The sequence below is a fragment of the Salarias fasciatus genome, chromosome 10 (genome assembly GCF_902148845.1).
Source record: "Salarias fasciatus chromosome 10, fSalaFa1.1, whole genome shotgun sequence".
Taxonomy (NCBI): domain Eukaryota; kingdom Metazoa; phylum Chordata; class Actinopteri; order Blenniiformes; family Blenniidae; genus Salarias; species Salarias fasciatus.
In genome coordinates this window covers 19,578,063-19,684,068 of record NC_043754.1, presented here as the reverse complement: position 1 = coordinate 19,684,068, position 106,006 = coordinate 19,578,063, and the positions used below count along the sequence as shown (strand labels likewise).

The following is a 106,006-nucleotide window of genomic DNA, read 5'->3' as shown; positions in this document are numbered from 1 at the left end:
CACAACACTGAGGAAGTCCAACCACAGGCTGATCAGACCTGGCTGTGTGTCGACAGGTTGGTTCCTCCTTCTGTCACCTTGGGGCCCAGACAGGATCCTTCCTCTTCATCCACAGCCAGTGACTGCTTCTTTCTGCTGTATTGGCCAGGGTTTTGATGGTTTTCCTCTGTATTGCCTCACTAATACCAAAGTCTTTGAGGAGTTTTATGATGGAGTGGTCTACGAAGCCTCTGCAGCCCACTTCGACTGGCTGCACCTCCTTCCAACCTCTTGCTGCAGCTTCAGCCACTAGGTCAGCATAACAAAGCTTTTTCCATTCAAAGCCCTCCCCCATGGCATCCTCCCAGGGGACAGTGAGCTCTATGAGAAAGGCGCGCTTCCGGGATTTGGACCAGGAGACCAAATCTGGTCGTAGGTTGGTTGCTGCAATCTCAGATGGAAATATGAGACGGTGGTCCAAGTCAGCCCAGTCTTTGGCTCCCTGTAGTTGTCTGAACTCAGAAGGGCAAGAGTTTTGTGTGTGTTTCGCTCCCTCCCATACAAACAACACAGTTTGCTTGCACTGGTCCTGGGGGTGGAGAGGCATGGTGTTGATGGCAACTCTCTTGGCTTCTAGCTCCACTGCAAGCACCTCAAATCTTGGTCATGCCACCTTGTATACCTGCCCTGAGTCAGACTGGTCTTGCACTCTACCAAGATGTGCTTGACTGAAGCCGGTAGTGAGCACAGAGGGCATATGTTGCTCTGATAAAGCTCAACACATTTGACTCCAATCCTCACAGCTCAGTCCAGGTCATCTTTTTCCTCTTGACATCATCCCATCTTGTCCAGCGGCCTTGCTGGCCCTGGGAATTGGCTCTGACACACCTACTCACTTCCTCTTGCTTGCACACCTCAGGAGTCGGCGTTCTGCAGGGTTAGCCTCTTGCCATGTTGTTCTTGATCCTCCCGGACCAAAGCCCCCTCTGCCTTGTTTAATGTGGCGCACAATGTCTTGATGCCGGAGGGCGGATTTTGCATCAGCCACTGCAGGAGCTGGAGTCCATTTTCTCCCTGTGGCCAGAGTTGGTGCATCTCCCCTTACCACAAGGTCCCGAGATTCTGTAAGTGTCATTTCCTGTCTTGTTTTCGGACTCTTGCATTCTTCGACCACACTGGAAATGGCCAATGCCAGGGCTCCCCTCCCATACAGCCCAATGCTACTCAGGCACCTCGGCAGCCCAAGCCACTTCCTCCAGTGTTCACCAGTATTTCAAGCCATTTGTCCTGCGAAAGACTCACTTCATAAATGGCAATTGGCCACAAAAGTCGAGGCAATAAGCTGTATTGGAAGCACCAGAGCTTCAGCTTTCCAGGCAGGGCAGTGCTGTCAATCTGCTTGAGGCCCTTGATTGTAACTTTCTTGAGCTCCTGCACAAAAATAGCTAATTTGGCTGAAACAGCTACAATGGCTGAAATTGCTAAAACATTATATCAATTTATGTCTTTGTATGTTTTGCAAACTCACTTTGATATTCTGCTGCAGACTCTTAAAACAGCTACAACCTGAATCTGTTCATGTGAGCTTCAGTTTGATCGATTTATCTACTTTGTGTTCATATTAACCGTATTTAATTATGTTTCCAGGTATAGCATATGTCAGAAAAGTAGAAAAATGAAAACTACTTCAGTGTTATCACCGACGTGTGCACGTGATTTTGCTGAATATGTAAGAGAATTTTGATTTTGTCCACCGGTTTTTGCAGTAAAAGAGAAAGGAATGACATTTGTGATCATTTCAGGTGAGCAAGTTTTTGGTTTTTGATTCAAGTCTCAACACAGGCATGCTCCTGAATCAGCTGAACTTTACGACTTGTGTGAATGATTTACTAAACATAAAGGCCACAAGATTAAAGGTAAAAGGAGAATAGATAATGGCGATTTGCTTCAGTTGTAAAGTGTGTTCCTAGAGGTCAGATTCAAAGAAAAAAAAAAACCTTCCAACAAGAGATCGTCTTCATGGAATTTAAATGTGATGATTTAATCAAGTCAGAAGTATGTTTTTGTTTGTTTTTGGTAAAGTTTTGGATGCAATAACGCCGGCCACAAAACCTGATGGTCGGCCAAAGGTTTTCATGCTCTGCTGTTATCAGTGTGACATAACAGTCTGAGTGAAGCAAAAGGCACGGTCAAGGTGACGATGTGTCACAAGCAGAAGATGCAGCTGCAAAAAGAAAAGGAGCAAAAAAAAATAAAATAAAAATAAAGCAGCAATTCTCCACAAAGTTGGACTCATATCTGAGCAGAAGTGAAGACAACAGTTTACAGCTGATTAAAAAGCGTCCTCTGTCTCCCTGCAGAGGGCATTTTGATCAGTAAACACTCAGAGCAGACCTTCGCTGATAAAGGTTAAAAGCTTCCAGATCTGTGTGGAATTGTGTGCGGCAGGTTTTTCTTGCAGAGGACGTGCTTGAAAGCAGAGCGAAGCCATTTGGCCGCGGCAAGCAGAGTTCTGTGTTTAAATGTAATTGAAATGGACCTGTTGGTGGAGGAGACACTCTGCAGAAACAAGGCTGTGTTTATCCGGCTGTGTTTCTGTGGTTATATAAGTTGCTAGGTGTGTGTGCGTTTATGGGTGTGTATATGTGTGTGTGTGTGTGTGTGTGTGTGTGTGTGTGTGTTGTGGGCACCTCTGTTTGTTCAGAGGACTGGACACATCCTTGCAGGGATTTAAAGTGACTGTGTGAGAAAAAAAGGAACATATGTGGGTCAAGACAGATGTAGGTTAATGTTTGGTTTTCGGTTCAGGTTTAGGCGGGGTTGATCTGCAGGAAATGAAATGAGGTTGACTCTTTTACCATAGATACAAAAATTAAAGTCCTCAGAAGATAAATTATTCAATTTTTTTTCCAGTCACAACATGTTTATAAATTATACTGAATTTTGGGAAAGAAGTGATTTTGCTTGAGGTACAGAGGAAGTCTGCAGTAAATCAATCTAAAGAGATGCAGTCAGTGTAGGTCATTTTTAAGAAGATGTGAAATAGATGAAAACTTGGTCTGCAGGAATAAAAAAAAAAAAATCAACAGCATTCATGGTCGATGGTCCGTCACAGGACACATGGTCACCTGCAATTTTAGATTTGCCAACTGACCTGAAATGCATGTTTTTCAAACTGTGGGAGGAAACCGGATCAGACGTGTTTTTTGATGTCTATGTGACACTAGACTGAAGTTCAGGTAAGAAGCAGTAACGCTGCTGAATAAGTCTGCAGAAAATGACTGAATGTCACTTTGTCGTGAGAACAGAGTCAAACAGACGCAAAAGTCCTCCAAACAAATCATGATCATTTTCTGAAAAAAATGTCTTCAGCCTGTAAAATGTCCTTTTTTTATTGTGTTTTTTTTATTCTCATTGTGAATCTGAATAATAAATTCAGAAGACAATCAAAGTGGGATGAAGTTTAAGAGTTTGTGAGATAAATGCATCAAACACTTGTTTCTTCTTCGTCCTACCGACATTAAATCCACTTTCTCTCTACACTGGCACATACATTGGATTAAAAACAATAACGAATGGTAGAGAGATGCTTATTGTTTGGATAAAAGGTGTCAAACATGTGGTCCAGGTGCTAAAACTGTCCCACACAAGATCATTGAGGTAGCTGTAGTTCTTAATTTGACCACTAGGGCGCCGTTATTTCAGAGTTTTTTATTTACTCTGAAGAGAAAAAAACTGGCTTCAGTTTCTCAATGCACCTTTTCTCTGCATTATAAATGAATGATTTCAAGATGGCACTAAACTGAAGTGAAAATTTGTTTTTTGGCAGTATTTACAGATTATTATTATTCTACATTTACATTATTTGACTCCCTTTTAGTTTGAACTGTGCATCGACACAAATGCTATAGTTTAGTCTCAGCAGAATACAATGAAAAAAACCACACAAACCTAACGTTTGTTAAGTATGGCTTCCTTATTCCCTCTCAAAACAACACATTATGAACATATTGTCCAAACATACCCCATTGTCCTAACAGCACTGATGCTGATGTCTGTTTTAAACAAAGCTGAATGTGCAGTGGAGCTTCTTTTTTCCATGCAGCTATTGCGTCTTCTGTGGTGGTGCTGGTATTCTGGTATTGAAATGCTGATGATTCACTGACTGACTCAGTGTAAAGTTTAGAGAAAAGCCCTGGCAACTCGAGCGTGAGTCGGCCTCAAAATATTTCCTCAGTCACATCGGTGTTCCCGCCCCGCCCGGGAGTGGACGCTCGCACTGGAGGGTGTGTTCACGGTTTCAATTGTTTTAATTGTACTTCTTCGTAGATATTTTGTGCAATGGAAAAAAAGAAACCAAAAAGGCAAATTAGCTCAACACACTTGGGAGAGGTCCTACAGTCAAAAACACAAAAAGTCACCTTATGGATCATTTAACAGCTTTACAAGCGATTGCTTTCTTCTTTATGATCCTTTTTAATTCCAATACTCAAAACATACCTGATGTTAAAAAATAGAGATTTTAGTTCATTTTAATGAACACTGTCAGTTCAAAAAGTACAGTAATTAAGCAGATCGCCATGTTCCTACAGTTTGCTGTTGGCATGGCACGACTTCACGCCTGTATGTCTGTGAGATAGTTTTTAATGGCCTGCATGGACTCTGTGTGGTTACACAACACAACAGAGGTGATTATTAACATTAGCATGCAAGGCGGAGGGAGACAGGGTGGAGAGCTTCGAATTCCTTCATGTTTACGGCCCAGCCGGACCCAGCTGGACTGATCTATCAATAAACTGATCAAACCTTTTTTTATATTCTAGTTTTGATAAAATGATGATAAGACAAAACAAGAAAGGATATATTCATGCAAATTAAAAATCGACAACCATGGGGGGGAAAGGCTTTTTAAGTAAACCAGCAGTTTGAAGAGATAAAATCATAAAATGACACAACATTGAAAAAAATCTAACAGCAGCCTGAAATGGCATGGAAAAGGTCAGACTGACCATAAAAATCAGATAAAACCGAAGCATCATGATAAAAATCAAGTGAAATATGCTAATGACAATGAGTTAGGAGGTCAAAACAATAAAATGGAGAGAACATCAGATAAGATAAAGGGTGTTTGAGTGAATAAATGATTAACAGTCAAGCTATGTCAGTTTCTAAAACATTTTGAATTAGAACTTTAAACAAATATGCACAATAAAAAAAATGCACTTTAAAAATAATTGTAATATGCATAAGAAGCCATTGAGGAACAGTCATGCTGAAAAGTTATGTAAGTAATTCTTTTCTATTTACGCATTATATCACTTATATTTTGATGCATTGGTCACGATGAGACTGACTTCTCATCCTTTAATCCAAATATGTCGACTCTCCCAAATCAAACTAGTCAGTCCTGACCCGAGTTTCAACCAGGGGCGGATCCTGGGATTTTTTTTTTTTTTTTCCTTAATAGTGGGAGTTGACTACCAAATGCATGTGTGTATGTTCTTTTCTTCATTTTGTATGTAAATCGATCCTGAATGGACAGTCCACTCAGCGATAGCATGATCAGTCCTCCAAACTTCAGATGAAGAAAGTTTTTTCTTTAGATCCTGCTCTGAGAAGGTTTTCAGTATTATGCATTATACTCTCATTTGTGTTTATTCACATTTAACTCTTTAAATTAATTGCAGTAAACAGAATTTTCTTGTGGCTGCTGGAAGCTGTGAGTCAAAGGCAAAAGAAATTCAACTTCATCTTCTGTACTTACGAATGTCCGCGCAATCACCATTGGTCATGTTGGTAACGTATTGTTCTCTGCACATGTGTGTCTTTTCATTACAAAAATCAACCAACAGCGCCGACTCAGCGTTTCTGCCGTTTCCATGTAAACCGACAGCGTTTCCGAAATGTGAACTCAAAACTTTTCTAAAAAGGAAAAGCAAAAAAAGATTTATTCTCACATGAAGTGTTTTGTAAACGGAGCCTAATTCAAATTATGTTGGCCACCAAAACATAACAGGGGAGCAAAGCTTAAAAAAAAAAAAAGAAAGAAAGAAAGATGGCCATCAGCGATGTCTTTCATTATGAATTAAAGTAGTCAAACATACATCTCGTGCACCAAAACTGGCCACCAGAAAGCCAAATCCAGCCAATGAGCTGGACTTTCATAGTATGCAAATATGAGAACAACTGAAATTATTGATTTAAAAAAAAAAAGGTGATCCTAATTGGACTGCTCACTCTAAAAACAAATGTCTAGACTCAACAAAAAAAAAATCAACGCAACAGTTTGCATTAGTCTTTTTAAGTTATGGCAACTGCAGAAATTACATTGAACCAACAAACTATATTACTTTGAGTGAATTCATTTTTTGTCATCAGGCAAAGATCATTTTAAGTACCGCTTACTTAATATATGCAAGATTTTTAAGTTGATAACTCAACTTACCCTACTAAAAATGAATTTTAGTCACCATGAAATGTTGCTTGTATCAAGGTTTTCCATCCTGCTAACCCACTGTCCAACTTGTCCAGGCATGTTGTGTGGCGAGAGGGAACTTAAAATTGTGAAGTCAACGTTGACAAAATCAAATTATCATGCCAAGTTTGTTAAGTTATAACAACTTGAATTTTGTTTTAAACCCATCAACAATGAATTTTGAGTTCAAACTGCAAGCAAAATTAAGTTGATGTAATTAAGAACATACCAACTTTTTCATAACTTGAAAAAAATAGGTTTGGAACTTAGAAAGTTTATCAAAATCAACAATTACAATTTTTTACTTGGATCCATGAATTAAATCAAGTGGTGTTAGAAGCTCCTCTGAGTTACTTTTTAGAGTGCTGGGGGAACACAAACGTAATTATTAGGAATCACCAACTCCATGCTGTGATGGTGAGTTTGTGAAAAATGGTGACTTTTTGATTGTTCAGGTAGTGTTTTTATTTATTAATTCATTCATTTATTCAGTTATTTATATATTTACTACTGGTCATGCTTTTCTTAGTTATGTGAACGCCCTTCATTCATCATTTTGTGCTGTCAGCATTTAAATTATTAGATGTGTCCTGTTTTTATATTATTCTCTTAAACATTTGGTGCTTGGTGTAATCAGGAATCTATTCAACAACACTGTGTCTGATTTCTTCCAGTTTCCATCTGTACATCTAATCCCACACTTTGTGTTTAAAGTACATTTATGTTTGAGTTTTGTTTCTATTTTGTTTTGTGTCACAATACATTCATGCATGTTATTTTTCAAAGAAAGCAGCATTACAAAGCAATCAAATTGATTGGATTAGGTTTATGTCTGACATTTTTTGGAATAAAAACCCTCAAAATGGTCCAGAATCCAGAAAAATCCACGTTTCAGGACCCTCTTCCATTTTAGGAAAGTCCACTCAACCTGCTTCAATGATTTTAAGGAGAAATTTCAACATTACATAATTCAACTACAATGTATGGCATCAGGGGTGGCCTGAAGTCAGAGGGTGTGTGCCCCCTCCCCGGGGCGCCACCTCAGAAGCACTGCGCCTGTTTCAACCACGACTGGAATGTGAACAGATGAACAGGCTGTCCTCTTTGTTTCTGACGGTTAATTACAGGGATCACAGACGAGGGATTCCCTGACTCACTGTTCACGTTGGGCTTGTCTGCATGTTACTGGAGGTGTTTCCTCGACTTACGCAGTTCATGCACACTAATGTTTTCCATAACCTGGTGGGAAACAAAGAAAGAAGAAGTCTGCATTACAATGTAAGTGATTGTGGATTGGATTAAATCATTTTGACAATTGCATGTAAATTTACCCAAAATTAAAGTTCAGTGCAAATTTTCATTCTCGCAGAATAAACAACAGAGCATACTCCATTAATTTTAAATGATGAAATTTGAAAGAAAAAAAAAACTGTTGAAATCCATTTTGACATGATTATCTTTTACCTCCTTATGCAACGGTTGACCAGCAATATCACTTTTGATCAAATTGATAATGCTGTTACGTGATGCCAAAAGCAGACTTTGCACTTCTCATTGTCTCCTGGCTATAGCTACAAGATGAAACCATATCACATGTAGGTTAACCACCTTATAAAAGTTTACAAGGCAGCTATAAGTCTCTTATCAGCCTCGGAGCTGTTTCTGTGTCAAATGAGAAACACATCTTGGGTCAGCAACACCCTTTACTTGGAGTATTAGATTAGAAAAAAGCTTAAAAGAGTTTTTTTTTTAATTGTCTGTCCACAAAAGATAAAAAACCTTGCAGAACAAGCATAATTGTTTGTTTTTCATACTAAGCAGCAAACCTGAGCTTTACTTGAACATCTTGTTAAAGATCAGTAAAATACTGAGGAGAATGAAACAGCAAGCAAAAACACGTTTATCTCTGTCTCCCCACTTAATGCTGTTTCTACATATCAGCATTCGTGCTTACATGGTCCCGCAGCCAAAGTGCTTTCTGGGCTTTTTCTGGTTTATCAGCTCTGATCTTGCTGAGTAAGTGAAGTCCAACCTTTGACTTGTGTGGACACTTCGCTGTCGAGCTCTCTGCAAGTTTTTCTTTTTTCTTTATTTTCTTTTTTTTTTTTTTGTGGGTGTATGACTGGAAAGGTGCCATGTAGTGTAAAAATATTCCCTGCCAGATCACTCAGAACTGTTTCAGTATTCCTTTTTCACTGCAGATACCTCAATAAATATTCAAACCTCTGAGTAAAAGTAATACTCTCTCAGATAGAGATAAAGCTGCAAGTCATGCACTCAAATCTGCACAAAAGTATTGACTCTAAAAACTTTAAAATGGCAAAAGCCAAAATTAGTCAGACTGACTCATTTCAGAATATTACATGATTCGGGTTGGAGTGGAGTTTAACTGATGTTTGCTCTGAAGTACTTGAGTAAAATCTTTCTTCTCTGACTTTCAGGTAATGTGGTCATACCTGAAGTCTTTGACTGAAAGTCATGCAGTTCACAGTGGCAATGTTCCTCAGTCCAATATTACACAAAAGGTAATTCTGCACCAACTAAACTTTTCACCATTGTCATTCAAATGGTTCAGCTAGCTATATGAATTATGAGCAAAGTTAAATTTCAGATTGTAAAGCTGAATTGCAGCTATTTCCCATATTGAGTGGTGCATGAGCAATGATTGATTAATAAGGTCATGTTTTAAAAATGAACAATTTGGACAATTACTGATCTTTCATGAATTTTTATATTGCAGTTTGAAGGTCAAAACACAAATCTTGTAGTTAACAGTGAGAGCAAATAGCACGTCGTATAACACTAAAGTGGTGCACTGCTGAATGTCTTGTAGACAAATCTTTTACAAACCTCCTGTGAGACTTTCATTCAGTTTCTTGACTTACTTATTCAGCTATATGATGAAAGATATGATTTTAGTAAGTACAGTGCTTTTTGATATGTCTCATCATGTGCATAAGGCCCCGTGAAGTGTTTTTGTGCAGTTTATGAAGCAGGATTGTCAAATTTAAGGCACACGAGCCAAAACCAGCCCAGCAGTCAATCCAACCTGCCTAGAAGGTTGACAACAAAACAAAGGTAGAGTGAAGGCCTTGACTGGGATTTTTCCATAAGTGTAATTTCTCATGTACATACCTGGAATTATGTTTCAGTAATAGTAGTGCATATGATACCACACTGAGACCTGAACCGATTTAAAAAAAAATGGATATAATTAATGTGAGTTAAAGATGAGTTGTGTTTATATTTAAGGTGGAACTATTTTAATCATCAATCATTTTAATCTATAAAGTGTCCTTATATTTCACTAAATACTTTATAACAGTCTAAGATTATTTTAAGATGTGTTGCTTTTTTTTCTCGCAAGACTTGCTTTCTCTTCGCCGTAGAGAGGAGTTGTAATGTTTCTTACTACACATAAACGCACCATCTCTCGCTGGTAGGAGGTGGCGTTCACGGTGCGCAGTGGAAAAACTCTCGCACAAGTCTTCAGTGGAGTGTTGGTGTTTCCCACTGCACTTAAATGCACCGTGGGAGGAGGCGTTCACAGCACCCAGTAAAAAAAAACTCCCGACACTCGCCTTCACTGTTTACTCCTCAGCACGCGCGCAGGTGCGACACGTCCGACAGCGGCAGACACCTCACGCGCCCCCCACTCGCTACGTTCGCCACTTGACTCCAGTTCACCTTAAAGAGGATTTTTTTTTTTTCGCCGTCCGCCTGCCGACATGCCGTCCCTGCGACACTCCTACACCTTGACGGTGCCCGAAGAGCCGGACACTATCTCCCTGGGCAAAGGGGAGCACCGGCGGAAGAGCCCGACGCTGTCCCGGTCCATGCTGATGTCCACGTTCATGGGTCTGATCATCAACCAGGCCAAGGTGAGCGCGCGCCCCTGCACCTCTGCACTTTTGTCCACTCATAATCAACTGGAAAGTCTTCTTAATGCGTCTGCACCGGAAACTACCACTTTAAGAATCAACAGTCAACACTGCTTTTTATGTCATTATTTAAAACAAATTCAGAATTCTAGCTTAGTTAAATTGTGTCACATCATTTCGCACTAAGTAAATGCATCCGTCCTATAAATAAAATAAATCAAATTCCCTAGAAGTTTAAGTTCTTATCTATCTATCTATCTATCTATCTATCCATCTATCACAGATTAAGGTTTCGCAGCACATAAAAACTTGAAGAAGCCTTATGATCTAATCACACGCATCTGCCTTATAAATAATTAAAAATCTGCAGGTTCTAAAATTCCCACTGATGTAGATGTGAAGTGTCTGGAATGTAATTAGAGTAAAACTTAACTGCTGTAATATGTTGAAGAAGTCTCGTTTTGAAATAATGTATGCAAAAGTTGTAAAATTAGCCGTATTTACCGGTGCCCTTCCAAAAATGTGATTTTCATTGAAAATTTTGAACTGTCATAGGCTTAAAATTTCAAGCCTTTTTAGAACTGTATTTGTGGTAATTATTGCACACAGTGGGAAAAGAATGTAGGAAAATCATCATATTCTTGTATAATATTCCCCTATTTGAGATGTGGTGAATTAGTTAGCTGAAATTACTAAAACACTTAAAAAGGGGGGTCAGTTTATGTGTAATAAGTTGGGGGAAAAACTGAACTTTTCTCTCTCTGGCTTGTGACATGTGGGACCAACTGATTCAACATTAACTCTCATTTAGTCAATCAAAACCCAAGTGTTCTCCTGAAAATACTTCACTCACTTACATAACTCTTGTGTAATGTGTAGAAAGACTAAAAAATGTCAAGGCTGTGACTGAAGTTCAGTCAGCGCCCCCATAAGTTTCATTTCAGACTTTGGTTATATAGCTGACTGTAAAAGTTTGGCGTATTTCTGCACAGATGTCGCCGTCAGACTGAAAGCGATGAGCGCCCTCTCATTCACACGCGTCAGCTGAATTTCTGAATGAGTCAGACGAGCAAACGTTGCAGCGGAGTGTCATCATGTTCAGCCTTTTAAAAAGAGTAAACTGTAAAATCTCTCCTAAACAAACCATCCTTCCAGATGGGAGGCCAAAGCAGCGTCTGAACCTGACCTTTCTTTAGTTTTTTTTTTACCAGCGTTTCCAAGGCTGATGGAGTAGGATGTAAACACACTCCGGAACACAGTGTCAGGAGGTTAAGAGCAGCGGCTGCAGTGATCTGAGGGGGGAAGAATTTGAGTGTGACGCTGATTGTGTAACACCGAGAGCTCCTGATAAGGACTGATGCCTGACTGTCACCTTATCGTCGCTCCGGGACATTTTGTTACCACGCCGCGCCGCCCGCACACGTTGGTACGCACCTGAGGCGTCAGCAGGAGGTCACACCGTTCACTCTCGCATCGTCCTTGTTGATGAAAGTGACATAACAGCCCTCATCACTTTAAATAAAAATCATAAACACAAACAAACTGATGCATTTCTCAGCTTCCATGAATTTCCAGTGGAGCTGATTTTTGAACGGATTACATAACAACCTGCTGGATTTTGATTGGAAAAGTGAGTTTGTTGTTAAAGGATTGTGGGAAATTATCTCGTAAGACTACAGTCAATGTCACTTTAAATACGATTTGATTTCTCACTATTACTGGATGGTTGGATTTTGGTTGAGGCTTTTCGAGCTTCTGTCTATTAAAGATAAAATGCTGACTAGTATCTTCTCAAGTGAAAAACAGTTTATTTTCCCAGAAATCTAAGCTGATGTTAATAAGTAACTTGGAATTAAACAAACAGATTTCTTCTCTAAAAATTGCCTGGAAAAAAAAAGTCACATTGCACACAAAGCTAGTGGAATGTCTCATTTTTTATTTGTAATTCAGCGCACTCTAGTGATATTCTCGCAATGATTCGAAGTTTTTGAATTTCAATACTTTTAAACTGATGCATCCAGACAGGGCTGAAAGCGTGTCTGTGGAGGCGCTCACATCTTTTCTCAAGTCTCTTCCAACATCAGGAGTCACTGGAGTTCATTTCTACTCCAGTGTGGAATATCCCAAGCTCTGCTGTCACACTCAAAGATTTATGTTTCTGCTTTGTCCGAGAGCGTGGCAGATAAGAGCGTCACTTGCACAGACACATGTTGCCCGGCCTCGGCTGGACGTGCGGAGAGGCTCGAGAACAGCGCGTTCCCTCGCCTGTGACGGCACTTTGGAGTGGCGCCAACCGGCGCAGGGCGTGCTCGAGATCACCTGAACGCCTTCCTGCGTCGTTTTGGATGGGGCCCTTTTTGAATCAGGGGGCGGCCCGCTGAGCGTGAAGAGTCCCGCCGGTCAGTGCTCGCCGGAGCGGGACTCGCACCATATGGTCAGCTTCAAATAACGGAGAGAAGGAGAGGAGCACACAGAGGGAGAGACGCCAAAAGTGCTGCTAGGCGCTTGTAATGTCAGTGCAGCGCTATTTTAAGGCTTGGAAACGATTGAGACAAAGCATCACACATGCCTACGCTTTATATTATGTTCATATGCAGTCCAGGCTGGGCTGATGGAGGCTCATCTGCTGGATGTGTTTGTGCATGAATCAAGTACTATGAACTCTAAAGCCATAGCTTCTGAGGTTTGAGTTGAGCACACTCCTCAGTGGCAAAGCTGATGTTCACATCAAGGGGAGGATAAAGTCTTCAACCACAGCGTGGAAAAGCCATCAAGTGGATAATTACAACCTCCTAAAGACTCACCGATGGTTTTTCAGGACAATCCTGACATAGTTGACTCATTTAGGTCAGAGTTTTAACCTGCTCTTCAAGGGCAGAGCTAATACTAACACCATCCTCGGACAAAGAGAAGGTGAAAACCTCTAATTACCAAAGTCAGGGAGCGCTAACAAGAGGAAAATTACAACCTCCAAAAGATGTGCCCCGGCCACAGCCCTGACACTTTGCACTTTCCTCTGCAAGGAACCGAGTAGCTGTGAAGCTAAACACCGATTAGTTCATTATTTTCAAGAGACTGGATCAAACTGTCGGTTTGTTTGTTTCTTGCATCACTTGCAGCTCACTTCAGTCTGTCCTGCTCTCTCTTTACCAATGCTGCTCCTTGTTCACTGGTTGAACAAGTTATCCTTTTTCTGTAGTAAAGCTGAGAAATCCAGCCAATAGCAACACAGGTTGACAAAACTGACACTAATAGATGTCTTACATCAGGTGCCTATTGGTGTCACAGTCATTATAGTCACGGTTTGAAACCCCCTGCCTTACGTAATCATTTCAGGGCGTTCTGTGTATTATTCGGACACTCGTTGCAGATTGAGGTCAACAAGCCTGTTTCACCAGGTTTCCCAGCAGGACTCGAACCGTAGCTCCAGGAGGCTCTGTGTTTGCGCTGGCCGGGGGCAGTGACGTAAAACAGCACCCTTATTTCTGCTTCCCTCTGGATGTTTCTGCCTCAGCGCTGCTCTCTCCACACCGGGCGTCAGCAGAGGCGGCGGTGTGTGACGGCGCCGGGTCGTCATGTTACACCGTTACTATGTTCACTCATTCAGAAGCCGCAGGTCACAAGCCTGGCAATGTAAATATGTCATCACCACGGCCAGCACACACACACACACACACACACACACACACACACACACACACACACACACACACACACACACACTGGATGTTCCTCCTCATTAGATGTGTGCAGCTGGACGAGGCTTATTGAGAATCAATAACAGGACAATGTTGTTGAACCTTGTATTCTCCAGTTCATTAATAATTGGTTTCTATAAAGTTAAATCTTGCTGACACGTGTCTTTCAGCTGTGCAAGAAATGCTGTATTTTTTGAGTTGATGTGTGACATTCTGGAAAGCACAGATACTCAGTAACGATACAAACCCCTTGTTTATGTCACCAAGTGAAAAATTAACAGCATCCTCCATATGTATTCTTATTCTCTCCATCACAGCACTAAAGTCTGTATTTCAATCCTTCAAACGGGTTTCTAAAGAGAACGAAGTGAAGCTGCAGAGATGGAATAATTCAAACTCAATGCCAAAATATTTTGCATGAAAACTAAAAGTTTAAAATTAGATTCATTAGTAATCAGAAAATGAGTTGAATTCTGACTCGTCACTGATGGCTGCAAAATATTTGCACACAGTGTTTCCAGCTCGGAGGGTGTGTGGTCAAAACTGAAGCAGGCGATCCGTGAAAGTTCACACAAACAAGCTGCGTCATGCACGTTCTCAGAAGAGCTTCCCCCCCCATGCCGGCTTCACGTCATGGCGCCGGTGATGCACAGAGGCGCTGGCATCCGCCGCGCATACCTTCCAATGTGAAGGTCACATGTTCTGGAGGAAGTGAATGGCGTTCATTCCTTTCAGGTTCATTCACGCGTGTGCGATTTGAGTTCGCTGCGACACGTTGACACGTGCGGCAGAGGAAGAGGGCGTTCATCTGTGTGGTTGAGTTCGGGGAACTTGTGGTTCGTGTCTTTTCAAAGGCATTTCTGCTATGTCCTGGTTAGACCTGTCTTTGGTTTTGATGTAACGTGTTTTATAGTGTAGTGTATGAACTTCACAGTGTTCTTTCTCTTTTTCTTCATGTGGGGCCTTGCTTGTCACACTTTGTACCCGACACGCTTACATCTAATGCCAAATATGTTCATAAGCTGAGCCTGAATGCAAAAATGAGATCATGTTGATGAAGTATGGTTTTTAGCTGTTTTTCCTGCTGTGCGCTCCATCCTCAAGTTATCTTCTCTCTCTCTTTGTGCAGAACAAGAGTCCTCAGGGCCTGGTGGGTTTGAGGAACCTGGGAAACACCGTGAGTGTCTATTTGACAAACAGCCACTCGTCCGCCCCTCAGTCTGGATTTTTCTGTAATCCTCCTGTTTTTCTTTTTGCTTTCTGTTAGTGCTTCATGAACTCCATCTTACAATGCCTGAGCAACACCTCGGAGCTGAGGGACTACTGCCTGAGAAACGTCCACCGCACGGACCTCAGCAACAGCTGCCGGGCCGACGCCACTCTCACAGAAGGTAGGATGCACCTTTGAGCTCCCCCGGCATCTTTATCAGGGATGAGTCATTTTATGGAGCACAAGTAGGTCATGCTCTCACTTTTATAATGCTCTGTCAACGTAGCCTTTGAGGAAAATGTACAATTTCCTGCAGAAACCTCAGCTTTTTATGTGTGTTTGTGCATTTTAATTGAAATGTCGTTAAAATGTCGTCGCACGACAAAACATAAAACAAGGTGCTAAAAGTAAAATGCCAAAACAGTCAAAATGACAAGAGTTAAAACAGCTAAAACATGAAAATGAAGTATTTAAATTGTAGTTCTTATGTTCAATGTTGAATTTCAGCACTGCAGCGCCAGACATTTCTTCTCATTTCATTTCCTCTTCTTCCTCCAGAGTTTGCGAAGCTGACTCAAAGCCTGTGGACGTCTCTGAACACCGAGGCCATCTGTCCGTCTGACTTCAGAGCCCAGATCCAGAAATACGCTCCTAAATTTGCCGGCTGCAAGTGAGTATTCCCCCCCGTTCTGTGAGAGAGTCGTGCGAGTTCAGCTATTGGCGACGGCGCCCGGTTTAACTGTCGACCCGGTCGCTCCGCAGTCAGCAGGACGCCCAGGAGTTTCTCCGCTTCTTACTGGACGGCCTCCACAACGAGGTGAACAGAGTGACCGTCTGCTGCAAGGTGCCGGCCGAGGACTTCGACCACCTCCCGTAAGACACCCACCCGTCGTCCCCGCCACCAATCGGTCACTCATAACCCGCCGCGTTTGGCGACTTGTAACGCTTTTGTAATGACAGTTGAAGTCATTCATTTGCTTGGTTTCGTTCGCAGTGACGAAGAGAAGGGGAAGCGGATGTGGAACATGTACCTGCAGAGGGAGGACAGCAAAGTAGTGGGTGAGTTACTTTTCCCGGATGTCTCTTGAACCTTTAAAACACACATGCATGTTTAATGTGACTTTTTTTTTTCCCCTCTTCTTCCTCCATTTTGCTTTGCAGATCTATTTGTGGGACAGCTGAAAAGCTCTCTGACCTGCACCGTTTGCGGCTTTCGCTCCACCGTGTTTGATCCATTTTGGGACCTTTCGATACCCATTGCACAGGTTAGACACACACACACACACACACACACACACAGTCAGCCCCGCAAATAGAAACTGTATAAATAGTTTAGATTCAACACTTGTACAAGCTTGCAGCAGTTTCTGATTGTAAACCTGTGTGCATGTAAGAGTAGCTCGTTTCGATGGCGTCGGAACTGTGTTTGAGGTGTGTCTTTTGTGCCTCCACAGAAGGAGTCGGGTGAGGTGACTCTCAAAGACTGCCTGAGGCTCTTTACCAAGGAAGATGTGCTGGATGGAGAAGAGAGACCAGTAAGTAAAGATGAATAAAATCGCACAAATCAGAAGAGTTTGCAGCCGTGCATTACACAGCAGCTGCTCACACGCTGGAACTCCCCTCTTTTTCAGACGTGCACCAAATGCAAAGCCAGAAGGAAATGCACCAAGAGGTTCAGCATCCAGAAGTTCCCACAGATTCTCGTACTTCGTATCCTTTCCTCAGATTGTTGCATCTGAATGCTAACCTTGAGTGAAGTCACTTTTTGTAATGAAAACTGAGATTTTTCTGCACTTTTTCAGACTGCGTGTTTGCAAAAACACACACATTTAAAATCATTTAGCTAGAGTGGATGTCTAAGCTTGACATTTATAAATTGATGACAGATACAATATATTTGTGCTTATTACTGTCAGCTCTTAGGTCTGAGGACCTGAAAAAGCCCATGCATGCAGAGAAAGGTTTTTTTTTCTTTTTCTGTACTCCATCTGCTTGGCAGCCGTTTCTCCTCCTTGACTTCACGCCCTCCTTCAGATCTGAAGCGTTTCTCAGACTCCAACGTTCGAGCCAACAAACTCTCCACTTACGTAAACTTCCCTCTGAAAGACCTGGACCTGCGGGAGTTCTCCTCAGAAAGCGGCGGTGAGTGTTTAGTCGGTGTTAAAACACGGCCCGATCTGACCGAGCAGTCCAGGGTGACGACGGTGTTGTCGTGTGTGTGTGCGTTGCAGAGCGTCCCGTGTACAACCTGTACGCCGTATCAAACCACACTGGGAACACTCTGGGAGGCCATTACACGGCGTACTGCAGGAACCCGGCGCTCGGGGAGTGGTACAGCTACAATGACTCCAGGTATCGGCTCGCACATCATCGGATTACCTCACGTATCACCTTATCAGGCTGTCCTGTCCTATTTTATCCCGCACGTACCTGCAATTAACCCCTTATCAGACTGTCGGTTGTTTTATTGCTGCCTAGTTTCTGCAAAGACGAATATTAAACTAAAGCCTTTTTAAAAATACATGATGGAATCATCAAGCTGTACATTTGAGATAGGATTTAAAAGTTTTTGATGAATTTTCTGCGAAGGTTTTGAATGAGAATGACTTGATTTCATTGATGTCATTCAGGGTGTGTCATTTTTTATGAGGCTGTAAACCAAACATTAGGATTGAGATGAACTGCTGACCTGATCAGGGTCGACCTCTGTCAGCTGAGATCACCTCCAGCTGCAACTAAAACTAAAACCAAAGAGAAGAGGAACGGGGTCAGATCGATTCAGCTTCAGTCACACCTCCCAGAAAATATCCACTTAGTTAGATTCTGGATTAAAATATTGAATTATCTTCAGTTTTAACGAAAACTATCAAACAGGATTTGAACACTTTACATGCCAGTGTCAGTTTAACTTTCATCACGGGGATTTCTTTTTCTCAAACCATTCATCGAAACAAAAACTGTGGTTTATGAACCACAACAAAGAAATGTCTCAACACGTCTCCTGCTGTTCACAAGCTGATTTGCTGTCTGCTGAGGAACGGCGTCCCGCTCAACGTCGGGTCGTTACGGAGCTACGAGCCTCTGGGGTTGGTACAGGTCGCTCCATTTGAGGTCGTCCATCTCCGGCAGCCGCTCCCGGATGACGCGACCTCGATGACGCTCGATGAAATGAGGCCGGCGTCGTTCACGCAGGGACGAAATGACTGCGTTAATGACGCCGTCCGGGTAGCACTGTGCGTCTCCGTCGTCGTCTCTGCGCGTTGTGAATGGAGCTTCATCTTGAGTTGCATTGGTCAGAATGAGGCGGGTGTAGGTTCATCCTGAAATTTCACCCGAACGCCGAATATCCCGCAGAGTTTATCAGACTGGCATTTAAAGGGTACAGATCATCATAATTATTCATTATTTAACAGTTTTGAAAAGAACTGAAGATTATCAAAAGACTTAATTTAAGTACTTTTTTCAAAAGGAATAAAATGTGGATTCCAAGAAAGTCAAATGATAGCCAGATGAAAAGGGAACAATTCACCAAAAACAACAAAAAAGTCTGCAAATTGTTTTTTTTTTTTGACTCAATAAAAACAGTTTTTAATGCAGCATTTTTCTGAAATACAGGAAGTAGTGAGACTAATTTACAGATATCTTGAGGTCTGAATTATGAAATCTGAAATACTACACATTAAATCCATGCAATAGATTTTTAAATTGCTTTAATACATTATGAAAGTTGAGAAAAGAAAAAAAACATGACAACATAACTCCCATGCATTTCCAAGCACGCTTAAAACAGACAGGTTTCTAATCACTTAAATTCCTTTGTTAAAGGTTCAAAGTCTGCCATTTATTTGTACATGCACTGACAACATTTTGATATCTGTAGATTTACTTTTGTCGACTGATACAGCAAATAAGATTAGTGAATAACTATCGATAAAAGACATTCGGATTTGACAGCTCTGGATAGTATTTGATGAACTGATATTTAAATAGAGAAACAGTCATTTCATCTTGTGTGTGTGTGTGTGTGTGTGTGCGTGCAGGGTGAGCCCCATGTCCTCCAGCCAGGTCCGCAGCGCCAACGCCTACGTCCTCTTCTACGAGCTGGCTTCCTCCTCCTCGTCCTCCTCCTCCTCCTCCTCCTCTTCCTCCTCCTTAAACATCAAATACCAGACGTGTCGACTTTAAACTCTGCAGAGGAGCAGCGAGGAGCTGCAGCACTGACTCAATGAGGGACGGGACTCCGCCTGCATGGAGGGAGCGCCACCTGCTGGAGAGCAGAAACTCTGCCACAAACTGTGAACCTGGAGCTCAACCACGTCCGGCCATCCATCACTCCGCTCTTAACAAAAGCAAATTTACGCTTCCGGATGTCGAGATCAAGTGGAACTGAAGCGACGTTGGGGAAAATGTGACTTCCATTTTTGGAAAATCTTTAAAACAATTATCTGTGTGTCAAATGCTGCTTGTAACATTCAGCAGTTTTGTCTTTTTATTCTGAGAAAAGTGATTTTTCTTTTTCCCTCCCAAACTGTGGATTATTAATCTGAAGGACATTAACCTACTGCAAGGTGTAATTTATTCTATTTAATACGAAGTCAGAGTGCGTCCTGTACTCCTGAGAAGATTTGTTTTGTAGTTTTCTGTCACAGTGTATTTTTGTACAGTATTTATGGACTGCACAGCTGATGTGTGGAAAAGTCGAGCTGTGACAACGCATCAACGCTTCTTCCTGGAATGATGTTGCTGAGTTAAATGATTAAAGTCGTCAGTAACGGACACTGTGAAGTGTTGACTCATCAGACTTTCTGGGTCAGGAATCTAACGGGTATGAACACTAAGGCAGCAGAAAGTCAATTTGAATACAATCAAGTGAGATCAATGATGAATCAGTGATGAAAGTTACTTTGTCATTCATTCAGTTATGTGTCCAAAATTGTCTCAGAGCATTTGACAATCAGGAATTGCATGAAAGAAATAGACCACAAAAGTCATTCTGAGAGCTGAGGCAGATAATGTAATGGAAATAACTAATCTGACATCATTTTAAACAGCAGCCACTCATTTTTCTTTCAAATAAATTCAGTAATAAAGTAATCTGAAGTCAGTCTAATTTGTTGTCTCGTCGAAAAGTGATTATAAAGTCCGTCATAACATTACCTGTGAAATCAGTGCTTCATTCAATGTTTTGGGTTGCAAAGTTTGGGGCGAGGACCCCATACGGGCCACCGGTTACATGGATATAGGCCTTTCGTTTTTCAATCTGATGACTCTCAATAAATATCACTGATCAGGTAAAAGCACAGCAGTCTGATTGATGTCAAAATCTCTGGGGAACTTCCTACATTCCTGCTGAGAAGCTCCCAGTTCCACGTTCAAATACATTTTACCATTGCTTGTTACCTACTGACCAACTCAACAAACCCAAAGAAACCGAACTACGGCACTTTGGAGGGTTTAGCATGACTGTTTTTAGTTAAAGGTGAATGTTATTTATTTATAGAAATATCTCTGCTGACTGCTGAGCTGCAGGGCTTTAAAAAGGGTTTAGAAAGATGCATTATTACAGAGATTTTACCAGATGATACACTGGATATTGTTAACAAAAAAAAAAAAAAAAAAAGCAGGAGTTTACTGCCTTGTTTTCCTTCCTCGTCCAAAGCCTAATCCTTTTATGTAAGTGGTTCTATCCTGAACGAACCTTTACGACGACGTGCCAGTGGTGTGTCGCTGAGTGTAAAACGGTTCGTTTTGCTTCATAACACTGATTCCTTTGAGCTGAACGCCGCTCGGAGGTGGGTGAGTTCGCACTGCCTGCCGGGAACTTTTCAGGTTAAAGGAGCAGATTAAGGCCTGATTGGATTTATGGCAGAAACCCCCCTGACCTACATTACGCTGGACCGCCTGACCTCCGCCGCTAGAGGGCGCTGTGCGCACTAGGTCCTGCCCTTTAGGCTGTGCTGATTGAACTTTGGTACATGGCATGCTTATTTTAGTGCTCAGGTTTCAATATAATCCAACACTTTTAAGATTATTTGAAATATAAAATGCAATATAGGAGTCAATTTCTATAAAAGACATGTTTTGGGGTTGGAGTTGTTTCAGAGATTTGTGGGGGGAAAAAATGACACAAAAATGTGTCCTCTGACAGACAGGATGACATTTTTGTGACTCTGCCACACTCGCATTTGCTCGCCCCTCGCAAAGAAGGTGTTTATCTTAAAAGGGATGCTCATTTGTTTTTTCAACATTATTCTTTTGATCTAAGGAAAAAAAATGAATTTGGATGTAAAAGTTTGTCAAAGGAGAGACTTGTTGCACAAAGAATGACAGACAAATGAAGAGGAAAAGAGAAAACTGGAATATATATTGAGGGCTGAGGGTTTAATTTGCTCTTTGCAGCACGTCTGCACAATACACCGTCAAACCATTAACCCGGCCTGGTTTCCTGTGCTCTCCCCCCACCGTCGCCCCCCTCTCCTCACTGAGTAAACTCTTATTCTTGAGCCGCTGAGCTTGTTAACGCCTGACGGAGGAGTGTATGCATGTGAGTGTCTGTGATTAGGTTTCCAGAGCCTGGACAGACGATCTCTTTGTGACGAGTAAAGATCTGGTGATCGGGGTAGGGGTGGGGGCGAGTGTTGTTGCAGCTGTAACACAAACTGTCCAGATCCATGCGGGCGATGGGATGGATGCCATCGCGGCTCTGCAGGCCGGGGATCCGGTCTCATCGGACTGGTTTTACCGTCACGTTGTTGTAAAACTGGATGACTCTCACACTCTGACTCTAAACTCACATTCTGACAGATCTGACAACAGGTGTGTGGCTTCATGCTCGACTTCCTGCCTTTCACATTCAGGCCCCGTTTGTCACAAATTGTGACACATTTTTGCATTGTATTGTCATACATTTCATTTACTCCGTATAATAAGAAAACAATAATAAGAGAATTTCACTCTGTTCCTCCGATCGATTCATTCTTTCTTCCTTTGGTCTGATAACCTCCTCTGTGTTTGAGGAGAAACTGAGTGAATGTTTCCTGAACAATCCATTTTCTCTTTTCTTTGTCTTTAATGATAAACTAGCGTTTTTTTCCCCCCACTGCACTTTGGACCCAGTTCCAAGTGCAGAATGTGAGTCTCTGACTCTAAAGTCCAGCTCAGCTGAATCCTGATGAGCTTCTTGTGTTTTTCAGTTTATCTGCAATTTAAATATGAAGACAATAGTAGGAATAGAACAGTATTTTTCAGTTGGGATCTACCACTGGCCTCCAAATTTCAAATCACTGCTTTTCTGGAAGGCAAACTTTTAAAGCGTTCAATGTATCTTGGCTTCAGGAGTATTGATAGGTGGGTATTACGATATTGAAGGAGCATTAAAAATACTGCAAATGCAATAGCTTCATTTAATAATATAATAATTTCTTGGAAATATACATATTTGTGTAATTTAACACAAAAATCTTGTTTCTTCTCACAGTAATTTGTGATTTGTAAATTAAAATCTGTCTGGCTCGACTCAAATATAACACAGTTTTCAAATAAGTAAAGTTACTGATTAGTCACAAATAAGGCATTTTTTATTCGGTGTTTCAACTGTAATTAACTGCTTGAATTGAGTTTTGAATAATGGTGTAATTGCATGTCATTAAAAGTAAAGAGTGAAATGGCATTTATTCAAAATATTAGATACATTTTCCAGAGAGTGTACAGAATAGAATTAAATCATTGTTTGGGGAAAAAAAAAAATCATTTCAGGTTTCGAGTGGAATTACTTTTGCTAAGAGTCTGTGTGATCTTATAATGACATTTTCCTCTTAAAATAATGAAAAAAGTGCAGCGTTTATTAAAAAAAAATCCTATATTGAGGCCCTGTGTTGTTTATAGGTTTAATATTCATATACTTTCAGTATAACCTTAAAATAAGCTGCTAAACCAAAAGTAGTCAAGATGTTGCTAATTCCACTGATGCATTTTTAATTGAAAATGCACATTTTAAGCTTCTATCATTCCAAATTATTATAAATGGCATTCTGTCTAACTTAAAATTTACCATTAGCATATCCAGTACTACAGAGACGGCACTAGAAGATGGAGGTAATAGCTCGGGATAAAGAGAGAGAGACTCATTACTGCCTCCAAATGGAAAAAAAAAATGTTATTACTTCATTTTTACATGCTGCGCCTTTAACTGAATCTACACTAAAAATGATGCAGATTTAATGCAGGTTTAACCCTTAAGATGGAAACTATCTGGCATGAAAACCTTATAAAATATGTCTTATCCCACAATATGAAATGTTTTGAACAACGATTGATTTCATTTGTAGAAATTTAATGAAATCTCTTCCAGTGTCTTTCCTCTGACCAGTTAAATGTTTCATCTCATTTACATATCCACTTGTTGTTCTTGTTTCTTTTTCTTTTAGGCCTTCCAAACAATATAATACAACCATTCAGAGTGGCGTCCTAAGCGGCTGTTAGATTTTTCCGGTGTACTTCAGCACTCCAAAGACACCACCGCCTGAAAAAGAGAAAGAGAAACAATAGTGATTTTGCCTTTTTTTTTTTTTTTTTTTTGCGGAAACTGGATTTTCAGACTAATGAAAATGAATGCTCATGCAAGACCGATCAATACTGACAATAATGTATCATGTAATTTAACACTGAATACGAGAGGATCTTAGTTTTGTTGTTTTACCTCATAAAAACATGATGGCACAATTTTACACCCGCTATTTTAACTGCATATCTAAAATACTACAATTCATGACAAAAAAATGGAGAAATTTAGTTGAAATGTGAAAAAAAAAATTACACTGGTGCTATGTTTCTTGATAAATTAACCTTTTATAATGGTCTGAGCTTCCAATCTGTAAAATGTTCAATATTCTATTTTCACAACTTGTAGATTTTTTTTCACTTTTTCTCTTGAAAATAGTGAGTGCAAGCTTGTATTCAGATGCTGAGAAGTATTGAGGGAGTGGTAGCGTTAAAGAAAAAAAAAACCCTCCTCCTCACTGCTGCATCCTTGTTAATGTTTAACAGGAAGAGGCGAGGCGCTGCCTAGAGTTCGAGCTTGGCTCCTACCAATCAGAGCCACCCCTGCGATGGTGCCGATGGCGATGCCCGCTACGGCGCCGTCCGAGAGCGCGTTGGAGCCCAGATCGCCGGCCTGCTCCGGGGTGCGTGACGACGGCGTGCTCTCGGTGGCGGTGGCGTTGGCGGTCTGGGTGTTTGCTGTGGTCGTTCCGTTGCTCACGTCTGCAGCCGATGAGTTGGTGGGCGTGATGGTTGACTGGTTGGACTGGAGCAGGGTGGAGGGGAGAGCTGCGGGGGTCGTGCTCTGTGCTGCAGCTCTATATTCAAACGCTTTAGAAATGCAGAATCATAAAACATGCTGCACGGTGAAATTGTTACATTTATAATTGAACTTTAACATTTGGAATGTGGGTGTGTGTGTGTGTGTTAACCTCTTCAGAATGGGGGTCAGAGTCAGAAAAGATAAGCTTGTTCTTTTTCTCTAATGTCTTTTAATCAATCAAGAAAAGTAAAACATAGATGACTAACTGAGACACGACGAACACTCTCTGCATTTATGACTCTGCGTGTGACCTTTGACCTCCACCTTCGATCCAGTCCACCACCACTCAACCTCTCCTTTGTTCTCCAGGGAAAAACTGAACTGAAATAGTAATATTTAATCAGATTCCATCAAAAATGGCCAAAAATTTAAACTTCTGTTGTTAATGGAATTCAGTGTTTGTTTCATAATCAAATAGTTCAGTTTGTCTCAGACTTTTGATAGAAGTTGAATATATGTGGTGATTAAACTGTTAACAAACTGAATTACATTAACAATAATCAGAATGTATACATATATGTGTATATATACATATATGTGTGTGTGTATGTATGTATGTATGTATGTATATGTGTGTGTGTATGTATGTATGTATATATTGTGCATGTAAAAAACAAATAAGTTATGAGTGTATGTTGTATAAGGTAAACCAGTATATAAGGTTGTATCTATAAGTAGACAAGCGTAGATGCAAATGTATAATTGTCTATTTATATTATCACAATGCACGAATTGATGAAGCATCCGAGAAAAGACAACTGCGTGCAGCTGTAAATATTGGTTAAAAAGGGGGTGGGCGCTTAATAAGTTTTACTTCTTCCCACTCCCTTTCGAGCTTCTTGTTTTTTTTGTGTTTTTATTCTTTCTTTCTTCCTTCTTTTTTTGTGTTGAAAAATGGGCAAAGTACTTTTTATAACATGTACTAACTTTAATTTGTAAAAGCTCGAAATAAATTCATCATCATCATCATCATCATCGTCAATGTCTGTTTGCATGTGCACATGACAACACGGTCCGCACTTTTTCCTCTTTCACCAGCGTTAAGTTGAATTTTTAGACAAAAAACACAGTTTTTACACTCGTGTCTGTGTTTCTATTTAAGTTGAAATGTGAGTACTTTTTCTAGCATTCTTTAATAACAAATCATACATTAACACCTTGAATTATTGTCAAATAAATGATTTATCCGAGTGAAAACACTTCTGGCAACTTTTACGCAAAGTAAAATGTTTCTCAGTAGAACCTGTCAGTTTAATTGTAATTCATCAGTGATTTCTATTTTAAGCACAAACATATATGTTCCCCATCTGATTTATGCAGAAATTTTTTTTACTTTTAATTCATGTAGATGAAATAATGTGAAATGTTGTCTTAAAAGTGATTATTAGCAGGTAACAGTGGTATCTTCAACTCTTAATTTCTATTCCCAAACCCCTGTAAACTCAAACTGACCTCATGTTCACATCAGGTGTTATTTAAATGGGGCGTTCCTCAGTAAATACTCCTAAATTGTATGTAAAGGCAATAAAACATACCTGTGCCAATAAAGCAAAGGGTCAACAGGAGAAGCCGGGTTTCCATTGTTTCACAGTTATTTATGGGTGTGAGGAAAGAATCTGTCCTGAAAGTGGAAACACAGAATGGCAAATGCACACACAAACCTTGATTATTTAGGTTTAACAGTGATACATTAATGAATCACAATCCTGGAATGTATCTTCTCAGTTTGGAAATTCCCTTAATTATGTCCACTAGTGGGGATAAATCACTTTGTGTTGAAAACTACATTTCTATACCTTTGATCTAGTTAAGTAGACATTTATAATCAAACCTTATATCCCAGACAATCATTATTTATTAATACTAATATGTTGAAAGCTAACTTTCAGTTCAACTCAACAACATCATTTTAATAACATGAAGGTGTTAATCAATCATAAGTGACACATAAAAGTTCTGTAAATATATAAATATGGAACATTGTGAGTAGTTTCCTGAGTTTTGGAAACTATTTCCTGAAGGAAAAGGCTGGTAACTCACCTGAGAGGCTGCAGTAGTGATGTCCTTCTTCTCTTTCCCTCTCAGACAGCTGCTTTTATGACCTTGCTATTGCACCAGCCTTTTATTCGCAGCCCTCCCATCCATGTGTGTGTTTTCTGTGCTGTAATACCTCATCACAGCCCAGCCTGGAGGGTGTGATTGATTAAATTGTTTTATTAAAGCTTACTAAGAGGATATATTTGGGTCTTTATGGCCAAGCCTGTGCTGCACCTTCAGTAGGAGCCGGGGAGGAAGTAAACACCATCTTCCTGGAGTTTTGAGATTCTAGGCTTTCTCAAATTTCATTGTATTTTTTTAACCTTTGTTAAAAAAAAAAGAAGTAAATATGTGCTCTAAACCTGGGCATGCAGGGATATTATACTTTGATAAAACTAATGCAGTTTTATGACTGTCCTGTTTCAATTTGCTTGTATTTAATAGGTGGTTAACTGATAATTCCATGTAATGAGCAAAATTATGTTCCATGTACAAGTACATTTGGAGTCAGTGCATGACCAATATCCTCCTAACACAATCATTGGCTGCTTTAAAAAAAAGGTTTGTAGCAATTCCTCCTTGGAAAGCTGGAATGATAAAGCTTAAATTTATATGTACTCACCAGAGAAACCAGATCTTTCTTCCTTTTTTCACGCTGATAAAGACTGAAGCAGGAGTGAAAACAGGATTCCTGTCCTGTGTTGATTCAGCTCCACCAGCTGTCCTGCAGACTGTGGCTGGAAACACAGGGTCACCATAGCAGAGTCGCAAGGCCTCAAGGTGTGGAAGAGAAGGAGCTGCCAAGTTGTCCAAGAGACCAACCTGCAACAGAAGCAACAAGAGTCCCCTGCAGCGGGCACGCTTCTTTAAATGCTAGTTATAAGTGCTTTTATTCTGAATGCAAACACATTGAAGGTAAATTCATCTACACCATCACCTTCAAGTTGTTCAATTTGTATTAAAAAGTATAAAAACAAAAGCACCATTTAATTTGGATGCAAAATGGCAGATGGGATTTCACAGTGGAAACTGCTGCTGCAAGCTTCCGACAGAGAAACCAACTAAACAGCGGATGATTTACACTGTATATACTGAAGCATTAACAGGAAATACAACAGAAACTCTTGACAGTTCTTCTGTTTCTGACTCGGATGAGGAGTTTTCTGCAACTTTGGTGTCTGTTAGAGGGCTAAATTAATATATCTAAATTGTATATCACCAACGGAGTCATAAACATTACATAATTATACTAAAATATGACATTTATATTTCTATGTTGACTGCTACTCCATCAAATCAACTCAGCTTATAGCTGCATTAAAGCCGCCCTCCATGTTTCATCACATTCCATTATCACATTATGATTATTGATTAAAATACAAATTTCTTTGTTCCTTAACTAGATCAGTAACATACCTATTAACAGGCTTTTTTTTTTAATAAATATATAATAACTGCACAGATGAAACATGGTTTGGAATAATCTATTTTGCAGGCATTATGAGATGAAATTCATTCAATCAAACATTTATTATTCAACACACCTGTACGATTTATTTGTGTATGTGTATATCCCCTTAAAAATTTGAATTGAGAGGTTAGTTAAGTAATCTCGACATGGAAAGTTTGCAGGTTGGAATTCCACTGAGCGAGGCTTTATACCCTAAGCTGCTCAGGATGCATCATAAAGAGCATCTGACGTAAAACTTGTGCCAAATCAAACATGGAGATCACACAACCAGCTGGGACAACACATGTTCTCTCTCATTCTGTAATTCACATGAGAGAAGCGAGTATTTCACATTAATCTTTCGCTCCTCCCATTGGTTCAGTGGCACCAAGAGTTGAAAAGTAAATAGCTTTTCTGTTGAGTAACCGTCTTTTAAGTGTCGACAATTCTGATTCACCTCAACACAATGGAAACTTCTACAGAAAACTGCAACAACCGCTAAAATACATAAAAAGGGATGTCTTAAAAATCTGCAATAAAATCTCAACAGTTTTTTATCATCATACCTAAATGTCAGAAATTCAACAGAAGCTCCAGTTTTGGTAAATACTGTAAAACTATGCAAGCAGTGTCAAACTCCATTTCCACAGTTAAGAATGGTTTGTGGCTCGAGGTGAATTTTATTTGGTAGAAATGGAAGAAATGGTTCTTTCAGTCACTCTGCTGACCCCTGGTCTATAAGAGCTTGTTGTAATGATTAATAGATGTTATCATGTTTAAATACTGACAAGAAGCCCAACTCTGGTTCACACAGGTCAGGAAAAAGCCCATGAACCTGTTTACTTTTGGTCCTTTTTTATTCTATATGTGGGATGGACTCTTCTCTAAAATGTGTAACACAGAAAGACACAATGCAAATAACCGTTGTGTGTAACCAGCAACACACCTGAGAGAGGGTCAATTCCATTATGAAAACAAGCTTTCTATTTCTTGAAGATTTCTGTTTTTCACTCCTCCAAATTACTTGTGATCAATTTGGCGGAAACTGTGGTTTTGCAGACCTGAGGCGAGGCAGCAGCTGCAGACGAAACAGTAGCATTTGTTTCAGTGGCTCTCGGCGAAATATAATTAAGTTGCTGTGTGATGTTATATTCGAAGTGTACCGATGCGTTAAATTGAAATTTGACACACCAGCAGTGGTTTGATTTCAATCAGGCAGTGAGTTGAGATGAAGAAGAGTAGTTATTTGTTGTTTGCATTGATGGTTATTATGATATGAAAGGAAACCAAAGTAGTGTTACTACATTTTGACTCTTTAGTTTTAATAGGCTGGATGGTGCATGTGGAAAAAAAAAGAAAAAAAAAAGCTGTAGCTAGAACCTTCTATATCATTTAATCCAAATCAGGGTCAAATTTAGAGTCACCAATAAGCCTCAAACTTTTGTTTGAGCCATTTTGAATGTAATAAAATCAATAATATGAAATATAGCAGTAACATTTGACCAATAATTGAAGTTATTCCATGAAAAATAATTTGTCAATGTACTAGTAATGTACAAATTACAATAACAAGGCTGATTTCTTGGAAATAAAGTACTTTTGCTGTTTGCATTTCAAATGTAGGCGCAGAAGAGGACATTCATGATATCTGTTCATTCATTGAGGATAAATACTATGCAGCTGTTTCTTTAAATTATGCCTTTGATATTTGCTTATACTTTAAACTTAACATGTTATTGGCTTCAGTATATCTAATTTATTCAAAATGATGACGTTATTGGCAGGTATTAATTTCATCACTAAGTTATTGGCTGTTATTACATAAGTGGTTGCTACACATGTTTTCAGCTTGTGGCAGGAAACCGAATATCCGGGGAAGGTTTCCACTTACAGGGAGAACATGCAAATGCAAAGGAAGGCTCTCAAGCTCATCTCAGGCTTAAACCAGAGACATTCCTGCAGTGAGGTGACAGCGCTGTTCCTCTATAAAATCTTATACATGAAAATCTAATAATTACTTGTCATCCAAATCAAATGCATTCAAATGGTCTAGTCTTATAACATGAAAAATGCACTGGAAAAAAAAAAACAGCAGTGAATATACTTTGGACAAATGTGCATACTGAGCAATACAAAGCCAAACAGTGTACATTAACACTAAATACCAAGCGAAATTCTTACAAAGGTATTACTTTAAAACCAATTCTTTTCCTTGGAAAAAGTATGCAAGTCACTTTAAAGCTGGATGAAATGATATCTCGGAGCCAGACAGTCTTCAAGTTGCTATCAGACACGATCCAACAAAGCCAGCAAAGTCAGGTCAACCAACTTTAAAGAGGGTGTTTAAGTGTCAGCTGATAGCATTGTCTGAGACTGATAGCCTCAGTTTGGATGGACGTCAGCTGCATGTCAGAGGTGTTGATTCGACTGTGAAAGATCAGTTTTTAGAGCCCTGCTGAGACTCGTTTCATTGATTGCTTTGGTTTTATGGCACACACGTGTTTCACATGGCCCTCGGGGACGGCAGCTGTCTTTAGACTGAAAACCTCTGTGCACAACCTCAGGTTATTGATCTGCTGGTTCAGTGTTAGCACATGGCTGAGTTTCTGATATGCACCAATGTGTTCAACTAGTAACTGCTTCTAATGGACCTTGTGATGATCTGAGAGTTACACTGCCCCCAAGAGGTGGAGGGATGAAATAACGGAGTTTTGAGTATAGGCATAATCCTTCAGCACACTTCAAATAAATGCACTCAGTTTCAAATGTTTTGTCATAGCTCTAATAATAATTATATTATCTTTTCACATGTGTCATTGGCAATATGCTCATTTTATTTGATGCATTACATTTAGGTGATGTGACTTTAGAGTTTTACACTTTATATTGGAATGTAGAAGTTTAACACCTTTAACACTGTTCAAACATCCACAATATGCAACAACATAAAAAGTGATACAATACGAAAGCTTAGAAAACTATAAAACTAATTATTTAAAGAACAGTAGCAATTAGGACACAAAAAGGAAAGGAAGTTTCCATAAAGGACCAAAGTAAATGACAAGCAAAATACAACAAAATGAATGAATAATTTGTGTATTTAAACAGAATGATACATGTAAATACCACATCTTGACATGATATCACATGAAGGCGATTTACTGAAAATAGAAAGCATGCAAATGTCCATCCACCCCACCTTTACTCTGTACTGCTTTATCTGCTGTAAAATTTGAGTGTTGGAGGCTGTCCCATAGGATAAAGGTCCATTACACCTGGACACATTTCATACATATTTATCATACAGAAATGTGATTTATTAGACTCTGTTGTTTCATTATTTGGTAAAATGCATGTTAGATAGATGTGCTGTTTCAGAGTTTGTTTCAGACAAGTGTTTGAAATCAAGACAAAGCTTACAATCCAGAGATATGTTTCAAGAGAGCATGGGATAGTTTGTGGTGAAGATGAAGTACAGCCAGACTATGCCACAGGTAAAGGTTTGACTAAAAATGCCATCCCCTAGAAAGAAACGTGAATATTATAGGAGGTATACATTTGAAATGTTGCTGTTATTGTTTGGATGCATTGATATTATCTTAGTTGGGTAGTTGTTAGGAATACCAAAATATAGAGAAAAAAATACAGAAAACAGACAATTATATTATTCAAAGTAGAATAAACATGAGAAAAATATAGGCAAGAAAAACACAGTGTCAAAAATTTAAATATTAAAATATAATAAAATGAACTGCAATATGCAGTAGAGTTTAGCTTTAGAATGAGTTGCAATTCTCCATGGATAGGAAATGTGCATAAGACTTCTGTGAGTCCACTGACAGCGCAATCAACTTCTATTTAATCAATTATATTGTTGTTATCTATTATTTGAGATGTTTTTGCATATGTCAGTCTAAATCACTCTTATTTGTGATTATTTTTGCCTCTGAAGCGTGGTTGGTGGTCCACCGCACACTTTGAGAAGCTCAGCGTTGAAGCATTAACATGCAGATGTTAACCTGAGAAAACTCGTCACAGTCACACTACACAGAGGATTTCGTGCGTCAATGCACGTCAACATTAATAAGCTCCGGAAATCCATTCCCTTCAGAACAAAAGCACACCGACAGGGAATGGCGTTAGCAGCCACGCCTGTGCTGGACCGGTTCGTAGCTTTATTCTGAAACTCTCCGCCGGATGTGAGCTCTGTTAGCCATTAGCTCCACAGTGGTGCTGCTGCTGAGCTACAGCGCAGAGTGAGTGTGTGAGTGTCCGCTGATGGTGTGCTGCTCCCGGTGAAAAACACCGACCACCCCGGCCGTACGATAATGCCCCACCGCCGCGTGTAACCGGCCGAAGTGCGTCAGGTCTCCAGGCAGGGCTTCTTTTTTTTTTTTTTTTTTTTTTTTTTTTTCCTAAAGGAGAAAAAGACGAGCAGGATGTTGCAAGTTTTAGCTTGTGGCGCCGTAGTTTTCCCCGGTCTCTTCTTCGCCTTCAGGAGGATCCTGCCGTGTGTGTTCAAGCACTGGAGCGATGCCGACGTGGTGCTGGTCAGCGAGAGGTAAAACTGGACAAATCCATCACTTTATGTCCAGCATAGCCGGGAGTAAATGAAGCCTGAAGTCAGCTTACTCACTGCTTGGTAGCTAGCAACATCACCACTCATTCAGTTAGCTTGCATTTTATTTCTAATGCTCCCTCCAAAGAATCGCCGGGGTCGTCGTTTATAAACCGTTAACGTATCAGAATCCTTTTGATTTAGTAAAACTCGTCTCTTTATGGTGAAATGAGAGAGTCATTCGTGAACCTTATAAGAGGGGTTTTGCAATTGCCACAACAAATCAAAACTATGGGTCCCCGTAGGAGAAAAAGGAAAAAAAAAAATGCAAAGGAGCACATTAAGCCTGGATCATCATGCCTGCATATTTTCATACACAACATGCATTTAGATATCAATATTATATAGCTCTTTCTACATAACTTTAAAATGACCTTTTTATCCCATGATATGAGTGTTCTTCTAGTAAGAGGATCTGGATAGAGCTTGGTATCTTTGTGTGTTTGCTCAACTTCCATCAACTCTACATCTCCTGAGTGGGTCATAATTAATACAGTGGGTGGGTGTGTTGGTCAGTGTGACTTGCTCACATGTGCCCAGCTCAGTTCAATGCTCATTTGTAGGCTGTCACTCCGGCTAATCCTCTTCCCGAGCTCTGGTCCGAGCCCGACTGCTGAGTTAGCTATGCACTGGAAAACACTGAATCCTGCTCCTCAATAGCTTCTGCTAATTTACTAATGCTCAGCTAACGGAAAATGTTGTTCTCACGAGCGTCCGTGCCTCAGGGGATGTCACACTGTTTCACCACTCAAAAACCAGCCTTTAATACTCTGCTTTAATTTTTCCCAGCATACGGATCTCCAACTTGGATTGTACCAGTCTTGTTGGATTTCTCAGTAGAATACCTCCAGCAGCTTCTCACTGTACTTTTTGAAGTCCCTGCACTGTTACATTTGTGCTTCAGCTGTTACTAGTTGAGGTGTAAAGTTATATTTTAAACATGCAGTACTGTCATCACATTACCTAATAGCACCCCTTGTTGTGAAACTTTAGCAAACGCCTTTATCAGAGATAAATATGGAAGTGTTTACATTTGACAGGTTTGGTCTGATTCAATCAAACTCACATGGGACTGCTACATTACCATGGTCAATTTGTAGAATTGTGAAAGCTGTCAGTCAAACCCTGTTGTGCACAAAACAAGTGGACCAGCCCAGGTCACCATACTAACATCGATGTTCTCTTGAAGTTTGATGGAGTTTGAATGCAGTAGAGGCAAAACCAGAGCTGGTAATCTTCACAAGTGCTTGATTCTTGTAGTGGATCATCACTGTTATGCACAACGGAGGAATATTTTCCACTATTTCAACATTGCTGACATGCATTCTTCTTATAGCCATAACTCCAAGACCATTTTTGAAATCTGCAAAGTTCAGATGACCAGAAAGCAAAGAAATAGAGTGGTGTGCCCATGTTAGTCATTGTGGTCACCCCGAGGACCTCTGCAGGTCCACCTCTGTGTCACACATTTGCAATTTGAGTGTTTAGTACTGTGAGAAACGCATAGTATGTTTCCATGCACCGTTTTGGTCCTGTTTACATGACATTTCGAATCAAGATGGATCTTTCTGTGTTTGCATGGCAACAATTTGAAAACCATGCATGTTAACTTAGAAACGCTGAAACCAATGTAGTTAGCATGTCATGTTGTTTTTGTAGCACAGGCAAATGGAGAACAATACACTATAAACATCAGCAATGGCAAGTACACAGACTCAGCTATAGAATTACCAAATCCCAGGAGAATATGGACTGGGACTCTTGAAACTCTGGAGGCGCCCATTGTTGTTTTTTCCATGTGTGGAAGAACTATTTACTGCATGGTGTGCATGCACAGCATTTCAAAAAAGTTGCCTTTTCTTCCATCTACATGGAGTCTGAGAGTTTTTAAAAAGTTGCATTTTCCTGTTTACGCAGAGATGGAGTCATTTTCGATAAGCTCCGCCTTGGGAACTGTCAAAGTTACATTTTCCATGGTTCTGTGTACCGTTGTCATGTAAATGGACACCTGAAACGCAATGGAAGTTTCAGATTTTCAATTTAAAAATGTTGCTGTGTGAACCGGCCCTTAGTCGACTTAGCTGGTAAATTGCATGGGAATATAATGATTTATTATTGAAACCATAATACCTCCGTCTTAATAATCAGTAGGGATGGGACGAGATCTCGTGTCACGAGATCTCGCGAGATCGCAATGCCGCGAGATCCCGCGAGATCGAATGCCGCGAGATTAAGTACGTTTATATCAAGGCAAAAACTCTTTATTAACTGGAATATTGACGGAATGATACATTACAAGGCGCACAGCCATATAAACACGTGCAAACCCCTGAATATGCTCATATTCATATTTAAAAATCCGGTCGAAAAGGACATGAAATACGGTTCTGCGCATGTTCTATCTGCAAGGAATCTTGGTCTTTTGAGTCCACAAACTACTTGTGATACAGTTTAATTGATACGACGTAAAGAAAATGTGCGGAAACGATCGTTCAGTTCTTCTCTTTTATTGAAAAAACGGTGCATCGCATCAATGCACATTTTACCACGTCTTGCCGGCTCACACTCTGTTTCTAACAACATGCAGAGAGAGCCTGCAGCGGCTGCGGCGCCCTTCTTCCTCTGTGGTGTCTGTGTAAAATAAGGTTGAACATGCAAACAGCGCACCTAGTGGCATGAAGTGCAAATGCAGTCATGGCGTCGTCTGTGCGCCGCGGTTTGAATGGGAATAGGGGAACGAGGCGGCCGCCGAGGGCGCAGTGTAGAGCGGAGGGCAACGTGGCCGTACAAGGGGCACTCCGACCCGACACGCCATGTTCCGACGCTGCATGTGAGTACCGCGCTGCCCCCCCCCCCCCCCCCCCCCCCCCCCCCCCCCCCCCGCCCCGGTCTCGTGTCGTCTCGATCTCGTGGACTCAATCTCGCGAGACATCTCGTCCCGTGAAATTTGTGTCTCGTCCCACCCCTAATAATCAGCATTATGTAAACATTCAGTATGTTAGTATTGGGCTATTTCCAGCTGAATTATGGCGTCACAGACCAGACCATTAGCCAATAGCAAGCTTGTAAATTAGCATCCTATCGGGCATGACAGTTAGCCGACAGATGACTTTGTGACCTTTTCTGTTTGAGTTTCACTTTAACATCTTACATGCTATTTGACGTCCTTGTCAGATTTTGGTGCAGAGTTCTCGTGAGTGCACAGAGCGCTTTGTCCCTTCCAACCCAGGTGGAGCAGACTTTCAGTCTTGTTGTCTAGGTCTACAACTTTGAAAAATTCAGTCGAGCCAGCATATTTACCTGTATTCACATTTCACGTTCTCTTTGTAAAAGTGAGAGAATCACTCACTCCTTGTACATCTTCTGACTGTTCTAAACCCTTAAAATCAAAACGTGTGAAAGTCTATTGATGAGTTTTCAGCTGGTCACCCCTGTAATTCCAAAATAAATAGCATGTAGCCCTGCACACGACACTGTAGTATGAGACAGAATATATGACACAACGGCTGTCCAGCATGTGTTTTATTTACAGCTCCTGTTCTGATGTAGAAAGTGCCAGTGTAAGCACAAAGCAAACCCGACCTGTGTGTGAACCTTTTTTTTTTTTCCCAGACCGTGGTCTGGATGAGGGAAATGTACTACTAGTGTGAAGTTTGCTTTAAGGCACTTTCCACCTGCAGCCTTTAGGTGGCAATATGTTAACCCTCCCTGATAATTTCTTTCCTCATAGAAATCAGTGGATTGAATGAGGTGGATTTGGAGGTTATTTGGTGCAGCACTTGATGCAACACTTATAGGTACTGGAATTTTGTAAAAGTTGGTAAGGCACTGTACAATTGTCTGTAGAACTTCTACAAAACTTGATTTTGTTTCACTTCATAGATTTTCTTTTCACTTCATTTGTTTGATTCCATCTTTTAACCCCTTGACAGCAGTGTTCAGTGATAGACTGCAACCAGAAGGCCAAACGGAGCAACTTCACAGCTTTTGGATTAGAAGAAACACATTGAAAACTTTGGAAACAAAGAAAATGTCTTGGTGCCCATCATCAGACTAGTATTGTATTGCAAGTATTGTGGTATATTCCAAAACTTTAACTTGTATGCAGCCAGAACTAAAGTCTCAGTGAAACCAAGAATAACCTTGACCAGTGACAACTGATGTTCAAATATTTCTGAAGGTTCTGAACTGCACATCCACCAACTGTGATCCATATCTGCTGAGCGTTTGTTTGTGTTCATCTCAGCCTCTGAGACGAGTCTCTGATTTCAGAGCTTAGCAGGAACTCTGGTTCTTCCTGTTGTTTACCTCCCATCTCCCCTCTTTTCCTTCTCTGAGTGTTTATGAAGCAGATTCATAAAACCGACAGGATCAGTGTGAAGGTTTTGCAAAAGTTGATAGTTTTTTTGTAGAGGAAGCATTGAATCCTGCAACCCTGCTTGCAAATGTTACAGCATGATTAGTATAACGAGAAAACTAGTGAAGGACACCTTAATTTAAAGGATCGATCAAGCTGAGAATTCTGAATGCTTGTATTTTATGATGTTACAATCAGTGTTTTTGACAAATAAAAGGAAACTATCTACAGTTAGGCCAGTTATAAGTTTTCATATATAACTCGCCTTTTTTGGAAACCACTCAGTCGCAGGGGGCTGAAGCCATTCTCAAGAAAGCGTATCCTCATTTGCAGCTAATGTTCAAGAGGTTGTTTTGAGACTACCACACTCAAGTTTGTTGAAAGGATACAGAAACAAGAGGCACTCTTGTTATTTTTAACTTGCAGTTAAAAAAAAATAAAAAGCAAAAGAGTGAGGTTGGCACCAGAGAAAACTCTTTGGTTTCTGGGTTAGTCATCTGAAGAGAGCTCATTTATTTGCAAATGATATTGGTTATCACTGCCGCTCAAGGACAACTTCCTTATTTGTCCAGAGTGTTTGAGAAAGTGAGGAATCGTGCTTGTCAGCAATCTTGACTGAACAGGCAAAAAAGTGTCAAGTGCAGACTTGCTTGAATGACACGTGGTGTTACACCTGTATCGGACAGAAAAGAAACACTTTGCTTCACAAGCTTTTATTATCCAACCAGCACAATCAGTCAGTGTTTCACAACCACATTTATATCTTTAATTCACTCAAAGGCCTTTCTGTTAATAATGCCTCCACAGCACAGTTCAGTCATGTCATAGCTCCTCACTGTCCATCAGTAACTACTTTTTTGCGTCAAACACATAGGAAACTAATTATTAACTTGTAAATGACAGTTGTATGTTGTGTTTGACTTTGGCATCCATAAAAGAGATTAAATTAGCGTTAGGAACCACCGCCATCTTAAGGCTTAACGGGTAAATCTGGATTATGTCACCCTGCTGTATTTCTCAATAATGCTACCTTTGTGGCTTGATGTGTGGCACTGACTTTGTACTCTTTAATTCTGTTGTGCAGACTCGAGGATAAGAGGAGGCTTGCAAATGATTATAACATGGGATAAATCACAAGTTTTCCAGAGCTTTCAGTATAAAATAGTTTTAAGTGCTCATCCCAAAAAAAAAAAAAAAAAAAGCTAAAATGAGCTGCCTGAAGCAACTTTTTGATAACTGCTGGGAAGTTGAGCTAACTTTCTAAATCATCTTGTGACTCTGTTTCCCCACCATAGGGTGTAGTGACGATGCTAGTTTCAGTTTCTGTAATAAATAGGTTTTAACAGATCATGTTTATAACCCAGCACCCAACCCCCAACTTGGAGAGCCATGGGGTCACCCTTCGTCTACCCTTCGACCTGTTGGGCATGGGTGGCCCTACCAGGAGTACAGTTCTCTAGCACACATAGCTCCTGGGATCCTAAAGACACACTAACTGTCCCACCACAAGTCTGTCCATTCTCCTCCAGGCTTTGGCATGAACAACACATTTTCGCCCTCAGGATTGCCGCTCACTGGATATTTTATCTTTTTCGCACCACTCTCTGTAAACCCCCACAGATGGTTGTGTGTGAAAATCCCAGTAGCTCAGCACTCTGTAAAATACACAGACCAGCCCGCCTGGCACCAACAACCATGCCACTCTCAAAGGCCACGTTTCAGTCACATTTCATTTCCTCATTCTCATGTTCAGTTTGAACTTCAGCAGATCATCTTGACCATGTCGTCATGCTTACATACATTGAGTGGAAAAAGTGAATGTATGCCAGTGCATCGCGGCAAACACCACACCTCCCATCAATAAGCTTAGCATGCATATTGTTGGACTATGGTAGGAAACCGAAGTACGCTGAAAACGGATATGCTGTAGTCTCCCGTGATCACGTTTCCAGTTAAATGGTGTAAGATTGGCCCAAGGTTTGATATTCAAAATGCTAATGTGGTTGTGTATCACTCCAGCTGGACACTATTCACTGTTCTATACTGACACAGATTACATGCTCTCTTGTTTTTATTTTCCTCACAAAAATACTGACAAAAAGTGCTGATTATGCGAGGCGACATTTCGTCCTATTCTGATCTAAAAGTGCAGTTCCCTCAGAGGGGATGACTCCTGTCCTTTGACTCTGTAGCTCAAACTTGTAGTCAGTTGAGCAGATGTGAATACAACAAGAATTGTTTTAACCAACTAACATTTCTGCTGACTCGTCAGTGGCTGTTAGCTGACTAATCGCATATATAAAAAGTGCTAAAAAATGTTTTTAATCTCATTTTGTAAAGATGTAACACAAATTAAATCAGGTTGCAATAGTAAATCTGTTAACAGAAGTATTGAGGTGATTTCCTGCAGTTACTGATGTTGCTGCATTCATTTCTGCTATTGTAGGGTAGTGATCGGGAGAAAGAGAGCGAGCGAGAGAGCTCCTTCTCTCTTTGAAATGCACTTTGCCCTGTTTGCTGTTTTAGCCGCTGCTGTCACTTTCTTTCATTTCTTTCACTCTACTGCAGTGCCCATGGACCCATAGATTAGGTTGCCCATTTACTTGAAGGAAAAAAAAAAAAAAAAAAAACACCACTCCTGACTGTCAGATGCTGTGTGTGTGACAGAACATGAAAGAGCAAATAGTCCGTGGATAACGAAACAGTCAGTACTAACACTTGGTCCTAGTGTCCTAGTGAAAGGGAAGCCGATGTTCTTCACTGGCCTGACACAGCAGGAAAGAAAAGACAACATTTCCGAACAAGGCAACGAGGCATTCTTCCCTTTTTTCCCCCGCCGCACGCTCCTCACCCCATCAACCTCAACCTTTCATCAGCAGAGAGCGAGAGGGGGTTATTGGCGGATGCACAATGAATTTGCTGTGTAAAAATCTGGGTCTTGTGACCGAGTATGCAACCATACAGCCCTCAAAGGCAGCAGGCTTGGTGGAAGAGGGTTAAGAGGCCAGTCATGCTTTCCCAGCTCAGGCTTGAGGTACTCTACTCGCCTGTCACATGGCTTTCGTTGCCTTGTCGATTCCTGTGTCGTGGCCGTACTCCCCATAGACACTCGCGTAAGGTGACAGCAGGTTCAAGCAGGAAACCATACAAATGCCCCCTTTGTTCCACAGTCTTGCAGTTTGTAGCGCACCATTAAGAAGAGAAAGATGGCAGTCTGTTGACCTTGTAGATCTCGTCTTGGTTCTGGTAACTCAGATCTTATCCAGAGCCTGCGTCCGTATGGAATCCAACTGATATCTGATTAAATATTAGTAGTCTGGGTGTGTAAGTCTTGGTGTGAAGCCATGTGATTCCAAGTGGATAGAAAGGAACTTTCTATTGGCTCCCATCGTTTGCATCCATATCACTAGTATATCTCGAAGCATAAAAAGTGGTGGCTGTTTTGCAGATATTGGATTCTTATGTCCGGTCTTCTGTGGTTTCATTACTCTTAACAAGAATCAAGTGTTGGAAAATGTTGCTATTTCCTGATGTTTACAGAAGAGCAGAATATTTAAACTGTGCTCTGAGGTGGTTTGAGACAAAGAACGAGTAAAAGTGCATGTAAAGCCCAGGTAGCATGAATGACTGAGGAACAAATAAACTCCAGGAAAGATGCCTATTGCTCAAAAGGGATATAAAAGGCTTATTATTGGCTAATCCTGGGCTAGTGAGAAAAATCTTGAGGAGCAGGGTTGGGAAATAAAGTAATATAGGTACTGTTGAGTGGTAGAAAAAGATGGATAATGTGATCGTTTTCTAAAAGTGAAATCAAACCGTCTAAATTGGCCCGTGGTCGCTACTTCTCACTTGTAGTATAGATCATGAATCTAGCTCCCCAATAAGAAGTCAAATTACCCTTGAATGCATCATTTGTACTGATAGTTTGTCATTTAGCAAGTAGTCATATCTCTCCCGTCTGCTGTGAATTTGTTTTCCTTGCAGCTTTTGTTTGATTTATTTGGTGTTCCGACCCAATAAAACATCAGGACTTGCAGCTGCTGTCTGCTCTGTGATGATTGAAGAGCTGTCCAGACCAGAGGAAGTACTTGTAATGTGGTCAGAACAAATTGCTTGTGATTTAAGTTTTAATAGTCTCCTTTTGAGGATTCGCAATCCCAAAACAAGCCACTTTTTCTCACTGATGTGTGGAGGCCGTGTAATTTTGGCCGTCCCAGATAAGCGGCAGGCAATCGTGATTATATCTTTGACTGTGGCTGAAATCCGTGGTGTTATATTGTACACTGGAGGGAATTCATTGATGGCTGTTACCACACAGCCGCCACCTCGTATCTTTGTGTCACCGCGCAACTACTGCTTTGAGCTGTGGCTTCCAAAACGATAATTCAAGTGTCACCAGCGCCGCACCATAACATAACTGTGCAAATTCCCAAGAGGTAATCGCTGAACTGCGTCCACTTTCTCATAATGTAATTATTTAGCAAGACATTTCTCTCCACATAAATGCAGCTCAGTTCTTGGTTGTCGTTGTTCATTTCCTGAAGACATTGGAGGCGTACATAAATGTCGTATCATATGACCATATTCTCGCATTTTGAATCACAGTGTAAAAGAGACTTATGTGCATTATTTCTGATCGATAACGAAGTGCTACTGTTTGTGTGCACTATTGATCCTGAAAAAGTCTCCAAATCTTAAGAAATGAGCAGCCCACACTAACCTCTCATTCATTATGAACGAGAGCTGAGTAATTGTCCCATTTGCAGCTTCACAAGGAAACCAGTGTTTGTCTCTGTTCATTAGTGTAGGTGGTGATGAGTCGGTGGAGATGTAAAGCAGGCCCATAGGGAAATGATTCCTAAACAAAGTGTTGTGTAAAAGGGGCCACTGTCTGTTATGGCCGCAGTGAGCGCCGAGGAATAAATTACATGTTTTCTGATTTCAAAGCAGCTTACTGTCAGTGCTGCCAAGCTGGAGAATGGCCAGGGAGAGAGAAAGAGAGAGCGAGCTTTTCTGAGCGAAAGCATTCATTCATAGTTTGAACAAATTGGTGATATAATCCGGCGTCCTCTTTAAAACGGACCAAAAATAATTCCCTTTGGACCATTAAAAGAGAGTCAACATCTGTTTGATTGTAAACTAAATGTTTTTTTTTTTTTTTCATATCAATCTCAGGATGTCACAGTGTGGCTTATTCCTCCCTCAGAATGTTTGCGTCTTTATTCGAATCAATAAGAAATATCTCAGAAGTTGTGACAAGATAGGTGTGAGGCTTGTGAATGCCATGTATGCCTTACGCCACCGCACAGAGACACTTCAAATAGAGATGTACCAAGTTCTCCTATGTCACAGGTCTGTTTATAGACAAGGAAAGTTGAGGCCAAGCACTGCTAATCCTACGATGGCACACTGAACTCGTAGGTCTGGCTGCTTGTGGGGCTCACCTGAAGTGACACTTGTGTCAAAATTGACCTATATTCAAAAGGTTTCGTCATGGCCATTCAGTTATTCAGGAGACACACAGACCAGGAGAGCAACTTTAATTTATTGTGGTAAGTCAGTAGGATAGGTGTACTTTGTATGATTGATCTCTTCACCAAAGGATCCAGATGTTCAGCTGGACTACCAACATCTTCTTAAAAAAAAAAAAAAAAAAAAGAATAATGTTTGAACTGAGCCGTTTCTGTAACAGCACCACGAAAAATAACAGAAGCAAAAGCTTTCTGTTTGTTGAACTCATTCATAATTGTTGCAAGAAGACCAAACAATCGGTGCAAAACTTGTGAGTGAAGCCTGCTCACAAGACTTTGGGAGTGTGATGAATAAATGTAACAATAACACAAAGTACAAGCCAGCAAATATTGCACGTCGAAGCAATTCTCATCCACCACAATCTGGAGCATCACCAAACCGCAAATAAAGCCTTTGAATAGATTTCTGTGAGCTCATTGCTTCAATTAAACAATGGGTACAAAAAGTTCATTGATGGCGATGCTGCCAATTAACATACCGGACATAGCATGATGGGTTGATGACTTTATTCTAGAAGAATTTTCCATTCACAAACATAACCTTCATTCTGACTCACCTAAAAATGATTCTCTTATTTCTGTTTTTCTTCATTGGCGCTCCGATTCCACATTGCATGGCAGTTCTTGCCATTGTCTGTATGAATGGGTGAATGTGACCGATAATATGAGGCACATTGAATTTGATCGAGCACCAAAATGCCGACATTTAGCAAAGGGATATTTTTCTTGGTACACAGAGTACAATAGAGGCCTTATCTATCAACTAAACCATGCTTTATCTAAACTTGATCAAACCGCTGCTGAGTACACAATGGCCCCACAGCCAAACCAGCAGGTCTGTTGAGATGCTTCTGTGTTTGCGTGTGCCACGAAATACAGACTGAGGCAGACTGGCATGTCGAACAGCAACAGCAATGATGACAGCAGATTAAAATTCAAAGCTTCTAAATTGACATCAGTATCCATCCAGTAATCGTCAATATATTTGATTCACAACACATAAAGTAGCTGCATAGATTTTGTGACTGAATGCTGAAATGAAGTTTGTCTTTTTTTGTGTGTGTCTTGCAGACTGGTGTCCTCCATCCATGCTGCCATGGCAACAACAGCAGGAGTCGTGGTGGTGTCATCATGCCAGGGCAACGTCATTACCGACAGGTCAGACTTGTTGATGCTCTTTGTCAAACTGTGGTCAGATGTTGAAAAAAAATACTCATATGATATTGTAACAAAAAACCTGCAAAAACTCAGTCGCTGTTTGAATGTATAGACTGGACTGTAGCCTTAAAATTAGTTTAAGCGTACTGCGGGGATGTGCTTCTAAGACTAATGTCTGCAAAAAGGGGAAATAGCGGTTTTATTTGCAGACTCTCGAATGCTGTGTGAGGAAGTTCAAACTACCCTTAATGTCCAGGAAGAAAAAAAAAAGGTGGTGCTGAATGTTTTTAAAACATCAGTGTTGTAAAAGCAGTCTTTCCTGTGATCACTTGTTTCACATCACGCGCGTCACCTACCTGTTTTACCTACCGCTAGCATACCCCGAGCCTCCCAGTGCGGTTCAGGAAAGTGTGACACTGGGCTAATGCTAACCCATTAATCCTACTGAGTCAGCGGCCGGACCGGGGCAGTCCCAGTTTCAGGCTGCTAATCTCCGCCACCCCTCCCCTTCACCCGCGCAGCTTAATTCCTCCACAACGCTGCTCAGTTCTGCTGTCCTGTGACGTGCACACGGCCCGCAGCTTATTGCACACATGCTCCCCATGAATACTCTAATACTCCATCGCAATCTGTCATTTGATTTAGCCTCTGTTCCCTCCTTAATGTCACTTCCAAAAGCTTTGCTGTACCAAACCTCCCCAAAATATTGAAAACGGAGTGTAAACAAACTGTTTACCAAAAACAATTGTGAGACTGAGATATGAACAGGCAAGGCTTATTTGACCTTGCTTCATCTGCTAATCTGCTTTCAGTGGTTGCTTTATTGAAAGAATTTTCACAGATCTGTGTCTCTTGATGACAGACGCCTTTAAGTGTTGGGGGCCCGGGTCTAAACCCCGGTTGCTTTGGGAACGGCATCTATTAAAAACTGGCAAAATCTGCATCACAGATCTGTAAAATAGGGGCACTTCTTTAAATGTGTTTTGCCGTAACAGTAGCAATACAGAATGAACCGTATTTATTTATTACTAACCCAGCTTCACAAGTCCGGCTGAAATAAATGACCCTTTGAATAAATTCTGAAAGATTTTTGGACTGCTTACATAAACATCCGACTGTCTTCACCAGAGAATCCGCTCCGTTCCTCCTTGAGCTGTTTGTTGTGCTTTACTGCTCTTAATCTCCATCCACTGACCTTAAGAGCTGAAGAGCCCAGTGAGAGGTGAGGGGTCAGTAGCTCAGCTCTGGCCCGCAGCTTCGCTCCATTCTGTCCACATAATTAACCATCACGGTAATCGGTGCTCATTAGAGTGCTGCAGCCATCCAAGCTGTTTATTACACTGTACTTACATAAGTCTGCCTTGGAGCTTCTCCATGCTCTGCATGTGACTGCCAAGGCATGTAGGTTAAAAGAGTGTCTGTGTGTATTCTACTGAAACTAAAGGTCATTTAGTTTCCCCTTCCACTGTAGCATCTGGTGGCTCTCAATACTGCGACAGCTCCACTAAGACAACATCAACTTAGTTTACTTTTTGCCAAATGTGCCAATAAATTACTGTTAAGGGATACTGAATATGCATTTGTTGAATTTGGATATATTCTGTGTTGATAGGGACGGAAGTGTCTGTTTCTAACTCATGTTTTCAAAGAAAAAAAATGTTCTCTGTGCAAATAAAAAAAATATACCAAAATAAAAAGTAGTGCTACTAAATCATTCACATCTCCCCAGATGTAGCCGGTGTCAAAAAGTGCTGAGTCGCAGTCCAGTTACAGTGAAGCCGCGTTCATAATGTGTAATCTGCCGGGGCTTTTCCACCTCTGAACACAGCTGCTAGGTGCCTGTTTCAGTCCCGTGTGACAAAGCCTCAAACAGAGCTGACAGCTGGAAACCACAAACGCCTCTCGATCAAGATTTGTAAAGAGCTTTCGAGAAGAGTCCTCCTCTTCCTTCCTCTGCGACCCTGCTCTCTTGTCAAGATGCTTTGGATTAGGACTGGATTGGAGCTAGGCTTGCATCCAAAACTTGCTCATATTGAAGGTTTAAATGCAGTAATAATAGTTCACCCATGTTTGCATCCATTTCAGCTGCCCATAAAACATATTTCTTCCTCTGAATATTATTACCTGATGCTCTGTTGGAGGAAAATTGTGCTTAGTATGATGAAAAAAAAATCCCTTTGCAAACATGTTAGAGACAGTTTCTTTAAAATGGGACAAAAGAAAAGAGTATTTCCAGTGTGATCCATCTTGTACATAAATAGATGCAGCAGGAACACATATTTGATTGTTCTTTCTTCTTCTTCTTCGCCCCCAGGCACTGGCTGGCTACCCACTTTGTCATCTGGTACGGCGTCCCGTACATGACGTACGACATCTTCGCAATGTACCTCAGTCATTACTACCGGTTCCGCGTCAAAGGACACGAGGACTACAAGCAGCATTCGCTGAGGACCGTAAACTCCTTCGTCCGCAGAGAGTTCCTGCTGGTGCTGCATCACATCGCGCTGCTCACCATCCTGCTGCCTGTCACCCTGGTGAGCCGGGGAGCGGGGGGGGGGGGGGGGGAGACAGTATTGATGAGGTCTTATTGTCAGCAGGCCAGACCAATAATTAAGAAACGGAACGAAACACATGCAGCATTGCTGCAGTGATTACTGAACGGAGTCAGGGACGTCAGCGCCACAGATGATGAGAGCTCCACCTGAACTGTGGGATTCCCAGTCTCAGTATCAATACAGTAACTGATACGTCAACATCTCAGCACAGGCAAGTGAAGGGGAAGCAGTGTGAGTCACGTGGGGATCTTTTTACAGTAAACAACAAGAAAAACCTCACATTGAGTCATTCAGTACGTTTACATGCAGGCAGTAACCCTTTCTTAACCGGAATTCACAATAACCCAGTTGTGCACAGCCATGTAAAAACAAGCAAAAACCCAAATGTGCTCATATTTCGGTTTTTAAAAACCCGAATATTACCCCTGGGTTACTCCATTTCTAACCCGAATTCCTGGTCATATAAACGCGCATCGGAATATGTCGAAAGGGACATGAAATACTGTTCTGCGCATGTTCTATCCGCAAGGAATCTTGGTCTTTTGAGTACAGAAACTACTTGTGACACAGTTTAACTGCTACTAAGTCAATAAAATGTGCGGAAACGATCGTTCAGTTCTTCTCTTTTACTGAAAAAACGGTGCATCGCATCATTGAACATATTACCACGTCTTCTTGCCCCTAACACTCTTTTCTAAAAACATGCAGAGAGACTCTAGGGCCCTTCTTCTTCTGTGGTGTCTGTGTAAAATAAAGTTGAACATGCAAACGGCACACCTAGTGGCATGAAGTGCAAATGCAGTCATGATGTCGTCTGTGCGCCGTGGTTTGAATGGGGATATCCCTGATCATGTAAACAGGAGTAAATCTGTCTGTTTAAGCATGTAAACGGGTTATTCCAAATGTTTCAGAAACCTGAATATTGACTGCATGTAAACGTACTAATTCACCAGATTTGTGTTGGATGGCAGTATGATTTTATTTTAGCCATTCATAGAATAAATAATCGACATTTACCTTTGAGGAAAAGGATACTAAGTGATTATATTGTCACAATGGAATTGACACTTACAGTATGTGATACTTTTCTCATACTTTTTTAAAAATACAGTGTATTATATGGAACAATTTCTGAAATCTGATTCACAAACTTTGAACATTGGCATTAAAATCCACTCCAGTTTCATTCTTGAATCCATTTTCTACAGCTGGCTGTTTAAATGTAATGATTCTTAATGTGCTTTCCCTGCTTTTCTCACAGCTATCGGTTCACTTTAGCACACTACAGATATCAACTTGAAGTGAGCTGATGCTCACTTGTGATAAGTAATAAGTCATGTGTCCTTTTAGTACACTCCACTGCCAGTAATGCATTACTAGCGTGTACTCTAATGTTGTGTGCTGGTTTCAAATCAATCCTTGTTTTAAGCTGCATTATCTCCTAATGATTACTTAAGTGGCAGCAAAAAATAGACATCACTGCTCATTGTCATGGATTACCTATCAAGTAAGTTTCAGCCTCTCAGCCCGATTTCAGCCCAGTGTTGAAATAAATAGACTGAGATGCTGCCTGGGTTGAGTGGAAGCACATTTATTTGAATTAGCAAACGTCTTTCATCCCGCTGTGCTGTTAAGTAACCGTAAGCTACACTTTAGAACTGCTTCACACAATCAAGTCAAGTCCACAATGCAACGGACACATAGTTTGATGCAGCCTGTGTCTTAGCAGCAAGAGGCGTTATTAGTAGCTTTGCAGTCTATACAACTCAAGAGAAATGCTGAATGATCACGTGACTTGAAGTTATGTCCTGACGTGTCCCCATTCTGGACGGATAAAAATGACCTAATCGTCTTTAGGACTGAGTTTTGTTCTCAGATTAGACAGAAATTTCAATACCACACGCTCTTTGTTTGTTTCCTGGCTGGTCAAAAGGTCAGCTGACCCTGACTTAGCTGTTAAATTGGTGATTAACATTTCAAAAAAACGAACCGGGAGTAATGTGTGTACCTCTCTTCTGGGCCCGGTGGAAAAGTCCAGCTGTGTTAAGAGTTTAGTGCGGCTTCTGTGGATTAGTTGGGAGCACTGCAGTCATGAGATATAAAGTGACACAAACTGCGTTTGGATACCTGGTTTTAAAATGGAATTTAATTAAAAGATCACAACAATGTCAAGGTTTCTTCAAAAGTAGGAAATGATGGAAACGTAAGCAGGGTTTTAGGAGAGGGGATGCAGGAACATGGGTCATTTCCTCTGAACTTTATCATCGGGTTTCAGTCCTCTCTGGGACGGCAGACATTTTCCTCGCTGTGCCATCTCCTTTTGCGGTATGCTGTTGAATTCTGACCATCCTTGGTTAAATCAAGGCATTTTCCCCTCACCGCCTCTCACAGAGTTGAAGTTTAAGCAGCCTCGCTGGAGGAAACAGCCTCGCTTGCTCATTTCACAGGAAACACCAAGTGTTCAGGCCTCCAAACAAGCACATGACAGGAAAAGAAAGGAGCACTGAGCCGCTACTTATTGATTACTTTCTTTGAACAACTGCAAAAAATATGGCTCTTCATTGTTTTCCTTTACGTCCTTGAATTGTTAATGTGTGCAAAGGGGAATGGGTGCATTAAGAATGAACAGGAAGAGAGAATGGCTGTTTACTTCTAAAGAAAGAAGAAAGCAGTTAAAGGTTGTAAATGAGACTAAATTGAATAAATCCACATTAAATTTTCAAGCATGGACTTACAAGAACAATGAAGAAGTTCTTGTTAAACTAGGGGTCAGTTCTGCTCTTGGAGCAGAGAATTGTACCGTAACGTTTACAGAACGTGCAACAGAGCCACGCTCCCCTCCCAGCAGGATCCCAGGTTAGCCGGCCAGGTGCGGTGGAAACCAAGCCCTTTGTTTGCAGTGGCTAGAAGAGATCACATTACCCTACATTATTCAGCTCCAGCTGCAGTCATCCTCTCCTTCCTCCAAACTCATCTCACCTCTCTTTGTTCCTCCTTTTGTTCCCTCGCTTGTCGGCCCTGCACCGCTTTGGCTTACCTGGGTAACGCGGGAGCTGGTAGAGTTACCCAGCGATCTGTGAGAGGACAGAGACATACAGCAGGAGGGGAAAACTGCAGCAGCTTCTCCAGCAGATATCTGGACTGGCCAAAGTAGAAAACGTGCAGCTCCAAGATAGATGCATGTGCCAGCGTAAAGCTCCAGGTGTGTTTTTACCCAGTGGCCTGAATAGATGTGGTACATAAATGGAACGGCACCACTGTTAGCAGCTCCGCCTGTGCTGCTCCTGTTATGACAAGTCAACATTTCTTTTGTTAAAAGGCCTTTTGTATCAGCAGAAAAGGCACAATGATGATGAATAAGAGTGCACTTAGGTTAAGGTAAGCATGAAGATGTAGGTAGAAGTAACATTTTATAATCACTTTTAGATAAGATGAACATCTCAGAGTCGATGTGGTGTATTTGACCTGTTAGGATGTGTTAGGAATCCAGTCAGGAAGTTCTCTCGCACCTGCTTTGTTCTGGGGATTTTGGCAAGTCCTTTATGGGGGAACAGCACCAGGGCAGCGGTGGTTTGGAGTTTAGAGCAGCCTGCCTGTGACTCAGGCTTCCAGTCCCACCGATAGTTGCATCAGGAAGGGCGTCCAGTGGAAAACTCGTGCTTAGTCAAACATTCACAACTCAGTCATCTGTGGAGACTCTTAAAGGAGACAGCAGAACGACGGTCGTCAAGACCTGTGAGTTTATTTAGTCCTGGGGAATGTCTGGCCTGATAGGTTTTGCCGTCACCACAAAGGTACCGCAGGCGGACAGTGTCACATGCAGGGCCGGTTCCTGGTGATGCCTGAAAGACGATTCTCATGCTTTAAATACACCTGCTTTGCACACAGACTATTTTGTGTCATGGAATATTCAAATTCATCCCTGCACTGATAGTAATCATCAGAGTACTACCAGCCACAAATCACACTGTGCGTTGTCAGTGGCAGCAGGCAAATTAGAGGCTCTGAGCAGAGTAGCAGAGCTGTGTGTTTGTGGTTTACATTTTCTGTTTCAGCGTGCCGAGTTCTTTCATATCAGGTGCATTTAATACTACAAACGTGTCGTTTATCTGATTTGTTGAGTCAGTAAAGCTAATCTTGGTACACATCAAACTTGCAAGACAATATACAGACTTTTATATCCATAGGAAAATAAAGAAAATGCCATTATTTACATTATCTGTCACAGGCTCCCTCAGAACTAAACAGCCATCGTCCAACAGAGCCAACCCTCAGTCATTTGTTTCTTGAGAGCAACAGGAAGTCAAGACTTGAAGCAGCCAGTGGCTCATGATGATAGATGGAAATTAAATGTATATAATTTGGTAATAATGTCTCGGTATCAGAGACTCGTTGTACCCTCTGAAACGCCAGAAGAATTGATGTCCTCCAAGATACTCGGCTTGTCTTACAGCGTTGGATGTGCTTCAGTATAGATGTTGTGAGCAGCAATAGCGGTGTAGTAACGGTGGAATATGGTCGCCAGGTAGCTTGTGTGGGCACGGTGTATGTTTCCTCCCTGTGGTCTCTTCCATTCTCTCGTGGGCAGATGGCAAAGCCATGTCTGGATCCCCTCATGCTTTATTAATGGTCAGCGCGCAGCACGCGACGCCACCAGGCAGCGCTCCTCTTTTGTCTGGGGCCCCTTCATCCATCTCCACTGACTCACCTATTCCAGGGTGGCATCTCTAACCACACAACACTGTGCCGCTGGTCAATATTTGAAAGCTTCATTCATTATATACGAGACAACGCTCCCTGTGCTGCCCCCACCTGGCTCTCCACGACTTCATGGCCCTTTTGCTTGTTTTTGTGTTTGGATCTCCTGTTGTGGTTTTGGGTTATCTTCATTTTGTCAGTCAGTCTCCGGTTGTCAGTCTCGGTCTTGATCTATGAATAACTGTTGTATTCGGTTTTCTTATGTGGAGAAGAGCACAGTAAACATTGAACAGATTGCCATAGCTTGATGGAAAATTATTTACTGAAACATAAAGAACAACCTTGAGCAGATTTTCCAACGTGGAGCCATCTGGTCAGTGTTGGTATTGGATTAGGATTACTGTCATAGAACCTGATTCTTCAAAATCAGCATTTATGGAGTTTAAAACAAAGTCCAGCTGCTATAACAGGGTAGCCAGTCTGCCTTTGTGATTCTGTCAAAGTCTGGAGATATTACAAGAGGATATCAGATGCTATAGATGTTTGTTTTTAGTGTTTACTCATCATAGGTCAATATTTTTAATTGAACTAGTTGAGCAGTATCAAAATATTAGCCTAGCATAAACACGACGGTTTGTCCTTGTTTGCTGCAGCATTAGAACAGTCGTTGGATAAATTGAACTAGAACACTGTATACATCGATGCTGTTAGATTGTACTCAGCAAAAGTTTTAATCTCCAGAGTTACTCGATTAAAACTTTTTCCCATCTTTGTGGACAGCAAATGGATTCATTCACCACTTTCTTGGCTGAGTATTTCCTCGTTATCCCTGAGGTATTGTAGGGAAACATTAGGGCTCGTAAAGTTGCTCCAGCTCACCGCTAGTATTTACTACGGACTGTTTTAAGGAAACCTATAAATTATATATTAGTAATTTGATGATAGCTGCCTGATTGCTCTTTTAGGTTTTATCTTTGTTGAGGCTTCAGTGTTTCATTTGGCGTGTTGAAGTTATCACAGCCTTGGAGCCGTCTCCCAGATTAAGAGGTTGTCATAACATCCAGTCAGATAATTGCAGGGCGCACAGCATCGCTGGGGTTAAAGGGATGATGAGGACAAGCAAGGGAAGGATCAGTCCAAATATATTTACTTTAAATTAGAGTTTGACTTGAACAAACACTGTGCAATGGCAAGAGAGATAAACAATATCATATTAGTGCTGTCTTGAGTTTCGGGTGCCCTGAACTTGTTGAGTGATCCTGAAACCAGCCTGTCCAGATCCTGTCACAACAGATCCACACCAACACATCAGATCCCAGTAAAGGGAATATATTAAATTGTTTCAATATATGAAATAACACTGATGTTGTTTCGTACAGTGTAAGCGGCATCATAAAATCAACCCTCCTTTTTCTTTTGAGGACTCTTTCAGTTTGTTTCCAAAGAAATCCTCCTGGTTTTTTTCCATGCTTGTGTTTGTTTGCTCAGCCTGTGTGTGCGTCTGTTTGTTTGTCTGCTCCTCCAGTTCTTCAGAAAGGACCAGGGGGACTTCTTCATCGGCTGCTTGTTTCTAACGGAGCTGAGCACACCCTTCGTCTCCCTGGGGAAGATACTTATTCAGGTGAGACAGCACGTACGCGTGTGCATCCGCCTGGATCTAACTGGGAGGTCCCGCACGCCGCCCCTTCACTCACACAGGGCTTCAGCAGTAGAACACAAAGGCCGCGCTTTCTCTGTCAGACAGGTCAGCTGCCGCACAGCCAGGCCGGACAATCATTTGCTCGAACCTGGATCCGTCCAATCACAGCTTGGCAACTGTAACTAAGCACTACAGGCCCGTCCACAGCTTTGTGTTTCTCTACTTGCTGTGCGCACCGGGCTGCACTCAGAGCAGTACGCAGCATTTCAAGTTTGGAGTTTGTTTTCTGCTTCTGTTTTCCAACCACTCCAAAAAAAAACAAAACAAAAAAACAAAAAGACAAATGCAGACCTGGACGGAATGGACTGAGCTGAGTGGTTTTATCCACAAGCATTAGCATGACGGCACTCTCAACACCAGGAGCTAGATCTGTATCTACCTGAACAGTACTGCACTAGCGTCTGTTTCTAAACGTACCCTCCCACAATCAAACCGTATTCTGTTTAAAAGAAATGTCATTTAATTTCAATAGAGCAATGGAAAATACTGTTGAGTTACCTCAACAGATCATTAGGCCTGTTTACTCAGCAGATGTAAACCTGTTGTGAGTGATGAGGTCCAGGCAGGCCTGGTAAGCCTCGTTTTCCTCTGGATCCTCCAGATCCTCACCCAGATAGAAGTATTAAAATATAGCAGGGACGAATCATTTGGCAGGAAAAGACGAGCTGTGTTCATGTAAAGAAGCATGTTTTAGGGACTGTCTTTTCCTCGTTGCTCGTTGCTCAGGCCGGTGAACCTCCATTCAGCCCTGTTCTTATGCAACTCCCACTCAGGTGCTTTGCTTGGCCCTGCATCGTCAGAAGCCCGAGTATCTCCATTTCATTTGGGATGTTGCTTGTCACTGTTCTATCAATAATTAAGGTGCATAGCTCACCAAAAAGAAAACATCAGTCAGCAGCATTCGGCGAAGAAGCCACGGCACTGTTCACTCTCCCCTCGTCCAGCGCAGCTAATGTTTCACTGGTTGCAGCCATGCAGAGGTCATTACAGCACACACTGTATGTACAGTTTAGTGAAATGCTGCATGCCTTACAATGCATTAATCCAGGAATAGAAGAGCCTTGGCGAGCACCTCCAGTTAAACCAGTGGAGCATGGCCTCTCAGGGCTCTGCTGACATCTGCTGTCAGCTGGGGAAAAAGAGCAAAAGCAGAGCCGCACTGCTGCCCCCTTCTGGATCAGGTCAGGCAATAACACAAACTCCAAATTCAGATCTGATCTTCATTGTTTGGCATGACTGGAAATAATGGTGAGGAAAGAATAGAATAAAAATCTAAAGCCGTCAATTCATGTAGAACTCTGTGACTGGAAACAAATTTACTTTTATCTCAGAGAAAAGATGAATGTGTTTCACAGAACAAACAGTTTTGACTTGTTTAGAGAAATGAACTTAAATACTAAAGGTGGCAGTCTGCTGTAGTAAATATAGCAGCTGAAAGTTTTCCGCCTGTTTTGACGTCTGGGTAACAGTTTGTTCTCGCGGCGTTCTGTTGAGAGAAGTTGTTTGCACTGTGTTCCTCCGCGCTCCTCTAAACTCTGTCATCTCCCTCCACATGGCGTCCTCCACCAGCTCAGCCTCCAGGACTGCTGGCTGCACAAGGCCAACGGCGGCATGGTACTGTTCACCTTTTTCATGTGCCGCATCGCCCTCTTCCCCTTCATGTACTGGATGTACGGCCGCCACTACGGCATCCCGCTGTACAGCGTCCCCTTCCACCTGCCGCTGTCCACCAACCTGGGCAACTCCTGCATCCTGGCGCCGCAGGTCTACTGGTTCGTCCTGCTCTGCCGGAAGGGCTACCGCCTGTACCAGCGCAGCCGCAGGCCGGCGGCGGCGGCGGCGCCCGCCCTCTCCGACAGCGCCAAGGACGATTGATGTCCGGCCTGCCACCGCCCGCTCAAGCCGCACACTCCGCTACTAACGCAGTTCAACCCCACCATCTGTACTGTAGGACACCAGGACTGCCTGCTCTCCTCTCACCTCCCCCTCCCTCCCCGACACTCGCCTCCCCGGACCTCCTCACCACCGATCTGATTCTACTACTGACGTTTTGGAGATTGGGGTGTTTTTTTTTTTTTTTTTTTTTTTTGGGATTTGACTCTTGCCTGGATCTTGCTGAAGTGCTACACTGTCTGACTGGAGGAAGGTCACGCTCTCCTCACCGCGAGTGAAATAAACCAGAAACTAAAGGGGAGCTTCCGAGGAGAGACTTTATCTTATCTCTTACTCCTACTGAGTTTACAGCTGCTGCTGAGTGGGACCGTCTGTTACAGCCTGCGTGAGTGAACCTCACCGAAGGTCGTATTTAATTCTCTGGGGTTGTTTTTTTTTTTTTTTCCTTTTCTTCTATAAGAGTGATGTATCACTGCGCTGCTTATCCTCTCCTATCCATGCATTTCTCACAGAAGGATCAAGGTCTGTGGTGGGTGGGATGCATATTCAGGCAGTATTAGCGGGATAGCGATGCGAGTCTCACAGGTCACCTCATCCACTGTAAAAGAAAACGGCTACCTTGTTCACGCTCTGTTAATGCGATAGCCTCTCATCATTTATCTCTCTTACAGCATGGCATCAGTTACAAAAACGAGCTATTAATCCCGATTAATTTTATTGGGGTTTCCTTTTTTTTTTTTGTTTTAGCTTTTAGATCATTTCAGGATTTCATTTTGACCTCATCATCAATGTCTCCTTCCTACAGTCCATTACTTATTTTGCAAATTTAGACTCACCTTCAGTAATACACCAACCGAAAGTCCCTTAAAGTTTGAATAATAATAACATGAAGCCATAATTTTACTTAAAACAAATCACCCTCTTCAGAGAAATACAATGTATTTCTTATACTTAAACCTGAAGGAGCCACAAGGTTGATTTTTGATGTCTTAGAGTGTATATATCTGTACATAATGAGGGTTTGTTAAATGTTTTGATCATATTGGAGGGTTGCAGCTGACAGGGCTGGTGGATGACTCTGAGGGTCTGATGTGATTTGGGGGGGGGGGGTTACAATAACACAGCATCGTCCTGTGAGGGTTAAAGGTTGGGTAGTTTGAACCTCATTTTCAGGTCAGGGCGACGGAGAGGGAACGTTCTGAGCAGTCAGCCACATTAAAACTGAAGTGGTGAGGAGATACTGAGAATAATCCTAACGTCTATTTACACATTATTTTTGGAGATTTTTATGCAATCGTGGATCAGGTGGTGCAGTGAGCACTTAACACACAGGGCTGTATATAACGAGCATTTTTAGAGAATTGCGTAACGTTTCAGTTTCATGAAGAAAAAAAACTACTTTTAGATGCTAAAGCTGCAGCGTGTGCTGATGCTATGATTATGACAGATTTTTATTGGTATATGAAAGAAAATTAGCATCTCACACTTCATTTTTTTAAAAGTCATTCATGATTATTCCTCCACTTTAGAACCTGAAGTTAATGTGTAATAATATATCTCTATTTTTTATTTTAATGCCATTATTTGGACTTTTTTTTTTTTTTTTTTTTTTTTAATTTTACTAGAGAAAAGTTGTATAAATAGGTGGGGGAATTGAGCCGGGGGTCAAACTGTGGACTCGCTGCGCATTAATCCACCCCTAATGTATCAGATTTGTCCCTATGATGAGTTTTTAAACACTTAGGCTTAAAAGTAATTATTTAAATAACCCAATAATGGCCTTTTTGTGTCCTTTAAATTTAAACTATGCAAAAAATAAAAAAAATCTGCGGTGCATGTTTACCGATTCCTAATCAAGTGATCCACACTTTATTATTACAATTTCTACTCCTAATCATTGTTTAGTTGTTTGCGTCTCTCAAAAGTCCCCCTTACTGATGACTCTTTCAAGAAAAAAAGCTCATGCGATGGACGTTTACACTCACTGGTGCTGTCACTGTAGAATATGATGCACTGCGACATGCAAACAATAATGTTATCGCATTTATTTTCATGGTAACACGAATGCTAAAAAAAAAAAAACAAATTCTAAAAGGTTGCGCACAGCATAAATGTTTAGACTTTCGTTTTAAATTTCAAAATGTTGAACCTCTGAGAAACATTTGTGTCGTGATCGCTTTCTTTCTCACTTTCATTGAAATGGGAACTATCGAAAATGGTGAAAAACAGCGAAGTCAAGCACAATATCTTATCTCCAGGTGAAGTCAGAGGTTTGAATCCAGTTAAAGTCAGGTTTATTTAAATCTTCCAGCACTGTTCACACACACAAAAAAAAACCAAAAACAGCAATTCCAAAAGTTACAGAAACTGCTGCTTTTTGTCTTTTGTCCACTGGAGGCTTCTGCGCTTATCTCAGAATAATGACATAATAAAAGTGAGTATAGAAATAACATTAACCCTCTGTACCTTATAGTCAAATAAAAATTCTTAAATTTTAATTTTTTATTGACATAAGGTGAAACCTCTCTTTAAAATGTTATTTTTACACATAATATAAGATTTTCTATCTATAAATGTAACTTTCCCTTACTGCAGCTGTTGTGTTTCATATTAAAAACATAATTCCATATCTACCTGCATATTGATCCAGTATACTTAAAAAAAAAAAAAAAAAAAAAAAAAAAAGGTGGCTAAAATAAAGAATTTATCTACATTGAAAACAAATAGTGCCCTTTTTCAAAATATGTTCCAAACGAAAGTTTCTCAATGAGCAGGAGGCCAAGGGGTGAATGTGGACACTTCCATAGACTTCATGGTTTTGTTTCTTGGAACAGTTTCGCTGGTTGAAATGAAAGGAAGCTGCATGCGTCCCCCAGAGCAGAAATAATTGTGACTCCTCTGATTTAAAGGGTTCGAAGTGGAAGTTGCTGAGCGCGGTGGTCGGTCAGCGGCGTGTTTGCTGACCAGCAGCGTGGGGTGGTGGCAGAAGGGGGGGTGTCGGGGGCTCCCACTGCCCGCCGGCTGAATGATGGGCCTGTTTGTCTGTTCTTGGCTGCAGCCCAGCCAGCGCAGGCCTCTTTTTGTCCACTGTTACTGGAAACATCCCACTCTCTTTTGTCCTGCGTTTCTGCGTTTCTCTCGGCCGAGTGAACACACTCTCACTCTCTCTGTGACGCCTCCAATAACTCCACCTTCAGCGTTTGGATTAGAAGAAAAACCCCGATACATATCGTTTATCAACCGTTTCTGCTCTGCTGGCCGCCATCATCTCCGTATCTCTGCAGCTTCCCTCAGCTGAACTCACCAGAGGTTTAGTCATTCAAAAAATAGATCATACTAAATGTATGGTGCTATTATAGGAGCAAAGTGTCTGCACGCATTATATCATACATTTCTCCTAATTGTAATATCGACTTGCCAATACGCATATCACAAAACACTGAACTGCAATGCAGCCTGTTTCAATACATCTGAAAAAAACAAATGACAACAAATATGCTGGCATTCCTGAGTACTAATTGATAATAATTGTAATTAACTGTAATCAAAACATTTTTCTAGACAGACAGCCTTATGTATTTACTGCTTCGTGGCCACTGCAGCAGCAGCATCAAGAAATATTGCAGAAATCAAAGTCAACAAGCGATCCTGCTGAATTGTCTGTATTGATCACATATCATGTAATCACAGTACTCGGCAACATTATCGAATATCACATATTCACCCAGTGCTATGCAGCCTTGATGTGTGCAGTGATGGTTTTATATTTGACAAATCATGTCACCACAAGTCATTTTACTTCTATAATAGCTCCATAAAGTGAAAATGCCTTTAGGAACAGTGTCCCCACAAAATATATGAACAGCATCATGACACAAAGCTTCACGGCGGTTCAACATCCCAGAGTCACATTATTTTTGATGAATTTTCAGAAATTTCCACTTCTGATGTTTCGTGAAAACACACACAAAAAGTCCTGAAGGATCTACAATGTTAAATGTAGTGGTTGGCGCCATATATACATATATTTAAAGCATGAATACAGAAAATACAACATTCCACTGCTTCATTGACCCTGAAGCCATGGTGCATGCCCACAGCTCAAATGGAATCCATCGCCTTGCAATATGAAGCCAATCCCGAGTGAATTTAAAAGAAGATCTGCAGAGTTTGCTCCGCGCACAGCCATCGGACCAGAAGCCACAGCAGTTTGATCGCTGTCCGGGCGGATCACTGCCACGCAGCCGAGAGTCCCTCAAACAGAACGAGCAGTTTCTGCACGTCACTCTGAGAAAAAAATAGATAAACAGATAGGAAAAAAAGAAGTTCATCCTCTTTGCTCAGGGTTTGATGAAGTGGATGAAAAGACGTGTGGTTGATTGTAGGATGATTGAGGCGGATTCTGCAGATGGTATGCTGTTTCTTTTCTATATATAAATATGAATATATATTTTAAAGGAGGTTGTTTTACCTGATAGATTTGACTTCTATTTATGCTTCCTGACACGGCTTGTGATACTTCAACTTGTGAGGGTTGGTAAACCAAAGACTGTCAGGCACTTTAGTTCATCACGGTAACTGTAGTAATGTGAATTTATTGCTTTTTGTTTTGTTTTGTTTTCTTCCTCATGCTGGTTTGTCTGATTTGTCTTGATGGCTGAGTTGTCCATTTCTCGCCCTGCAGTCTTATCCTCTCTCTGGGTCTTACAGGGTGACCAGTGCTGGGAAGTACGGGAGGAAATCCACACTTATCCTTCTGTTCCCACTTCCTGTACACACTAAGGCTAGCACACTGGCTGTGCAGCTTCATCACTCATCATCTTATCATTCTTGACTACATTAAACACTAATATCGTGTGATTCTCTGACCTTGTTTTTGTACATATGGGCATTTCGTTTGTGGCGCCGACCCTCGACAACGAGCCCCTTCACGATGTCGGGCGATATTGAACAGTTGCTTGAGTGAGAGAACTGACCTTTGTTTCCGTACGCTGTGCGATTTTTCTCACGTGAAAGACAGATGGCGGCGATATCTTAAAACTCCCGAGTCATTCAGTGTGAGGAGCTCATGCCTCCGCCTCACTCTAGGGGGCAGTGCTGAGCACACTGTTACCTAAAAACTCCACATTTAAGTATTTATTTCTGACTTATATAGTTTTGTTTTTTCAATTGCATGAGTTAATGGGCATTGGATATCATCACAACCACTGCGGGTTTAAAGGAGGTACAAAGGTCGTTTCACACAATCGGGAGTCAAGCTACTTTTTAAATTTACGCTTCTCTATTGGCTTTATTTATTTACAGATGCGACTGCGACAGAGTCAGTACTTCACCACACGTCGCACAGCGCGACAGCTGGCAGTCAGATCGGACTGCTGAACTCGCACAGCGCTAAAGCTTCATCTTCTGTGTTTTCAATGGTTTCACTACTTTCTGTGTGTCACATATCCACGCAGGGTCGGCCGGTTTATAAGCTAGAGCGAGGCGGTGGTCTCACGCCATGAAAATTCCAGCTCACGGTGAAAGTTTTAGGCGGATTTAGATTTTTTTTTTTTTTTTTTTTTTTTTAAAGCACTGCAAAAAGGAAAAAAAAAAAAACTGTGTTGCTGGGACTGATTTTGATCTGCGAACAGTGAACCAAACTTGGTCTCCAGTGCCTTGTGAAAGAAAAAAAAACAAAACATCTGTTTGTGATACCCACAAAACTCAGTGTGAAAGAGCTACGGCGGCAGGTTGTGTTTACAGGTTGTGGCTGTATTTATCCTGTTCTTCATCATCATCATCATCATCATCGTAACCCTACGCTATCGTCGTTTGTCTCCACTGGTTGATGAAACCATTTGAATCAAACTGGGATGCATTAGAAGGTAGACTAAGAGTAGATCTTGTCATTTATATGCATATTTTCTAGAATTTCACATTTCGTCATTTATTTAAATGATCCAACAAATCTTTCGTTTATTTTTTTTTTATTATTATTATTATTCTAGACGGGTCATTTGGAGTTAAACCCTTTAAATCATAGTTTTATGGTAAGCTTGAATTTGTTTGCTGTGTTTCTGTTGTTTTAGCCGGATTTGTATGTTTAAATCTTCACTCACCGCTCTCCACTGACGTAAATGCAGCACATTTCACAACCTTTAACACTTCCTGCCCTATATTATTTTTGATAGCATTGTAATTTTTCATTCATATATATATATATATATATATATATATATATATATATATATACAATTATATAAATATATATATATGTATATATATATATATATATATCAGATTTGATGCATCTGTCCTTTTTTGTAGCGTGACCTTTTTGCAAGACATTTCCTAGCCGAACTGAGACTGGAGCGTTTTCTGATAATTATTTAAAAAAAAATTTAAAAAAAAAAGAGGAATATTGTACTGTAGCTGCAACTTGTGAATTCAGAGCACCCCTTTAAAGATTCAATAAACTTGATTTGATAGACTGTTTTCGAACAGGCGTGTGTTTCATTTCACCTGTGTGCAGACGAATGGCAAGTGTTCCACAGCATCCTACTTTTCCTCCCCAGCTCGGGTGGTTGTGTCGTTTGAACTTCGGCCAGAATAAATGGACAAACGTTCTACCTGATAAAACATGAATGCAGAAAATATCACAATGTACAGTCCATTTCTGAGTTAATTTTTTACTGAAATGAGAAAAAATGCAAGATGCTTGATGTTACTAACCATGAAGGACAATGATTTCTGACATTTCCCTGCATATTTTTTTTTAAAATACTCCTTTTTATTCATGATGGCTTTATCTTTTGTTCGACGTCTTCTTTTTATGTACTGTGTATGTTTTTAAATCTCTGTGTGAGTGCCGTCTCGGCAGTAGATGTTGAACCTAAATGGGGCATTTGTCTCAAAAGTAAAATGAAGAACTTCACAACAACAGTGAGCAAATCAAACATGCAGATCACATGATCCACTGTGGTGATCCTACAAAAATCAGGACATAAGTTAATATCATTAAAAAAGAAATAAACACACAGAACTACATATACCTTACCTCACAGCAAGAGGATCACCAGTTTGAGTTTTGGGACGAGTTTGCATGTTTTCCAGAGATGTTTGATTTCCCCCCACAATCTAAAAACGTGTGCTTGGAGTGAACTGGTGACCCGGATGAAGAGGTATTCCTGTTCTGGCTGCTTCAGTTGTAATGTCAGTTGATGGCCACTCAGCGGCGCTCCTGACTCAAACCCACATTCAAGACTGAGCTGCTTGGCGACTGAAATGGTCATTTCAGATCCAATCTGGAGATTTCAAATGGGAGAGTTTTAATTTTTTTTCATGTTTTAAGAAGCTGAGGATAGGATCAGATATTTTTAATTCATTAATGTTTGTGTTTCCTACAATGGCAGGATGAAGACATGTCAGGTAGTTATTAAGTATTTCAACATTATTTTACTATTATTTAACATATTGTAGCATTTTGTGATATTAAATATAAAGTGCAATACATATAAAATATGTTGTGATTATTTGCATTTATCTCTGAAGCATTTCTGTAATTTAATTTCAACAAAATGTAAAACATCCAGTGTCCATAGGTAGTAACAATAACATCTCATTATTATTAATATTAGTGATAATGATAGTTATTAATATTATTAGTGCTATTTTAATCGCCACAGTCACTGTAGTTTTAAGACAATATGCACAACATGAAATATAAAGTGAGATAGTAATAGTATTATTTCTGATTAATCTTATCATTTTTGCCATATCCAAGCTATCATTCATAAATAGTCATGCTATTTTTCAACTTCTGGGTTTTTGTTTAGTAAATGTAACGAATTTTTATGATATTTAATGAGATTTAATTCCTGTGGTGGATACACACAGAGTCTGAGATCACTTAATGGACTTTCAATGGCAGCAGGGACACAAAAACACTTGAATAATTCTGGCTCCACCTCTTCGTTCGATCTTTTCCCACCTCCTACCCCCCCTCCCGTACGTCCTAAAATACTGCTGCTCCCAAACTTAGGGGGGCAAAGATAGCTCAGACAACAAGACGGAGCAGCGGGGCAACAGGGGTGAACGTCCAGTCGTGGAGAAAACCGTTTGCCACTTCAAAGAGATTCCTCTGAAAGGTTGGTTTGATCACCCAGCGCGCATTGAGGCAATGATCCTCCTCTCCAAGATAACATTAGTACACTTTCCGTGACTTATAAATAACGACTGCTCTCGCTTTTTACCAGATGAGAGGGAAGAGTAGGAGAACACGCATGCTGGGAGACGTCTTCCATGGAGCGTGATGGGACTTCCATGAGTTGCTGCTGGTCGGAAAATTGGCATGGAAGACGGCAGATAACCTGAGGAGGGTGAGAGAGAGAAGGAAGTTCACAAAGACGACAAGGTAGAGGAGCGAGTGAAAGGAAAGACTTTGACTTGAGAACAAGGAGGGGAGCTCCTGGAAGCCATGGATGACCCCAGGAAGGGCGGGCAGGAGGAGACGGTCAGTGAGGCTCTGGGTCATTTTCAGGCCACCTTGCAGGCGGCCGTCAGGGAGGTGCACGTGGACGTCAGCGCGTTCAAGCAGCGCATCGAGCAGAAGATCGAGGAGGTGTGCGTCAAAAATGGACCCCTGGCCGAAGCGGTGAGCCGGCTGCAGGAGGAGAACCTGCAGCTCCGGGCGAGGCTGGAGGCCCTGAGCCGCCTGGTGGAGGGGCTCTCTGGAGTGCAGATCGACCGGAGTCCCGCCGAGCTCAAGGCCAGCAGAATAGAGAATGGCCACGTGCAGGCTCAACCCAAGACCCAAGAGGAGCAGAGGGCTGTGGACAAGTCCTACCCTGCGCTCAACGAAGCGTCGGAGTCCAGTGGAGGGTCGAGCCAGAACGCTGCTGCTCCCAGCAGCACCCCAACGCTTCCTCCGTGGAGGGCACGACGACACGCTGACGCTAATGTGAGTATGTGTTCTGCAGCGTGCAGAATCAACTGTATGCATAGTGTGTAACGTAGACCAAGATCCTACTGCCTAATACACTAAAGATACTCTCCTAGGATCTGGGAGTTCATCGAACTCGACGATTGTCAAGTCATACTCTGTGTTTTTGTGCTTGCAATGATCAGTCACTCATTTAAATCTCATCATCTTCCTAACTCTGTTGGACTTCTCCATCCAAACTACATTCAAATGCAGAACAACAATTCGGGCCTTCACACACTTTTATTTTACTTCGGTGACATATGTACCTGTGCAGGGTCCAGGAACCACTGTATTTCAAGAAGGACACAAAGGCACACAGATGGAGCTAAAACTCACATTTTGCATATTCAGTCGCTGCTGTATAAAAAGTCCTTCGGTTCACGGATCCATCCATCCATCCATCCATCCATCCATCCATCCATCCATCCATCCCCCCCATCCATCAATATTCTGAACCTCTTCATCCAACTCAGAGCTGCAAGGTATCAGACTCATGGCTGATCCCAGCAGACTATGAGTGAATTCAAAATACATCTGAAGAAGTTTCCAACCCATCACCTGACAAACAGACACAATTCCACATTTATATTTACAGCAAAGAGCAGTTCAGACTCACCAGTTGGCTTGTTATTAGAGGGAAGCTGTATCATCTGAAAACTGACCCCTAAAGGATATCTAAAGAGATATCCAATGTGTTGATCCCTCCAAACCAAAGCATATTATCTAGGTTTGTACATTCGCAAATGACTCAGTGCAGTATTTCCATTCAGGGAACCTAATCCAGAATAATACCCAATTTTCAACTTATTGAATTTTAAATAGGAATAATTTCGATATAACCATTCATGCTCAATTAGCAGTTTAGATAAAACCTAAATTCTTCACATCAGAAGTTGTAACTTTTTTTCCACAGTTTTCAAGCTCACATGGTCAATGAACTGACTCCCTATTGAGGTTTCGAAAGGAATGTTTTTGTCCTCCTTTTTTACCACATTATGATAAAATCCCAAAGTGTGTGTTTTTTTTACACGCTCGATTTAATCAAGTATTGACTTAACTTCTTCCCGCTTGCTGTTAAGGAGTGTGAATAGACAACACTGCATTTTCATCATAGCAGTTCTTTTGTTTTCCCCCTGACAACGGCCTGCAGCTAAAAAAGAACCCACCAGGTTCTCCTAATCTGCAGTTCATCATCTGTAAGGTCGGAGTGTCACAGTCTCATCTGTCTATAAATACTTTTAACCACAAATCACGGCTGAAGAGTCGTCCTTCTTCACCCAATGAACACATACAACGAACACACAGATTTCGATTAAACCACACACATTCAGTGTCCAGCCCATTGTGAAGGGGAACAATGCATGGCAGTGCATCTAATCACAGAGATGTTTTCCAAAAATGGTTCCCAAATTGTGCCTTCTGGACTTGGGACAAAAACAAGGAAAATCAATGCACCTGCATGACAGCACATCCAGCTGCATATTTCACTCCTGTTTTGTCCAGCAGCGTCCCACCAGAGCGTGGTCGCAGTGCTCTGCCGGACGATGCCGCATTCGATCGAGGCGTTATCTGCAGCGACTTGCCGTGACGGCTTCTGCAGCTGTGTGTGTGTGTGTGTGTGCCGGTGGTGAGAGGGGGGAATGCTGAACAGGCACACCTGACCCTGTCCTGCAGCCTCTCTTCAGGGGGGGCTTACCTTTCCGCTTGCACTCTAGATTATCCGTCCGTATCAGGCACTCAAACAATGGATGCATGTGCGGCGCATGATCCCACCTAAATGTCACCGAGAGCCTCCAAACAGAAGCCTCGACGCTCGCCGGGGCATGGATGTGCATTCCCCAGCAGAAATGGCACGGCGGAGCAGCGTTGGCCTGTAATCCTGATCGTGTCACGCCGTTCCAGGTGTTGAAAAATAACCCGTCAGGAGATCAGAGGTTCCTGTGAGCGGAGCCCGGCCTGATCTTCACATGAGAGTATGGATCAGAGGCGGACCCCAGCTGAAACATGGGGGCTTCTGTAGTAATCTGGCACTTAATATTTTTAACCGCTGACTGCGGCGTCACGCGTTTTCTTAGTACAAACCGTAATCACTTGTCAGTTTATACTAACAACGGTCTGCAATCATTTTGTTGTAGTGTTTCCTCTAATGTTGTTTGCTTCAACCAGCATCACCACCACAAACAGATATTTACACACCTACGCCCTTTCCCTCCCCCGCCCCATGCTCTCTTTAGCTCCTGACCCTCTTTTTTTTAAAAGCAGGTCCTCCAAAGGGCACATGTATTTTTGGGCCTGTGATTTGGGAGTGTGCTGCAGTTCTTGTGAGCCTCTTTATATTTTCCACCAACTGCTGCTTCCTACCTTCTACACAAGAATCCAATCACAATATAAAACAAACAAACAAACAAAAAAAACACTTAGAATTGAATTTGTGACCTTAATTCGTGGCCTGATTTTTTTTTTTTTTCACCTCACACTGCACAGTATCTCAGCTACACTGCATCCTTTTAACTGCGTCCATGGCTCCTATCATGTGTCGTTAAGTGATGTAACTCACATGCACGCTCTTAATAGCAGGCGTATAAATAAATCCATGTCCCCTCAATCTCCCCGGAATGTGGGTTCCCAGCCAAGCCGGGTCTCAGCTCTTGTATCGGAAAGTCGAATTGCGTCTACGACCCCGTCAGATAACCCCCCTCCCGGCACACACACACACACACACACACACACCCTGAGAGGGGGCAGCCAGCTGTCCTGTCGAAGCACACGCCCTGCCAGCATTCTTCTGCACTGAAGTCACTCGGTCTTCGCCCTCCGACTCTGACGTACGCCCACAAAACCAGCACCTAAACATCTTATGCAATATCATTTTAAACTCGATATCCTGCAGTGAAACCTTAGAAGGGCTGGATGGCTTTTAATTATGCTCACAAGCAATTCCTTCACCTCCCGTCTATCAGTTTGATAGTAACACAAGCATCGAATCGCTGTGCCCGATTTCATTGTTTTGGAATTGGTCATCAATCGGCATTTGAGCAATTTATCGATTAGCGTTTAATTCACGTCCGTTTCACAGGCCAAGAAACACGTTCATGCCAATTTGGACACCGCTAAACCACTTTGCTGTTAATTATAAAATTGTAAGTATCGGGTGAGGACAGTATTGGAATCATCCAGTATTCAGTTATAATAAAAATCTTCCTGGGATCAGTGGAAAAACTTCTGTCGTCATCTGAATAACTGGCAAATCTCCTCTCGGGTTACCTCATGATGTCAGTTTAGTTACTGATACGTCCACGAGACACAAATCCACTCAACCGTCAACACCATCCGTTCAGTCCAATATAGCACATCCAGGTGGGAGACATCTTGAAGCAATTGGATCAGGGCAACTGGACTCGAACAGAAATCTTATGAGGCACTTCAACGCTACGCCCAACCTGGAGCCACTTAAAAAAGGGGTGAAACATCAGATCTCAGTGAGGCGGTTTTCCAAGTGACACTCATCAAGCAGTAAAACAAATGACTGAATTACGTCAGTCTACATTTGTGCGGGATGAATCTACGTCATACATATATAAAGTTTTCCTTTTTGAACTGAATCACTGAAATAAATAAACTTTTTTGTGATATTTTAGTTTATTGAGATGCTTTGATTTAATTGCTTCAGGACATTTCTGATTAACCCTGAACAAAGCTCCTCATGACAGCTGGAAATCAAAACTCACTCTGCAGGTATTTTTATTGTGTGTGTTTGTCGGTTTCCAATCAAAGAATGTTTGTATGTTTCTAAGAGCCACACAAAGGGATGTGGAGGTAAACTCAGCCGGGGGGGTTGAGGGGATTACTAGGGTCAGACAGCCAGACTGTGACATCCGAAAACAGCTACCAGAGAGCCCCCGCATGGCTGCGGTGCTAATCCCCCCGCCCCCCCACCCGATGATGGGTTGACTGCGACGGCTCTATTGCACGGCAGCCAGATCGCTGAATGTCTCTCGAAGGCAAAGCTGGGAGAGGGGACGAGCAGACGCCTCGGGCCGATAAACTTACGCACTATTCGAACTACTCCGGCTAACTCCCTGATTTCCAAAGCATCCATTTGGGGCTATCCTGGGACGTAAGAAGAGTGCAGCGGAAACTCTCGCAAAGGGATCGATTGCTAAATTTAAAATAGGGTCTCGGTGGGAACGTGGGTTTGTTGGCCACAGCTGTCATTGGAGGAGAAGCTGTCGGCGGTTAACAGCTGAAGATCACACATGCAAACACACAGAAACACACGGTGGAGCTCAAATTAATTTCAGCCGTCTCAACAACAAAAGAGCGTCTCACACTGAGAGCCAGTGATTCATAGGTGAGGAAAACACAAATATAGACACGGACACATCGAAATAACTGCTTTACCATCCCGAGGTGGCTATCAGTGAAGATTTAACCCACGATTCTTCTGTGGCTTTATTTTTCCTCTCTTACATCTTTAATATCAAATTTGTGGTAGATGGTTCGCCTCCCCCACACTGACCCCTGCTGCTTTCGCTTTGGGTTTCCATCAGTCATGTGGAGAGGTCTGTCATTACCCCAGACAGTGAAACGCATGCAGTATGTACCTCCAAAAATAGGCTGGTTTTTCCTGCTATATTGCTTAAATCTTCCCCACTAAGGACACTGGATGATGGATGGGCTAATAACTCTTTGGTGGTGAACTAATTTTGAGTCCAGTTTCCTCAACATCCTGCAAAAAGATGTGTTTACGGTTAATTGGGAAGTTTAACTTGCTCATAGTAGCTAATTACAGGAACTCAATTACTCCAGAGACACTTCCACTGATCCACAGGCAGAAGAGTAAAATAAATTGATGCAAACTTAGGGAAGGACAGCATCTCCTAAAGCTTACATATTAACAAGAACAATTCTATAAATCTAAGCTGGGTGTAAACCACCTGTCCCTCAAATAACTCTGTGTGATGTTCGAGAAGAGCAGGCAGTGTCAGTCCAACAGAAATGAAAGATAAAATTTTGATTCCTGAGACGCTAAAGCTCGTTTTTCAGCTCTGCAGCATGTAGCAGCTTAATAAACATTTTTAACTGGTTCTTCTTTCAGCATCTGAAACAAAAGGAAACCAGGATGTCGTCTTAGTTTTGTGTCTCACTGCTCCTTTTGCCAGGCAGAAGCTCTGCAGATCTTTTTTGTTTTATAGGAAAAATCTAAGTTTCGTATAATTAACTTCTACATATACATATGTTTTTATGTTTTTATCCATGTCTTCACTGAACAGGGTTCAGAGAAAAACACTGCCACGGCTGCTCCGGACACTCTCAAACAGCAAGGTAGGTTTTACTCTCAGTCCGTTGAAGGCAGTGGATCGATGGATCTCAACCTGGACTTTTTTGCCCTCAGAAAACATAACAGCAGGCCCTGACGTCGCTCCAGCTGCTGCTCCAGAGTACCACCAGCCTCTGAGCCCCAAACTGACCTCTGAGCCTCCAGCCGCTGAAGCTCTCAGAGCGCCCGGTCAGTCCATGACAGAAAGCATCATTCTGAATGTATCTAGTGATACTGCTGCTGAATTTTTAAAGTCAACTTTTCTCTTCCTGCAATTTGTTTTATGAGCATAGCACAGTTAAGTGTTTTCCGAAAATGATGGAATGTTTTTCTTCCAGACCAGGACGACCTGGGACTTCTTACCAAGCCTCACCTTCCCCTCACTGCCATGATGAAACCCAGCGGTGACGCTCCAGCTCGCCCTCAGTCTGCTGCAGCGGCGGCCAGAGCAACACGGGAGCCTCCAGTCAAACCTGCGGAGCCTCCGGCCAAATCTGGTGAGCCGAATGTATTCATGTCCTCTGATTGTGTGAATTTTGCAAGACCATTTTCAACCTTTATCTGTGCAAACAAGGGCGGCCATCATTTGTCACCATCATCGTATTATGAGACTTTTAAAGCTCCTCCCTTGAGATTTAGAAGAATATCAGAATAAAATATGCAAATATACAATGCTGTGTGATGTGCTGTGGCGTAAACAAATGTATCAATAACATAACAAAATATCTGGTGTAGAAAAAGACAGTATTCATTCTGAGAGGGTTTTAACAACCAGTAATGTAATTCTTTTTGGTCACTTTCAGTATAATAAAGTCCATAATCTGACAACTGTTCAATACTGTAATAAGATTTTTGATCCATTATTGTTTGTGATAAAATAAAATGTTGCAAAATCCTTTATAAATGTAATAAGTGCAGGCAGTAATGTAATAATGCAGAAATCAGCGTTCGACAACAGACTTGTTCCTGAGTCGATTTCTCACTCAGATCTTCTCGGTTGTAGATGCTGGTGGGCCTCAGGCACATCTTCCCGTCTCTGCAGTGACGACGAAGCAGAGTTCGGACGCCGCGCTTTCTGCAGCAGCAGCTCCCAAAGCTGTAGCGGAGCCAGCAGAATATCCTTTCATGAGAGGTCAGCTTTGTGTGTGTGCCACACGCGAACAGATGCTGCAGATTATCAGGATGCATTTATTAGACATGACTCTCGGAAATTCTTGAGAGGCATTAATTTACTTTTTTAATCATTTTTCCCTAGAAAAAGTTTATTTGTTGCTTTAAATAGAAATGCAATGTGAAATGTGAACAATCCAGATTCACCTCTTATATTCTATGTATTGATTCATTTTATTTCAGCCATTTAAAACACATACATTTGGCATTTAAGATTGAGAGAGCTGTATTGGAGTACGCACTGTTAGCTCCGCTGTTCTGTGTGTTTTTGTGCAGGTGCGTCTGGAACGAAGGAGCAGCCGGGCTCGCTGCCCCACCTCCCCCTCACAGCTCTGACCAAGAGCAGCTCCGAGGGTCCCGCTGCCCCCAAACCTGACCCGAGTGCCCCCGCAGCCCCGGCTCCCTCAGGGCCGGACTCACAGGCAGTCAAACGAGGCGAATATCCATTTCGACGCGGTGCGTACCTCTGAACCTTTAGAGGTTTTCCTTCACAGGTTTATCAAATTAAACCGACAAAGTTTGTGTTGATTTCTTCGTTCTTTAGACACTGGTGAGCCGAAGCCCCAGTTGCCTCTTTCTGCGATCAGCAAACCGAACACAGAGTCACCCCCAGCTGCACCAGCTCAGCCTTCCATTATTTCCACATCGCAGGATCCCACAGTAAAACCTGGGGAGTATCCCTTCAAACGGGGTTCGTACAAAGAATCTGAGTGCTATTCATGGCTTTTTGTATTTTTATTTTTCTCATCTGTTTGTTTGTCTCGTGTAATCAATACAGTTCCAGTGTTGAAGACTCCCAGTCCCAGCCTGAAGAGAAGCGTGAGCTTTCCTCAGTCTGCAGGTACGAATCCATAAACTCTTGGTAGATTAGCTGTACTCTTCATACAGCAGTTACCAGAGTGGGTTTGAAGCAGAATTGTCATAAGCTCTCGTTTTGGAGAAATTGTCAAAATCAAAGTTGCCAATGGCCAATAAAGAATGTTCCTGAATGTTTTTTTTCTATCAACAGAAAAGTTGCTTCCCTCGAAATCGATCATCAAATCAGGATTCTCACCGAGTTTGGAGAAGTAAGTTTTGATGATAAACTTTTTGTAGCATAAACGTCCTGAAGGATGATGGTGAGATAAAGATGCTGTGGTCAGAAATCTTTTGCATTTCCAGCTATTGATCCATCCATCAAGTTGTATTTGAATTCAGGTTGTTTGAGCCAATTGGATTTGATCACGGATGATCACATCCTTAGAGACACTTGCAGACAATTTAGATAATAATTTATTCATTTCATTTTTTACTGTTTCCCCTCAGAAAAGCAAGCAAACCGGGAGGAGTCGAGTTCAAACAGGACCTGATGAAGTCTCAGACACTTCCTCGCTCCAACGGGGCTCAAGCCAAACGGGCCATGTTCGAACGAATGAACTCTGAACCCCTAAAGTAAGCAGTGCATTCAAAATATCTCCTTTAAAGCGTTGTCGGTGATCTTACCGACTTGAGCTGAGTGATCATTTTAATTTGTCTGGAACAGGCCGAAGGACTCCAAACCCAAACTGAAACGCTCGCAGAGTTTTGGAGTGTCGAGTGCCAGCGGTATCAAGCAGATTCTCCTGGAGTGGTGCCGCTCAAAAACCATCGGATATCAGGTGTGATGAGATGTTCTTTCATAGCTCGCATTAAGATACGTTTATTGGCAGTCTGGATCTGCCAGCTGTAACAACTTATTTTTGTGCTGATCCAGATTCGAGAATAATAAACATAAACTTAAATTCCAAAAGTTACATTGAATTAACAAATGACAATTATACAACGCAGAATAAGGAAGGAAGAGGGGCAGTGTGGAAAGGAATAAAAAAAGACAGGAAGGGAGGATGGAACCAAGGCAATGATGGAGAAATACATAGAAACCTAAATGCAGGTTGTAAATGTATTATGAATTGAGAATCTTTTAATGCTTGGACAAAAGAAACAAATAGAAAAGATTAAAAAGAAAAAATAATAACAGGACAAACAACATCAATCTTTAGAGGGACATCTACAAATGTCACGTCTTATAAATGATCCTTCAGTGATTAATAAACTCATGTTGCTTAGCAACGGCGTAATTGATGATACTTTCCACACTTTTTCCCAGAGGCCATCTCATGTGACTTTCTGGCACTTCTCATTTAAAACCTGCACTCATTTGGAAAGGAGAGCTGGTTTCACGGTGATATTTCTCATCTTTCTACTCAGAACATAGACATCCAGAACTTCTCGTCCAGCTGGAGCGACGGGATGGCCTTCTGCGCCCTGGTCCACTCTTTCTTCCCCCTGGAGTTCGATTACAACGCCCTGAACCCCTCGAACCGCAAGCACAACCTACAGCTGGCCTTCACCACCGCAGAGTAAGACGGCCGGCATGGGCGCCGTGAGGGGCGCCGTGAAACCCAATCAGAGCGGCACTAAATCGGGCTAACGATGTGGCGATGGCGTCGGGTCTCAGAGAAAGAACAGTACGCTCTGAGCTTTCCCCTGTGCAGTTTGCATGTTCCCCCTGTGCTTGCGGAACTAATCTGTGCCTGTCGGTGTAAACATCAGTCCATGCAAAATTAAGCATTTGCACTCGAATTGTTGTGTAAACAGGGCCTTAATTTGATTATTTTATCATGTATAAACTCAAAAGTAAAGATTTTGTGCTGAGCTTTGAGTTTACATTGTTGAGGAAATGAGTATTAAATAAATGTTTTTGTGTCTCAGGGAGCAGGCCGACTGCCTGCGGCTGATCGAGGTGGACGACATGCTGGAGATGGGCGACAAGCCGGACCCCATGTGCGTGTTTACATACGTGCAGTCCCTGTACAACCACCTGAAGAAGTTTGAGTAACTCTGTATCAGAGTAGTTTACAAAGTCTAGATGCTGTTAACCAATGCGTGTTGTGAGCGTTTTGAATGAAAGAGCCAGGAAGTAGCCTCCAAACAAACAGGAAACCACAATCCTCACGTCACACTGCTGATTTATTTTTAACATACGCATGCAGTCACTCGTATCTGATGGAGTCGTTGTGGACTTTTACTACTTAAAATGCTAATTATGATGTGTATTGTGATGGTGCTGTTTTTATTATGTGGAGTTTTTTTGTGAAGTTCTTGAATGTAAGACAATGTGGAAATAAAACAGTAGAAAACTGACCAGTTTGTGTGCAACAACTTTGCATCTAATGTCTTAGAGAGCTGTTGAGTCAATGCAATATTGTAAATAATTTAAGTGTGCTGAAATCCATCGATCAAATGTTATTTATATCAAAACTTCCATGCAGCTTGGTTCAATTCAGTGCACTTTGTGCGATGGAAAGAAAACATAAAATATGAGAAAAGAGCAGAAGAAGGGTTATTTTAAAGGTGAGCTTGGTGATTATTAGAATTGGAAGTCAAGAAAAACATTTTTATGGAGACAACAATACAAGATAAAATCTTAAAATGACATAAAAGAAAAAAGATTGGACATGAAATATGATATACTCTGAAAAGTAGTTTGAAGCTTTTTCTTTGTCAAGAGTCAAAGTGTAAATTATGCAGTGAATATAGGGCTATAAGATTCAAGAGGACAGACTGTACAGTGTCATCTACTGGTACAACCAACACACTACACACACCACTCATTTCACAATTTATGCACAAACTCTATCTCCTCTTCCTATAAATGCATGAATAAATTATTACAATTTATTACTTAATTAGAAATAAACTGCTACAGGCTGTTTTCATTATTCCTGTTTTCTGCCGATGCTGAGTTTCGTAAAAAGGATTTGGATAGGGTACTGGTAACAACAAATATCTCTATAAAATAGATAAATAAAATTAATATTTGGATAAATCTTTTTGGATACCTTTTATTCAAAATTCCAATTAGATTGAAATTAGTCATTTTTATTGCAGATGGAATTGTTTTATCAGTCTTTCCCCACACATTCATAACACAAATTAAAAGAAAAGACCTTAGTTTTTATGGAATATTCATAGTAATAGTTTGAGAAACTTTACATTTTACCATGCATAACTTACTTCGGTAATAATAAAAATACTGAAATATCTAATTTTATGTTTATAAATAGAAACTATCAGGAAGATCTATTTTTGAATAATGGGAAAATTGGAATTCTCCAGGTTTTTTTATTTTTTTTTTTTTAGATGTTAACGACAATAGACTGAAACGGAATGGTGTATCAATTTTCCAAATAATACTCAGACACAAGAAAATAATTTTGGTTGAATGCTATTTTTAATCTTTCTACGCTTCTGCTCCATGAATGTGTATTTTTTGTTCCTGGGATTGCGGCAGAATTCCGACGTTTTTGGAGAACCTGAACGCACCGCTTCCCATTGACCAGGCATCCCTTCCGGTAGATGAGGTCAACTTTTCCCCAGATCCGCCATTTCAGTCCCGGAGTTTCTTGTTGCACATTACTTTTCTGGGCTTTTCCTGCGGTTTTAGCACTTGTTCGGCGCACAGTTTCTAACTTGTGCAGCAGCGACTGCTCAGCTGACACCCCCGCCTCGACGTTACCGCTGGAAGTTGTTGAAGTCGCTGGCGTTTCGGCGGGTTTTTTTCTCCGGCGACGGTGTCAGTCAACCAAAGTTTTTGTATGAGTTGCGGATAGGGAGAGGCGAAGGGGAAAAGGCCTCAAGCCTCGGACGGGATTTCTCACAGCCATGGCCGGTAATTTTGATGCCGAAGACCGTGCAAGCTGGTACTGGGGCAGATTGAGCCGTCAGGAGGCGGTTTCTCTCTTGCAGGGCCAGCGGCACGGTGTTTTCCTGGTGCGGGACTCTATCACCAGCCCCGGAGACTACGTGCTGTCCGTCTCAGAGAACTCCAAAGTGTCCCATTATATAATCAACAGCATCAGTAACAACCGGCAATCTGGCACAGGTAACGATTTAATCACTCTTCTCCCGGTCGGATCATGTATTGAACTCCAGCAACTTGATTACTTTCATCCATCATATGTAGTATTTTCATTTTAAGTCAGCTTTGCTACGATTTAGCCCCGGTCCGTCCCACTCTCCAGAAGCCATGCCAGACTCCCTTTAGAAATCTTGTGTTTTAACGAGACAGTCAAAAAATTTGTCAATTCTCATGCGGTTTGTCACACTTTCTGACTTATTTTTGCTATTTGATGGCATACTTTTAAAACGGTGTGTTTGTAAAACTCTAAAACCGCCTCTATGCTCAAGAAAAATTAAACTTTAATCCTGTTTCATTCTGCTTTGCTATGAGCAGAGGCACGTCCCACTCCTGATAAGCTACACCAGCCTCCGTTTCACTAATATCTAATTTAACAATAAAAAGGTCAGTATGCAAAATACACCAAATGTTTGCCCTATTTTCTCTTATTTTCAGTTATTTAAATCATACGGCATGTACGAGACAATAATATCTTCTCTTGGGTAAATGTTAACTTTTTGTAGGTATAATTCTTGTCTGCTCGGATTTAACCTGAACCCTCTTCTTTATCATTTTTTTAAATATTATTATTTTTTTAACACAAAGCATGCATGACCTTTGAAAATCTTCGTAGCAACATATTTGTCTATTTTCCTGTTAGCGTGTGCGCTACACAGCGAGCTACACCGTACCCCCGCTGAAAAACACATAATTTACCAGGATCACCGTAGATCAACTTGTAAGATCTGAATTTGTCGCTCAAGTTTCTCATTTTCAGTGTAAGGAAGGATGCTTAAGATTGTGGCATGTGTGTGATTTGGAAATGTTCACTAAATTGGAGAAAAATAATGACCTTTGCACGTGGTTTGTGGAGCCTGCTACCGCCCACCTCTCGACACTACTGTGTTGGACTGTGACCTGCCAGTGATTTAGTTTAATAGACACTTTTATTTAGAACCCTACTAAGCGGTGTTTTTTCGTCAATTTTAATTAAACAAGGCTGATTATAACAATTAAAAATGCTTTTACTGTAGACACTTTAAGTTTGCAATTATTAAATCGTCCTGTGTGGTCAGCATGCTGCTTGAATGTTGTTTTTGTTAGTCTTTGCAGGCATACATCTAATAACAAGTCCACAGTCTGCTCCACCAGGGTTGATTTTCACATTTTCCTCACAATTTCTTATGTCTACATAAATTAAATTCCAGCAACTTATACTGTATTTATCTTGATGGAAGCCCAAACAGAAAAAACTTTATTCAAATCAAGCACACAATCCCATTTATAATGCAACTCAAACAATGTTGAATATGTTTGATGTACCAACTGAAACTGATACTATGCTTTTTGCAATAATTGAGGTGAGAGCAAGCAATCACCAATCAGCATGAAGTCATATAGAACTGGTATGGAACTGCAGATGATGAAAGTACCTTTCCTGGCAGAGGGGTGTGGTGGTGCTTTGTCCCGTTTGGCAGCAGAACGGTGGCTCAGCGGCACCGAGGTGGGCTTCGGCTGCTGCTGCTTCTTCTGCAGGAGTGTTGAATTAAACTGGGCAGGTCCCACCGTCACAACTGGGGGATGATGACTGGTCAGATTGGCATTTCAGGAATGTCTGTGATCCAGCCCTGCTGCACTCAGGTCTGCTGCTCTGCTTCTTGCATAATTTCTGTCCTTTGTGGGCTTTTCTTGCATTGGGCAATTTTTATTTTTTTTCTATCTCTGTCTTCCTGTTGTAAATAGACAGCTGTGTTATTGCACTCCGCTAGAGATTAAGTGCAGTAAGATTTACACAACTGTAATTAAATTTCTTCACATTTCAATCAGATAAGTGCTTCATGAACAGGTTTGTGGTTTTACTTCAGGTACAACAAAAATCAAGCAGATGTTGTAAATTCAACTTTGTTTTATAAAGTGTTGCTTCTGCGAGTGACATGTATTGAAAATAATACATCCTGTAGAGATTTTTATCAGTTATCTTTTTTTAGATTTCTGGTTTTATTGGGCTGTGAAGGACACCACAACCAGGGCCACTTTGTCACATTTTTCAAATCTTTGCATTAACGTTGGGCCATTCATTTGTTAATGAATTTCAATAATCAAGCCTCCCAAACCAGAAGTTATGATCAGAAGTCCTCACTGAGTAGTTCAGCCCTGACATGCTGCTTGAGTTCCATTCGTTTTTACTAAGAGTTGTTTTGTTAGTATTTTATTTGTACTTCCAGAAAATTGAATTACACCGTACTGTGCAAAAGTTATTTATGCTGGAGTGGGAGGCAAGCTCCAACCACACTTACTAAACCGATGCGTTAATAGTTTATTTCTGAATGCAAATTCCATAAGCAGGAGAGAAGTCAGTATTGGGTGTGATGGGCTGGTTCACTTTATTCAGTCTCTTCATTTAAACACAGATGGATTTGATCATTTTCAAAATCAGAGATCGATGCAAGCTGCAGGGTTTCTTGGTTGTGGGCCTCGAGGGACGATGTCCTGCAACAGATCTTATTCTAATGTTGCTATCATGATCAAGCTTGTGGTGCGGGGAGGCGGCAGTGATGAGCCATCATTGCAATCAAGTGTGTTGCAACTGGGAGAAGACCTTTAGACCTGAACCTGTCAGGCCTGACTGCAGACCGCGGCCCTGCAGCCTCACTTCCAAGACCTGTTGTTGTACGTAACACTGAAGGTAGTTCTCTCAGTATGTTTACATGACACTTCTTAACATTTTAGTACTAAAGTTGAACTAACACACCCAGATAATACCACAGGTCGTCAGTGTTGTGCGCATGTGCTGCAGCTTTGTGCCAAACCATGACACGGGGAATCAAACTGCAGCATGTACAATATACAGGAGCTCAAACGACAAGTTGACTGCTGACTGTAACCTCATCAGAAAGCTGGATACAGAGACAATAGTTTGTTTAGTTGTGGTTTGTGAGGTGAGCCACAGTTGGCCCAGTTCGGCTGAAGCAGTGCTTTTCTCAACCTGTGGCGTGATTCCAAGAGTGAATCAATTTCTCCTGTGTGTGTGTATACCAGAACAAAGACAATAGTGCATGTGAAGAAAAATAGTGCAATAAATCAAATGCCTTCCTGCTGGTATTTTTAGATGGATTAGTATTAATATGTTCCACCAGCCTAAAACTTTTTGAACATTGTTGTGCATGTGGAAGGTGTTTTTGTATATTTTCAACAATTTATTGCATCTTCAGTGGTGTTGACCGTGCAACACAAATAAAGCTTGATGGATTGAAACTTCAATGCTCTTTCAGTGCCTGATACCCCTTGCGATATCGCCATAGTGGAAAATTCTGTTGCAGGTCTATTTTTGATTCAATTTTTACGTCAGTCCAGACGGGGTTATCACCTTTTAGCGCCTTCATTGGTGTAGAGACACAGGTTTAGCACCTATAGTTGTCGCTGCTGATTTGTTCAGGGTCTGCTCTGCCTCAGCAGGTAGTCACCCGGGATCGGCTCCAGCGCCTCGCAACCCTGAATTAGATAAAGTGGTTTTGAAGATGGATGGATGGAGTTGTCGGTGCTTTCCCACTGGACTCCAGCTTACCTCCTGCTTGTTGTATCACTGATCAAGTTGAATGTTCACAGTTAAATGAGCCCCCAGGCCAGCAGGAAATGCAGTTGATTTTCTTTATAGTGGTCTCAGTTTGAAATCTGAGCAGCGAGAGCATTGAATGTGGGCTTAGTTTGATGGGAATACTGCAATTGCATGATGAAAAGGTTCATGAAATCTAAAACGCACCGTTTCATGGGGTATTTGAACACATCTAATGTCAGTCTTTACAGTTTTTTTCTTCAACACATTAACAGTCGTTTCTCTCCAGGTTTGGCTCCTCCACGGTTTCGGATCGGAGATCAGGAGTTTGACGCGCTGCCAAACCTGCTGGAGTTCTATAAGATCCACTATCTGGACACCACTACTCTCATAGAACCTACAAGTAAGGCTAAGCACGCGGGCTTCGTCAGCTCCACCGCTGCGGGGGCGCCCCAGTCCGACGAGGCAGAGTTTGTCCGGGCGCTGTTTGACTTCCCCGGGAACGATGAAGAGGACCTGCCGTTCCATAAAGGCGACATCCTGCGTGTGCTGGAGAAGCCCGAGGAGCAGTGGTGGAACGCGGCCAACCAGGATGGCCGGGTCGGGATGATTCCGGTTCCCTACGTGGAGAAATACCGGCCCGCCTCGCCCACCGCTGCCGGTCTGGGTCCCGCCGCTGTGGGGACTGTACAGGGGGGACATGTTGGTGGGGTAGCAGGCAACCCAGATGGAACAGGGGCCCCTCAGGCCAACCCGCTAGGAGACCCGGGCCAGTACGCTCAGCCTGTGGTCAACACTCAGCTTCCCAACCTACAGAATGGGCCCGTCTATGCTCGAGCCATTCAGAAGAGGGTGCCCAACGCTTACGACAAGACGGCTCTGGCTCTGGAGGTAGTAATCTCTCTCATCATTCATTCTCTCTCAAGGCTCGCTCTCTGTTCCCTGTGAACCTCTTTCGCCTCTCTGTTTCCTCTTTCTGGGTCTGAGCTGAGGCAGCGTGGATTGTCCTGATTTTCATAATGGCTTACTCATGCATGTGAGCATACACACAAAGTGTCTTTGCAAATGCGAGCTGACAGCGCACATGAGGACATGCACAGTGGAGATGGCTCTTTACAGAGGGATGTACACCGATCTTTTACAATAGCCTCTCTTTATGTATACACTGTGGCTCTGTGGATTGATTGTCAGTCTTACATTGTATATTCACTGCCCCTCTGGCCCACTTAAACAAAACTCGTTTTTGTAGCTGTCTTGGCACAGATAAATAAACAGATTAGCAAATGAAATGCAAACAGCGACCAAGGTTAATCGGCAGTTTGACATCATCTGGTTTGTCCTGGCTCCTCACATCATCCTCTGATCAGCTGAAATCAAGAGCAGCGTCACATTGTATGAGCGGCGCCTTTTGAAGGATGTAATCGACAAAAGTGTGGCCATTGCACCCTGCATATTACACTACGGCCAAGCCAAGAATAAGATTTGTTTACGTTTTGCAGCAGCAATCTTGAAAAGAGAACAGGAATTAGTTGTGGCGATGGTGATTTGAATTTCAACATAACCATCGATAACATTTTCCACACATTTGGGGTGACTGATCCACCTGGGCTGGAGAACGCCTGGGCTGGAGTAGTGACTGATATTCCTGGGCTGTCAGCTGCTGGCTCTCATGGCCCGGCCGGGTTTACTCCACTCCTCTCAACAAATGCAGATGCCATCTCTGTGTTTAAATTAACCCGAGTGGAAGGTGACGTGAGATGAAGCAGACTGGAAGATGTTGTGCTGTGTTTATACACCTTTGCTGTTCTTAAAATGAGTCACAGATTTGCGGGAGCCTGCCCAAGTATAGACTGTTAGAAAACCCCAACAATATACGGAGGTCCCCAAGTGAAGACACTGTTTTTAGTCAGATGCTAAAATGACAAATTGCATAAATTGTTAGATTGTTGAAATCTGGTACCATTTGCTGGAACACAAAAATATTGATGCTCCTTTTAAAAAAAGAAAACTGTTATTCATACAAAGAAGTTGATAAAAGTATACCATTGATTTCCAAAGTCAGTTTGCAGGGAAACTTTTTATGCATAATATTTAGTTGCTGCTCAACACTGTTGTGCACTTATAACCCTCAGCATAGACGGGAAGGAAGGGAGATACCGGAGTTAAGTTTAAAAAAAAAAAAAAAAGGTTTTGTAACAATAGCCAATGTTTGGATTTCTTCTTGACTTTCTTTTATTAACTTTTTACAGCGATCAAGTGCACTTGAGGCGCGGTCTGTTAAATCACCTGGTCTTAACCACAACACCTAGAAAATTTCATAGCTGCCATTAAAAAGACTGCAAATACCCAGTAAAATTAAGATCAAGCATTTAAAAGGAATACATCATTCATCTCCAGGTTTGTGATTGAAAGCTTGTCTTTTCAAATAGTTTTGGCATTGCCTTCTTTTTTATTGCTCATTGGAGAAGAAGATGAGGGAGCTACTGTGAGATATTTCTATAAAAACCTGAAAAGAGGAAAAACTGTCACACAGGCAGTGCAAACTTAAATCCTCCTGTTTCTTCATCCGGACAAAAATAGATGTGAACCTCTCCGACTAGCTGCTACTCCAGCTTCTGTTTTCACAGAAAATGATCAATGTCACTCGCAGCTGATGGTTAAAATAGCCCCCCCAGAGGAAACTTACCTCTTCTGGGTTTGATGTCAGGGTGAATGAATGAAGAGCAACAAATGGCAGGTCACAGTGATTACCTGCTAAAGGTTGCCGAGTGTCATGAGGACAAATGGAAACAGCCGGCTCAAATTCGATGCCGAGCAGTTTTGATGCTTTGCAGCTGTAAAAACGAAGGTGGGTCACTCAATTCTGTGTCAATACTCCCTTTTCTGCAGGCTATCAATAGCTTTGATTTCGCTGCGCAGGGTTTGGTAGAGCAGAAAGAGGAAGTGTGTTTGTGTTTTTAACCCTGGCTTCTCTGGCCACCTGACAGGTGGGCGACATGGTGAAAGTGACCAAGATCAACGTGAACGGCCAGTGGGAAGGCGAGTGCAAAGGCAAGCGGGGCCACTTCCCCTTCACCCACGTCCGACTGTTGGAACAGCACCACCCGGACGACGAGAGCTGAGAAGCACCGCCGGCCCCCCCCTGCACACCTGGAACCGACGTCGTCGTCGTCTCAGCCGGAGAGGAAAAGAAAAGGTTCACACAAGCACACGGTTTACGAGCAAAACTGGCCGCTCCCTCCAGACGCTGCCGATGCCAAATGGGCGGCTCTGCCTGCGGCCATTTTTATGGCCGTCAGTCATACTAAGCGTTTACACTAAGGTCACTCTGATATCGGTCTGCCTGTCTCTGGTTTTCCTCTTAAGTCTCCCCCTTCCTCTCACATCTGCACAGTTTCCACTTGAAGATGAAACAACTTATCAGAATCATGTTGAAAAGATCAAAACAGGGTGGTGAACACAGGTTATCTCCCTGGAAAAGCACCAATGTCACACTTTGACCTCAATGAGTCAAACAGGAGAAGAAAACCTCTTCCTGTAGTGTCAGAGGTGTAAAGATGTTCATCTTTGCTGCGTTCACACCCGTCTTTTTCATTTCCTGTGTTGGTATGCAGGCAGAACAACTGCAATGAGGCTGCTTGGAAAGGAAGAATTGTCAACATCAGCTGTGTATTAATATAATTTGGAAACCATCACAGTCTAATTATTTCTGCTTGAGCTGAGCTGCTGGTGTCCTGGCTCACAGTCGGGGTTTGGAAACAAACCTGTCGGTTTACAGTTGCGTGCCTGAAATCACTGTGACGAGGTTACGCCTATTAAATTTGGTCTTGGCAATGAGGAACTGACTTGTTGGTGTTTAATAGTTTAGCGATTCTGCACAAATCAATAAAACCTGCCAGCCCCAAAACATTTTGATCAACTGAATACAAATCAAAGACGTCAAGCGGGAAAGTAAATGGTTCAAACTTCTATTCCTGCGACATGTTGGTTTCAAACAGCGCGTTGACCGATATCGGGTGAGCCCTAGTTTACATACCTCAAGCCCAGTATTTGAAGTCAACAGCACGCATCCCGCAGCAGAGTCGGCCCACTGTTCCCTTCCCGTCGCTACCCGCCGCATTTCATTCACACAGCAGGAGGAGGGAGGAGAAGCCCGTGGCATGCGGCGTCCGCAGCTTCTCTCACAGAAGCCATGGATCAGTGAGTTTTTGCTGTGACGGACTGTGAAACCATTAAACACTTTATCCGTTGCCCGGCGGAGAGAGGCGCTCCTCCTCACAGACGATTTCACCCCGTTACATCCCACACTACAAACCAAGCCCCCCCCCCCCCCCCCTTTTCTTTTGTATAAAAAGTGGAAAATATTATAATAGAATTGACTATATATATACAAACACACCTTACATGCTAAATACTGTAAACAAGTTTTCCTTTCTTTGGACTTTGTGTGTCACACCCTTTTGTTTTCTCCGTGTTCTTCTTGTCAAACACATCGCGGATGACTTGAAATGCAGCAGTGTGAAAAGAACAAAAACGAGCTTCCTCTTACTCACCGAGGAGCGATCAATCCCCCCGAGGCTGCGTTCCGAGATGAGAGGAGGAAAGGTTGAGGGATTTTATTTTTGGGCTTGTTTTCATATTCTCATTTTGAGATGCTTTCAAGATAAAATCCCCTTCGAATGCCCAGTTATTGCATTTTTAAAGAAGTATGGTCAGTTTATGCCCACTCTTGAGCCGTGAATGATATCCGCTCTTGCCCCTTTGTTTCATCTTGGCTTTTTCATGATTGAATACATGTGAAGCTTTTAACACACTGAGAATCATAAAGTGTACCTAAACCACAAACTGTTACTGTCGGATTTGTTCTTTGAACTTGACACCATTTTACAACATCCTGCTTGAGAATCTGTTCTTTATTTTCCCCCTTTTTCTTCAAGTCGCCCAGAGAAAGCAGCAGCAGCTTTGCTGAGTTTCTCGATATAATCTCCGTTACTCCGGGTAAGCTGGCGAGCATTAATTAGGTGTCTTGAAACTGGTTGTAAAGTGGCAGCGACACTGATAAAACACTGTTTTTGTGAGATAAAAAATCCTCCTGTGGTCCTAATCTGACTGTTGGTTAATTACAAATAGTACCTTATCATCACTGAGTCGGAAGCTCATTTATCATCCGTTTTATTGTGTAATAATGCGTTAAGTGCTCCTTCATGATTCCAGTGCCTATCTGAAGTAGTGTGAACCCCCCCCCCCCGTCGCAGACCTTGAGTAGTGGGAACTGAAGGCGTTGTCCAGGACGCCCAAGGACACGGAACACGGAAGCACTGCCATCAGGAAAGGAATTCCCACTCTGAAAACCTGTAATTTGTAATTCTCCGTTGTATTATGAAGTATTTACACCCTTCTAGTTGAAGAATCTTGCCATGCCTGCCAAAGTTGAAGCCTTTTCCCACACCCCATGTGTTTTGGAGAGTTTTTCTTGAGAATCGATGGAATCAAATAGAACTGAAGCAAAATTTGATTTGGTCTTTTAATCAGAGTGGCTGTGGATGATGACAAGAATCGATGTCTGTATTATAGATGAGGTTGAAAGCTCTTCTCCTTTTCTGTTGCTTCAAAATGGCCCCAGATTTGATCAAGCTAACATTTTGAGTGGAACTTATTTTTCTTTTAAGAAAAATCAACGATACAATTTCCTGATCTGTGTATCTCCTATGAATTTCATGCATCACACACCAGATGGTCAGTCGTGCAACAGTCTTGAGTTTACATTGTGTAGAATTTCCCTCCATTTATTTTATTTACATGCAAATTTTACAAAAAAATATTTTTGTACTCTTCATTACTGCCATATTTTTATCAGAATTTTGAGCCACACAGTCTGTATAGCCCTGTGTATATTGTAGTAATAAAAAAAAATATATGCAATATTCCAAAATCTCCATCTTCCACAAGTCTTTGCTCAAGAAATGTTTGTGAAAAGTCCACTTAACACTAAAGTGATTGACAACGGTCTTAATATTTATAGTGTGCTGCTGCAGATGTGTGTTGAAATTCAAAGCATTGTGCCTGATGGGTTTTATGCATTAAAAGATCGTTTTGGGGGAATCCTAAAATATTCAATGTGTCATTTGTAATGAATTCAGCAACATTGATAAGATTGAAATGAAAACAGAACCTTGCTGCACCGGTGTGTTGAGGTGCCACTTGATTTGTGTGTTTGTGTTGTAATTCCTGGTAAGTGATATTTGGGCATTGTGTTCGGATGAACAGAACTCGATCTGCGTCGGCCTTTTCTCGAGGGAAGCAACGCTTTTGATAAAAGAAGATTCTTTACTCCACTGTGCTTACAGCAGTCACACAGACTGATGACTACTCATTGTACTTTTCTTTTGAGACACCACTGATAATCCCACAATATGCACCTTATCTCCTCTACGGCTCAAGAAAGTCTCGGCATGCCAAATAATGTTTTACCCTCTTTTTTTTTTTCCTCGTTTCCATCACAGTAATGATAATTTTACCTTTGTGCCATTTCACACAGACTTGAAGAGGATCCGAACAAGCAAAAATAGGATTTTTTTTTTTTAAGAGATTGTAAAATGTGTTATGAAAGCATATTATTTTCAAGATAAATTACCGTTTTATTTTCTGTAGCATGTAATGTGTTTAATATACCTAGTCAATAAAACTATACCAAATTGTAAGATGTGCTGTCCAGTTATTTTGTCTAAAGTTAAGAAAGGGATGAATATATGAACACGTTCTCTAGAGAGACGGATGGTCAGATTGTTGTTTATGATTTGGAGCTTCTTTTTTTTTTTTTGTCTCTGCAAATTTTCTGGGTCTCTTTGAACCTTAATTAAACAAAGCACAGAATTAATTTGTTCCAGCATTAAAGCACAAACTCGGATAACAAGACATAAGTCTGAGGATGATCCATCGACACGGACCAACTGCTTTTGGTAAGATAAAGGATTACTAAATTAACCTAGAGCGTGGTGAGAAAGGACTGTCACACAGTTTGTGACACAATATATCCTGATCAGCAGTATTGGAGGGTTTAAATAGGTCCAGCATGAGGACAACGGCAAACTGTGTGTGAAGCCATCATTAAGAACTTCTGTGTGCTGTTCTTCCTGAAACCGGATTGATTGACAGCAAATTGTATGAGCTGAGATCACCAACTTTTCCAAATGTCAAACATAACATCAACTACATTCAAAAATATGATGCACTGGTTCTGCTATTTTATCTGTGGAGTAAAACTGAGGAGGCGTAAATATTCTCAGGCAGATATGTACGTCTCATATCAAGTTTGTTAGTCTCATTGTACTTGTTTGAATATCATGTGCAAATAAATCACATTTGTTTGCAGTTATGACATTAATCACTATAAAATACATGGTTCAAGCAGAGTAGACCCAACATGATGCACAATCCAATCCATGAAATAAGTGGATGGAAACAAAATGGTTAACTTAACGTTTTAAAATTTAAATATATTGACCAATTCAGTAACTTATATGTGTGGAACTCTAATGATAAATTACATGATCCTCAATCACATGTGTTTGGAGACTGAGGAAAAAGTCCAAACTCCACTCGTAAAAGTTCTCTATTCAAACCAATGACATTCTTGTTTGGTTTGAGCGCCACAGTGGAACCCCCATAAAACAGCACTATGTGAGAAAAATTTACAGCACAGTATTTAAAGGATTGTCATGGGTTTCAAAGGGTAGTGTTCTTCTGTTGGGGATTACCAGAGCTTCAGAGAAACATCATGAAGTATAGAGGTCAGGAGGATGACTTTCCTGGACGTCTGTTTTTCTGTCAATCTGGGAAAGAGATTCATAGTAATAATAAAGTTAGAGTTTGAAACCGTTATTTAATTACAATATACTTATTCAGTTGTCTGTATGAGATTCGCCTTCATTTGGTAAAGTGATTCTTCTCACTGCATTAGAGGCTTCAACCCACCTCAGGGCAGGGGTGTCAAACATAAGACCCTTGGGCCAAAACTGACCCACAAGGGGTTTCAATCCAGCCCATCAAGAATATAGTAAAAACATTTCAAGAAAACGTGTATTCATTTAATTAATTTATATCCCTTATTTTATTTTATTCTCTCCTTTCCTTAAGAGTAGTGATTCGTGAATACATCACATCACTCGGACCTGAGCTGAGATTTTAAGTATGTTTTCTATGCATCTCTTATGAAAGTGTTTTCAAATGGAGTTGGTTGGAAAAAAATGCATCACGGTTGTTTAATTTACTGAAAAATCGCTGTAAACTGGGATTTGAATCGACCTTGGTGGGGTAATCTTGCAGAGTGGGTCTATTTCGGGACCGTCCATGAGGGCTGTGGGCGGAGGGGGCTGGGGAGGGGGGGGCCGTGGGCGGAGTCCTGCGTGGATGTCCCGGATGAAGCAGCGCCGCCATCTTTACGGCAGTGCCACCGGTGGGTCTTCGGCTCAGCGGAGCGTCGGTGCTGAACAACCGCCAGGAATCTCCGAGCTGCCGCTAATCCTCCCCCTCCACCGGGACGCTACGAGAAGCTCCAGTGCCCGAGCACCATGACCGACAGGGAGAACTTAGTTTACCAGGCGAAGCTGGCCGAGCAGGCGGAGAGATATGACGGTAAGGCTCCGGGATAGCTCGCGGTCATTGCAGAAAGCCGGGCCCCCTCACCCCCTCTCCACCCCTCGGTCTCCCTGCGCAGGGGGCTCCGAGGCGCAGGTAAAGCACTTCACATGGATCTGTTGGGCGAGACGAGACAAAATGGCGGAGACTTTCCCGAGCAGACTGAACCCCGCGACTTAAAAAAAGAAAATGATCAGTTTGCAGCCCAGAAGCGAACCCCCCCCCCACCCCCTCCGTTTCTCGCTGGAGAGCCGGCTCCCGCTCCGGTGTCCGGTGAACATTAACTCTCGTTCCGCGGCGAGCAGAGCTAGTTCCCCACGTTAGCTTGGGTTAGCCGCTAACTAGCTGCCTAGCCTTTCTTCAGCCCCGACACGCGTCACACCGAACTCCATTCAAAAATCCAGCGGTTCCGCCAGCGTCCACACCCAGATTAACATGACCCGCGGCTACTCCATCAGCCGGGATCCACCCTGCCCGGCGAGCTCTGCCTGTTTCGAACAAATCTGATACTTTCTGCGGGTTCACCGCTACGATCAAGAGAGACAGAGACCAGAGACAGTCGGGGTAACTAATTAACCAGTGGAAAACAGATGTGGGTTAACAGCACATCGTGCAGTTGCATACAAGGTTTTCCAAAACATTTGAGCAGATTTATTTGGATACAATGCAAATGGTTTCTGCCTTAAAAGTGCATTTTTGGCAGCTCGGAGCCTTGCTACTTCAGCAAAAGTTTATCATCATTGGAAGATATAAGAAATAACTTGTGTAGTAATTAGCCACTTGTATCTGCAAATGTAATAATATGGTTTGAAATGCTGTTTGTCTGGCTGCACTTTCTAGATGTTTCTATGTGGAGTTGACTACATTTCATAGATATAAACATGGTGTAGCTTCATAATTGATCATCATATTTATACTCTAATTTTGAAAGGCAGTAAAGTAATGAAGTAACCATTTTAGTTGTGTGACTCCATGATAATGGCTTGAAACATGCCTCAGTTTCATATGGCACATACACTTCTAGTGTGGGGGCGTATCATTAAGAAATGTGTAAAATCAGGGCTTGAGAGGCTATTTATGCTTCAGCTGTGAATTGTGGGACTCACTGCACTTCTGAGATGGAGATTGCACAGCTTTTCAGGAAGAGCGGTCATTATACTGATATATTACCATTTTTCTTCAGTATGGCTTTATCCAACTCGCATAGATGGAAAGACGGCCTCAGTGAAGAACCTAAAGCACTTTTTTGTGTGCTGTGGGAAGAAAGTTCCCCACACAACATGAAAACCACCCAGTTAGGCTGCACCAGCCCTAACGGAGGGGCTTTACTGCCATGAGAATGAAATGATGGTTTACCATCTCATAAGAGTGATCGGAATTGATAGGTGAGTGTTTTACAGCATGCCCTGCATAGCTGCAGACAAAAGCTCATCAATCACGGTTGCTTTGACTAGTTTAATTATTGTTTTTAGGAGCTTTGCCTCTCTGTCTCCTCTCCACCACACTCGTGTAATGAGACGCTGGCTTTTAAGGAGCAGTTGTATGAACAGTCAGCACGGCATGTTGAAACAGTTCACACAGCGAGTTCCAGCAGCTTGTGAATATATTAAGTAACTTACTCTATCTGAAACAAGCTGGTTAAATTAAATTTTACTTGTTTTTAAGCTGCCCTGTTGTTGCTGATGGACTGTAGAGCTTTCTTACATCAGGTCAGACATGGCTCCTTTCTGTCTTCTGGTTCATACAGGCAGCAGATCTAATTTTGTTTGTAAAAGGTTTGGATTTGATCTATATTGATTTACCATATCAATTCAATTATGTATTTTATGGGTTAATGATCATATAAATAACCGCTCTGCTGGTGGTTATTTTTAGCACATCACTCTTTATTGGATTTTGTTGCTTATAATAAGCCTGCAGTTTAGTGAGAGAGGGGAACATGCTGCATTGGCAGGAAAAAACCATTACAAAAATGGGCTGCTGCAGAACAATCATGGAAAACGGAGTCACTCTTGTGCTTTCAGTAGATACCCATAACCTCAGATGTGTTGGTATACACTGGTTTTTACAAAGTTCAGCTATCTAAAGACAATCCATAAATAGACTTTCCTGTTTGAGAAATGCGATACTATGGTGGGATTTCATGGTTTGCTTCATTGTGCAACCTAACGAATCAATGTCACAAGAAAGTTGTCCACGCTATTATTCATAGTTCACTATATTGGAGGTTTCTAATAGGTATGAGCATGATTAGTCAATGTTAAATAATTAAATGTCCAACTCTGCACTTGTTTGTTAAATCAAATGCTGTTGAATAGTGATCGGTTTTCAGGATTTGCTCTACATTTTAGACCAGGTGTGTCAAACATCCTGCTTGCAGGCTAAATATGGCCCACATATGGAACCAGTCTGGTCCAAGGGACGAGCTTACATTGTATGGGAATAACAAAGGCTGGAGAATTCATGTAATCTGAGAAGCGACGTGCTTTTTACTAACATTAGTCGGAAATAAACAAAGTTCTTCATCTCAAGTTTTGTTTAAAATAAAAAAAAATGCATTCAGATAAATAGTTCTGTTAATTGGAGTTATTTATGAGTTATGTTGCCAGATGAGTGAAAGGTAAAGGGTATGTACAGACCTCCTGAAATTGAGTGCCTTATTATGGTTTTTAAATTTTAAAATCCAGTTTTGACGACGTCGGAGCAGGAGGGTGTGTCCATTCTCAGATTGGGAACTACTGGACGAATCACAACGGCATCTCGTCTTCTGGAGTCAGTCACCTCGATTATCAGGCCCTAAAGATGTCCTTTTAGACTCAAATGCATTTGTTTGCAGAGTGGCCTTATTTATTCCCTTTGCCTCGTCATTGCAGTCATTGACAGCTCGATTGTTCAAGCTGCCATTAAAGCAGCGAGGGGTGGGTTTTGTCAAGCTGCTAATGCTGGGATAAATAAAAAAAAAAATGTTACAAAGGCACAGCGAGGTCAGGGAGTTGATTCGAGTGCAAGCAGGGCGGCGAAGCAAAGGGATCAAACCAGCAGAGTGCTCCTCCTGGCTTGTAACCATTGTGTATCAGGTTTCACCAACATGCTGGTATTGGCTTTTACTGTTAACACCCAGTCTGCGGCCTTTCAAAGCCCAACCATTGGCACACTGCGCTCACCTCCAGGGCAGGGCGGCAGGTCCTGGAAATGAGGCTTCCATTGCTCGATTTGCTTTGGGAGATTTTAAGTTTCAAAGCCATCTTTATTTATTTTTTTATTTTTTTGAAATGTTGGTTGATGTAGCATCCACGTGTCAAAATAATCCAGTTCCTCTGCAAAGCTTCGGCTCAGGTGTTAGTGCAGGTGTGTGATGTGCCGCCACATAGTTCCAGCTTTAATCCTGGACTTTACAAAACTACTGTAACTGTTCTCTTCAGTTAGGGGTGTGTGACCCTCGCTTCTCTGTAGTGGCTACTTGAAAACAGTCAAAGTAGGGGAGAAAAATCTGAAGTGGTTAAAGTCACCAAAATGGCAAAAAAAAAAAAAAACAAGGTGGAGCTAGAAGAGATAAAAAGAGAAGAAGCTAGAGTTGGAAAAAAGTACCTGTCGAAAGTGCAGTTTGGCGTTACTCAGCTGATGTAGTAAAGTGGTTGATAAATACTGCTGACAGCCGCATATCCAGTTTAATTTAAATGTTTACGTTCGTTCGAAGCCTCCTTTAATAGCATGCTGTGATTTGATTAGAGGCTCCATGTTGTGTTTCATTTATATGAAGCCAGAGGAAATGGCTTATTGTGTTGATTAATTACTCTCACAGAGCAGACTTTCAAGTTGGTGCTTCATTTTATCTTTTCTTTTTTTTTGCAGTTTTAATCCACACAACTTTAATAATGTGAATTTTCTGAAGTACAACCAAGGCAGCTCACATTTTATCTAGCTCAGCACTCTGGTTCACTGTCCTGGCTCCTTTCCCAGCATCCCCCCCATACGTGTCCACAGGTGGTGGATGATGCATTAGAGGAGTTTATGTTCGGGCAGCGTCCCAGGCACTCTATTACTGCTGCACTGAGGACGACAGAAACCTTTCAAGGCTCAGCTCTGTGTTTTAAAGTGGACGAGCATGTGCTCGTTTTCAGTAAATACGAATCATTAAATGTTCTTTTAAGCCCCTAAATACTTGATTTGTAGTGGAGGATGTCTTTTTTGATGTTTCTATGAATTACAAAGGCACTATTTGAAATATTCAGCCGTGGTGTTTCTTCATGGAGGCTTAATATAGAAAACACGCTGTCAGCACTTTATCCTGGGACTGATTTGGTCGACATACCAAAACCTTCAAATTATGCCAGTGAAGTGCTGTCTGACTTGAATCATGATTTCAAGTTACATCATTTGTAACTTATTCACACTGGGACACACATGTAAAAGGAGCTGTTTCATGAAGGAGCTACATGGAAAAAATTGGTTTTTATCCCTGAATATTTCTCATCATGCTCAACTCGATATAGTTTTTAACCAGACTTGACAGATGAAGTCCGTTACTCACGTCGTCTGATTTTCTCGTGTCTCTCAGAAATGGTGGAGTCGATGAAGAACGTGGCCAGCATGGACGTGGAGCTGACCGTGGAGGAGAGGAACCTGCTGTCGGTAGCATACAAGAACGTGATCGGAGCCAGAAGAGCCTCCTGGAGGATAATCAGCAGCCTAGAACAGAAAGAAGAAAACAAAGGTGGCGAAGACAAACTAAAGATGATCAGAGAATACAGGAAAACGGTGAGACATGTTATGAAATACCTTGTTTAAAAAAAATGAAAGAAAACACCTTTTTTTTTTTTTTATTGATTTCAATACTTGACAAAAAAAGTGTTCTTTTTTTAGAGTCATTATGTATTCACTTGTAACTTTGTGGTGTTTCAGCATGTCTGAGGTCCAACAGCTTAGCTATGATGAAATGATTTTTGTCAGACCGTGAATATTCACATGTATATTAAAACTCAGCTCATTGGCTGCCCGCTGGAGTTATCAGAGCATTCGTGTGATCATGTAAACAGCATCTTAACTATGTATGAATTAATAAATCCGAGATCAGGGTCTGAAAAGCTGGAGCTAAATTATCTGGGTTTGAGCTGGGCGATCATGTGATCGAGCTTCGCGATGGCGATACATTTCTAGTCGATCACAGTGATCAGATTTGAGCCCATTTACGTGATCAAACATGGCTGAATTGGGTGCAACTAGTTTTCTTCATCCCACATCTCCAAACAGGCTGGATGACGAGATGATTCAATCTGCATCGGTCTCGGCACCTGGGCGCTTTTTTTTTTTTTTTTTTTTTTTGAATGAACGTAGTGAAATGCTCTTCACAGTAGTGTAGGATCTTTTGTGTGTGGAAGGAAGGCGCAGCCACTAGCATACACCCCGTGCAGCAGGTGAAGAGCAGTGCGATTTACCGGACTAGAAATTAGAAGGAAAAACATGATAACAAAGGCAAGTATCAGTATTGGCTTCAGACCAAAGGAGCAAGGTGAGCCACTCAAATACGGTTGAACCAGTTTGTTGAACTGGTACGAAAGTGGTGACGACACAACAGACTTGCCTGCTCATCTACACAGAACCAACCACCCGACCCAGAAAGTGTTGTTTGCTACATCGCAAAAGAAATGCTGCACTGTAATACGGTTGAAAAGCCAGATTTTTGAGACATGCTGCAAATGTTTGACACATCAAATTGCCAGTGACAATATTTTATTTTTGTTTTATATTATAACTTCAAACTAATCTGTATTATTAATGTTTCACTTGTAGCAAATGCACAGCGCATGTCGCATCACAACGTGATGATGATGATCGTCATGTTTACATATCAGTGTCTTCATTTTCCCAGAGGAGGATTTTTTTTGCCATATCACTGGGTCTTTAGTCTGGGTATGGATTAACTTAAACTCAAATGTAATATTCTTGGATAAGATAACAAATGTTCCCAACCATTACTCCACTGTGTGGCCCCACTGACGACAGTTTCTTGTTTCGTGAGAACCTTTAAATCTTGAAAACACCAAACATTTGTTGCACGGTGCTCCCGTCATCTCGTGTTTCTGCAGAGGATCCCACTGAAGTGAGCCGACTCGCTTTCTCTTGTTTCTAGGAGCTCAGTTCAGATGTGGTCTTTTCAAACGTCCTGAAATGAAAATAAAACCCCGCCAGACTGAAGGAGAGCTGATTGGTAGTCGCTACCTGAATTTTAATTTGATAAAGACGGGCGGAGTAGCGAGGATGCCTTCCTCTCTGGAGTGGGATTTTTTTTTTCTTTTTTCTTTTTTTTTTTTTTTAAGCTGCCAGGAAATGGTGCCATCTCACAGCCCAACAACACTTGTGTGAGTGAAATAATGAGGCAGGCAGCAGCCATGAATTAACTTTAAAGCGGTCCTCTGCTACGGCGGAGCAACCCGTGAGCCGTGGCAGCACCACAGAGGAAACCCACTCTAAAGCCGTCTGGCTGCGCCGAGCGGATAACAATAATTTTCCAAAGTGCTGATTTGTAAGTAAAGCGATGAGATTTGGCTCTTGTCGGGAGTCACACAGACATGCAGGGCGGATAGCGATGTCAGGTTGACCTGGGATCTGAGTCGTGCGATATCCAGTGACGAACGGCTCCGCGGGGGCTGCCCTCGCTGCGTCTGCAGGAATGTTTTCCTGTCCATTGACTGCCGTGTGCACGTTTTGCCCCTGCAGGTCGAGAAAGAGCTGAAATCAATCTGCAACGACATTCTGGATGTACTGGACAAGCACCTCATCTTAGCCGCGACCACGGGAGAATCAAAGGTTTTCTACTACAAAATGTGCGTATCCATCGAACAGATGTACAATTTCACATCTCTTGACGGGATTACACAGACGTGGTTAAAGACGCAAACACTATACTCCAGGATACACACATCTTGTTCAGGCAGGATGCGAGCTGTTGGGCACCTCTGTTCCCATAGCGATCTCACACTTCAAAGACTTCAACGTCTTATATCACCTCATTCCCTCAGTAGTTTCTAGCAATTCATTGTCTGTTATTGTGCAGAATTTTGGTGTATCTCAGGTTTTTTTTTTGTTATTCTAATTTAGCTCCATTCTATTTAAAGCTAAGCGGTGCGTTCACCTGCTGCACTCTGTGTGATCAATGCGCTCTTTAATGATGTTTCCACCAGAAAAACCAGCATCCCTGCTGACAACACACAGCGTGTTTAATATAGTCCTCACAAAGGAAATCATGCTGGAATTATCCACTCAAAAATCAGTCAAATCTAGTGATTTTCAAAAATTAGGCATCGCTTGTGATTAAATGATCGTGTCTCACTTTATTCGTTGATCGCTGCATGGTGACTGATGGCAACAGGCTACAAGCCGAGGCTGAAAAGCACAGTTTGACAGTGTGGTCAAGCGTGGGACGGTGACATATTTGAGAAAGACGCTGAATATTAAAGTGTTAGTCATGAATGAACAGCATGTAGAGAAACCAGACGAGAAAGACGATTGAAAATGCATCGTGTAGTAGTGTCCTCATACTGATGTGAAATAGTTTCATCAGTGCTTCCCTCATTAAAACATTTTTTTGAGAGTTGCTCCTCTTTAAAAATGACCACAAGTAGACTGTTTAACTTAAAGTGCTGTGTTTTTACGTAAAAACGTTCAGAAACGTACAAAAGCATTTTGTTTCAGGACTCATAAAGACCCTTAAGGCAATTCCTGTAATGGTTAAAATCCATCTGACCTTTGTGTGCATTTTCTTTCTGCGCAGGAAGGGAGATTACCACAGGTACCTGGCAGAGTTTGCCACAGGCAACGACAGGAAGGAGGCAGCCGAGAACAGTTTGGTAGCGTACAAAGCCGCAAGCGACATCGCCATGATCGAACTCCCTCCAACACACCCCATCCGCCTGGGACTGGCCCTCAACTTTTCAGTTTTCTATTATGAAATTCTCAACTCACCAGACCGTGCTTGCAGGTGAGTTTGCTTTGCTTTTTTTTATTTCTTATTTTTTGAAAGCTCGTAAGACTTGGACTTGAAAAATCGAAAAACAGTCGCAGTTGAAGCTTTGATGTTTCTGTTTATGGTTAGAAAATAGGTTTCTTGGGAAACGAGCAGCATGGCTCCACGTCTGCACTCGCCCACAGAAACACTCAATCTGCACCGCCGCAGTGGTTCAGAGTCCCACATTAAACTGTCTGAGGTGGAACCGCGCGGACGCCGCCAGGTCCCGTGTGTGATCGTCCTGCGTCTTCTGTGCCGGCAGGTTGGCGAAGGAAGCGTTCGACAATGCCATCGCAGAACTGGACACGCTGAGCGAGGAGAGCTATAAGGACTCAACACTTATCATGCAGTTGCTACGTGACAACTTGACACTATGGACCTCAGACGTGCAGGGAGATGGTAAGAGCAGTTTGTTTCTACAAAAAAAAAGAAGTATGGATCCATTTCTCCATCTTTTGATAGGTTAGAAGGTTTAAGGTTTTGGCTGCTAGAATCACAAGGGAAGCAGATTGTGGATCTGCAGCAAGCAAACTGTCGGTATCTGGAGCTGTCATGAAATCGTATGCACACCATTCAGTTCAAAGTTTTTTGGTCTGAATCTCTGGTTTTATCCCGATCAGGAAATATTCTCATGGTTTCCTCTAACCTCTCCTTAAAATCTGTGCCGTCATTCCCAGTACTGACACACTCCTCTAACTCTTCATCCTCCTGTAGATTCTTAAGGACAGCCCTCTTCCTTCCCTCTTCTCCGTAGTTGAAGTGTATTTAGTAAGTCATTCATCTGGTGTGTGGCTGTTTGTTCTCCTGTCTCACCGCCCTAACCGAACCCACCGTCACTCTCTCACAGAGTTGGAATTCACCGCACTACTTTATTTGGTAGTTGCATGTTAATTACTGTTTTATACTAAAGTAACGGAGCTAGTTCAATTAGTAGTTAGTCTCAGTTTTGCAGCTTCAGCTACCGTAGTGATCATGTTACTTTACCAGCTAATGAAAGTTAATAATTCATTACAGTTCCTAGTTCTGTTTTATATACTGTAGTAGTGATGATTCTTTGAGTAACTTAAGAAAAAAACTGATAGTTGTTACTCAGTGGCATGTAATGTTTGAATGTGACTGTTGGAGCTGGAGCTAATGACTAACTGGACCTGTTGATCGAAGTATTTTTTGCCGAACAACCCAACACACAGCCGTCAATCGTTGAGTGTAACTAAAAGTAACTCCAAGTTACAGGTGGAGTGACGGAAGCATTCAGTTTATCACCTCTGCACGTCAGTATCACTGAACACAGCCCACCAGGGCATCACGGCAGAGTGTGTGTTTGTGTGTATGTATGTGTGTGCGTGTACGACGATCATGGGTGAAGTGCAGCAGCATGCGAGGCCCCTGCAGCTCCCTGACATTCCCGTTAGCCGCGGCGCTAATGAGCACCGTTCCGGTTTCTATTTTAATCGTGACGAACTCTCCGGCCTTTGTTATCGGCGCCTCTTAATTCTTCATTACACGGATGGCTGTGCCGTCGCCATGGCAGCCCGCTCCGCCGGGCGTAAATCTGACTGTTGCTCTCCTCCCCGCATGTTGACACCTTCACTGGTGAAAATGGTGGGACTGAATTTTTTTTTTTTTTTTTTTTAAAGCATGATTCACTAAGCACCTCTGAAGCAAAGCTTGAACTGTGTGAAGTCTTCTTTAATTATTGCCAAGACCAAACTAACTCTTCTCATTTTCTCACTTCAAATGAGAACTTGTGTGATGTTTGCGTGTGCCTGTATGGAGTTACTGACCTTTTGGCGAGCGACACCAAACATGTGACGTGTACGACACCGGCTCCCATCAGTGAATGTAAAGTAAATAACGTAATGACTGCACATTGATGCAGCTCGTTACTGTAAGTTTTCTTTCTTGAAGACACGATATTCAGGAGGTGATGCAGTTAAACTTCCTGTCTTACCTAAATGAGTAAAATCCTCGTTACAGTGGAGCAGCTCCAGTTGATTGAACCATATTTTATTGCTGCGCTGAAACTGACCCAATAAGCTAATTTGATGCATCAAACTTTCATGTCTTTCACATTATCAGCCTCTTTAATAAGGCAGACTGGATTAAACATTGGATCCCTAAAAACAAATGGCACCATCTACTGGCCCTACATTAAACTACATTGGTTTGATTTTTACATTATTATCTAAATGTTCCTCAAACAAAAATGCAAAATCAGTTCATTTTCACTCAGCGTTTTCCTATAAATGAGGTCTGAGAAGCTAAAAGTCACGGCGGCTGAGCGGATTTCTGGCTCTTGAATGTTCACCGATCTCAGAGTGCAGCCCCTTTATTCAATGTTCCTCTGCCTCTTTTCAGGTGAAGAACAGAACAAAGAAGCACTGCAAGATGCGGAGGACGAGGCCCAGTGAGACTGAACAACCCAAGATGAGCCCCCCCTCCCCCTCCCCCTCCCCCAGACAGCCCTACAGATTTCAGTGCGGTTTCTACTACAGCCCACACTTTCTACCTTTCTCTTCCATCTCTATCCATCTCTCACCTTTTTCTCCTCGTATGCACGTGCCCCCCCCGCCCCCCTCCTCAGGGCCCGCTTGGGTCTTCTGTTTCCACTACCCGGGGTGGGGTTTACCTTCTGTTCCACCCCCCTTCTTTCGCAAGCCTGTACCCCTTAAGGTTCATGTCCTGTTTCACTGTTTTTATTTGACTTTGCTGTATCATCTGTTGCCAAGTACGCTTGCCTGTATTTGAAACACACATATGCAAGAGTTTATTTAAAGATGATTCTTTGCTGGGTTCTTTTTTTTTTTTTTTTTGGTTTGTTTCCTGTACATGTGTGTTAATGAACAACATCTTGTCCATGCTTCTGTTGGTTTGTGAAATACTTCAGTTATCACATCGACGTACTATCGCGGTGATGGAAGGCGTAAAAGGGATGCTGTTCAAGCTTTTTAAGGAAGAACTAAGTGCCCTCTGGACTCGGTGGTTCCTTCAACACGTCAGGTTTCCTTTCGGTTTTTAAACGACAAACATCAGAATGTCCCCGTCTTGTCCGAGCATCACTCACCTCCTCTCGTCCACTATTGGACCAAGTATTGTGCTGCGAGGCTGTAGCGCTTTTGCTAATGGCAGATAGTTAGGTAATGGCTTTTTAACAGAGAAAAAAAAAATGTGCGTGCGTGTGTGCGTGGGAGGGGAATGCTCCACACTCTGATTGTAACGTAATGCAGTTTTTGCATTGGCACTATATAAAAACCAGTTTGGGAACTAGAGGCCTGCTGTATCTCTCCTCTCCCCTGACTCTTTCAGGTTTCCTCGTCTCTTTCCTCCTCGTTTCCTCTCTTCCTTCTGTTCAGTATGTGTAACGTGAATCTGATTTGTACTACTGGATATTCTCACCGGAGCCACAAGTACCATCTGTATTCTTACTGAAACACAGCATGGAATTAACATTAAACTTCAAATTGAAAAAGTTGCGTTGCCATGTGTCGCTCTGTTCAGCCACTAGAGGGCAGCGTTGGCCTGCAGTGGAGAAGACAGACATCTTTTATACCAATGTGAAACTACTCGCCATTACCAGCTTCTTATCTGGCAATGAAAGCTTTCACTTTGATTAGAACATTTAAGTTTTCTCAATTTAAATTAATACTCAATAAGTAAATAAGTCCAGCCTCATCAGGATCACTAAACTGCCCAAAATCACATTTTATAACTTCCGAGATTTCTTTGAATGTGAAGAAGTTATCCAGTTTATGTATTAAAAAAAATAAAATAATAAAGTTTCCACTTCTGAAGCAATTGCCTTCCTATTATTTTGGTTATTTGACCTTGTGTGATTAAATGAACTGGAGGTAATAAATACAGGTGTATCAGACTATGGCTCGCTGGCCAATGATCAAATGTCAATCATCAAGAAATGTAGTTTTCATTAATGCCACTGGCTTGAATAGGGTTAGGGTGACAGTTCTTTACATAAATGTATTTTTCTACTGGATGTATTGTTTCTCTAAAATGATAGATGAATATTTAAACAGTCAGGATTTTATGAAGTTTTGACAGCTTTACATGCAACCTCACCAAATGATCTACTCTAAGCTGAGGTGAAAAGTCTTGAGAGAATTATACGTGCGTCATTTTTTTTTTTTTAGGGAAGGTTAGGAACAACTAATGTGGAAGCAGAATATTTAGAATACATTTTGTTGATTTAATTTTTTTTTCTTTTAGATAAGGGGGGAAACATGTTTTTGCGTATTCTTATTTAAATGTAGCTCTTGGAACATCAACTATGTCTTGATAGCAGGGGCGGAGCAGGGGTCCCAGCCCAGGGGGGGGGGCGAAGCATTTCTCCATGGACCCTTGTGGCCAAAACATCCCCATTAAATCATAATCGCTAGAAAACAAGATGCCGCAGACCAACCCCTCTGACACAGCAACAGCAAGCAGGTGCACGCGGTCAGAAGGATTCAAATAAGGTTTCAGCACCATGGACAGCTCTATGGATTTTGCCAGTCATTATGTCAAACCTAATTATAACCTAATGCAGCCTCCTCCAGCGATCCCCCTCAAACTTTCCCCGGCGTCCCGGGAGGTTTTGTTTGCTCCCCTGCCGGGCTTCCTGGTCGCGCACACGGCCGCTGTGCCGACCACGGTGGACTACCATCCAATCCCCCTCTTCCTCCCTCATCTCTAACCAGACCCGTTGCCAGACATTCGTCTCAGGGGGGGCATATCAAGTGTATGGGGGGGCACAAATGTGCGTTCACCGGGGGGGGGGGGGGGGGGGGGGGGCTTGCCCGAGGGTAGACCCCCTGTTTGAAGCGCTGATTGGCTGAAGTGCGCTGTCAGTCAAAGGAGTAAAGGCCCGTCCATGCTTCACATGTCCGCGTGGGTGCGCGTTGCGCGTTGGTCCGCGTGACGTAAAAATCGTCATGAATTCCTGTCCGCTAGGGTCCGCGCGGACCGATCCGCGGACGTCCGCGCAGCAGCCAGAAATTGAGACCGCGTTGCGCAGTGCGCGCAGGTCGCGGAAGAGTGCGCCTGCGCCAGAGCGCCATAGCAAACAAAACATGACGGTAAACGTGAAAGTAGACGGAGCTACAGCCTGATGGCTCCACTTAAAAGACACCGAAAGAGTGAAAAACTCGTGGAAAGAGAGAGAGACTGTCTGGAGGGAGGAGAAGGTCTGCAGACAGAAGTGAAAAAGTAACTAATCGCTCCGGCGCCGCCCCCGCGATTCAGAAACAGAAAAAAAAAGGCTAAATAAACTTTAATACTTAAAGATAATGTACTGACAATGTATGTGCTTAATTTTCTCTAAATAATCCGTAATAAAGGAGCAGATAAACAGTCTGTAGAGCCGGAAAAGCTTCTCGAGGCTGCGTGGATCACTGCGCCTGCATGAGACGCGCACAGCTGAGCTCAAAATGTAGCATGGGACAAAGCGCGTCCGCATCGGTGATGCGCGGACCTTCCAAAGCGGACGCGGAAACGCGTACATGTGAAGCATGGACGGGCCTTAACCAACACCCCCTGCAAGAAGTTTCAATGGGCTCCTATCCAGACTAAGCTTAACTCCAAATCCAAATGTGGATGAGGAGTGAGTGGGTCTGGTTTACGAGGCAAATGACAATAACCCAGATGGCGGACGCTGGCGCACGTTGGCTGCCGCTCCGTCTCTGTTGCCACTAATTTAACACTGTCATCTCTACCCTGGTTCCTGATCACGCTCTATCTGCCTCGTTTTTGATGCCCAACAAACTTGGATAAGGACTTTTTACGATCATCAGGATATATCACTTCCAACAACTGGCTTACCTTCTGCTCCTGTCCCGCGCTGGTTCCTGTCCCACCAGCTCCTGTCCGGTGGCTGTTCCACACAGCTATTCCATCTGACGGTGTCTGTCCTGTATTCTATCATCCGGAGTGGTGTCCCTCACTGTCACGTCAATCTGGCCTCTGTTCCACTGACTGTCCGCCCAGGATCTAACGATCCCGGTGTGTTCGGTCCGGTGGTAGCACGAGTGCCCCGCTGGTCCCACAGCCTTGCAGTGATACACACTCCCATGCAGACAGCCCGTCCTCAGACTGGACCCCAGGCTTCGGCCTTCCACCGGACTCCTTGCTGGGCGATGACTTACATCCTGTGGACTCTTGTCAGCTCTCTTTGCCTCTCTGGATTTAATCATCAGCCTCATCCCGCCAGTATCCAACCCCGCCGTTCTGAAGCTAATGCTAGCTCCCTGCTAGCATCTGCCACTCAGAGCATGCCGCCGCTGCAGTCCTCCGCCTCTGCGCTCCGTGGGCTCAACAACAGCCGTCGTCCGGCCTGCGCCGCCTCTCTCCAGCACCTCGGACTCCTCCGCAGCTCCCGTCCTCCTGATCGGGGATCTGGGCGCTCGTTCTCCCACCACATCGCCTCTGAAAACGCCATTCCCTCCATCTGGTCTCATCGTTCAGCCACTTCCGCATTACGTCATCACAACAATCCACACGTGAGTCGGACCAATCTCCGCCCTCTCCCCCGGGACCCACAGCACACAACCAACACACGTCACCTCAGTTTCTCCCTCCTCAACACCCGCTCACTCAATAATAAGGGACTCATTCTAAATGAATACATCACTGACAATAAACTGGATTTTCTCTTTGACTGAAACCTGGCACAAACCCATGGACTATTTTGCACTTAATCAGACCACACCTCCTGGATTCACCTGCATTGACAACCCCGGTTCAGATGGACGGGGTGGCGGCACTGCAGTAATTTTCAATAAGGACATTAAATTAACTCCCATATCCCTCACAAACACCCACTCCTTCGAACACACTGCCTTCAAACTGTCCGGTCCCTCTCCACTTGTCACTGCTGTCATCTACCGTCCCCCAAAGCCCAACACCTCCTTCCTATCAGAACTCACAGACTTTTTGACCCAGTTAAGTGCCATCTCCTCATCCATCCTCCTGCTCGGTGACTTCAATTTTCACATTGACAATCCAAACTCCAAACCTGCTGCTGAATTCCTGGACCTTCTCACCTGCTTCAAGTATGTAAATTTTCCCACACACAATCACGGCCATATTCTCGATCTCATCTGCTCCACTGGTCCCACTATACACAACCTTTCCAGCCATAACCTAAACATATCGGATCACTTAGCCATCACATTCAGCATACACATTCCCCTCACAGCCCCCAAAACAAAACGTGAAATAACCTTCAGAAACCTCAAATCCATCGATCCACCTGCACTTTCAGCCCTTCTCACCACCAAACTGACCACCTCCCCTCCACCACCGTCCGATAACCCCTCTGATCTGGTCTCTCATTGCAACAACACTCTCTCCTCCTGCCTCGATGAACTTGCCCCCACCAAAACAAAGACAGTGTCTTTCACCCACACAGCCCCCCGGTACACCCCCGAGCTCCATCAGATGAAATCCTCCAAGCGCCAGCTTGAGAGACTGTGCAAAAAATCTGGTCTTACTGTGCATTTACAAATCTACACAGAATACATTCAGCAATACAAAGATGCACTCAACTCTGCTCGGTCCTGTTATTACTCCAACCTTATCCACTCCGGCTCCAATAACCCCAAGGCACTCTTCACTGCCATAAACACACTTCTCAAGCCCAGTAACAACACTTCATCCTCATTCACTACTGACAAATGCAATAGTTTTCAGTCCTTCTTTCAGTCCAAAATTGACACCATTTCCATTGACCTCTCTGCCGCCCCCATTGCTCCACCTGACTCTCCTCCCCCTGCTTCCTGTCCACAGTTCTCTCACTTCTCACCCATTTCCTCTGCTCAGTTAACACAAATTTTATCTGGTATTAAAACTCCAACATGCTCCCTGGATCCCATTCCCTCCTCACTCATTAAAACCTGTCTTCCCATAATCTCTCCACTCATCACTCAAATCATAAACTCCTCACTCTCATCCGGATCTGTCCCACAGTCTCTCAAGCTGGCTGCCATCACCCCCATTCTCAAAAAACCTGGTCTCGACCCCGACAACCCTGCAAACTTCCGGCCCATTTCCAACCTTCCCTTTCTGTCCAAAGTCCTCGAACGAGTCATTGCTTCTCAACTCCAAACCCACCTCAGCTCAAACAGTCTATATGAACCCTTCCAGTCCGGCTTCCGTTCAAAACACAGCACTGAAACAGCTCTATTAAAAATCACCAATGATCTCCTCCTCTCTTCTGATTCTGGCCATCTTAACATCCTCATCCTCCTGGAGCTCACTGCAGCTTTCGACACCATCAGCCACTCCATCCTCCTGTCTCGCCTCAAATCCACCCTCAACATCACCGGCTCCGCTCTGTCCTGGTTTCAGTCATACCTCTCCGATCGTCAACAGTTCGTCCACATCAACCGCTGCTCCTCCTCCATAGCCCCCCTGCCACAGGGCGTTCCCCAAGGTTCGGTGCTTGGTCCTCTCCTCTTCATCCTCTACATCCTCCCCCTCGGCAACATCATCCGTCGTCACGGTCTCCGCTTCCACTGCTACGCTGATGACATACAACTTTACATCTCCACCACATCCATACACCCCAACATCCACTCCACCCTCACCCAGTGCCTCACAGACATCACAACATGGATGAATCACAACTTTCTCAAACTAAACAGTGACAAAACAGACATCATCATCATCGGTCCTCACAACATCACCAAATCCGCACAACAGTTCACCTTAAAGGTGCCTTAAGGAGTTTGCACGTTTTATGTGAAACAGCGCCCCCTGCAGGCCTTGGGCATAATGCAGCTTAGTGAAAAACTCGTCCCTGTGGCTCGTGTGCACGGAAGAGGGGGACTTCGTCTTCGCTCGTTTAGAAGCGCTCAAGTAAGATTTAAGTTTCTTTTACCTGGTGGAGTCTGTGCTGGAGCTGTGGCAGTGCTAGAAGCCAGTCTTTTCTTACTTTCTGGAAGCTCCTGCTCAGTTGTTGCTCACTAAGCATCTGGCGGAGTAATGGCGGACAAAGCGAAACTGAACAAGCCGGAGCGCACATTACGTCATTCCTTTCAAATTCTCCCCCAAAAAATGCTGGTGCCGGACCGGCACTGCAACTTTCGAGTGACAATTTAGCGCTGTTAGAGGTACTTGTAATGAATATGTCAGGGCACATTGTACACATCATTAAAAATGTGTAACATATTCATGGTGGAAAATAAGTATTTTTAAGGTTGTAAAACTCCTTAATGCACCTTTAAATTTTGATAACTCTACACTCACTCCATCCCCGCTGATCCGCAACCTCGGTGTTCTCCTCGACCCCACTCTATCATTTGACCCCCACATCAAACACATAACCCGGACTGCATTCTTCCACCTCAAAAACATAGCTCGACTCTGCCCATCACTCTCCTTCTCTGCTGCTGAAACTTTAGTCCATGCTTTCATCACTTCCAGAATCGACTACTGCAACAGCATTCTTTACGGTACACCATCCAAAACCCTCAATAAACTACAGTACATTCAAAACTCCGCTGCCCGCCTCCTCACCCACACCCGCTCCCGTGAACACATCACCCCTGTCCTCCACAAGCTCCACTGGCTCCCCGTCCCTCAGCGCATCCACTTCAAACTCCTCCTGATCACCTTCAGAGCTCTCCATCATCTGGCCCCTCCATACCTCACAGACCTGCTCCACCTCCACACTCCATCTCGCTCCCTCCGCTCCTCCTCCTCCACCTCCACCCTGCTGTCCTTGCCATGTAGGACCAGGCTCCCAACCTGGGGAGACAGAGCCTTCTCCATCGCTGCCCCCACCCTCTGGAACTCACTCCCCAACCTCTCTGTGACTGCTCCAACCTCCCCACCTTCAAGAAAGAACTCAAAACCCACCTGTTCAGAATTGCTTTTGATGTTTGATGTTTTTTTTTTTCTTCTGTTGATTTTATGCTGCTGTGTTTTATTTATCTTGTATTGTGAAGCGACTTTGAGTGTCTTGAAAAGCGCTATACAAATAAAATGTAATATTATTATTATTATTATTATTATTATTATTATTATTATTATTATTCCTTTCTGGCTGGTTTTCTTGCTGCTTTCTGACTTTGTTTCTCAGTGTTTCATTGAATGTCTGCTCATCCTGGACTTCATGTGTCTGTGACACAGAAAGAGAGCTGTGTCAAGAGTCACTTTGTCCTGTCGGGATGTGGACGCCCTGACGGCTCTGTGCAAAATTTAATCCACCAATTCTGTATTTTCATACAACAACTTCATCCAACTCTTCATATTTTCAGAAGATCTGAAGGTAGTCCTAGTTTCAAGGTGAACTGCAGTCAGTATACACTTTGGTCTCCCTTGAAGCAGGCCGCGGCTTCCACGGGCCGAGTGGAGCTGCCCCACGGAGGTGGAGCTCCGGATCTCTGCTCCCGGGCGGAGACGCGCTCCGTGCTGGCCGCAGAGCGCGCAGGGACCCGCCACATAAACACGGAGGCGGAGAAGAGCTCCGTGACGGATTTAAAAATGAATCATTAGATTAATCAATGCATCGAAGAACTATTTCCTAGATGAATCAATTACAAAAGTAATCGTTTAACGCAGCCCTATTATCAGCGTTATCTCGTGAGTCAAAAAATGACCGAAGCCGGGCAGGCACCCGAATAAATATTGGATATGCGTTTGATTCATGGAGGGAACTTCAGCTGCATTTGGGAGTGAAAACGGATGCTGACAAAAATCACATAATATGCACTGTGGTCTTGCAGTAATCCGCGACGTAGTAAACAGCAGGAGCATCCCTGGTGCAGCGCTGTGAAGCCGGACATTCTGTAAAATGTTTGTGCGCGCTGGTGGCTGCAGTTACCCGCAGAATCTATCGCGGCAGC

General features: G+C 42.3%; 6 protein-coding genes across 6 annotated transcripts; all 6 read left to right on the top strand.

Annotated features, from left to right (window-relative positions):
- The first annotated feature begins 10,060 nt into the window (after positions 1 to 10,060).
- On the top strand, positions 10,061 to 20,337 carry LOC115395768 (ubiquitin carboxyl-terminal hydrolase 2-like). The gene is made up of 12 exons (XM_030101412.1): positions 10,061 to 10,335; positions 15,163 to 15,210; positions 15,301 to 15,424; positions 15,802 to 15,913; positions 16,006 to 16,116; positions 16,238 to 16,302; positions 16,405 to 16,508; positions 16,698 to 16,778; positions 16,875 to 16,953; positions 17,278 to 17,385; positions 17,475 to 17,595; positions 19,284 to 20,337. Exons 1-12 carry the CDS (start codon positions 10,183 to 10,185, stop codon positions 19,426 to 19,428), a joined length of 1,251 nt encoding a protein of 416 aa, XP_029957272.1. The 5' UTR covers positions 10,061 to 10,182; the 3' UTR covers positions 19,429 to 20,337.
- Positions 20,338 to 32,347: 12,010 nt separating this feature from the next.
- On the top strand, positions 32,348 to 61,047 carry tlcd3a (TLC domain containing 3A). Its single transcript, XM_030100917.1, has 5 exons — positions 32,348 to 32,652; positions 43,669 to 43,755; positions 46,070 to 46,289; positions 52,534 to 52,629; positions 54,277 to 61,047. The coding sequence occupies exons 1-5, from the start codon at positions 32,531 to 32,533 to the stop codon at positions 54,580 to 54,582; spliced, it is 831 nt and encodes a 276-aa protein (XP_029956777.1). The 5' UTR covers positions 32,348 to 32,530; the 3' UTR covers positions 54,583 to 61,047.
- A 1,582-nt stretch (positions 61,048 to 62,629) lies between these two features.
- LOC115395546 (smoothelin-like protein 2) lies at positions 62,630 to 73,191 on the top strand. Its single transcript, XM_030101122.1, has 14 exons — positions 62,630 to 62,729; positions 62,838 to 63,541; positions 68,839 to 68,890; positions 68,961 to 69,074; positions 69,224 to 69,382; positions 69,889 to 70,017; positions 70,332 to 70,511; positions 70,600 to 70,746; positions 70,834 to 70,896; positions 71,065 to 71,122; positions 71,361 to 71,486; positions 71,578 to 71,692; positions 72,282 to 72,433; positions 72,786 to 73,191. Exons 2-14 carry the CDS (start codon positions 63,059 to 63,061, stop codon positions 72,910 to 72,912), a joined length of 1,905 nt encoding a protein of 634 aa, XP_029956982.1. The 5' UTR covers positions 62,630 to 62,729; positions 62,838 to 63,058; the 3' UTR covers positions 72,913 to 73,191.
- Positions 73,192 to 74,458: 1,267 nt separating this feature from the next.
- LOC115395585 (adapter molecule crk-like) lies at positions 74,459 to 85,227 on the top strand. The gene is made up of 3 exons (XM_030101179.1): positions 74,459 to 74,958; positions 78,816 to 79,417; positions 81,514 to 85,227. The coding sequence occupies exons 1-3, from the start codon at positions 74,739 to 74,741 to the stop codon at positions 81,646 to 81,648; spliced, it is 957 nt and encodes a 318-aa protein (XP_029957039.1). The 5' UTR covers positions 74,459 to 74,738; the 3' UTR covers positions 81,649 to 85,227.
- Positions 85,228 to 86,954: 1,727 nt separating this feature from the next.
- On the top strand, positions 86,955 to 98,636 carry LOC115395320 (14-3-3 protein epsilon). The gene is made up of 6 exons (XM_030100797.1): positions 86,955 to 87,160; positions 91,722 to 91,921; positions 93,881 to 93,987; positions 94,935 to 95,141; positions 95,431 to 95,567; positions 97,527 to 98,636. The coding sequence occupies exons 1-6, from the start codon at positions 87,097 to 87,099 to the stop codon at positions 97,577 to 97,579; spliced, it is 768 nt and encodes a 255-aa protein (XP_029956657.1). The 5' UTR covers positions 86,955 to 87,096; the 3' UTR covers positions 97,580 to 98,636.
- A 2,792-nt stretch (positions 98,637 to 101,428) lies between these two features.
- Positions 101,429 to 105,363, top strand: LOC115395750 (uncharacterized). Its single transcript, XM_030101393.1, has 5 exons — positions 101,429 to 101,656; positions 101,859 to 102,761; positions 102,978 to 103,868; positions 104,389 to 104,897; positions 105,291 to 105,363. Exons 1-5 carry the CDS (start codon positions 101,429 to 101,431, stop codon positions 105,361 to 105,363), a joined length of 2,604 nt encoding a protein of 867 aa, XP_029957253.1.
- Positions 105,364 to 106,006: the final 643 nt, after the last annotated feature.

What these genes read in the sequence shown, in the direction of transcription:
- LOC115395768 (XM_030101412.1), top strand. Translation starts at nt 10,183, where the DNA reads ATGCCGTCCCTGCGACACTCCTACACCTTGACGGTGCCCGAAGAGCCG. An exon ending in CCTAAATTTGCCGGCTGCAA is followed by an intron (nt 15,914 to 16,005) that starts GTGAGTATTCCC and finishes GTCGCTCCGCAG; the next exon opens with TCAGCAGGACGCCCAGGAGT. An exon ending in CCCACAGATTCTCGTACTTC is followed by an intron (nt 16,954 to 17,277) that starts GTATCCTTTCCT and finishes GCCCTCCTTCAG; the next exon opens with ATCTGAAGCGTTTCTCAGAC.
- tlcd3a (XM_030100917.1), top strand. Translation starts at nt 32,531, where the DNA reads ATGTTGCAAGTTTTAGCTTGTGGCGCCGTAGTTTTCCCCGGTCTCTTC. An exon ending in GTGGTGCTGGTCAGCGAGAG is followed by an intron (nt 32,653 to 43,668) that starts GTAAAACTGGAC and finishes TGTGTCTTGCAG; the next exon opens with ACTGGTGTCCTCCATCCATG. An exon ending in TCCTGCTGCCTGTCACCCTG is followed by an intron (nt 46,290 to 52,533) that starts GTGAGCCGGGGA and finishes CTGCTCCTCCAG; the next exon opens with TTCTTCAGAAAGGACCAGGG.
- LOC115395546 (XM_030101122.1), top strand. Translation starts at nt 63,059, where the DNA reads ATGGATGACCCCAGGAAGGGCGGGCAGGAGGAGACGGTCAGTGAGGCT. An exon ending in GGACACTCTCAAACAGCAAG is followed by an intron (nt 68,891 to 68,960) that starts GTAGGTTTTACT and finishes TTTTGCCCTCAG; the next exon opens with AAAACATAACAGCAGGCCCT. An exon ending in GGAGTATCCCTTCAAACGGG is followed by an intron (nt 70,747 to 70,833) that starts GTTCGTACAAAG and finishes TAATCAATACAG; the next exon opens with TTCCAGTGTTGAAGACTCCC.
- LOC115395585 (XM_030101179.1), top strand. Translation starts at nt 74,739, where the DNA reads ATGGCCGGTAATTTTGATGCCGAAGACCGTGCAAGCTGGTACTGGGGC. An exon ending in CAACCGGCAATCTGGCACAG is followed by an intron (nt 74,959 to 78,815) that starts GTAACGATTTAA and finishes GTTTCTCTCCAG; the next exon opens with GTTTGGCTCCTCCACGGTTT. An exon ending in AGACGGCTCTGGCTCTGGAG is followed by an intron (nt 79,418 to 81,513) that starts GTAGTAATCTCT and finishes GCCACCTGACAG; the next exon opens with GTGGGCGACATGGTGAAAGT.
- LOC115395320 (XM_030100797.1), top strand. Translation starts at nt 87,097, where the DNA reads ATGACCGACAGGGAGAACTTAGTTTACCAGGCGAAGCTGGCCGAGCAG. An exon ending in GCAGGCGGAGAGATATGACG is followed by an intron (nt 87,161 to 91,721) that starts GTAAGGCTCCGG and finishes CGTGTCTCTCAG; the next exon opens with AAATGGTGGAGTCGATGAAG. An exon ending in CTCAGACGTGCAGGGAGATG is followed by an intron (nt 95,568 to 97,526) that starts GTAAGAGCAGTT and finishes GCCTCTTTTCAG; the next exon opens with GTGAAGAACAGAACAAAGAA.
- LOC115395750 (XM_030101393.1), top strand. Translation starts at nt 101,429, where the DNA reads ATGCCGCCGCTGCAGTCCTCCGCCTCTGCGCTCCGTGGGCTCAACAAC. An exon ending in CCGCACAACAGTTCACCTTA is followed by an intron (nt 103,869 to 104,388) that starts AAGGTGCCTTAA and finishes CCTTTAAATTTT; the next exon opens with GATAACTCTACACTCACTCC. An exon ending in TCCTTGCCATGTAGGACCAG is followed by an intron (nt 104,898 to 105,290) that starts GCTCCCAACCTG and finishes TCTGTGACACAG; the next exon opens with AAAGAGAGCTGTGTCAAGAG.